Genomic DNA, 144,179 nt, shown 5'->3' with positions numbered 1-144,179 from the left:
TCCAATAAATTCACTAATGCTCGAAAACATCAATATGATCAAGCTCAAAAAGCTATGTATTTTACACTTAGACAAGGAAAACGTTGCCATCTTTCCATTCAATGCCAACTTAAATTATTTGATTGTATGGTTTTACCTATTGCTTTATACGGATGTGAAATTTGGGGTTTTGAAAGTCTGTCCTGCATAGAAAAATTGTATAGCAAATATTTAAAGTTATTATTGCCTGTTAGAAAATCCACCCCATTATATATGTTGTATGGAGAACTTGGATGCTTCCCGGTAGATATAACAGTAAAAATAAGAATGATAGGATTTTGGTTTAGGATGATTACTGGGAAGCAGTCCAAGCTATCATTATTAGTGTACAGAATGTTATTGAATGATTATAATACACATTTTTATGATCACAAATGGATAGCTTTTATAAAATCAATTTTAGATAATATTGGTTGCACATACATATGGTGGTCACATTGTGAGCGTATTAATAGTGCTTCATTGTTGAAAATGTTTATTTCAACAAAACTCATAGATCAATTTTTGCAAACATGGTACAGTCATATTGACACTTCATCGAAAGCATCTTGTTACAAAATATTTAAAAGCAGTATAGCATTCGAAAATTATTTAAATTTATTAGAAAAAAAATATTGGTGCCCATTGTTACGTTTTAGAGTATCAAACCACAATCTTCCAATAGAGACAGGTAGATGGATACGTAAACCATTACATGATAGATTGTGTTTTTTATGCAACACTAACGACATCGGAGATGAATTCCATTATATTTTTACATGCCCATATTTTAACCAATTCAGACTTCAATATATACCGAAATATTATCGATCCAAACCAAACACATATAAATTTCACGAATTATTTAATTGTAAAAAAACTGGTGTCCTCCGAAAACATATTATGAATACTTTCAAGCCCTCCGGCTCATAGCTTTATTGTATTATTATTGTGTATGCAAACCCAAACCAATTATTTATAATTATATTCCCATGTTCGTTTTATGTAGATATACTTATGTGAATAGTTTTACTCTGTCATCTTGTTAAAAAGTGTGAATTGTTGTATTATATATTGTTCCTCATATGCCGTGGATTACGGCCTGAGAGAAATAAATGTTCAGTTCAGTTCAGTTCAGATACGTACTATTCTTTTGTTAAAACCGGTTTTGATCTTAAAGGGAGGGGTGATAAATATACCTTTTTTCGGATACAGGCCAAAATTGTGTATTTGGTCTCATAAACATAGGAAAAAGTTATTAAAGTGAAATTCACACACACACACACACACACACACACACCCCACCCCGAACCTCCTAGACAGGGGGTCTGAAGATTGCCAAAATAGCAATAAATAGGCTTAAATTTACCATATTACCAATATACCCCCTCCCCCAAAGTTCATATCTAACCATCTAGATATTACATTAAGTGCCTAAATATGAAAAAAAAAACCCATTAACTTTGTGAATGTGGGGTAGGTCTGAAAATGGCCAAAATAGCGATAAACAGGCTTAAATTGACTATTTTACCAAAACCTCCAATTTTGTTTCATAGATCATACCTAAGCACCTAGTGGTCACAATCACTGCCTAAATGTGAAGAAAAAAGATTTACTTTGTAAATATGTGGTAGGTTACCCCTAAATGGGGGGATGTGTCTGAAAATGGACGAAATAGCGATAAATGGGTTTAAATTTGTAATTTTACCTAAAACCTCCCTGACTGTCTTCAGATCATACCTAACCATCTAATGTCACATTCATTATCTAAATATGAAGAAAAAACTTTTACTTTGTGAATTTGGGATAGGTTACCCCATGAATAAAAAATGTAAATATTGGTAAAATACTGAAAAATGTCAAATTCCAAGGTAGTGCAAATGAAAAACAGACTCATACTAATAACCATTTGGCAAAATTGTTTTATTAAAGCAATTAAGCTGACATAACAAATACCTCAAACCTCCTTCCTGACACACCCATCCCATCTGTAAATCATCTCATACTGATAGTGGCGAGACGTAGCCCATTGTTAAAGCGCTTGCTTGGTGCACGGTCGGTTTGGGATCGATCCCCGTCAATGGGCCCATTGGGCTATTTCTCACTCCAGCCAGTGCACCACGACTGGTACATCAAATGCCATGGTATGTGTTATCCTGTCTATGGGATGGTGCATATAAAAGATACCTTGCTGCTAATCGAAAAGTGGCGACAGCGGATTACCTCTCTCAATATCTGTGTGGTCCTTAACCATATGTCTGACGCCATATAATTGTAAATAAAATGTGTTGAGTGCGTCGTTAAATAGAACATTTTCCTTCCTTATACTGATATTCGGATCATTATTGTTTATTTGGAACATACTGCTTATTAATTATCCATTTGTAAAACCAAGTGTCCAAATCGTGGATTGTTTTCCAAGTGTCACCAACTACCTACATTGTATCCACAACCACACTGAAATCTTTCATTGAGACAACATTGTTGCATGAATATTTATTCATGTATGTTTTAAGATTTTGACCATACTCTGACGAACTCTTTCCATCACGCCGCAACCGGAATATTTAAGATTTTTTGGGAAAAGCAGAGATGTGTTCATAGCATATCGTATCTCTAGGTATAGTCTCTCAACCATCTGATCTTCTTTGTTTCAGTTTCAAAACCTTTTCTACTTCTTTTGGACAAGTGAATGGGTCACCCAGCTTTAAATCTGCCAAATCCTTGTTCAAATTCTCCATCTGCTTTGTATTCTATCTTTCTTTTGAGAGATTTTTCTGCTTATTGTTCCACTGAAGCCGCATTGCAGTCATTTCCTTGACCGCCTTCTTATGTTTCTTGTACTCATCAGCTGGCAGTTTTTCAACTAAGTCATAGTCTTGAATGTTCCAGCTATATCAAGTCGTAATAATGCCATTATAATTTCAAAAACGTTTTTCGCCACTGGCAGAAGACCTGGTGGGAATGAGAAGTCCATTATAGCCTCATACTGTATTTTTCCTACAACAAAAAGTTTGGTTTGTTTAACGACACCACTAGAGCACATTGATTAATTAATCATCAGCTATTGGATGTCAAACATTTGGTAATTCTGACTTGTAGTCAAGAGAGGAAACCCGCTACATTTTCCTAATGCAGCAAGGGATATTTTATATGTACTTTCCCACAGCCTTTGTCCAGCTGTGGCGCACTGGTTGGAACGAGAAAAAACCCCAATCAATTGGACGGATTCACTGAGGTGGTTCGATCCTACGACGCAAGCACCTCAGGCGAGCATTCAACCGACTGAGATAAATCCCGCCCTGTAATTTTCCTACAATGCGACTATACCTCAATTTCACCATGGTTTATATTACACTGACACATGTTAGGTGACTTAAAATTTCAATCAGCAACTTCGGTATACATTTGTACATTTCGTCCAACACTTTGTAATCGTACATTTTGATCTGAAATTTGCAGTTAGTGGGTTAGGGTGATATTAAAAAGAAGTTCCAATTCACAAAATAAACATGTTTCTAAAAGCAGGCAATGAATTTCACATCTAGTAGGAAAAACATTTCCTTTGAACAATTTGGAATGTTCAGTTGTTAATTTTATACCATTTATTATTATTTGGCCTATTTTCAAACTCCTCTAATAATGGGGAACATACTCCAAATTCATAAAGTAAACGTTTTTTCTTCATATTTAGACAATGAATTTGACATATTGATGGTTAGGTGTTTTTGTTTGTTTTTTTAATTTGGGCGGTTTAGGTAAAATAGTCAATTTAACCCATTTATCGCTATTTTGGCAATTTTGCGACCACAAAGTAAATATTTTTTCTTCATATTTAGGCAGTGATTGTGACATCTAGGTGGTTAGGCATGATCTACGAAAAAAAATGGAGGTTTTGGTAAAATGGTCAATTTAAGCCTGTTTATCACTATTTTGGCCATTTTCAGACCCCCTTTTTAGGGGTTCACTTACCCTACATTCACAAAGGTAATGTTTTTCTTCATATTTAGGCACTGAATGTGATATCTAGATGGTTAGATATGATCTTCTTGTTTGTTTTAGCTATTTTTGGTAATTATGGTCAATTTAAGCCTATTTATTGCTATTTTGGCAATTTTCAGACCCCCTTTTCCTATTTTTTTTTTAGACCAAATGCACAAATTGGGCCTGTACCCAGAAAGGTTTGCCAAAAAAAGAGTCAATTTACCACCCCCCTCTATTAATAACGTACTATCGACAATCGTACCTACATTGATCATGTATATATTTTTAATAAAATATACTAAAGTAGAAAATGACCGTTTTCACTTTTTAATTTTACGTGTGGTAAAATCGACAAATTCAAATAAATATTATTTCGTTTGGAAAGGGTAAAGTTAGTTTGTTTTGTTTAACAACATCAGTGTTAGAGCATATTGATTTAATAAGATCTGCTTTTGGATGTTAAACGTTTGGTAATTTTGACATATAATCTAAGAGAGGAAACGGGCGCATGTGCAGGGGGAGGGTATTGGGGGTCGAAACCCTTCCCTGACCAAGATAAAAAAAAAAATTGAAATATATTTTCTGGGGGAACATGGCCCCATATAAACTTCGCTCAACGCAGTCTATAACCCCCAACCCCGCTGAAATCCCTGCACACGCGCCTTGGAAACCCGCTACATTTAAAAATATTTTTTATTGTTTATTTTTTTAGCAAGGGATCATTTATATATACCATCCCACAGACAGGATATCACATACCATGGCCTTTTATATGCCAGTCATGACGCACTGGCTGGAGCAATCCCGCCGATGGGGATCGATCCTAGACCGCCGGCGCATTTTACCCCCCCCCCCCCCCCCCCCCCCCCACACACACACATTTTTAGGTCTAAGTAATGAATAGAAATAACATATAGTCTTCATAAATATTACGTATATCGAACATACCGCCCTCTTCCTCTACCCCTAGAGCGTTACGTAATTATTAACACCCCCTTACATGTAACGCGTATGCCAACCGCTGGTTACTGTCAAAATTTCAAGGCAAATCCCCCACCGACCCCTGGAAAGGTATTGTACCATACCTCTATGGATATACATATATTTTGGAGGTTTGAGAGGACCCCTCAATCAAGATAGTTAAATGTTCAAAATCACGTGAGAAGCTCAGCGCCTGCGCAAATCGCGTAAGTTCCCAGTTCTACTGGCGTCCCGCTAATTGAAGAAAAACAAGCTGGCCATTGGGTTTGCAGTTGATCTAGATAATGTAGATAAGCGAGCATTGTGAAACTATAGCGATGTGGTGGGCCTTTTATGTACCAAACAGAACTAGACAATCTATTCTAAATGCTTAAATAATACAAATATTCCAGACACTGCAGCTTTAACATAATAGCCCGGTGTAAACGGAATGCAAGTCCTAGGACTTACGTTCCTTAGGAATACTGGTCTGACTGCCGGGATATCAAGACTTGTGGATCAGATACGTGAGTGAATTTTTGTAATCGTCTTACATTTTTGTCAGGATATTGAAGTCGGACGAATATCTTGCTATTTTCAAAAGTATATAATGCAACTACAGTTATAAAGTAGGCTATGTGTTCATGTGTTCAACACGTAGAAATATATATCTAAAAAACAATATGTAGCCCAAAATTGTTTATATTTTGATGGTAAATCACAATCTGATTATTTGTGATTTTCTTAATCTTTGTCCGATCGGACTTCCATTCCTCGGAATCCCAAAATATTGTCTAAATATACTTCAAAAGTGTAATCACATTTATATTTACAGTACAGTTCTAAACGTGAGAACGTAGACAACTTTGCTATAGTATTTTGGACGTACTGATCTCGAAGACGTTGTTTAAGAACTTGAGCAGGTAAATGTAAAACGTCCTCATTATCCCATGCATCAATAAAACCAAGTTCATATAAAATAGATTTTACGTATGATACCCAGTTTTTACAATTTCTGCTAGAGTTCATACCATTTCGTAAAGATCTATACATTTTGTATAACATAGAAGTTTGATTACAGATAATTTTCCGCCAATATAATAAAAGTCTTTGTTTACGTAACACAGAAATAGGTATTCTTCCTAATTCAGCAAAAACGGCTACATTGGGTGTTCTCGTTTTCGCTTTAAAAACATTTTTACAGTATTTGACTTTCAATTTTTTAAGTCAGCAATATTATTAATGCTAGCTACTTCGGAGCCATACAGCAAAATAGGCATAACCATTCTATCAAACAGATAAAAAAAATTGCTAATATTCACTGCAACATGTAAAAATAAATTATACAATGAAAATACACTTTTCATAGCTTGTTCTGACAGAACTTTACAAGCTGTTTTAAAATTGCCAGTATAACTAAATGTAATACCCAGATAATAAACGTATCCACAATGTCTAGACTAGAGTCTTTGTATTTAAAACTAAATTCACATACAGATCTTCGTTTTTCAAATACACATATTTTAGTTTTATCCAAGTTAACTTCAATTTCCCATTTATCACAATAGCAACTCAAGTTATCAAGTAGTTGCTGCAATTCTTTTTCTGAATTTGCGAAAAGAATAGTGTCGTCTGCATACATTAACAAAAATACAGAAATTTCATTGAATATTTTGATTGGAGTGACATTTTGTGACATTTCTTCGTACATATCATTGACAAACATAATAAATAAAATGGGAGATAACGGTTCACCTTGTTTCACCCCGAGAGAAACATAAACAAATTCTGAAGTATTAGAGAATAGCCTAACACAGTTTCTTGTATGAGCATACATTGCTTTTAAAATATTTAACATTTTATTGCTAACACCATTCTTTGCAAGTTTCCACCACACAAAGTCTCTGGATACTGAGTCGAATGCCTTTTTAAAATCTACAAAAGCACAGAAAAGTTTCTTTTTACTATTTAAACTATTTGAAATTAAACCATTAAGTAAATAAATACAGTCGGTAGTACTACAATCATCTCTAAATCCAAACTGATCGTCGGTAAAAACATTGTTTGATTCACATCAATCGTTTAATCTATTTCTGAGTAACAGTGAGAAAATCTTGGCAAAAGCACTCATTATTGTTATCCCCCTGTAATTATTAATTTCATTGCAATCACCTTTCTTTGGAATAGGTATAGTGACCCCTTGTGACCATTTTTCTGGATAAACTCCATTATCATACATATAAGTAAACAATCGTAATAATATGGGAGATAAAATAACCTTGCAATCAATAAATAATTCTGCAACAATACCGTCCAAGCCAACACTTTTGTTTCGCGTTAAACAGTCTATAGCTTTATAAACTTCCTCTATAATTATAGGTTCATCAAGTTCATTATAATCTGTATTATGATCAGCTAAAATACTGTCATTGCCATTATTTGTATTATTACAGTTGCCCTTTGCTAACTCTTTAAAATAATCGACAAAATCAGCTAAAGTTAAAGTTCCATAATTGCGTTTGTTTACCACGTTTTATTCTTCTCCAAAACTGTCCTGGACAAGATGTTGCTAAGTTACACAAGAGGGTTTGTTCTTGCTTGTTATACAACAGTTTTGCTCGACGCTTTGTTTTGTTATATAATCGTCTCTTCTCCATCATATCAGCTTTCGCTTCTTCATCACACCGATTTCGTGAATATTTCTCCGCTGCTTTTCTGAAATCAGTTCTAGTTTTTAAACAGTCGTTATTAAACCAGCGAGCTTTCCTTGTATTGTCCTGTAATGGATCACTGCTGTCTACAGTCACATAGGTTCTGCCAGCAACACTATAAGTTACTCGATACAGTATATCCAATAAACGTGTAGTAAATGTATTAATATCAAATAACCTGTTTTCAAGTTTACTTATATGCTGAGACATGGTATCTGATTTTTCTTGTATAGCAAGCCTCAATTCTTCCGCTTGCGATACATTATAAGAAATTTTGGAAGTAACAGTTTTAGTAGGGAGATAAGAGACGAGTTGGGGAAAGGGTTTCTGCATTGTTATACCTAGCCGTAAGGAACATCATAAGCGTTCGAGACTGGGTTGAGGTGGTGGGGGGGGGGGGGGGGGGGGGGGGGGGGGGTGGTGTCACTCCCCCAGTGCTGGGGGGTCAATGGACACTTTCGGGCAAAATGAGCTGGCCAGAAATCTTCACCATGTATTTCCATCATTCTACTCACAATATTATTTGTAATCCATGTACAAATGCAGACTGATTTGTTTGGAATCCTACATAGCGTCTTGGTAGTAATGCGAATATAAATATACGTTGTGTTCCAGATTCGGGCATTTTCATTTCATTCGGACAATAAAAATCAGCCTGCCCCCACCCAACCCCTACTCCCAAAAAGGGAGCCTGAATGCCTATTATGACCAAAACTGTCAGGTGTAAAAGTGTCATGAATAGTTAGTCTGTTTAAAAATATCTTTGTAAATTGTGTGTGCATATTATTGATAGTATGATAATTGTTCAGGGGTTACTGTTTTGTCTTAATCAGTGTAGTGGTCCATTGGGCTGCTAAAACCCACTATTTCTATTAATTGATAAACCTTAATGATAACCATTTAACATAATTTGTTATCGATGGTATGGTTGGTTGGGACTAAGCTATCATAGAGCCCAGAGTCTAACATGTCGTATGTTAGACCAAATTAATTTTTGAAAATGAGTAAAATTGACAAAGCAGGCACATGTTCAGTAAATTATGCAGGGGGGAGTTCTAGACTGTGGCAGGTAGAAATTTGTTTTGAAGAGGGGTGTTTAGACCACGCCACTCCACCTCATATCCAACGTACACGCGCCTGCAACATTATTGACAAAAAGGCACAAACTTAAAAATTACGGTATATAAGATAATTTATATAACGCAAATATCACATTTTTATAGTTGAATTATTATTATTATTATTATTATTATTATTATTATTATCAAATACCAGTATATAATGTCTAACAGATAATTGTGTTGGTATATCAGCAAGTTATACTTATCTGCGAGTTGACTAATACATGCTTCGAATTATGGAAAATCTTTTCGAGTTACTTTTAAATGTTTAAAAATTTATTAGTTGGAACAAGACTTAAAGGTGCTATATCATAGTTATATGTGAGCATCTGTTTGTGATAAAGATTCTCCAATAAAATTTATGTTCTACTAGTAGATAAAATTGTTTCCTATAATGATTTATGGGCATATAATTAAAGGTGTAGTTTTTAAATGTTAAAGCAAAAATTAATAAAAACATGATTTGTAATAGCTGTCATTATGCAACTTTAGGATAGCACCTTTAACACCAGTATAATAGATCACAAACTCAAAATGGTTTATGACAGTTTTGCTCAAACGTTACTTATAAATGTCTACAAATATTTGTTTTGGAGAGGAATAGGTGTAAACTGTCATTAGAAACAGTCCCTCACCTATTGTAACAGCAATGAAATTGACACATGTTGACCAAAATTTGTTATAGTCTGTTCCAATAAAGTGCACAAATCACCTGTTTACTGACCTCTTGTAATTTCAAGAGTAAACACCACCTTGTACATCAATGAAAGTAAATACTAAATTAGGTAGACGATCATTAAATAAATATTTACATAAAATTTACTTGTCTCTTTAATATGTAAGAAATAATCGACGAAAATAATTTTTATTCTATCTCCGACAGTACTTTAGTATTTCTGTCACTGCTGTAGAAGGAATTTAAGTCCGGTAGCAATACAAGTCCTAGGATAAAATCAACTTAAAAATAAACCAGGAATGAAAGTCCGGGTAGGACTATGGTTCCTAAGCTATGGAGGTCCGATAGGACTACTGTTCCTAGGAACCTGCGTTCCTTTTACACCGGGCCCAATTTCCCCATACATCGTAAACCTAGTTTTACACGTAAACGTAAATCTACGACTAAACCACAATTGTTATTACTACTAACAATATATTAATATAGTCTGACGAACAGTGCCGGATTTATAAGGGGGCAAAGGGGGAAATTGCCCCGGGCCCCCCTACCAGAGGGGTCCCCAGACCAAGGACTTCTTTTATAAAAAAAAAAATGTAATAATTATAAATGTTTTATTTAAATAATTTAATTTCTATGTTGAGGGCCCCCGAACCTGAAGTGCCCCTGTCCCCTAACACACACCACAGTCTTTGATATACCAATCATGAGGTACCGGTTGGGACGGGAAAACCCAATAGGTCCGCCGACGAGTTTCGATCCTATGACCCAAACACATTTGATTGAACTTTCTTTCTTTTAAATTATTTTCGTGCTTATATCCAATTAAGGTTCAAGCACGCTGTCCTGGGCACACACATCTGTCCAGGACAGTGGGTTAGTTGTTAGTGGTTAGTGAGAGAGAAGAGGTTCTAGTGGTCTTACACCTACCCACTGACTCGTTAACACCGGTACCGGACTGCGAACCCTGTACCTACCAGCCTTATGTTCGATGGCCTAAACACGAGTTCGATCTCGACTGAACTAAATCTCGCCCCTGTATTATAAAATCTAGAACCAGTTACCAAATTATCAATCAGGATGGAAGGAATGGTTTATTTAACGACGCACTCAAGACATTTTATTTACGGTTATATGATGTCGGACGTATTTATTATGTTTTATTTAATGACACACTCAACACATTTTAATTACGGTTATTTGGTGTCGGACATATGATTATGTTTTATTTAATGACACACTCAACACCTTTTAATTATGGTTATGTGGTGTTGGACATAGAGGATATTCCTCTAGTGTCTTGTGATACGAGGGGTGTATTCATTTTATCATCCATTATCATTCTTGTCATTTGCGACAGTATGACAGTATATTTGGCAGCAGTAGACTCGTTAACTAGTAAAACAACAGTGGTGTGACGTTACTACTAATAATAATAGGTTTAGCGCTGAAACATACACAGTGACGTAACAAAAGAAGCGATATCTCCTAGAAGAATATCGCAGAAGATATCGCAAATTATAGTGCCAGCTATATCTCCTACAAAAGCCGTTAATGGATGATAAATATGGTTCTGTTTTATTTAATGACACACTCAACACATTTTAATTACGGTTCTATGGTGTCGACATATAATTATGTTTTATTTAATGAAACACACAACATTTTAATTACGGTTAAATGACGTCGGACATGTGGTTATGGACCACACAGATATTGAGAGAGGAAACCCGCTGCCGCTAGGGATCTTTTTAATGCAGCATTCCACAGACAAGATAGTACATACCACGACCGCTGTTACCCCATGAGTGGATCATTGGCTGGAACAAGAAATAGCTTACTGGCCATAACACGATCTTTGGTACATAAGTTATGGATCACTGGCTGGAATGGGAAATAGCGCAATGGGCCCATCAACAGGGATCGACCCTAGATCGACTGCGCATCAGACAAACACTTTACCACTGGGTATGTCCCGCCCAGTCCACTGAGGGGTTCTATCTTACTATCCATTGCAGCCTATAATTAAAAAAATAAAATAAAACCCAACAACACATGTCTTCTAAAACAGCTTTATTATCGATTATCCAAGGTAATTGTCTGGTGATGGATGTTATCAAAAGGCTTTTGTTAGTGAAGCATATCAGACATAAAAACGACTGGTGAAACGATCGCTGCATAGATTAAACATATACAGTGAAACCTTCTGAAGCAGCCTCGTCTGTAAAACAATCACCTGCCTTGAGAGGCCGCGTTCATATTCTCCTAAATAGGGACGGGGTGTAGCCCAATGGTAAAGCGCTCGCTTGATGCACGGTTGGTTTGAGATTGATTCCCGTCGGTGGGCCCATTGGACCATTTCTCGTTCCAGCCAGTGCACCGCGACTGGTATATCTAAGGCCGTAGTATATGCTACCCTGTCTGTGGGATGGTGTATATAAACGATTCCTTGCTACTAATGGAAAAATGTAGCGGGTTTTATTTCTAAGACTATATGTCAAAATTATCAAATGTCTGACATCCAACAGCCGATGATTAATAAATCAATGTTCTCTAGTCATGTCGTTAAACAAAACAAACTTTAACTTTATGTCATAAATCGTCTAATACAAACTGGCTTGTATTAACCAACTACCTGTCTTAAAAAGGTCACATCTTTCGATAGTCCCTTTGCTGGCTGCTTAATCATCCTATTTCATTATAGTTGTTACTCTCTTGTGATCTATATGTTTGTGCACCAGTATTGACAGCTTTTGATATTGACTATACTTTTTCAGCATTTCTTTATATTGATTTTTTTTTAAATTTAAAAAGTGTTTCATGTAAATCAATGATATATTAGGTTGAATGTGGTAGACATTGAATGATTGAATAATATACGATCAATAGGGCGAAACTGTGTTTTAAACAACTTCATTTTATTTTATATTTGTATTAGATATTACAACTCTTGTATGAAGTAGAGATATACTGGTTGCTGATGTACATAGGTAAACATATGGGACAGTTGTTGAATAATAATAATAATAATAATAATAATAATAATAATAATAAAAACCGGTGGGAAGTTATTAAAATATTAGCTTTAAAAAGAAAGAAAGAAGTGTTTTATTTAACGACGCACTCGACACATTTTATTTACGGTTATATGGCGTCAGACAAATGGTTCAGGACGACACAGATTTTGAGAGGAAACCCGCTGTCGCCACTACATGGGCTACTCTTCCGATAGGCAGCAAGGGATCTTTTATTTGCGCTTCCCACAGGCAGGATAGCACAAACCATGGCCTTTATTGAACCAGTTATGGATCACTGGTCGGTGCAAATGGTTTACACCTACCCATTGAGCCTTGCGGAGCACTCACTCAGGGTTTGGAGTCGGTATCTGGATTAAAAATCCCATGCCTCTACTGGGATCCGAACCCAGTACCTACCAGCCTGTAGACCGATGGCCTGCCACGACGCCACCGAGGCCGGTATATTAGCTTTAAGGTTCCGGCTTTAACCCAAAGTGAGTTTTAACGAGCATAAGGGAAGCTGTAAGGTAAAACTAACTCTGTGCTAGGCAGTTCCAACAGCTACGATATACAACAGACAGCGTACTTGAACCTTCTGTACTTGAATGTTGCTTCTGACATGTTCAACCTGCATTGTACTCTAGCAGAGTCGAGTAGTTAAACAAAGCAAACTTTTATTTATTTATTGCTCAACATTCCGTGGCGAGGTTGTAGCTAAGCAACAGAGTGCTTTAAAACACTATTTTCAAAGGAGAAGCCAAAAGTCCTATCCCGTGATGTTATTCCATAAATTATGCATTTAGTCCGTACGGAATAGAATCATTGGCTGGCGAAGATTGGGAGAAGAAAAAGCTCACCTTTCGCAGTTAGTTTTCACAATAATGCATGAATAAAAATATTACCATTTCGTTAGTACTGTACTAAAGAATAACACCTATGAATGAACGAACAGACACTGTAACAGTATGCCCTCTCCCAACAAATGTAACAAAATTAGCAACGTTAATTGTTGTTTTTATAAATAATAGAAATAAAACAAATTTGGATGTGGTATGCTTTTATATCATTTCATTGATTTACAGTGTTCTAGACATAAAGCCACAAACCACGAAGGTCAGATTGAACTCTCGTCCTACAGCGAATGGAAAGTACTGCTGGGAGCTCTCTTCTGGGCCCCAGCCTTCAGCAGTGAACGAGTTGCGTGCCACAGCCTTCAAGAACTTATGTTCTTAATTAATACAAAAAAAACCCTGTTGTTTATTGTCAAGTTGCACACTGTACGTCTATTCAGCATGCTGTACCCCTGCGCGTGCTGTAACCTCACCGTGGTGCAGGGGTGTAACATTCTCTTTGAGAATGGCCAATACAGCACAAATTGAAGTTTAGAGTAAAATTCAGTGTCCGTAAAATTCTGTGATATTTGTATTTGTATTTTTACACAGTTCTTTACACTGTTTTTGTTTAAACCTTGAATTTTATATTGATGTTGATCATCACTTTATTTATTTGCATTACCATAGTTTGACACCCAATAGCCGATGTATTTTTCGTGCTGGGGGTGTTGTTAAACATTCATTCATTCATTCATTCATTCAGCATGATGTACGTCTAGTCAGCACGATATACGTCTTTTCGCTGTACGTCTATTCAGCAAGTTGTACGTCTATTCAGCACGATATAGGTCTATTCGCTGTACATCTATTCAGCACGATGTACGTCTATTCAGCATACTGTATGTCTATTCAGCACGATGTACGTCTATTCAGCACAATGTATATCTATTCAGGACGGTGTACGTCTATTCAGCACACTGTACCTCTATTCAGCAGGTTGTACGTTTATTCAGCACGCTGTACGTTTATTCAGCACGCTGTACGTTTATTCAGCACGATGTACCTCTATTCGCAGTACGTCCATTCAGTACGCTGTGCTTTCTATTCAGCACGCTGTACGTCCATTCGGTTCACTGTACGTCTATTCGGCACGTTGTACGTCTATTCAGAACACTGTACATCCATTCAGCACGCTGTACGTTTATTCAACACGTTTTACGTTTATTCAGCACGATGTACCTCTATTCGCTGTACGCCTATTCAGCACGATGCACGTCTATTCAGCACGCTGTACGTCCATTCAGTATGCTGTACTTCTATTCAACATCGATCTGTACTGGAAACTGCGTTCTGATACAATCAATCGATATTATGAACAGGTGAACTCGAAAATGAAATTAGTCCTAAGAGCCAAACATACCCATATTATTAATATTTAAAAAGATAACAAGTTAAATGTTTCAGAACAAAATAAAAGTAAAACAAAACATGAAGAATAACATATATGAAATCCCTTATCAAAGGCCGTGGTATGTGTTTTCCTGTCTGTGGGATGGTGCATGTAAAAGATCCTTTGCTACTAATGAAAAAATTTAACGGATTTTCTCTCTATTAAGACAATGTCTGAACTGCTCGCCATCCTTTGAGGCACTGGCGTAGCCAGGATTTTAGATTGGGGGGGGGGGGGGCAACCCACTATTAGGGTGGGCCAACCCACACTATGTATGTATGTATGTTTGTATGTATGTATGTATGTATGTATGTATGTATGTATGTATGTAACTATGTAACTATGTATGTATCTATGTATGTATGTATGTATGTAACTATGTAAGTATGTATGATTTTATAAAAATTAATACAGTAAACGAAAGTTCGATTGGGGAGATGGCCCCCGTTCTCCTCCCCCGCTACACCACTGGTGGGAGGACGTTTTGGGTTTTTTTCTTTCCTGCAAATATTTTGAAAACCAGATGTGAAACAAATACAATATGATTTGAAAATACAGATTTTCAGCAATAATACATACGACGAATTCACTCTATTTTGTTAAATGCTTTATTACTTTTTTTATGTACCACTTAAACACGGAAAACAATAATATTTAACGTTATCATCTAGACGAGAACAGTCCCTGAGACGTCATTTTATTTAAATAAAAATAACAATAACAAGTTCACCACCTAGAGTTTGAAATATTATCATTATTATTATCAATACTTCGACGGGTACGAAAAGGGAAGCAATTCTCACCAAACCTCTGTATACTGGACATGAACTACATGTTATGACACTCAGTTCTACATGCAGAAATCAACCCTGTTTTTACACCTGGATTTTGTGAGTTAGCCGCCTTTCAACATGGAATAACCTAACTCTAAAATCAGTTCCGATTCCTACAAAATAAAATAAAGAAAGGGAGCACTCGTTTTAATGCAACTAGGTTCGCAGCCCAGTACCGCCTCCCACCCCGAGCGAGTTTTAACGACTCAGTGGGTAGGTGTAAGACCACTACTACTACTACTACTACTACTACTACTACTACTACTACTACCCTCTCTCCGTCTCTCTCTCTCTCTCTCTCTCTCTCTCTCTCTCTCTCTCTCTCTCTCTCTCTCTCTCTCTCTCCACTAACCCAGATAGCTGAGGTGTGTGTGCCCAGGACAGCGTGCTTGAACCTTAATTGGATATAAGCACGAAAATAACTTGAAATAATAAAAAAATGGAACTCAATTAGGAGGTAAACATGATCTGACGTCAGATTGGAGGTAATTTATCGTGCATTCAACACCGTTAAATAACATTTCAAACCGAACGCGTAAGCGTGAGGTTTTAAATATAACATTTAGTGGTGTTAAATGCACGATAAACTACCTCCAATCTGACGTCAGGCCCCGTGCTTATAAAACTTAAAGTCTAGACTTTAATAAAGTTCAGACTTTAACGTCATGGCAACGCCATTCGAATAGCATTTCGTTAAAGTGTGGACTTTATTAAAGTCTAGATTTTAAGTTTTATAAGCACGGGCCCAGATGATGTTTATCTCCTTTCTACCATGGCTAAAAACGGGTTCAATGTTGGAACTATTTTTAATCCGTGGAGCAAAAAGTTGTGAATTTGGATAGACACGGCCATCTTTGTTGGGTTTGGGTCAGCCTTTAAACGCTAATGACAATTAAATCAAAACATACGACTGTAGAACTTCGAACACATTTAATCAATGGTTATAAAGGAAAATTCATGAACAAGAATAAATGAATAGAGTTACAAACTATTTTCTGTTACGGTCAGCTGATGTTTATCTCCTATAATTCGATCGTATGCTACTGTTCTGTACACGCTACATTTAGTCTTGTAAAAAAATACAGTCTGTGTACTAACTTTCTTTCTGTTCTTCGCTTGTTCCGTTGTGTTCCCCGTCGCTGGCTTCCATGTTGTCATCGAATCAATGTCATGCAGAGGCGGATCCCTTTCCAAAGTTCCCTTGGCATTCCGCCTCATGTCATTGTCCCCCCCCCCCACCCCCCACACCCCACCCCACCCCCCACCTAAATGGAATTTCTGGATCCGCCACTGTCATGTAAGGATTTGTGATGATCACCTATTTCACACTGAACAGTGGAAACGGTGGGGTGACCTCATCAGCGGGTGAGTAGTAAAATAATTTAACAGACTCCACGTCGGCACCTCTGAGTACAACCACTTCATCAATCAAGCTCGGTTCGACATAGTGCTGTCGACTAACGAAATATACTTCGTCTACGTAGATCTGCAAATAAAACAAAACATCGTTGGATCCGTTTTTAAACAACTCGTTGTAAGATAAACGCTATATAACGTCCGCTCATGTAGTATTCTCTATACCGGCCCAGGCGGTATCGTGGTTAAGCCATGGGACATAAGGCTGGTAGGTACATGGTTCGCATCCCGGTGCCGGCTCCCGCCCAGAGCTTGGATTAACACGTGTTTACATTAAACGATTAATAAATTGATCGCTGCTTGGATGGATTTGACTTCTACTGGTTCTAAAGTCCGAACCACATTACTCTCTTACCTTTAGTTACCGGAAGATTTTCGCCACGTTTAAAAATGTAGGTGCGAACGCGATCTTTTCACTCTACCGGTATAGCCAAGACACTTCGGTATGTAGTTTATTTGAACTGGTATTTATCTAAAACAGTTTAAATGTAAGTGTGAACGCAAACTGTTTCAGTTAAATCAGTATAACGCGGAGGTGACAATAACGTCGCAGTCAGAATAAGCAGTAAGTGCGTCAGCAACGACCTAATCGACTCGCAGTCCAACTAACTTATTATTCTGATCTTACTGCCCCATATAAGGTTAGCTCCAACAATAGGATCATTACTATCATATTTTTTCTCGACTATCCCATTTCTATTCTATCTACTCTCTACCTTTTATTACTATATGTTAAAAAATATTAATTATGTTAATTATTTTATGCCATTAGACATTGTTATTATGCTTTAGATATATATGATTATGAATATTGTCCAGTGTCCATCTTGTTTAGGAGAGCATTTATATAGGCTCTGCCTGTTGTGCAATCCTTTTGATTCTTTCTTTTTTTTATCAATAAAATATCTCAAAACAAAACAAAACAAGCAGTCCATTGTTGTTTTGATGTCTTGCGCAAGTGCGGATAACTACACTTCCGTCTTATACGGTATAGTCATTACATGTGTCATTCCCAACCTAAAGCGTTTTAGCAAAACCAGTATAGTTAAACCAGTTTAATTTGTTTAAATGTGAACACAGGTTATACTTACATCAAAACCGGATGAAGTCACCACGAAGGTTAGATTGAACTCTCGTCCTACAGCGAATGGAAAGTACTGCTGGAAGCTCTCTTCTGGGCCCCAGCCTTCAGCAGTGAACGAGTTGCGTGCCACAGCCTTCAAGAACTTATGTTCTTAATTAATACAAAAAAAACCCTGTTGTTTATTGTCAAGTTGCACACTGTACGTCTATTCAGCATGCTGTACCCCTGCGCGTGCTGTAACCTCACCGTGGTGCAGGGGTGTAACATTCTCTTTGAGAATGGCCAATACAGCACAAATTGAAGTTTAGAGTAAAATTCAGTGTCCGTAAAATTCTGTGATATTTGTATTTGTATTTTTACACAGTTCTTTACACTGTTTTTGTTTAAACCTTGAATTTTATATTGATGTTGATCATCACTTTATTTATTTGCATTACCATAGTTTGACACCCAATAGCCGATGTATTTTTCGTGCTAGGGGTGTTGTTAAACATTCATTCATTCATTCATTCATTCAGCATGATGTACGTCTAGTCAGCACGATATACGTCTTTTCGCTGTACGTCTATTCAGCAAGTTGTACGTCTATTCAGCACGATATAGGTCTATTCGCTGTACATCTATTCAGCACGATGTACGTCTATTCAGCATACTGTATGTCTATTCAGCACGATGTACGTCTATTCAGCACAATGTATATCTATTCAGGACGGTGTACGTCTATTCAGCACACTGTACCTCTATTCAGCAGGTTGTACGTTTATTCAGCACGCTGTACGTTTATTCAGCACGCTGTACGTTTATTCAGCACGATGTACCTCTATTCGCAGTACGTCCATTCAGTACGCTGTGCTTTCTATTCAGCACGCTGTACGTCCATTCGGTTCACTGTACGTCTATTCGGCACGTTGTACGTCTATTCAGAACACTGTACATCCATTCAGCACGCTGTACGTTTATTCAACACGTTTTACGTTTATTCAGCACGATGTACCTCTATTCGCTGTACGCCTATTCAGCACGATGCACGTCTATTCAGCACGCTGTACGTCCATTCAGTATGCTGTACTTCTATTCAACATCGATCTGTACTGGAAACTGCGTTCTGATACAATCAATCGATATTATGAACAGGTGAACTCGAAAATGAAATTAGTCCTAAGAGCCAAACATACCCATATTATTAATATTTAAAAAGATAACAAGTTAAATGTTTCAGAACAAAATAAAAGTAAAACAAAACATGAAGAATAACATATATGAAATCCCTTATCAAAGGCCGTGGTATGTGTTTTCCTGTCTGTGGGATGGTGCATGTAAAAGATCCTTTGCTACTAATGAAAAAATTTAACGGATTTTCTCTCTATTAAGACAATGTCTGAACTGCTCGCCATCCTTTGAGGCACTGGCGTAGCCAGGATTTTAGATTGGGGGGGGGGGGGGGGGGGCAACCCACTATTAGGGTGGGCCAACCCACACTATGTATGTATGTATGTTTGTATGTATGTATGTATGTATGTATGTATGTATGTATGTATGTAACTATGTAACTATGTATGTATCTATGTATGTATGTATGTATGTAACTATGTAAGTATGTATGATTTTATAAAAATTAATACAGTAAACGAAAGTTCGATTGGGGAGATGGCCCCCGTTCTCCTCCCCCCGCTACACCACTGGTGGGAGGACGTTTTGGGTTTTTTTCTTTCCTGCAAATATTTTGAAAACCAGATGTGAAACAAATACAATATGATTTGAAAATACAGATTTTCAGCAATAATACATACGACGAATTCACTCTATTTTGTTAAATGCTTTATTACTTTTTTTATGTACCACTTAAACACGGAAAACAATAATATTTAACGTTATCATCTAGACGAGAACAGTCCCTGAGACGTCATTTTATTTAAATAAAAATAACAATAACAAGTTCACCACCTAGAGTTTGAAATATTATCATTATTATTATCAATACTTCGACGGGTACGAAAAGGGAAGCAATTCTCACCAAACCTCTGTATACTGGACATGAACTACATGTTATGACACTCAGTTCTACATGCAGAAATCAACCCTGTTTTTACACCTGGATTTTGTGAGTTAGCCGCCTTTCAACATGGAATAACCTAACTCTAAAATCAGTTCCGATTCCTACAAAATAAAATAAAGAAAGGGAGCACTCGTTTTAATGCAACTAGGTTCGCAGCCCAGTACCGCCTCCCACCCCGAGCGAGTTTTAACGACTCAGTGGGTAGGTGTAAGACCACTACTACTACTACTACTACTACTACTACTACTACTACTACTACCCTCTCTCCGTCTCTCTCTCTCTCTCTCTCTCTCTCTCTCTCTCTCTCTCTCTCTCTCTCTCTCTCTCTCTCTCCACTAACCCAGATAGCTGAGGTGTGTGTGCCCAGGACAGCGTGCTTGAACCTTAATTGGATATAAGCACGAAAATAACTTGAAATAATAAAAAAATGGAACTCAATTAGGAGGTAAACATGATCTGACGTCAGATTGGAGGTAATTTATCGTGCATTCAACACCGTTAAATAACATTTCAAACCGAACGCGTAAGCGTGAGGTTTTAAATATAACATTTAGTGGTGTTAAATGCACGATAAACTACCTCCAATCTGACGTCAGGCCCCGTGCTTATAAAACTTAAAGTCTAGACTTTAATAAAGTTCAGACTTTAACGTCATGGCAACGCCATTCGAATAGCATTTCGTTAAAGTGTGGACTTTATTAAAGTCTAGATTTTAAGTTTTATAAGCACGGGCCCAGATGATGTTTATCTCCTTTCTACCATGGCTAAAAACGGGTTCAATGTTGGAACTATTTTTAATCCGTGGAGCAAAAAGTTGTGAATTTGGATAGACACGGCCATCTTTGTTGGGTTTGGGTCAGCCTTTAAACGCTAATGACAATTAAATCAAAACATACGACTGTAGAACTTCGAACACATTTAATCAATGGTTATAAAGGAAAATTCATGAACAAGAATAAATGAATAGAGTTACAAACTATTTTCTGTTACGGTCAGCTGATGTTTATCTCCTATAATTCGATCGTATGCTACTGTTCTGTACACGCTACATTTAGTCTTGTAAAAAAATACAGTCTGTGTACTAACTTTCTTTCTGTTCTTCGCTTGTTCCGTTGTGTTCCCCGTCGCTGGCTTCCATGTTGTCATCGAATCAATGTCATGCAGAGGCGGATCCCTTTCCAAAGTTCCCTTGGCATTCCGCCTCATGTCATTGTCCCCCCCCCCCACCCCCCACCCCCACCCCACCCCCCACCTAAATGGAATTTCTGGATCCGCCACTGTCATGTAAGGATTTGTGATGATCACCTATTTCACACTGAACAGTGGAAACGGTGGGGTGACCTCATCAGCGGGTGAGTAGTAAAATAATTTAACAGACTCCACGTCGGCACCTCTGAGTACAACCACTTCATCAATCAAGCTCGGTTCGACATAGTGCTGTCGACTAACGAAATATACTTCGTCTACGTAGATCTGCAAATAAAACAAAACATCGTTGGATCCGTTTTTAAACAACTCGTTGTAAGATAAACGCTATATAACGTCCGCTCATGTAGTATTCTCTATACCGGCCCAGGCGGTATCGTGGTTAAGCCATGGGACATAAGGCTGGTAGGTACATGGTTCGCATCCCGGTGCCGGCTCCCGCCCAGAGCTTGGATTAACACGTGTTTACATTAAACGATTAATAAATTGATCGCTGCTTGGATGGATTTGACTTCTACTGGTTCTAAAGTCCGAACCACATTACTCTCTTACCTTTAGTTACCGGAAGATTTTCGCCACGTTTAAAAATGTAGGTGCGAACGCGATCTTTTCACTCTACCGGTATAGCCAAGACACTTCGGTATGTAGTTTATTTGAACTGGTATTTATCTAAAACAGTTTAAATGTAAGTGTGAACGCAAACTGTTTCAGTTAAATCAGTATAACGCGGAGGTGACAATAACGTCGCAGTCAGAATAAGCAGTAAGTGCGTCAGCAACGACCTAATCGACTCGCAGTCCAACTAACTTATTATTCTGATCTTACTGCCCCATATAAGGTTAGCTCCAACAATAGGATCATTACTATCATATTTTTTCTCGACTATCCCATTTCTATTCTATCTACTCTCTACCTTTTATTACTATATGTTAAAAAATATTAATTATGTTAATTATTTTATGCCATTAGACATTGTTATTATGCTTTAGATATATATGATTATGAATATTGTCCAGTGTCCATCTTGTTTAGGAGAGCATTTATATAGGCTCTGCCTGTTGTGCAATCCTTTTGATTCTTTCTTTTTTTTATCAATAAAATATCTCAAAACAAAACAAAACAAGCAGTCCATTGTTGTTTTGATGTCTTGCGCAAGTGCGGATAACTACACTTCCGTCTTATACGGTATAGTCATTACATGTGTCATTCCCAACCTAAAGCGTTTTAGCAAAACCAGTATAGTTAAACCAGTTTAATTTGTTTAAATGTGAACACAGGTTATACTTACATCAAAACCGGATGAAGTCACCACGAAGGTTAGATTGAACTCTCGTCCTACAGCGAATGGAAAGTACTGCTGGAAGCTCTCTTCTGGGCCCCAGCCTTCAGCAGTGAACGAGTTTCGAGCCACAGCCTTCAAGAACAGCCCAAACCTGAATCGGACGTCGAACTGGATTGCTTTGTAATCATCCTGATATCGTAGTTCAATGGTCATCCTTTAACAAAAACACAATAAGTATACATAAACACACATGTACCATAACGCACATAGACCGGTTTCGGTGGTGTCGTGGTTAAGCCATCAGACATAAGGCTGGTTGGTAATGGGTTCGCAGCCCAGTACCGGCTCTCACCCAGAGCGAGTTTTAACGACTCGGTGGGTAGGTGTAAGATCACTACACCCTATTCTCTCTCACTAACAACTAACACACTGTTCTGGACAGACAGTCCAGATAGCTGAAGTGTGTGCCCAGGACAGCGTGCTTGAACCTAAATTGGATATAAGCACATGTAATATATGAAACGCACATAAACAAGAAGATTTTTTAATCTTCAGTTAGAAAGTTTTAAAAAGGAAGACATTGTCGTTAGGACATTACACACACACACACACACACACACACACACACACACACAAACGCATGCACGCACACAAACACGCATGCACGCGCACATACGCACACACACACACACACACACACACACACACAGACACACACACGCACGCTGCGCGAATAAGAACAATAGATGAAAAGTTTTTTTTTTTTTTTTAATCTGAAGTTACAAAGAGCAATGAATGCTGATCAGTAATGTAATGAGTTTCCTCTGCTAACAAAGTGTCAGAATGATCAAATGTCTGATATTCAAAACTATGAGTTGTGATCTCGCCGAGAGAGAGAGAGAGAGAGAGAGAGAGAGAGAGAGAGAGAGAGAGAGAGAGAGAGAGAGAGAGAGAGAGAGAGAGAGGGAATATAGACAAAAAGACAAAGAGCTAGAGAAGACAGCCATACACACACAGCTAGACAGACGGTAAAATGCCGTGTTATAGTGTTCTACACATATCTATCTTGTTGGCATTTGTATAGATACCTTTCTACATCTAGAGGTTCACCTATCACTTCCATCTTCCAGCCAGTTTGGACTGTTCCAGGTACCGAACCATAAAAAGGCAGCAACTTGAAAATTATAGAAACATGTTCATATCATCCATATTAGTTTTAGTAATATGGCAGTAGTACGTACATAAAATACAATGTTGGCAAACACAAAATCACAACCAAAAAAAAATATAAAAAATATAAAAAATATAAATACCAACACATATTTACCTTTTAATTTCAAATAGTGTTTTAATCTGATTTACGGTACTCAAGAAGATCATCCTTACTTCTTTGGTTTTACTTTACGGGTACCGTCCAGTGGCAGATCCAGAAAATCCATTTTGGGGGGGGGGGGGGCAGTGACATGAGGTGGAATGCCAAGGGAACTTTGATTGAGATTTGGAGGGGGATCGTAAAAAAGAAGAAAAAAAGTTAATATATAATACAATTATAACTATCGCAAAATTTAGGGGGACCCGGGCTCCTCGTCCCCCCCCCCCCCCCCCCCCCCCCGCAGATCCGCCTCTGTCGTCACCCGCTAGTGTTCACCTAATCGCTAGTATAACAATGCACACTCGCGATTGCATTGCTAACCGTTAGATAACAACATGAACTCAACACTGCAACCGTTAGTGTTTGCCAAATGTACTGTTAGACTAACGGTGAATATTGCACCCGACCCGCTATGTTTGTTGTTACACTAGCGGTTAGGTGAACACTATTTATTTCGAGTATTTTTTGTTTGTTTGTTTCCGGATTTAAGACTCGTTTATTATGTTATTTTATTTTATTCAACAAAGATCTATTTCCGAATTTCATAATGTACTTTTCAAATTGTGGATAATATTGTGTACGCATATTAAAACTGTTCAACAGTAGATCCGAATGTATTGATTAAATGTTTTGTTTCATATATTGTTATCGAATCACATAATAATTCTCAAGCCACAACATCAAGGTACTTTGTAACATTCTTATAAGACAGGTATTGCATATTATTTCGAAAATCATTGAGTTGTTTTGGGGTTTTTTTCATGGAGGGTATTTACAATTATCAACATTTTCACGAGCGTACAAAGCATAGGCCGAAGGAGGGAAGTTTAAGCCTGCGTACATGTTTCAAACAAAAAAGGAAAATCCCTAGCAAAAATCAACATTTTTCATTAGTACTTTTAGTGGGTGAGGGGCTGGATGTAGATAAGTGGGAGATCACTCGACTGAGGTGCGATAGGTTGCAGGGTCGATTGTCTAAGAGTGGACTCGGAATAGATAATAAAATAATATAATATATATATATATATATATATATATATATATATATATATATATATATATATATATATATATATATATATATATAACGGTCCCTTGCTGCGTTATTTGGAGTAGCTCCATGTGGTGGAAGTGGGTTTCGTCTCTTTCTCTCTACCTACGAAATGTCGAAATAACCATACGTGAGACACCACAAAGTCGTAGATTAAAAATGTGCCGAGGTGTCGTTCCTTTCCTTTTTTCTTTTCATTGTAGACATAGGCGTATGGGCTCCCATTTTTGCCCGAATTAAACGAAAATTTCCGAATCTGGATAACAACATTTATTAATATTAGCATTAATAGCCTACCAAACAGCTATATATGGTTTCAAACAAATGACTACGCATGTTTACACAGATTACAACTAATTTTAGGGGTAGAATGGTGGAAATACATGGTAAAAAGGTCTCAGGTTCTTCTTCAGGTATACAAAAAAGCTTTCTCAAACCAAAAAGGACATATTTGTATTGGGGTGCAAACCCGAAGCCAGTGAGGGTATAACCAGTGTTCAACAAATGTTTGAGAAAGTCACTAGCTCTCACAGAAGCTTTGGCCAATGCCCTATACAGTTGCCAGTTTCCACTAGCCCAGACTACAAATTTACTAGTCGGTTAGTGGATTTGTCGAAACCTGGTATAACTCTTTGAAAACTGACTGCCCCCACCCCTCCCCTAGGATTTGCTGGTCTTTGCTAGTGTGTGTGTGTGTGTGTGTGTGTGTGTGCGCGCGCGCGCGCGCGTGGCTGCCTTAATTAATTATGACCCTCTTAAAACGTGACCCCACCCCTCAAAATACACCAGCTATTTACGGGCGAGTCCGTTATGTTGGCCTCGGAAGGGAGTGGGCGGGACGTAGCTCAGTGTAAAGCGCTCGCCTGATACGCGGTTGGTCAAGGATCGATCCCCGTCGGTGGGCCCATTGGGCTATTTCTCGTTCCAGCCACGACTGGTATACCAAAGGCCGTGATATGTGCTATCCTCTCTGTGGGAAAGTGCATATAAAAGATCCCTTGCTACCAATGGAATTTTTTTTAGCGGGTTTCCTGTCTAAGACTATATGTCAGAATTACCAAATGTTTGACATCCAATAGCCGACGATTCATAAATCAATGTGCTCCAATTGTGTGCACTGTCGTTAAACAAAACAACGTTTACTGTGCCTCTTAAGGGATGATGGTAGTAACGAGAAAGAGTGTACACGCTTGGTGTGCACTTAGAGATTGTTGATCATTGTGGACGACTCCTCGGGCACTGAGCTACTCACTAGCTTGTAGAAGGCGACTCGCTCGCAGGTACCGTTTAGACCGCTCCAGGAACGCGACATCTCACACGCACTCTTGTTACTGCTTCCAAAGAATTGGTGATCCGCCACACAGCTGTAACTCGCCACGCTGTACAAGTTCACCGAACTGTAGGCAGCGTTCGCGTTCAAGAGAGTTGGAGGCGATTTGCACATGATTGTAGCTGCAATAGAATGTAAACTATTATTAATTTAAAATAATGTACAACAGATTTTTTATTTTAAGATATAACCTTTTTTTTGCTTAACATCAATCATAATATAAGAAAAAACCCACTAACAGTAAAGAGAGTATACATATTAAATAATATATCGAATTGAAATACGGTTTAATGATCCGCGGGAAAGTAGCAAAAAGTAACAGTTTTCCCCCTTCCCGGGGAGAGGGGGAAAATAACCTGGGAAAAATAAATGTACACATCACCGCGGGGTCTCTGAATCGCGCGGCCCGTAGCATGTGCTACTAAGATAAACCGACTTACAGTTGTTTTGAAATTACAAAACAAACAATATGTTGTCTTCATGACTGGTAACACGTTAGTCGTGCAGACAGATTATAACGTGTTTGTTGTATAGGAGCGTAGCAAGTGTTTTAAAACAAATGTATAGATCTACATGATATACCTATATCTAATATGGATGATCTCTTGTCCTGGAGAAACAATCCAGGCTGCTGGACTGTGTTCCTAGGACAGCGTGATTGAACCTTAATTGGATACAGGCATATCAAATAACAGAATTAAGAAAAAAAGAAAGAAAGAAAGGTATTTTTGAATACAGGTATGTCAAATAACGGAAAGAAGAAAAAAAGAAAAGTATCATAAAATAGTCTCTCTTGTTTATTGTTGGAGCTTTGAGGAACTTCTTGTTGTTTGATTTTGTTGTTGCTGTTTTGCTGCTACTTTGGAAAGGAATAACACGCGCGATATTAGTGTGTTGCATACGCTAGTTTTTCTTAAACATCTATTGGAGAGAAAACTGGGATTTTATCATCAGCAGACCCGGTAGGGATGTATATATACGATATACGAGGCCTAAGATAGAAGGAGTCAAATGAAACACATTTATTTGTCTACATAATCCCCTTGTACATTAGCAAACGTAGTCCAGCGGTCATGGGGCATACAGATATCTTCGTCTTGGACCTCCAGAAAGTCTGTCACAGCATCCATGATGTCATCATCTGATGGAAAATTGAGACCACCAAGTTCCTTCTTCATCTTCGGTAAGAGATAGTAGTCAGAGGATGCCAAATCAGGAGAATAGGGTGGGTGTTCGAATCCACATTCCTGGATGGCAGTCATGGTCACTGTGGACTCGTAGACTGCAACATTGTCCTGGTGGAAGAGCACACACACACACACACCCCCCCCCCCCCCCCACACCTTGTCCATTTTCCCCGCTGACACCTTGAACATTTGGGAGATACCTAGCTCGGTGGCAATGTAACGCTCTGAAACTCGTCGATCTGCCATGATGACGTCAAGGATCTTGGCGATAGTTTCCTGTGTGGTGACGGTGACTGGTCTTCCTGGACGGGGGTCGTCTTCCAGGCTCTCGCTGCCACGTTTGAACTCAGCATCCCATTTCTTTACCATGTTCTACGAAGGGGCATCCTCCCCAAGTGTGGACGTTTGAACTCAGCAGCCCACTTCTTTACCATGTTTTACGCAAGGGCATCCTCCCCAGGTGTGGATGTTTGAACTCGACAGCCCACTTCTTTACCATGTTCTACGAAGGGGCATCCTCCCCAAGTGTGGATGCTTGAACTCGGGAGCCCACTTCTTTACCATGTTCTACGAAGGGGCATCCTCCCCAGGTGTGGATGCTTGAACTCAGCAGCCCACTTCTTTACCATGTTCTACGCAGGGGCATCCTCCCCAAGTGTGGATGTTTGAACTCGGCAGCCCACTTCTTTACCATGTTCTACGAAGGGGCATCCTCCCCAAGTGTGGATGTTTGAATTCAGCAGCCCACTTCTTTACCATGTTCTACGCAGGGGCATGATCCCCAAGTGTGGGTGTTTGAACTCGACAGTCCACTTCTTTACCGTGTTCTACGCAGGGGCATCCTCCCCAAGTGTGGATGTTTGAACTCGGCAGCCCACTTCTTTACCATGTTCTACGAAGGGGCATCCTCCCCAAGTGTGGATGTTTGAACTCGGCAGTCCACTTCTTTATCACGTTCTACGAAGGGGCATCCTCACTGCGTGGACGTTTGAACTCAGCAGCCCACTTCTTTACCATGTTCTACGAAGGGGCATCCTCCCCAAGTGTGGATGTTTTAACTCGGCAGTCCACTTCTTTATCACGTTCTATGAAGGGGCATCCTCACTGCGTGGACGTTTGAACTCAGCAGCCCACTTCTTTACCATGTTCTACGAAGGGGCATCCTCCCAAAGTGTGGATGTTTTAACTCGGCAGTCCACTTCTTTATCACGTTCTACGAAGGGGCATCCACACCATACGTGGCCACCAAGTTCTCGTGGGCCTTCAGACCGACGTAGTGGGTGACTACACAATGGCTGATTTGTATCATTTTCACGGTTTAATACTCAGGAACTGGTGAGTGTTAATGTTTAATTACGAGTAACAGAAAAACAAAAACACATAATAACTTCAAACCTCCTGTGTAATCATTTAACAAGTTGAACTGCACGCAATATCAATCAAAACTGTATACCAAATCTCCTTCTACATTAGAACACGAACTTATCAATCACCCCTCGTATATTATGAAGATTAAATTTCTCTTCACGGTTTAGCTCAGATTTACATATTACTATATAATAATTGCTGACCCAACGTATTTCTTTGTGATTGTGAGGCAAAGCACGCTGTAGTTCAGTGGTAGAGGACGATAGTTCGTAGGATCGATCCCAGTTGGTGAACACAATGGGTTTTTTCCCTCATTGGTATACCAAAGGTAGGTACTGTTCCATCTGTTTCCAATTAGGATGCGACAAACTCATATGTTGCAGAGGGTAAAATGTAGCGTATCAGTACTGCACACATAAAATTAAGTTTCATGCTCTTTGGCATCTTGCACTAGAAGCATATTGTACTACAAAGTAAGCAAACCCACCTGAGGAGTTGTATACATCGAGTTTCCCTATCTAACCAATGCTTCACGACTAGCATACCAAACGCCATGGTATGTGCTGTCCTGTCTGTAATACCGTGTCGCAGTGACTATATCAGATACCCAAATAACTGTAGTTTAAAATATGCTGGTTCGTTAAACAAACAAACTGACGCAGCTCAAGAGACTAAAGGTAACAGGGAAGCAAACTGACCAATAGGCGTCATGTTACCCACGAATATAGTGTCTTTTAAATGTACCCCAGTTTTGGAACAAAATATTTTAGGTGTTTAAAAAATAAGTGTTTTTTTTTTTTCATTTATGTTAGTGTGGTGGACATTGTATTATTATTTACTTCCCTGTTAACTGAAGTAATTGTTCAGGATGGCGTATTTAAGCCGTATTTGAGCACAACAACAAAAGATACTTTTATTTTATCATCTATGCACAACATCAGAAGCCGAGTACTCGCGAACGCTTGCTAGACTGGATTTTGCGCTTAACGTTAAGTGAATGTAATAATATAGTATAGCGCTCGCCCCCCTGAACACGCTACAGCTACACGTACTTGTACAGTTTAACCTCGGATCAGTCCACAGTCCACTAGCCTGGCATGTTGAAGTGTTGGATCCACTCACGTAGTTATAGCCCGTCATACACGAGTGATTAACAACAGACTGGTACGTAGTGGCAGTGTGTTTCACACTAATTCCAGTTACAGCTTTTGGGATCCCGCAGTCAACCACTGAAATAGCGTGGTACAATTCATGTATGAAACCTCTCAAAATTATTTAGTTTGCTGTTGTTGTTCTTGGGGGTGGGGGTGGTTAGTGGGTGTGGGGGAGGGGACTTGATGTGGGGAACAGTGAGTTGTTATTGTTTAAAAGTAGGTTCCTTACGTTATATTAGCGTGTTGTATACTACACATTTTTACACACATATTAGCGAGAACATCGTGTGCGATCTTTTGTATCACAGAGCAATATCACACATATGGGAGATTGATTAAAGACATTTAAACCAGACGTCTCTCTCTCTCTCTCTCTCTCTCTCTCTCTCTCTCTCTCTCTCTCTCTCTCTCTCTCTCTCTCTGTGTGTGTGTGTGTGTGTGTGTGTGTGTGTGTGTACATATTAGGAAATATTAACAAATAATGTTACAAATATTCATGTTTCCAAAAATGTTTTTTTTTTTTTTTTTTTTTTTATCTGAATACATGTATATTAAATTTTTGTTTAAGCTAGTGGAAGTTTTCGAATATATTTTTGTAAACTAATGGTACTTTTACAGACAAGCATCAAGTATGAAAGGCAAATATATTTTTGTCAAGAGATAAACGTTAATTTTGTATTAGCAAATATTGTAATTATGTTTTCAGTGTTAACTTCTAAATAGCAACTTCCACATATTATGGGCATACCAGACCAGGTCATATTGCTACGTCATGTCATGAAGTTGTTATATGGGCAACCATCTTTAATTTGTTTAAGTTTTAAACGTACCATCATTGTTAATTTGTTCTAGAACAAAACAGTTTAAAACGATAACAAACTCTTTATTTTTACTGCATGTCTTTGACAATATCTATATTAATTTGCTATAAAAAAAAATCAATGTTTTAAATTACTTGTTATCATAAAGCAATATCTGTTGTACGGAATTTATCAAATGAGTGTATTAACCAATCTCCCCCACCGCTACCTCCACCTTCCATGACGCACCCCCAGCCGACCGAGAGTAAAGCGCCAATATACACTTTTCATAAATGTCGTACTGTAGGTAGTGCTAAATCAAATGTCATCCGGCTGAGTCAAAGTTCGAGGTGCACCTTAGTTTTGATAGACCAGTCCTGCCATTGGTAATAAATGTGAGAGTGTTTGTTGTGATAAACTGTTATTTCATCTGGCCAATAAATTTCTGTAAATTAATTTGAACTAAAGTACTAATCAAAATGATACCCAGGTGATTTTCCAGTCTTATATATATATACCTGAAATAAAAACCATAAAAATGTGTCAATATTATCATGACCTGTTACGGTATTCAAACAACTGCTACCAAAAATTACAATAAATGACCTGTTATAGATAGAAATATGAGATGTATTTACAACTTTACTGCTAAACATATGTAATTTGAAATAGACTATAACACCCAGGTAGATATTGATTACACCTTAGACCAACCACTCTGCTAAACTAAGTACCTGTGATTTCCACCTGTCAGGTGTAATCAATATCAACCTGGGTGTTATAGTCAGTTTCAAATTACATATGTTTAGCAGTAAAATTGTAAATACATCTCATATTTCTATCTATGACAGGTCATTTTTTGTACCGGTTGTTTGAATACCGTAACAGGTCATGATAATACTGATGCATTTTTATGTTTTTTATTCCAGGGATTTTCATAACTAATATATAAGACTGGAAAATCACCTGGGTATCATTTTGATTAGTACTCTTCTTTTTTTTAGTGTCAGTGTACCAACTACCATTGTGCTCCAAACAAGTGCGAGGTCCTACTAAAAATAGCGCGAAAATGTCTGTGCGGAACTAGAGTAGTCATAGACGCTACCCATTATATCTCAAATGAGCAGCTTAACCCCCAATGTTTTCCGATTTACTATAAGGGTGAAAGGTGGTAGTATTGATATCCGTGGTGTATATGTTGATTGATACGCTGCACGTAGTAGATATAGAGAATATTTCATGTTTTTTTTGGTCAAATATGATTTATATCTCATCGAGTGAAATTTACAATCATATCAGTGATATAATTGCAAATTTCACGAGATGAGATATAAATCATATTTAACAAAAAAACATGAAATTTTCTATTTATTATATAACTTTTGGCAATTTACCTTTATTTTTAAAATGCCAGCAGCAAAATAGTTCCGGCTTTCTTACAGTGACAATAACACATTTTAGAGTGAAATAGTGAAAATTTCACTCTAAAATGTGTTATCGTCACTGAGTGACTGATAACACTTTTACTTCACAGATATTTTAAGATATTTCACTAAATGTTATATAATAAATGTTGCTATTGTTGTCTATGGGATTTGATTTGGTGGTATACACCCTGTATGTACAACGCCGTAATAATTTAGAGATTATCAGAACACCATATTTAAAAATAATCATTTCTTCAATACTGAGAGGTTTCCATTAAAAGTTAGTTACATGTTAACAGTAAGACATTTTATCAATATTCAAAGAAATGAATTATACCAAAAAGACTAAATTTTAAAGACAGAAGTAAATAAAAGAAACACCTGTACAGTTTAGCGCTGGGTTAGTCCATGTTCCGTTCGTCTGGCAGGTTGAGATGTTGGACCCGCCCCTGTAAACATATCCACTTACACAGGTGTAGGTCGCCACTGAGGGGAACTCTGTGGCGGTGTACGTCACGTTAGCGTTAGGTATGGAGCTAGGAATCCCGCATTTAACACCTAATGTAAATAAATAAATAAATAAATAAATAATGTACAACTATTAGAAAAGATTGAATGAATAGACACAAACATAAATAAGTTTTTTTATGTTGTTATTTACCCTTTATATTTGCAATATTATTTGTCGAAGCACTTTGGGGTATTTTAATATGTGTGTAGGCCATCAGATGCCTTTAGCATGCCCTTGTATAGGAACAATGGGGCGGGATTTAGGTCGGTCGGTTGAGTGCTCAATTGAGGTGCCTGCGTCGTAGGATCGAACCACATTGGTGGATCTATTCAATTGACTGGGTTTTTATCTCTTTACAATCAATGCACCACAATTGGTCAAAGCCGTAGTATGTGCTTTCCTGTCTGTGGAAAAGTGCATATAAAAGATCTCTTGCTGCATTAGGAAAAATATAGCGTGTTTACTGTGATGGCTACGTATCAGAATTACCAAAATTATGTTTCACATCCAGTAGCTGATGATTAATTAATCAATGTGTTTTAGTTATGTCGTTAAACAAAACAAACTTTATATAGGAACAATACATTATTTGAAGTGGGTGGGGTGAGGGTACGCGCTATAGTGGGGGTTATAAGCACACTTTTATATACTAGGAAAAAATATATACTGTTTAGGCATCAAGTGGCGGTGAACACGGACCCTCGGCTACCCCTGGTTCCTACAGACCTCTCTGGTATCCATGATATAGGCGTGAGAACTTTTAATATTAAAAATATATACTGTGTAACGACACCACTAGAGCATATTGATTTATTAACCATCGGCTATTAGATGTCAAATATTTGATAATTTTGACATATAGTCTTACGAAGGAAACCCGCTACATTTTCCCATTAATAGCCTCGGTGGCGCAGCGGTTAAGCCATCGGATTACAGGCTGGTAGGTACAGGGTTCGCAGCCCGGTACCGGCTCCAACTCAGAGCGAACTCTTAAGGGCTTAATGGGTAGGTGTACAGCCACTAGACCCTCGACTATCTTACTAACCAACTAGGATAGTCATAGGCGCTACCCATTGTCTCAAATGAGCAGCTTAACACCCAATGTTTTCTGATTTACTTTAGGGTGGATGTGGGTAATTTTTGGCATGCTTCCATCAGATAACTGTTCAAGCACGCCTGTCGTGGGCACAACCTCTGACTTCGGCAGAGAATTCTGTCCATGACAGGTGTACTTTAAGGGTGAGAGGTGATAGTATTTATACCCGTGGTGTATATGTTGACTGATATGCTGCATGTAGGAGATATGTTGCTTTTGTTGTCTATGGTATTTGATTTGGTGGTATACACCCTGTATGTACAACGCCGTAATAATTTAGAGATTATCAGAACACCATATTTAAAAATAATCATTTCTTCAATACTGAGAGGTTTCCATTAAAAGTTAGTTACATGTTAACAGTAAGACATTTTATCAATATTCAAACAAATGAATTATAACCATAATACAAATTTTAAAGACAGAAGTAAATAAATGAAACACCTGTACAGTTTAGCGCTGGGTTAGTCCATGTTCCGTTCGTCTGACAGGTTGAGGTGTTGGACCCGCCCCTGTAAACATATCCACTTACACAGGTGTAGGTCGCCACTGAGGGGAACTCTGTGGCGGTGTACGTCACGTTAGCGTTAGGTATGGAGCTAGGAATCCCGCATTTAACACCTAATGTAAATAAATAAATAAATAAATAAATAAATAAATAAATAATGTACAACTATTAGAAAGGATTGAATGAATAGACACAAACATAAATAAGTTTTTTTATGTTGTTATTTACCCTTTATATTTGCAATATTATTTGTCGAAGCACTTTAGGGTATTTTAATGTTTGTAGGCCATCAGATGCCTTTAGCTAATGGATGTCAAATATTTGATAATTTTGACATATAGTCTTACGAAGGAAATCCGCTTCATTTTCCCATTAATAGCCTCGGTGGCGCAGTGGTTAAGCCATTGGATTACAGGCTGGTAGGTACAGAGTTCGCAGCCCGGTACCGGCTCCAACTCAGAGCGAGCTCTTAAGGGCTTAATGGGTAGGTGTACAGCCACTAGACCCTCGACTATCTTACTAAACAACTAGGATAGCCATAGGCGCTACCCATTGTCTCAAATGAGCAGCTTAACCCCAATGTTTTCTGATTTACTTTAGGGTGGGTGTGGGTAATTTTTGGCATGCTTCCATCAGATAACTGTTCAAGCACGCCTGTCGTGGGCACAACCTCTGACTTCGGCAGAGAATTCTGTCCATGACAGGGGTACTTTAAGGGTGAGAGGTGATAGTATTTATATCCGTGGTGTATATGTTGACTGATACGCTGCATGTAGGAGATATGTTGCTTTTGTTGTCTATGGTATTTGATTTGGTGGTACGACGCCGTAATAATTTAGAGATTATCAGAACACCATATTTAAAAATAATCATTTCTTCAATACTGAGAGGTTTCCATTAAAAGTTAGTTACATGTTAACAGTAAGACATTTTATCAATATTCAAAGAAATGAATTATACCAAAAAGACTAAATTTTAAAGACAGAAGTAAATAAAAGAAACACCTGTACAGTTTAGCGCTGGGTTAGTCCATGTTCCGTTCGTCTGGCAGGTTGAGATGTTGGACCCGCCCCTGTAAACATATCCACTTACACAGGTGTAGGTCGCCACTGAGGGGAACTCTGTGGCGGTGTACGTCACGTTAGCGTTAGGTATGGAGCTAGGAATCCCGCATTTAATACCTAATGTAAATAAATAAATAAATAATGTACAACTATTAGAAAGGATTGAATGAATAGACACAAACATAAATAAGTTTTGTTTTGTTGTTATTTACCCTTTATATTTGCAATATTATTTGTCGAAGCACTTTGGGGTATTTTAATATGTTTATAGGCCATCAGATGCCTTTAGCATGCCCTTGTATAGGAACAATGGGGCGGGATTTAGGTCGGTCGGTTGAGTGCTCAATTGAGGTGCCTGCGTCGTAGGATCGAACCACATTGGTGGATCTATTCAATTGACTGGGTTTTTATCTCTTTACAATCAATGCACCACAATTGGTCAAAGCCGTAGTATGTGCTTTCCTGTCTGTGGAAAAGTGCATATAAAAGATATCTTGCTGTATTAGGAAAAATATAGCGTGTTTACTGTGATGACTACGTGTCAGAATTACCAAAAGTATGTTCACATCCAGTAGCCGATGATTAATTAATCAATGTGCTCTAGTTATGTCGTTAAACAAAACAAACTTTAACTTTATATAGGAACAATACATTATTTGAAGTGGGTGGGGTGGGGGTACGCGCTATAGTGGGTGTGACGGAACATGCTCTTATCTGTTAATTTTTTTAGAGGGGCGTGTCCAGCTTGGTTACGTAACACCTCCGCGCGACCGTACCTCCTAATAGACACCCAGACCAGGTGTGGAGGCCATGTGGAGAGTGGTGGTTACGTAGTACCTCCGCGCGACCATGGTATCTCTAGCGAACAAGACGTCAATCAGTCTAGGGTTGTAAGAAAATATACCGTCTTGGTCGCTGTGGAAATATACACATCTTAAGATTCGGTCCCGCGGACTGTCTCCGGACCAGTCTGGGATTTTATAATAAATAGCTAGGATTTTAGATATATTAGGGAGAAACATTGGAAGGCTCCCGGGGAACGTTGTCCGTCTGGACTGGTAAATATATTTTTCTGCTCTGTTGTATAACCTTGATGTGATTGATGTGACTTTAAATATTTTAATACTGTATTATACCAATATTATTTAGACAGTGTCTCCGGTAATCTGACGAAGTAAATTGTAGGCTTCACTGTTCTAAAATATTAAAGCGTAGCTAGTCATTCTAGAGGACCTAGGTAAACTGTAGGTTATTGTCTTTATTGTGATAGGTACCAGTATTAATTCTGTATTATAAGGTTACTGAATGAGTATTTAAAGGTTAATTAACAATTAACCAGTTAGGAATAGAGTTGTAATTCCTTTATTAATTAAGTTCCCCTGGAAGCGTTTCTCAATTTATCACACGTGTATCGCGGTGAAGTGATTAGAATATTGTGTAAACTAGACACCTAGTGATTAACTAGGGGTTTTCAAAAAGCAGATTTAATTGAAAAAATTCACCTTGATTTTTGTAAAAATGTTCTAAAAGTTAAAGGATGTACAAGCAATATTATGATTTATTTTGAATTAGGTAGATATCCATTGGTGCATGAACGTACCTATCGTATGATGAAATATTGGTTCAAACTGATCAAAACTGATAATTGTATAATGAGTACAATGTATAGTGAGATGAAATCTAGCTGCGTCTATAAAAATAACTGGGTATTTTTTATTAAGAAAACATTTCAAGAGTTGGGGCTTGGTTATATTTGGGACAATCAGGATCATCTGGTAGAAAGTACGATGTATTATTTATCACTAATTAAACAAAGGATTTTTGACCAAGCATTGCAGAATCTTTACCATCAGCTAAATACATCTGTGAAATGCGGCAATTTGTATAGATACTTGGTCGAAGACTTAAAAACTCAACAATACTTGGTCAAACCTATACCTGATATTTATAAAACATGTATTACGAAATTAAGGCTATCTTCACATATTTTGGCAATAGAAACTGGTAGATATAAGAAAATAAGTCGTCCCAATAGAGTATGCATTTATTGTAATAGCGGAGATGTAGAAGATGAATATCATTTTGTATTAATATGTACATTGTACAGAGATTTAAGAGAAAATTATATAAAGAAATACTACTGGAATAGGCCATCTATGCTAAAGTTTATACAGTTGCTGACCAGTAAAAACAAAAATATATTGTGTAAATTGGGAAAAAATATATTTAAAGCATTTAAAATTCGAACTTCCTTAGTCTAAATATACTGGAATTATCAAGATATATAATATGTTGCATTTGAATGTCAATTTGTATATAATACTCTACCTATAAAACTATAATTTACATTCTCCTTATTGAGAATATATATGTACATGTGTGTGTGTGTGTGTGTGTGTGTGTGTGTGTGTGTGTGTGTGTGTGTGTGTGTGTGTGTGTGTTCTATTTATTATCCTAATTGTATGTACATGTGATATTGTATGTTTACTAGTATTGTTGTTTGTTCATACCAATAAGCCGCTATGCTTACGGTGAATAAAGAATTGAATTGAACTAATTAAGTGATTAGTTCTGGGTTGTTATTATTTGTTGTTGTTAATTAACTACTGCGGCAAGTACATTTGTCAGCGTAGTGTTAATACAGATTCGAAAGTGTATTGTGTTTTGTTGTGTTTTCTAGTGAACTAAACGTGCTATATTAACTATATTTATATAAGATCTTATCTCTGATTATACCTAGAGCCGAGCCACTCGGGTATTAGACTGCCCGATACAGAGAGATCTAATAGATATACAGTTAGCAGAGATATTATAATCGTGTTTTATTTAGTTACGGGTATTATTAGGATCTTTTATATACTAGTAAAAATAAATACTTTTTAGTCATCAAGTGGCGATGAACACGGGCCCTCGGCTATCCCTGGTTCCAACAGACCTCTCTGGTATCCATGATATAGGCGTGAGAACTTAATATTAAAAATATATATTGTTTAACGACACCACTAGAGCACATTGATTTATTAACCATCGGCTATTAGATGTCAAATATTTGATAATTTTGACATATAGTCTTATGAAGGAAACCCGCTACATTTTCCCATTAATAGCCTCGGTGGCGCAGCGGTTAAGCCATCGGATTACAGGCTGGTAGGTACAAGGTTCGTAGCCCGGTACCGCTCCAACTCAGAGCGAGCTCTTAAGGGTTTAATGGGTAGGTGTACAGCCACTAGATTCTCGTCTCTCTCACTAACCAACTAACAACTAACCCACTGTCCTAGACAGCCAGCCCAGATGGTTGAGGTGCGTGCTCAGGACAGCGTGCTTGAACCTTAATTGGATATAAGCACGAAAATAAGTTGAAATGAAAAATAGCAAGGGATCTGTTACATTCTCCCCTTAAAAGAAGCCCATGTCACAATTACATATGAAGATGATGTCTTGGTATTTGTATCACGTGTCTTTGTTTTGTTTTTCGTTTCTTTCATATATGAGTATTAGTGATTAACACAGCGTTTACAACTATGCTTAAAACCACATACACATTATATATTATACCAGTACCTCTACATTGTAACATCGGATCAGACCACAATCCGCTGACTTGACACACCGACGTGTTGGATCCAGCTACGTAAACGTATCCACTGGCACAGGTGAACTTGGCGGTAGACTGGAAGATCGTGGCGTCGTATGTCACAAGCGCTCCAGAAATGTTATTGGGATTTCCACAATCAAAAGCTAAAAATTAGTTTTAAAAACGAAATACGAAATATCTATTCAAAATTTATCGTACTCTTCACTTATCATAATTCAGAAAGTGCATTATATACAAAGTTGTTTAATGCTACGGAATATCAAGTTTCTACTGGACACGATCTAATGTATATAAGTAACATGACTATCTAACCGGGAGTTCATGGAAAACTGCAGTCTGACTAATTATCTGAAATGTTTAAAGAGTTAAGTCCCATTAAAAAAGAGAGAGAGAGACAGAGAGATTATTAAGGAAGCATAAATATATATTGTTTTAAAACGTGAACAGTAAGAAAAAAGAAAAGATTTCCAGACTAGAATCTTAAACCTTAAAAAAGATCATATTTTGCAATTATAATCTACCATAAGAAAACTTAAGTTGTATCTAAAATTGTTTGCAAATGTATGTTTATCTAACGTAGCATTTTCTCCATTGTTGACAATCCATTGTTCTATATCTTTCCAAAGTTGCAATACCTCTGGGCATAGATAAAACAAATGTTCTAATGTTTCTGGTTGGGTATGACAACAATTGCAAAGATTTGAGTCTATGTATTTAATTTTATATATAAGAAAGTTTTTGTTGTTATTATTCTCTGTAGAATCCTATATTGAAATCATAGTAAAGAGGGATCTTTAAATATTGTAAAACGTAGGCTGTACTATGGTCCCCATTCATGACAGGAATGGGTATAACCCAATTTTGCATATTTCATTTGTGAGGTGGGGACTTTACTTGAAGCGTTTAAATGTTTATACACATCTCGACAACCTCTTTTGTTTTCCACAACTATTTTTAATTTGAATGGAAAAATGGGGTTTAGCAGAGTAACATCTGGTTATGTCTAGGGTGTATACTACCAAATTAAATCCCACAGACGACAATAGTAACATATGTGGCTAAAACTCCTACCTGCAGCGTATCAATCAACATAAACGCCACGGATATAAATACTACCACCCCTCACACTTAAAGTGAATCAGAAAAAATTGGGGGTCAAGCTGCTCGTTTCTGAGATAACGGGTAGCGTCTATGACTACCCTAGTTCCGCAAAAAATTCGAGTACTTTTTTTTATAGGTACCCCATACATGTTTCAAGCACAAGGCTACTTGACACATTGGTACTAGATGAAATAAAATTCCATATTTCTTTTACCCAGATGAAACTATTATTTTTACAACCAACACACTCACATTTATAACCAATCACAGGACTTGTGGTGTTCACTTCTCTATCAAAAGTTCGGTGCACCTCGAACTTTAACCCAGCTGGAAGTTATTTGGTTTAGTACTACCTCTACTGGTAATGTTGTAAATAATTAATATTATATTTTTCTTTAACTATTTCATAGTTCATAAATTGCCCATATTCATCCAGTAAATCTTGAATAAATATACCTCTTTTTATATAATGTTTATACGACATTGGTTTATTATCTTTTCTTATAATTGTTTGTTTGTTGTTTTTTGTGTGTGTAATTTTGCTAGGGGGGAGGTATAAATTGAGTCGCTGTAATTTGCGGTTTTATAAGGGTTCTTGTACTCGGGAGTGGGTTGAATATCCCTTTACAACATCTCCCTATGGATCGACCACTAGATGAAATATGTATTTAATATGAACTTTGGTTGTTTTGTCTTTTATCCATAATTAAAAATGCATTTTTTTATAGATCCTCCTTTTTTTCTAAAGTAAACAGAAATATACCAGACTATTTCCATTCCAGTGCATTGTTTTTCGCAGTGTTGAACAACTGTCTTCTGTTATATATCGGACAATCTGTACAATAAGCATTAATGGAACGTCAGTTCTAAAGGTCCGGAATAAAGACAAGAGAAAACGAAATCTTCCGGATAGCGGGAAGCGTGAGGAAGTAACCTTAAAGACACCACTATTGATATGAACTGATCAAACACTGCTCGTTTACTTCGTCCAAAGATCGTTTTATACAGGTAATGGTTTATCTTAGCTGAGTTGATATGGTCCCGCAGTAAATGTATTGAATTATCATTCATTAAAGGCTTTTGTAAGAGATATCGCTGGCACTATAATGTGTGTTATCTCCTGCGATATTCTCCGCAAGAGATATCGCTTCTTATAATCATGATTGGTCAAATTTTAATCACAAGACAATGTTTTGTTACGTCACTGTGTTTGTTTCAACGCTAAACCTACCATTAGTGACGTCACGCCGCTGTCGTTCTGCAAGTTAACGAGTCTACCGCTAACATTCAACCCACATTACTGACATTGTTTACAACTGTCGCAAATGAAAATAATGATAATGGATGATAAAAAGAATACCCCCCTCGTGTCTTGTGATATCATAATTTATCAGCACTCGTTGAAAAAAGTATCAAAATCCTCGGCAAGCCTTGAATTTCCTACTTTTATCAACTCGTGCTGATAAATTATGATATCACAAGACACTCGGGGAATATCCTCTATTTCTAACTGACTGTGTAATCGAAAGTAGACCGATTATAACCGATGATCGATGACGAAATTCCCACCGATTTCCAACAAAACCGATTATCTTTATGATTATTGTTCATATCACGGCAATGTCAAAAACAATATGCTATGTGTGCACGCTGTCCTAGAGTTTGATATGGCCACTGTCTAAAGATTAATGATTATTATATTTTATTCATTCTTCACACATCAGTTTGTTTGGTATCCAGCGTGTCGGAGATCGACGGGCAAGCGTACGAGACAGAGGGGCAGGTGGGGGCAACTGCTCCCTAGTGCTGGAACAAAACCTCAAGTTCGAGCAAAAATGATACAGATATTCGGGCAAAATGTGCTAACCTGAGACCTTTTTACTCTGTATTTCCATCACTCTACCCTCAAAATTAGTTGTAATCCATGTAAAAATACGTAGTTATTCGTTTGCAACCGTATGTATAGCTGTTTGGTAGTCATACTAATATGAATATTTTTTTTTATCCAGATTCGTACGTTTTCTTTTAATTCGATCAAAAACCAGCCTGTCCCCCCTACAAAAAATGAGAGCCCGTAGGCCCATGGATCAACATAAAGATATCGTATTTGAACATGGCTATTATTTGAATATTAACAGTCATAACTAAATAAATACATAACAAAAGCTAACAAAAAGAATAAAGAAAGAAAAAAGAAAACGTAAATGAAAGTGGAAGAGGAAATAAAACAAATAAAACAGACGTAATTTATCTTTAAAATACACCTGTGACGTCACTGTATTGTCTCAACGTTCCATTATGTTTTATTAATGGAGCGATGATTCCATAACTCTCCATTACTAAGAGTATTTAGATAAAAAATAGATATATATATAGATAGACATAAACTCATTATCTATTGGTGTATTTTAAGTAGGGAGATATCTTCGTAACTCTCCATTCCTGAAAAATAATGGGACTCGGCCCTAGCGGGCCTCGTCTGCATTATTTTTCAGGAATGGAGAGTAACTCTGTACTTCAGACATCCTGACTATGATAATAACTATGAGATAGACAGTTCCGCACAGCAAATCATTTGTAGAAACCCTTTTTAACCCTTTGTATAAACACTTTTTAACTTCCTTGTAAATAAAGTTTATTTAACCATTAATTAGTATTTTTATCTAATCAAATGTATAAACGTTTTTAATTTTAATTTTAATGTTGTTGTTTTTGTTTTTTTGTTTTTACAAACACTCTCCCCACCTCTCTCGTTGTGAGCACAGTTTCTGGCCCTAGTAAGAAATCGTGCTCGCAACGAGCGTGCTTGAACATTAAATTGATATAAGCACGTTAATTCCCGACATCTGACCTGACAGTCATTTGTGGGCATACATACATACATTCGCACAGCTAGTACCGAATGGTATCTAACAGACGCTCACGTAGTATTCTCTGTATAACACATATAACATGTATACGTACCTTGACACTGAATGGTCACCTGGGTCCATGACAGGGAATCCAGTTGACAGGTTGACTCGGTAGAACCCCCCGGGGACGTGTATCCGTCTTCGCATCGGTAGTAGGCGAGGGAGCCAGGCTTGGTAGAGGTGTACTCGACAGCAATATGTGCCAAGCGTTGGGGCGGACCACAGTTTTCTTCTACAACATAGTTACAGTACATAGAGAACAACATGGGTACAGACTCAAGGATCGGATTTAGACCTTGAGGGCCAGGGCAGAGGCCCGGGGCACTTCAGGTTCGGGGGCCCCATCAACATAGAAATTAAATTGCATGACAAATAAATAAAAAAAACTATTAATTTTTTTTTATAAAGGAAGTCATTAGTCTGTGGGCCCCCTCTGGCACGGGGCCCGGGGAAATTGCCCCCTTTGCCCCCTTTGCCCCCTTATAAATCCGGCACTGATCATTGGTACTGCAAGGCTAACGGTTAGTGATACTGTACATATTTTGTATTCATAATACGCTTTATATTGTATAAGCTATATCTCCCCATCCTCCCACTACAACATAAGACAATACACAAAACATACAGTAGTGTACTGGTTTCCAAGTCCTGACCAGGGGCGGGACGTAGCCCAGTGGTAGAGTGTTCAATTGATGCGCGGTCGGTCTAGGATCGATCCCCGTCGGTGGACCCATTGGGCTATATCTCGTTCCAGCCAGTGCTCCACAACTGGTGTAACAAAGGCCGTGGTATGTACTATCTTGTCTGTGGGATGGTGTATATAAAATATCCCTTGCTGCTAATCTAAAAGAGTAGCTCATGAAGTGGCTACAGCGGGTTTCCTCTCTCAATATCTGTGTGGTTCTTAACCATATGTCTGACGTCATATAACCGTAAATAAAATGTGTTGAGTGCGTCGTTAAATAAAACATTTCCTTCCTTCCTTCCTGAGTCCTGGCCACTGACAAAGGCATTATATTCACCTGTAATAAAGACCTGAGTATTCCCTTTTAAAACAGTTTTTACTCACCTACTGGCGTACACAGATATTTCGTGTTTCTCGTTGTTACGCAAACTTCAGTCTGTTTACACGGTCTCTGATTACAAGCACCGAGTCCACGCTGAAAATAATTTTTAATACTTTATATTAACATTGGCGTACGGACTCCCATTTTAGCAAGGGGGGAGGCTACTTTTTGCCCGAATTAAAAAAAAAAAAACTCACGAATCTGGATGACAACATTTATTCATATTGGGATTATTGTCAAACAGCTATATAGGGCTGCAAACGAAACACATGGACTACAACTAATAATGTGAATAGAATGATGGAAAATCATGGTGAAAAGGTTTCAGGCCAGCTGATTTTGCCCGAATATTTCTATTGTTTGCCCGAATTTGAGAATTTGCTCCAGCACGGAGAGGGGTGAAGGGAGGGGCAGTTGCTACTTAGATAAAAGGCTGATTTCCTACCATATATTTTTTTTTCGATTTTATATTAATGTGTACATAAAAACTTGTCTAGACCCATAGGGGTGAATGTAGTATAAGAAAAACAAGCTGACCTAACCTACCTAATTTTTCTCGGCACGTTCCTTAATTTGACTAGCCTTAATATGGAATGGCTTATTTACGTTTATGTTTATTTAATTTTGTATATATAAATTGCAAATAAATTAGAAAATAAAATATATAAAGCATAGTTAAATTAACCTAGGGTTAATCTAATATTTTCCTTTTAATATTCTTTTCACAAATACAAAATAAAATTTAGATTTGATTATGTCTGGGTATCTATAATGCATTGGTTATTCTATATCAAGGTGAATCTGATTGAAATCAGCTTTACTGGTCTGCCAGTAGATGTGACAGCATTGAGTGGACTCCCATGTCCAGGTGACATTTCTTCTGTAAATAATAATATAAATATCGACCAATAACACTTCGCCTTTTATGACGTTATTTAAGAGCATACAATTTCCAAAAATATCGGGCGAGAATATTTATGCGGCCGCCGTACCGCGAACCATACCAATTCGTATGGGCCTGGTTAGGTAACTGCTCAACTCCAATATATGATATATACATATATAACTTCATGTGTTTAATTAATAAATTTAAAACTAAATCAGTCTTCAAATTTACATTATAAATTATTTATTTTATAAAATAAAACATGTTTTAATGCATTAGCGAGATCGGTCTAGTGAGATACAAAGCTTCTGCAAAGACATTTCTTTTCTTTTTTTTCTTTTTCTATTTACAGACTACCAATAACTACGGTGGTATATTTAGGACACAAACTATATTTTCCGTACTTTAAAAATATCGGACTCTCAACTTATTATTTTGATTTCGACTTATTATCTCAAGGGAGCGGGATCACGTTGTCGGTAGAGTGCTCACCTGAGGGATTTTGTTATAGGAATGAATCTCCTCAGTAGTCCATATTCTGAATGATTTTCCCCGTCCTAACCAGTGTCCCGTGACTGGTATATCAAAGGCCCATCAAAGTGAATATAAAAAATCCCTTGTTGCTAGTGGAAAAATTATCTTGAGCTATTGAGTTATTATTTCGAGCGCTCTACATATTAACTTACATCATCAAGTATGTCTTTTTGTCTTGCAATTATCTGCTTGGCTGTACACAATTTAATTAAAATTAGCTCCACTATTACATGTGGATCTAACAGCAGCCAGTTGGAGCTCATGTCCACCAATCAAACCTTTACTTGCAGAATCATGCCAGTGATTTAAAAATAATTTGAAAACATTCCGAATTATCCTGAGGGTATACGACATGTTTCGTGTGAATTAGGAATGCCTTAAAACATGTTTTATTTTATAAAATAAATAATTTGTAATGTAAAACTGAAGACTGATTTAGTTGGGGGGTTTTATAAATAAATAAATAATTTTTAATGTAAAATTGAAGACTGATAACCCATCTCGTACGTATTGGTATGGTTCGCTGTACTGCGGCCACTAAAATAGACACGCCCGATATTTTTAGAATGTGTATGCTCCCAAATAACGTTATAAAAGGCGAAGTGTGATTGGTCAATATTTAAATTATTATTTACAGACGAAATGTTACCTGGACATTGGAGACTACGCAGTGTTGTTAGCAATCTGATTAAAATTAGTTCTACATGTCTAAATAAGGCATTCGTAATTCACATGAAACATATGGTATACCCTCAGGATAATTCGGAATGTTTTCAAATTATTTTTAAATCACTGGCATGATTCTGCAAGTAAGGTTTTGATTGGTGGACATGAGCTCCAACTGGCTGTTGCTAGATCCACATAATAGGTCTATCCTGTAGACCTCACCATTCCCCGCAATGTGTACAATGTATTATTTTATTGTAAATATGTTTGTATGCCTATAAAATGTATATTTTTTGGCAAATAATAAACTACTTAAACCACATGTAATAGTGGAGCTAATTTTAATTAGATTGGGCTGTACAGTATTGATGCAGAAGTCGAGAGCTCAATATAATAAGTCGAGCGTTCAAGATAATAAGTGAGGCGCTGGAGATAATAAGTCGAACACTCAAGATAATAAGTTAAGAGATCTACAAAACAAAGTTGAGCACTCAATATTATAACTCGAGAGTTTCAGATAATAAGTCACATACTCAAGATAATAAATGGAACACGAGATAATAAGTCGAGCACTCAAGATAATAAGTTGAGCACGCGAGATCATAAGTAAAGCACTTAAGATAACAAATCGAGCACTTGAGATAATAAGATGAGCAATATATAAAACAATTTGAGCACTCAATATTATAAGTCGAGAGTTTTAGATAATAATTCATGCACTCAAGATAATAAATCGAACACTGGAGTTAATAAGTCGAGCACTCAAAATAAGTCGAGCACTCAAGATAATAAGTCGAGCGCTTGAGATAATAAGTCGAGCACTTGAGATAATAAGTCGAGCAGCTTGAGATAATAAGTCGAGCGCTTGAGATAATAAGTCGAGCACTCGAGATAATAAGTCGAGCACTTGCGACAATAAGCCAAGAGTTTAAGATAATAAGTTGATCACTCAGGATAATAAGTGTTTGACTTATTATCCTGAGTGATCAACTTATTATCTTAAACTCGAGATAATGAGTCGAGCACTTGGCCTATTTCAACATTAAAAAAACATGGGGGAAAGTTCAGTAACAAACTCTGGATTGTGTACTAGAATACATAAAGTTTATGGCTATAATATCACGGGGGTTTTTCCGTTTTGAAACTTCAACATTAACATTTTATATTGAAATTAGTTTCCGGCATATTTCGTAATTCATCTGAAGCATTTCGTATACCCTCGGCAGAATTCCGAATGTTTTTTAAATTCTTTTCAAATCACTGACATGATTATGGAAGTACGGTTTTGATAGTCGAATGAAAGGTTAACTGGACATGAGCTCCAACGGAATGCTGTTAGACCCACAGGTAATAATTATTAACCAGTGGAGCTAATTTTAATCAGATTGATATCAAGGTTTAACGAATGTAATTACGTTTTCCATCATTATTTGTATTGATTCTGACCTTGGTTTTCAACATTTCTGTTAACCAATGGTTAAGATAACCAACGTTATTAGTATAGAACAACTGGCCCCAGGTTTAAAATTCAAAATTTAATTTTCACGATTCGGAAATAAGTTTTACTCACTCTAGTTGGGGTACTTATCTCAGATGCCATATTATGTTAAACACAATGTATGCTGAGGTGTCGGTAGACAAACATTCCATTAATTTCTCATCATTGGTGTAACCGGGAGGGGAGGTGGCATTCACATGATTTTCCGTCCATGTATATTGACATGATTAATGCTAGTTTTAGACTACCAACTGCCACTACAACGTTGGCCAACTGTTTCTTTCACGACTTCTACGACTGTCCAATTGCTAGTCTAAGCGCTCTTACAACTCGATTATCATCGTCTACGACTTCTACAACTGATTATTTGTAAATCTGAGTGCACCCATCGTAAGTTGGCAGTTGGGGAAACTACAACGCAACCGTCCAGTTGGCCAACTTCGTCGTGTCAGTTGACAGCCTAAGCCTAGCATCACAATCAGTACAGGACTTACTAGGACTGGCTGCCAACATAAAATACTGGTTATGCCCCTGTTTCACATCACACCCTTGTATTGATGTCTGGGACGGCTCACAATAAATACAGACTATTCTACTATTTTAGATAAAAGAACAGAATGTGACTAGATTATGATTTTGTTTTCATTAGGAGTGCCGCATTTTGTTATATGATATCTACCTATTACGTCTCACTTTTCCGTGATTAATAATCCCTTCGGTTTCTGTTGGTATATTTTATTTATGTTTTATTCTTAATAAAGTTAGTACTAAACCAAATAACTTCCGGCTGGGTCAAAGTTCGAGGTGCACCCAACTTTTGATAGAGAAGTGAACACCACACGTCCTGTGATTGGTGATAAATGTGAGTGTGTTGGTTGTTAAAACAATAGTTTCATCTTGGCACAAAATGTATGCAATTGTTTTTCTAGTACTACTGTGTCAAGTAGCCTTGTGCTTTGAACATGTATGGGGTACCTGTAAAAAAGGTACTTAACTTTTGTGCGGAACCTGGGTAGTCATAGACACTACCCGTTATCTCAGAAATGAGCAGGCTGATCCCTATTCTGATTCACTTTAAGGGTAAGAGGTGGTAGTATTTATATCCGTGGTGTTTATGTCGATTGATACGCTGCAGGTAGGAGTTTTAGCCACATATGTTACTTTTGTCGTCTATGGGATTTGGTTTGGTAGTATACACCCTTAAAGCCGTGGCCTCCACTCAGAGAAAAACATTTCTGTTACGACCCTGCAATTATAGGTCAAAGACGTCTTTCTCGGCAAAATAGATTTCAATTCCACTATTTGTTGCCATTGCTATGCTTTGGAACGGCTATCAGAAAAGGTTTCCTATGGACGTGTGCGTCTATTTCTTTATTTCTTTCTCTATTTATTTAATCATAATGCACAAATTAGGTATTTTATTAATTCCTCATTTTCAGACTCGGAGAATAAAAAGAGAAGACACAAATTGTTTTCATAAAATTGTGTAATGATTTTTGCTTTAAATGTTTGATGCTAATTCAACATGGCTAACATCGACACTATGTGAATAGCGAGCATATAACAAGCAATGTTTTAATGTTTCAAATGTAAAAAATCCATTGCTGATTATTTTATTTAATCAGTAACTTTCTGAGTTAAATGTTTAATACTGATTCAACATGGTGACAATCATTGTCGATATAGACAGGAATTGTTTTGATCGTTTCCATGGATTCTCCTCGATCACTAATATTAGCTTATCGTGCTTATTGGCAAGGATGGGCGAACATCAATGGTTAAAGTTTGTTTAGTTTTGTTTTGTTTAACGACACCACTAGAGCATAATGCTGATAATTAATCATTGGATAATTCTAATAAATATATTTCAGAGCACATCCGCTACATTTTTCTTCATTGAAAGCAAGGTATATTTTATAGGCAATTTCCTTAAGACAGATCAGTATATACCACGGTTTTTGATAAACCGGTCGCTGGGACGAGGGAAAAGCCAATGGGTCCGCCAAGGTAGTTCGATCCTACGACCCAACCAATTCAGCCGGTGTTCAAACATACTTTTGAAATACTTTTATCTCGCCAGTCTTGGTGGCGTGATGGTTAAAGCCATTGGACATAAGGGTTGTAGGTACTGGGTTCGCAGCTCAGTACCAGCTCCCACCCAGAGCGAGTTTAACAACTCAATGTGTAGATGTAAGGTCACTACACCGACTTCTCATCCACTAACAACTGACCACTAACCATTAACCCATCCACTGTCCTGGGCAGACAGCCCAGATAGCTGAGGTATGTGACCAGGACAGCGTGCTTGAACCGTAATTGGATATAAGCACAAGAACAACTATAAATGACAAGACAACATCGTAATAATAGAATAGCAGTATAGCAATATTTATTATACATGTATATATCTATAAGTAATATTATTTACATTTCAAGTGACTCTTCAAGTGACTTATATATCCAGGTATATACATCAAATGGTAGAGGGGTTTATGGTTTTGCTTAACCCCACTTTGGCCTAAATATAATTATTTTTATAGATGTTACATTACCCCACTAAAATATAATCATTTTCTTTATATTTTTAATTCACCCCACTTAAATATAATTATTTCCTTTATAAGTTTGACTTAAATACCGGTTGCCCTATTTCTTACATTTGGTACGGTGTTGTATCAGGAATGGCAAACATGTAGGCCTAGTTGATGTCAAAGCAGCATTGGTGTGTCCTGAAGTCATATTTGACTTGGCGTGTACGTAGTTACGTATATTGGTGTATGTGTGTGTGTGTGTGTGTGTGTGTGCGTGCGCCTGTGTGTATATTTGGTGTATAAGTGCTCATACATATTTAAGTGCGTTTATGTGTGTGTTTTGTTGTTGTTGGGGGGGGGGGGGGATGGGGGTTCGTTTATAAGTATTTTGGTGCTTATATCCAAGTAAGGTTCAAGCACGCTGAACTGGATACACACACACCTGAGCTATCTGGACTGTCTGTCCACGAAGTGGGTTGATGGTTGGTGTTGTGTGTGTACACGCGTGCGTAATATGTTAAAAAAAGTTTTGTTTTGTTTAACGACACCACTAGAGCACATTGATTTAATAATCATCGGCTATTGGGTGTCAAACATTTGCTCAATCTGACACGTAGCCATCAGAGGAAACCCGTTACATTTTTCCATTAACAGCAAGAAATCTTTCTTCTTCTTCTTCTTCTTTTCGTTCGCTTGTTGACTACACGTCGAGGCCAGCAGTGACTATGAATGATACTGCTCTCTGTAGATCACTTGGTGTGCCATACAGCTTCTTGTGGGGTGTTGCTGTAGTTGTCCAGGTAGTGTACCTCATCTACTGTAGGTTTATGCAGTCTTACAGGAGCACATGGAAGAAGGTACCAGCCGGAACCTCTTATGCATATGCTGGTTCAGCCTGTTGTGTACAGTCCTTAGTCGGAAAATGATGACCTGTTCCTGACGGGACAGCAGGTAATAATCATTGGTTTGTTTGGGAGGTCTATAGAGAGATTTAATATGGGATTTCATCTCTTCGTATGTCACCCAGTTATCCTCCTGTTCTTTAGCTGCACCCAGTTTTGCCAGTCTGTCTGCATTTTCATTTCCTGATATGCCACAGTGAGCAGGTATCCTTTGTAACACGACTTGGTTGACACTGCTGATAGGATGTAGGGCTTCTGAAAGTCTGTCAGGCTTGTTGTTTTCAAGAGCCTGGAGGGCAGAGAGAAAGCATCAGTCAGCATGTGAGCAGTTCTCCTCTCTGGTACTGATGATGTGGGCAGCATGAATGAGAGCCTCAACCTCTGCAGCATAGTTTGTGCAGTGTTTCCCTGTAGGAAAATGTGCCTCCTCTCGGTAGTCACTAGGGTCCATGATGTATATTCCAGACCCTCCGTTTTCCACTGCATATGTTGCAGATCCATCAGTATATACCTGTGTCTGTGATGTCTCTGGATACTTTTTATCAATCATGGCCAGTGTCAGGGCTCGTTTGTATGATTCACTGTGTTCCTCTCCAGGGATGGGATGTTGGACCACTGTGCAGATCTTTTCATTGTCCAACCTGTTGTTCCTATGGTGGGATGCAGCTGACAGTACTAACTTGATGGATTTTATCTGGGAGTTGTCCCTTATGTTGCCTCAGGAGTGATTTGCTCTGTTTATAAAAGCTAGTTCTTTTGAGTCCGTTGCAGGAATAGTCATTCATTCTATTGTTTATTGGGAGTTGTGGCAAAGACTTGAACTTAGTGGCTTGTATCATGAGTCCCGGCGTTTGCTGAGGGGTGCAATGCCAGTGAGCTTTTCCTTTTTTCTCAATCGGGGTTGACCTCATTGCTCCAGTGCTTGGTTTTGAACCCTGTCTACTTTTTGTTGACCATTTGACCATGCACTGGATCCGTACTCAAGATGTGGTCTGATTGCTCCTTGGTAGACTCTTTTCAGTATTTTATGATCAGCACCCCACTTGGTGCCAGCTAGTTTTCTCATTATGACAAGTTTTCTTCGAGCTTTGGCCTCGGGTTTCTCCATTTGTGGTTTCCAGATCTGTCTCTTGTCAAAGGTGACCCACAGGTCCTCACACTGGATAGGCGTGTCATCAAGTTTTAAATTGCCTGCTTCCTGATTTTTGAAGAGTGAGAAAAGAGTGGCAGCTGACTTGTCTTTGTTGATTGTCAAGATGTAACATTGTCAAGGGCAAGCTGCATGCGATATGTTGCTGTTGTTGCATACTCCTCCGAGCACCACAAAACTAGGTCATCTGCATATAGTGCTGCATGTATCCCTTTGGGTAGTTGTGTGACCAGGTCATTGATGAAGATGATGAAGAGAGTAGGTGACAGTACTCCTCCCTAAGGTACTCCATGGCGTATGAGTACTTTCTTGCTGTGTTGGCTATTTACTATTACTCTCGGCCTTCGGTTGTGAAGATAAGACTTGGTCCACCTGTACACCTTGAGTGATGATGTTCTCAGTGTCAAGGAAGTGTTGAAGCCGATGGCTGATGATGCGCTCTAGGGTCTTGCAGACACAGCTAGTTAGGCTGATGGGTCTGTAGCTGCTTGCCTTGTGTTTGTTTTTAAATTTTTTCAATATGGGTATCATCACTGCCTCTTTCCAGATTTGTGGCACCTTGCCTTCAGACCAGCTTAGATTGGAAATTTCCGACAGCTTGGATCGCGCAGTATTGCCTAGGTGTTTCAGCATTTCATTAGTAATACCGTCCAGTCCTGGAGATTTCTTATTTTTTAGATGCTTGAGGGCATTTTCAAGTTCTGGTAGAGTTATACTATTCATCATGTAATCTTGCGGGGTAGCTCTACTTGTTGTTTCTTTTTGTTCCCTTCGTGTTTCTTTCGATTAGCAGCAAGGGATCTTTTATATGTACTTTTCAGGATAGCACATACCACGGCCTTTGACCAGTTGTGATACACTGGTGAGATAATATATAAAAGTGCTAGTGTAATAAATGTATTCTTTTTTCTTTTGCTCTTGTTTGATTTATTATTTTGGCAGCGTCTGTTTTAGTTAAGTGTTTCCATCACAACAGGATGTATATATAACTAGAGTCATAATAGACATCCTATATTAAAGAAGCATGACGTCACAACAATGCCTAAAAGTAAACTTAATCGTTTTGACATCTCAGTCTACCGTGAAAGAGTCGTAGTCCATTCTTATTACAATTTCAAGCACGCAAATATTAGATAATAAATCTATATTTGTCTTGGAGTTTATAATGGTAAAAGTATAAAGTAATCCTCTACTTATTCAAGGTTGCAAAACTCCGGATAAGAATTCCGTGTAGGACTACTCGTTTAAAAAAAAAATTGTGATCCACTGGGCACTTAAACGTAAAGTACCTGTGTACACATATAAACACTGGAGACTTGTTTGCAAAGATTCGATAACTCGTGTGTTTGTCAAATATGTTCCCATTTTGGTAAAGTGTTATATGGAAGTTTGGCAGGTTTTTTAAAATGTTAAATCCGTCGAGTTAATGCATGGTTATTGTCTCGTCACGAAGATGTTATTTGTTGTTGCAAAGTACACATTAGTAGAGAACACGACAGATATTTGATTGGATCCTTCTTTTAGTAGCGCTATTTTATTAGTAATACAGGGGAATCGATTGTGTTTCTTAATCAAATAGAGGGGGAAGTAAAACAAACAGACTCCACTTACTCAGAGGAAAACAGCTGTATAAGCTAAGACAACAGAGATATCACAAATAATAACGAAGTTGTCACTTATGCAACACTGAACTGTGGTTATACCATACGTTATGGATCAATCATCTGGGGTGTTTGGTTGTTGTTTGTTTGTTTGTTTTTTCGTGGGGGGTTTTGTGTGTGTGGGGTTTTTTTTTAATTGCTTAATTAACTTTTTGATAAAAGAAGAAAAAATAAAGAAGAAGAAGAAGTGGAAGAATAATGAGAAAGAATAAGAAGAAAATTAAAAAGAACAAGAAATAATACGAAATCCGTATACGAAATACCAGGCTTAACTATGCTGTCTTAAAGGTTGTTTTGTTTAACGACACCTCTGAGGCACATTGTTTTATTAATCTATTATCGGCTACGAGAGAGAGAGAGAGAGAGAGAGAGAGAGAGAGAGAGAGAGAGAGAGAGAGAGAGAGAGAGAGAGAGAGAGAGAGAGAGAAGGAAGGGATAGAGAGAGAGAGAGAGAGAGGGGGGGGAGAGAGAGAGAGAGAGAGAGAGAGAGAGAGAGAGAGAGAGAGAGAGAGGAGAGAGAGAGAGAGAGAGAGAGAGAGAGAGGGAGGGAAAGAGAATGAAACAGAAATTTAAAAAAAGAGAAAGATAGAGATAATTTATTTCTTCTGAAAACAATTTAATTGTCTGCTTACATACTAGTTGAAAAATTAATCATTACATTCCTGTTTGTTAGTATTATATCCGGAAAGGAGAATGACTGAAATGTTGGGGAAAGTTGTCTTAATTATCTTATGCCAGAGACACCTTATACTATGTTTCAGTCAAAGTGCAAGGAAGATTCGAGAAACCAATGTTAAAGTCACTAATACCTTTTGTAATTGATATACAACAAAAATTAGCATTCATTTATTAACTAATGTTTAACTCAGCAACTATAACTAGTTTTACTTACGGACGTTGTATCTTGAGGGATTTCCACGTAAACACTATTCCTCTTGCCGATTACGCGGTGATCTTCCGACGTCTGGTCAAATAGTCCACAATTTCTACTGACGATGTCGTAGTTGAAGGAAACGCATGTCGTGTGAGATATGCAAAGGTTGTAGCACTGGTGCGTGTTGCGCACCCCCTTCATGACGTAGTAAAGCCCGTCCAGGGCTGCATTGTGAACTTCTTTCGAATTAGCCGCGTGGCTCCAAGCCAGCGTCAGAAAGTAGCAGACAAACCATCTCATCGTGCCACTGTTGTAGTTATTCTGTTTTGTTTTATTTATTGTATTGTGTGTGGTATATGTGTGTAAGCCTGTCGTTGATACCAAGCTGGTTCCTTCAGACTTAACACAAACTAGGTATAAAGCACGTTAAAGAAGATAACATTGAGTCTGCAATAACCAATCTTGGTTACAATATGTGCTGCCCGTGGAGTTGTTTAAACAAAAGCGATTTTTTTTTTTTGGCAGACTGCCGTTGATTGATTGAAATTAGAAGATTTGTGATAGGATTATGAGGTGTCAGTCCGTCGCAGGTTAGCAAATGAAATTCCAGATCTTAAATAAAGAAACATAATTATATTGATAACCATTGCATTTTTTGTACTCATCGCATCTCATTGGTCGTGTGTGGCTTGTTACTTTTAGCTCAGTGAAATGATGTACATCATTTTAGTTATTTTGCGGTGATATATTACATCTTCGTTATGTCGAGGGGCGGGCTGTAGTTCAGTGTTAGATCGCTTTTATCGGGTGCGATAAGTCAACAATCAAATTCCTTTTAGTGCCTATTGATATATATAATATATATATATATATATATATATATATATATATATATATATATATATATATATATATATATATATATATACACAAAATAAAGTATGAAGTTTTAGTGATACTATGGGCAAGTATGTTAATAATGTATCATCAGCAAGGAGTATACCAGGACATCGTCTCCATTGGAGATTAAGTCCACAAACAGTATTATTAAGCTCATATAATAAGCCATTAAAGGGACATTCCTGAGTTTGCTGCAATTTTTAAGATGTTATCGACTAACAAGGTGTATACTACCAAATCAAATCCCATAGACGACAATAGTAACACATGTGGCTAAAACTCCTACCTGCAACGTAACAATCGACATAAACGCCACGGAAATAAATACTACCACCCCTCACCCTTAAAGTGAATCACAAAAAAGTGGGTGTCAAGCTGCTCATTTCTGAGATAACGGGTAGCGTCTATGACTACCCTAGTTCCGCACAAAATTTGAGTTGTTTTTTTTACAGGTACCCCATACATGTTCCAAGAACAAGGCTACTTGACACAGTGGTACTAGATGAAATAAAATTGCATACATTTTTAGCCCAGATGAAACTAATTTTTTTTACAACCAACACACTCACATTTGTAACCAATCACAGGACTTGTGGTGTTCACTTCTCTATCAAAAGTTGGGTGCACCTCGAACTTTGACCCAGCCGGAAGTTATTTGGTTTAGTACTACCAACAGGGACTTTTTAATGATTGTAATTACATATCCAATATATTGTTCTCCATGAAATATTAGTGGCTGTACGTTAAACGTGTTTCTGATCTTTCAAATATTTGTGCTAGGTTAAATTTTATCTTATTTCCTAAAATATATTTTATTAGTACGTACGAAATTATTTGAAGACAAAATCCAGTTTGGGCTTCTTACAAATATTAAGACGACTAGAAACACTTTGAATATACAGACACTGACATTCTAAACAAGAAAATATATTTAATATGCAAGTTTAATTGAAGAAATATTTTATTAGTCTGAAACATCTTACAATGGAGCAAACTCAGGAATGTCCCTTTAATATAAAGCGTAAATAAGCGTAAATTAACCATGCAACTCATTGCTTAACATGAAATAAATTTGTGTTGAAACCGTCATATCGTACACGTGACTGCATTGTCATGGTCATGGTGCTTTGCCAGTTTTAAGTCCCTTAACCTTACATAGAGACGCAGCGTTTTGTACACTTTGTGTAGAAAAAAGCCTCATATTCTTCAGTATCAGAAAGAGAATTACTGATCTTGTCTATAAATGATCGATCATAATCATTATCCACAGTGGGTATGAAAAGCTCTCTAAAATAATTTCCAAAGGCATAACAAATATTCTCTGGTTTTATGCCTGTTGTGTTTTTATATACAAGTTTTGGGATGTAATTTTTTTTCTTTTATATCTTTTTGTTATCTTGAAATAGTCATTTATATCTATTTCAGCCCTTTCATATATTTCTTTAAATTTATTATCAACTAGATTACGCTTGCAGCGTCTATTCTGTTCTCTAAATATTCGTTTAGCTTCTTTATACTTACAGTAGTTAACATCATTTCTATTGTGAGATGTTTCATTCTTTAACCAGTTTTCTCTTCTTACGCATTTCATCATGTAAATGTTTTAAATTATCTTTTTTCCAATATGGCTTGAGATATGGTTTAAATTTTGTGTATGGTATGCTCAAATTAGCAGTTATTCGAAGGATGCCCGTCACGTGACTAAAATAATACTTTACACCTCTGTGCTCCAAATAGCCGTTATTTTCCCCTGAATTATGGACCGTCGACATAATTCAATTATTGTTTCAAAACATCAATAAGTGGGCTATGGTGGTTATGTAGATGGTTAAATAAAGTAATTTTAGTGACACATCAAATGTATATATTTTCAGATAATACTTTGTTGGGTCATTAAAAAGTAAACTGTTTCCATCAATTTAAAACTTCGTTTTAGTAGTGAAAATATTAGCCATTCATGCTAAAAGATGTTGTGGCATCATAGTGGTACACTCCTAGGGTGGATGTCACAGTTTAAAAATGGGATTTAAGGATACTGTGGGGCCCAAAATGGTATGACTAGATTCTTTTGGTGAATATTCAAATTATACGAAATGACCAAACTTACGATGTCAAAAGCCAAAATATGATAATATAAATTTGTAGAAATTGCAGAAATCACATCAAAAATATTTAAATGTAATTTCACTTACAAAAAATGTAAGGAGCTATTTACAGGGCTTGAAATTAAAATTAATTACAAAATTGGCGATAGTATAATTTTTCAGGTAAATCGTAAACTTTTCTTCTTGAGAATATGTTTTGTATAACAATAATACTTAATAACTAAAGAAAACGCCAAAACTAATGAATTTAATACCCATAGGAATGAATAAGTACGCCTACAAAAATACACGAGAAATTATGCATTGTATTATACAAATATCGTATTATAATACGAATTCTCGTGTATGCGCGACGCTTGTGGTTTGTTTGGTTAAATACCTTGTTCAGCTAAACATCTACACACACACTTGTAAAACAATTTCTATTTCTTTTAATAGCACTTGCAATTCAAATTTTATTTGATATTTCTGGCCTTATTCACATCAGTGCAATAACTTGTTCAGTAATGGAGCAATACTATGATTCTCTCATTGGTGTGCACACTAGTCTTCCTCTTCTGATGTCTCTGCCTGCACTGGCCAAATAATACCAACTTACCTCAATTTCTAAAAACAATTCAAATAGTTTGTTTAAATTTTCGTCATCGATCTTAAGAGGGACATAGCGTAGCCCAGTGGTAAAGCGCACACCTAATGCGCAGTCGGTCTAGGATCGATCCCCATTAGGCTATTTCTCGTTCCAGCCAGTGCACCACGAATGGTATATCAAAGGCTGTGGTATGTGTTATCCTGTCTGTTGGATGGTGCATATAAAATATCCCTTTCTACTCATGGAAAACTGTATCGGGTTTTCTCTCCATGACTGTGTCAAAATGATCATATGTTTACCATCCAATAGCCGTTTATGTATAAATCAATGTGCTCTAGTGGTGTCGTTAAATAAAACAAACTTTAATATTCTTAAGATCCACATGTTTTCATTCAAGAGTTGGACAATGAGTCGTAGTTTTCAACAGTACAAAGTATTCAGAATTAAAATGGTAGTTAGTTCATCAGGAGCTTACCTTTCATTGAAATTATCTGATTTTCACGGTTCCCACGTCCCCACATACATGTGGAAGAATATTCTATGGCTCATTTCTCCTTCTAGGGGTTACCAAGCGCTTTTGTGGCATCGCGACAGTGATAAAAAAAAGGTCTCAATAAACAAATAATCTCCTGTATTCCAATTTCATCCACTAGGTAAATAAAACACCAACAACTAACCACGTCTTATTTATTTATTTAGGCTACACATCTATCTATAGGACAGATGCTTACTTAAACGGTAGATTTAATTAAAAATTCTATATATCAGATATAACTATGAACTATTGTTTATATATAGTTAAATTATAAAGAAAATTATATAAGGAATCACTATAAAAATATATATAATTTGGATTATAACAGATGAATTACTACACGTAGAGTAGATATCCCCTAACCGTTAAAGTTTGATTGATTGAAATATATTTTATTGCATATAAGGTACAAATGGATTGGGCACAAGTTATCCAACTTACGAGGCCCTCTCCTAATAACATACAATAATGACACTATGACAATAACGGCGATTACAACTATTACAAGAATATACAAGAAATTAAATATTCAAACAGAAGTATATACATGAGAGAAAAATAAAACACAGAGAAAACAAACAAAATAATAATAATAAATAAATAAATAAATAATGAACGAATGAATGAATGAATGAATGAATGAATGAATGAATGAATGAAAAATGAAGAAGGAAAGCAAACGATTTATTTTACTGCGTAACTGATTTAGAATTAGACATTATTATATTATTAATAGTATTATTATTATTATTATTATCATTATTCAAAACGCTGTGTTTGTTTAATATATTTATGTACAATATAGAATATCTGTTTGTTAATAGTATCATTTACAACAGTATTGCCATACAATACTAATTGTAGATTAACCGGTACAAACGTTTTCAAAGAATCTAAAAGAAGTTGTCTCTGTTTGGTAAAAAGATTACATTCAAAGAAATAATGATAGCAGTTTTCAGAGTGGTATCCACAATTACAAGAGGGATCTGGTATCAGTCCACAACGATATAAGTCGGCATTTAAAGTACTGCACCATGTCTTAATCTAGTGTGGGAGATATTTTCATTTCGATTGCCATATGAATATAATGAAATTACCTTGCAGCTCTGAGGTGCTACTGCTTTTTTGAAAGTGGAAATTCCTTCACTGTTTCGACTTTCTAATGGCAAGGCATTCCACAGTTCTATTGTTGAATGTAAAAATGGCATTTTAAGTAAACTAGAACTGATATGTCATTTTATTCCTCAATCTATAATGAACGCACTCTTCAACCCTGGGTGGTATACAATTTACTAAGAAGTCAGGAGCCATGCCATTTAGTATTTCATACATAGCACTTTTTTTCTTGCTTTTTTTGCCTTTCAGCGTTCTAAAAGTGTGGCTAGTCCTGTTTCTGAGTATAGCGCGTATCTTGATATGAACAGTGGTAGACCAGTTATTATTCTTGATGCTTCAAGTTGGACTTTTTTTAACTTTTCCTCATTCAGTGCAGAACATCCATCCCAAACTTCAGATGCATATTCTAGTACTGGATGTATAAACGTTACATTAGTATTTGTCTATTTAGAGTATACTTGTATTTTCTCAATGCAGAAATCATCGACGAAGCTGATTTACATATACTATGAATATGGTTTGTCCATTTTGCATTGTTTGTAAATGTTAAACCTAGATATTTATGTGTGCCTCAGTTATATTAATGTCCGTAATACCAAAATGTAGGTTAATAGCACGTGGTGGATTGTTAGTTTTTGAAAATAATATTACGTGGGTTTTTTCGGGGTTAAACGTCACCAACCATTGATTAGACCAATTATAGAGTTTGTGTAAGTTTTCCTTAAGATTAGATTCTATAGCATTAAAGTTATTTGATGATTCCTTTAAACTAGTATCATCAGCGAACAATCTAGTAACACAGTTTAACTCATCAGCTATATCATTTATATAAACTAAAAACAGGAATGGACCGAGTACTGACCCTTGGGGTAGCCCAGCCGTTAAAGTACCATAGTTAGATAGGGGGCCATTTACTAGAACCCTTTGCGATCTATTTGATATGTAATTGTTTATCCAACTAAGTAAACGTCCTGTAATACCGTAACGCTCTAGTTTGTAAATTAAACCTTTGTGTCAGACTCCGTCAAAAGTTTTAGACATATCACAGAACACTGCACAAAAATGTTCCTTGTTATCGAGGGATTCACATAATTTTGTATATAGTTCAATTAATTGATATAAAGCGCTATGCTTAGGGCGGTAAGCACATTGAAACTCGTAAAAGAGATTGTTAGATATGAAAAAGTTATAATTGATAGTAGTATACCCATTAAAACACAATTCGAAAATGGTAAAGTTATATAACATGTGGGATTTATGATTTTAGAGATATTAAGGATAAGTGCAGACTAATTACTGAAATTTGATGAACAGGAGCCAATTAAAAATTGTAAGTGTTAAAGATCCATATTTGGGTCGGTAAGCTCTCATCGCAGATGTCCATAAAAGGTCCAGTGTTATCCAAGTCGATGCAGAGGCCGCTCTCTTCGTGTTCAAGTGTGCCATTCTGTGAAACAGCAAACACAAAATCATACTACACACAATACTGTCAAAATATCATTATTTCAACACAGGTCTGTCGTTTAGTACGAAATTGTCTTACATTTATGCAAAGAGGTTACGAGATGAATATTTATGATTTAATGTAATCAGCTAAAATGAAATTAATACTTGGCTTTTTTTATCAAATAAATGAAAAAGAAATTGCGAATTGTTGCCTTTTAATAACTAAAATGTTTATCATAGTATTTTGTGATACATAGAGAATAGTACAAGAGTGGCCGTTAGATACCATTTATCTTACAACGAGTTGCTTTAAAACGTATCTAACGAGCGAAAAAGAGTTGGATACGTTTTAAAACAACTCGTTGTACAATAATTGGTATCTAACGGACACGAATGTTGCATTCTATTGTTTCCAACGAAAACCTATTTATATATATATAAAGTTCAAGATATTTAGGGAAATATAACCAGCATGACACTTATAATGATTTCAATGAGTTGTTTTAAAACGTATCTAACGTGCGAAAGCGAGTTGGTTACGTTTTTAAACAACGAGTTGTAAGATAAATGGTATCTAACGGACACGAATGTTGTATTCTATTTTTTATATATCCTGAAAAAAGTTTTAAAATAAATTTAAATGCCTTTTACAACGAAAACCTATTTATTATCTACACGGTTCAAGATATTCAGGGAAATATAACCAGTATGACACATATGTGTCATAATGATTTCACGTGCACAACGAATGACGTAATTTTGGGAAGCGACATCATAACTTAATGCGGCTTCTCCAGTCTTAGCTCTGTGTAATCGCTTACTAAAATGACGTCATTTCGTCGTCTCCTTCTAGAACTTTACGTTTGAAACGTTTTAACATGGTCCTTGTTATTCGTAAAAACATATGGAAAATGTGGATAATAAATAATAAAGAAATTATTGCATTCGCGCATGAATCGTACTCGTGTCAGAATTAATGACGCACTCAACACATTTTATTTACGGTTATATGGCGTCGGACATATGGTTAAGGACTACACAGAAATTGAGGGAGGAAATCCGCTGTCGACACTTCATGAGCTTTTATATGTACCATCCCATAGACAGAACAGCACATACCACGGCCGTTGATGTATCAGTCGTGGTGCACTGCAGGCCTGAGAATAAGAGGCGAACGGTCGTTCAGGTTGCGTGAAGGTTACCTGACTTCATATTGACGCGACCTAAAAACCGGTCGCCATGTACGTAGTCCTTATTTTATCCCACCCACGCGACATATTGAGTTGTCTGTATTTTATTTTCTCCAAAGCACCTTACAACAGAACTTCCAATAACATCGAGATCCGCTTTTTTCAGTCAATCATGAATCAAAAATCGTCAGAACTCACGGAGTTTGCCGACTTTGTAATCGAAGGATTCCCGCTGTTTTAATCACGAGATCTACATGGACGATGCGACTTTGGTTTATCATTTTGACATTTATTAGTGGTAAGTATTTAACTTTTGGGTAATTTATATTAATTAAAAGTGCAATGACAATTTTAAATATTGATTTTAAAAATGTTCTCCAACGTCATAACAGAATGTTCCAGTCAGTTGCAAATGGAATAAGCTATGCATACCGTACGTAAGGCCTAAATTACGGAGTTAACATTTAACTGAATAGGAATAGGGGTTAACAGCTGTCATCCAGGTAATTTGTCAGTTACAAATAAAGATCACAAAACAATATTTGTTCTCATGCTTTACTACTGTTTGAGAGTGGTCTTGGAAATCATAGAATAAATGCAATGCTGTACAATAGTCACCAATACTCCAATACCTAAAAATAGAAATGATGGTAGTTTGTTTTCTAATTGGTAAACAAATCTGTAATGCTGAAACTGATTCAATTTGATTGTTATGCAACATTGGTATATAGCATCATTAATTTGTGTCGTAAATTGTTAATTTTTGTACTCGGGTAACCTAAAACAAAAATAGGTTACCTGAAGTGTGATTTGGGCTAACCTATTTTTGGGTTACCATAATTATTCCTTAATCTCAGGCCTGCACTGGCTGTAGCGACAAATAGCCCAATGGGCCCACCGACGGGGATCGATCCCAAACCGACCGCGCATCAAGCGAGCGCTTTACCACTTGGCTACGTCCCGCCCCGCTCGTGTAATTATGTACGACCCTAGCGCTCATAGTTAACGTGTGCGTCACAGACAAGTCAATTTCAGGTTAACCTATACGTCACGGAGTGATCGATTCGACCTTTCTTCTTTCTTTTCTTTCATTGGACGGTATAGCATTTGGTGACATGGTCATCACCTAGGTGCAGCTAGCCGTATGTCTTTAAAATGTTATCGAACATATATGTGTAAAAAAAAATATCGAATGATGTTCTCACCAACGCGTGTGTAAGAAATAAGTATGCTCTACACAAAACAAACTTTAACCTGTAAATTAACAACGTAAATGTATCCATTGATGAATATATGTGTACTGAGTTTATTCTTACCTTTGTGTGTGTCCATGTAGCAGGTGTTGAACTGAAGCATGGCTGAAGATATAATTTCGCTTTTGGACTGTGTACTTTTAGACTCACACAGTGCAATGTTGTGCGCAATATGTTGTCTTTTGTCCACGAAAAGCCCTGAATGAAATGAATGTTTCAATAGGTAACAGTTGGCTATCATTGTCAAACTCTGAGTGAAATGAATGTGACAATAGGTAGCAGATTGTTATCATCGTTAAACCCTGAGATATGGTCTTGATAGTGGATAACGGTTTTGTCGTTCAGATATATATATATATATATATATATATATATATATATATATATTGTATATATTGTATATATATTGTATATATATATTTATTTGTTTTGGGTATAAATATCAGCATTTGTCTAACTCTTGTTCAGATAGTAATATCTAACTCCCTGACTTAATACATATCAGGGGCGAGACGTAGCCCAGTGGTACAGCGCTCGCTCGATGCGCGGTCGGTATAGGATCGATCCCCGTCGGTGGGCCCATTGGGCTATTTCTCGTTCCACCTAGTACACCACGACTGGTATATCCAAGGCCGTGGTATGTACTACCCTGTTTGTGGGATGGTGTATGTAAAAGATCCCTTGTTGCTAATCAAAAAGAGTAGCCCATGAAGTGGCGACAGCGAGATTCCTTTCTCAATATTTGTGTGGTCCTTAACCATATGTCTGACGCCATATAACCGTAAATAAAATGTTTTGAGTGCGTCGTTAAATAAAACAACCGGCCTCGGTGGCGTCGTGGTTAGGCCATCGGTCTACAGGCTGGTAGGTACTGGGTTCGGATCCCAGTCGAGGCATGGGATTTTTAATCCAGATACCGACTACAAACCCTGAGTGAGTGCTCCGCAAGGCTCAATGGGTAGGTGTAAACCACTTGCACCGACCAGTGATCCATAACTGGTTAAAGAAAGGCCATGGTTTGTGCTATCCTGCCTGTCGGAAGCGCAAATAAAAGATCCCTTGCTGCCTGTCGTAAAATAGTAGCCTATGTGGCGACAGCGGGGTTTTCCTCTAAAAAAACAAAACAGTGTCAGAATGATCATATGATTGACGTCCAATAGCCGATGATAAGATAAAAAATCAATGTGCTCTAGTGGCGTCGTTAAATAAAACAAACTTTACTTTAAATAAAACATTTCTTTCTTTCCAATACATATCACTGAAGTACTGACAACCATTCAGTGCGTAACAGATGAGACCAGTCATCACGTTTAGAAATTAAATTGTATGGAAGCCACCTGAAATAAATATCTGGATTGTTGTTTGTGACTACTGATGAACCTTGGACACTTTTAACCCGAAAATGAGAATGTGTATGATTGACAACAATGCATCATTTACTAGTTTTGTTACTTCTAAAATTAGAATCCAATTCATTTCTCCTAATAAGCATACTGAGAAAAAGAACCAGTATTAACTAACTTATTATAGAAAATGTTTTGCTTAGGTTTGGTTCAAATATCCATGTGTTACATAAAGATCATGCCAGGCGCGGATTCAGCCGAGGGCCCAAGGGGCCCGCCCGCTCCCCTATTTTTGGTGAAACAATATACATTGTATATTACAGAATACACAAAAACAATGCAAAGTTATCCCGTCCATCTGTCAAGGACCTTTAAATTCTACTTTCAAAAAGTACAACGGGTTTTGGGCCCCCTCTATTAACAAATTCTGGACCCGCGACTGCATGCCATATTTAGCTTTTAGCTTAATCCTCTTCGTGTGCGGACACACATAAGGCCGACACCAAAGAACGCCAATGTTGTCTGTCCGTTGCAAGCTTTGTCGCCTGGCCCCAACTCCACCCAAGAGCCTTCATCTCCCGCTCCACCGATCTTCTCCAGGTCTCCTTGGGTCTCCCCCTCATTCTCTTGCCACCAGGGGTCCAGCGCATGGCCACTCTTGGGATGGATGTCAGTGACATTCTGCAGACGTGTCCAATCCATTTCCATCTGCGGCGTTTAACCTCGAGATAGATGGGCTGCATGCCTGTCCTTTCTTGGAGTTCCTTGCTGGTGATTTTGTTTGGCCAGTAGAGGCGCAGAATCCTCCTGAGGCACTTGTTCGAGAATACTTCCAGCATCTGACAGATGCCTTTGGTGACTTTCCATGCTTTTGAACAGGCGAATCTCGGTTCTTTTGCTGATCTTGTTTGTCTTCCAGATGTGCATGCCATATTTATTGGGTATTAAATGGGCTTATATGTCTGTCATAGCATGTTTACATCCCGAGTGACAATGAAAATTGTTTCACAAGGGACATAATTAAGTGACCATGCATTGATACTATCGATGAACCTGTGTCAGTAAATTCACAAGACATAGCTTCCATGTTTACCAAGCAATGAAATTACGTCTAGAAGCTGAATCATCTGTTCATCTGGTTGATCTTTATTACTTCAGAATAGTTCTTAACCATAAATATGAACTGGAACAATGCGTTTGGCGACACACCGTTATATTGTTTTAATAAACAGTTATTAGGTCGTAAAAGTAAGATGTGAGAGAATGACTCCATTTCTGTAAAACAGGATATTATTATTTTCATGATTTCTTTTTTATAGATTTGTTTTAATACATTTAAGATACAGCTACCTGTGTTTTCAATGTGTAGTCACAGGGATCAGCATAGAGCTTCTGTTTTTGCAGGAACAGGTGATTGTGGTTGTCCAAACAACGGTTTGATGATGGATTTCTTGCCTGAAAATATGCAAACGTTAATCGGAATTACTGACATCAGCTCCAAGTTCAGCCGGCACACATTTCACTAATGTTCGCGAACTATTTGATTGGTTCCCAACGTGGCCATTTGGTTTACCGTGAAGTGCATATACCAGTCTACCGGACGTTTTTCCTCTCCCGTCGGTGGGCCCATTGGGCTATTTCTCGTTCCAGCCAGTGCAGGTTCCATTAGACCAAATCAATTCTTATTGCCGATAATGTTAACGTTTACTAATAAAACTGATAATAAGCAGCGTTTCAACACACCGAGGAAGTACAGCAATAGAAAGTGTGGCACCTCACATCTAATTTAGCTGCAAGAAAATGGGGGGGTCACGTATCATTTAAGAGATTTAATTTATGTTTTTAATAGCAACCGTCATTTTTGCTGAAAATTGCAGTTCCATTTTTAGGGGTACCCCGCATTAGTTTCAACCTCTGGTATATACTGCATAACAACTGTATAACAAATAAAAGTGTATTTATTTATTGTCAATGGATAATAGTATTTGCACATATTACTACCAATCACACCCACAGCTGCTTTTACTCCGTAAATATTTGACGGTGCACGTCGAACTTTGACACGGTACTCTCTTCTTTGGTACTATGCAACCTGCACCACGACTGGTACATCAAATACCGTGGTATGTTCTATCCTGTCGGTGGGGTGGTGCATATAAAAGATCCCTTGCTGCTAATCGAATAGACTAGCCCATGAAGTGGCGACAGTGGGATTCCTCTCTCAATATCTGTATGGTCCTTAACCATATGTCTGACGCCATATAGCCGTAAATAAAATGTGTTGAGTGCGTCGTTAAATAAACCATTTCCTTCGTTCGGTCTGGTTGAACGCAGTCCAGATCTTACTATCAGGTGCCTTCGAGGCATGTGTTTGCCAATAACATTTCCTTCCTTCGGTCTGGTTGAACGTAGTCCAGATCTTACTATCAGGTGCCTTCGAGGCATGTATTTGCCAATAACATTTCCTTCCTTCGGTCTGGTTGAACGCAGTCCAGATCTTACTATCAGGTGCCTTCGAGGCATGTGTTTGCCAATAACATTTCCTTCCTTCGGGCTGGTTGAACGCAGTCCAGATCTTACTATCAGGTGCCTTCGAGGCATGTGTTTGCCAATAACATTTCCTTCCTTCGGGCTGGTTGAACGCAGTCCAGATCTTACTATCAGGTGCCTTCGAGGCATGTGTTTGCCAATAACATGTCCTCTCCGTGTGACCTTTTGTTTTTGAACAGACATTCTGAATGTCATTTTGAACTGCTGGTTGATTTATATGCTACTGGAGTTTTGATTGGTTGAATCAATGGTCATACTGACACCAGACGACGCTTGTTTTGGTCAAATACATCGACGGAGACGTACAGTACTACAGGATGAAGTGGACATTTCATTTATAATCTACTCTAACAGAGACGTGCACGATGAAGTGGACATTCCATTTATAATCTACTCTAACAGAGACCTGCACGATGAAGTGGACATTTCATCTATAATCTACTCTAACAGAGACGTGCACGATGAAGTGGACATTCCATTTATAATCTACTCTAACAGAGACGTGCACGATGAAGTGGACATTCCATCTATAATCTACTCTAACAGAGACCTGCACGATGAAGTGGACATTTCATCTATAATCTACACTTAACAGAGACGTTCACGATGAAGTGAATATTTCATCTATAATCTACTCTAACAGACGTTCACGATGAAGTGGTCATTTCATTTATAATCTACTCTAACAGAGACGTTCCCGATGAAGTGGATATTTCATTTATAATCTACTCTAACAGAGACGTTCCCGATGAAGTGGATATTTCATTTATAATCTACTCTAACAGAGACGTTCCCGATGAAGTGGATATTTCATTTATAATCTACTCTAACAGAGACGTTCACGATGAAGTGGACATTTCATTTATAATCTACTCTTAACAGAGACGTTCACGATGAAGTGGACATTTCATTTATAATGATATACAGAAGATAAATACTTTCATAACGTCGGAAGACTCCCCTCTAGCGCAGGGTTCGTGCGGGTTAAGGAAATCCTAAAAAGAAAGTCAGGGAATTTGGGAAAATGTCATGGGATTATACGTCGGGTCGTGAAAAGACATTGAAAATGAAAACGTTCTTGATACTTATGTCTCATTTAAAATAACAGACGAAGAGATGAGCAATTCGTGCGAGAAGATTATGATATTAATAGATCACGTTGATGGTCGCAGAAAAATCTTTGAAAGTCCAAAGAAAAAAGGACATGGAAAATGCTATTAAAATGTCAAGGAATCTGGTGGATAACGGACAGACAGACAGACAGACAAACAAATTCTATATTCAGATTAAAATAAAAACAAGAATTCAACAGTAATGACACAGTAATACAGTAGTAAAAGTATACAAATCCACTCATATGGAGCTACTAGAGACTTTAAAACTATTAAAAGACTTTCAAAAACATTTAAAAAGTATTGTATTTACAAGAAGTAAAACTAAAACCCTAAAATATGTATATGTCTATATGTATAAAAAAAATCTTTGACGACGTAATAAAACAAGATATAACAATATAACATGGATGAACAATATAATTTGTAATTACGCTAAATGGTGTTACGAAACACTAGCTACATTGGTTTAAGCCTTATATACTTTATTAGCCGTAAACATACAGTTCATATGCCTTCCAATGATTAAATAACCTTATACATGTACAATACACATATCATTAAAAGAAAATGTTGGTTTTTTTTTTTTTTTTACATTGTATGAAAAGTAATGAAAATATCCAATATAAAATGTAACAATAATTTTCAATATAAAGCGACGACAACCACACAAATCGATAGCCGGTGCTATCGCCAAAACCTATCTACAGAAAGCATCACATGGCCAAGTCGCCGAGAAACAAGTGAAAACTCACAGATCCCCACGCCAAGACATCTTTGTCGTACACGAAGAGATCAGGGTGTATGTTTTCCAGATACCAAGAGAAGTTGTGGCACCGCAGTTGTTCCTTGAGGGCGATCCGGTCACGAAGATCACCTGGGTCAATGTCCTGTGTGAGGTAAAACAGTAAAATACAGGAAGGAAGGAAATGGTTTATTTAACGACGCACTCAACACATTTTATTTACGGTTATATGGCGTCGGACAAATGGTTAATTACCACACAGATATTGAGGGAGGAAACCCGCTGTGGCCACTTCATGGGCTATTCTTTTTCAGTTAGCAGCAAGGGATATTATATATGCACAATCCCATAGACAGGATAGCGCATACCACGGGCTTTGATGTACCAGTCGTGATGCACTTGCTGGAGCGAGAAATAGCCCAATGGGTCCACTGACGGGGATCGATCCCAAAACGACCGCGCATCAAGCGAGCGCTTTACAACTGGGCTACGTCTCGCCCCCTTAAAATACAACTGCATCCTGATACACAATATTGTAACATAAATACAATACAACTGCATCCTGATACACAATATTGTAACATAAATACAATACAACTGCATCCTGATACACAATATTGTAACATAAATACAATATAACGATGTAAAAGTTTTGTTTTGTTTAACAACACCACTAATCATCGGCTATTGGATGTCAAACATTTGGTAATTTGACATATAGTCTTCGAGAGGAAACCCGCCACATTCTTTTTTCTCCATTAATTGCAAGGGATCTTTCACATGCACCATCCCACAGACATGTATGACAGCACACACTACGGCCTTTGATATACCAGTCGTGGTGCACTGGCTGGAACGACAGATAGCCTAATGGGCCCACCGACCGGGTTCGATCCCAAACCGACACGCATTGAGCGGTCGCTTTATCACAGAGCTACGTGTGTCTGTATGTGAGTGTGTGTGAGTGTGTGTGCGTGCGTGTGCGTGTGTGTGTGTGTGTGTGTCTACATTTTGGTAGGAGGATTGGACGGACTATAGGTTAGCTACAAGTCACCACTGTATTACGATTTTTTATTTTATTTCTGTCGTGAATTGCTTTTAGGGGGGAGGGGGTCTTTAAAAGTTCATTACACAATTCAAACTATGGGCTAAAAACAATTACTTTCGCGAGTTAGTTAAGTATTCGAATTGAAATGACGAGCGAATATTCGAAATGATACCTAGAACAGCAACAACAACAATAATGTAAAAAATACCGATACCTTTAGTGCTGGCAAAGCGCGGTGCACCAGCTTTTTATGTTGTGGTTCCATCCAAACTTCAATAGCTCTTTTATAATTAAACAGTATAGTTTTGTGCCGATCTTCAGGAAATGAATACGGTTGCCCTCGGGCAATGTGACCAAACCTGGAACAAGGTATATGAAGTAACCGACCACCGCACATCGATATCTGAAATAAACCGGCAAATTATTTCTAAGAGATGGTATATCTCTGGAGTGGCCGTGCGCGGTTTTCTCTACCTCCTACCCCCACAACACAAAGTCCTGTCGATGTTTATTTCTGTTGTAATGTACCATATGTATTCATATTATGTTTATATTAGCTTACAACACGACTGTAAAGTAATGATATCTAGACCCCCAACCCTGACACTACCATATTAATAAAATAATATTTTTCTTGTATAATGATTGTTTTGCAGTCAACTGTCAAATTATTCTTTAGAACGACCATCAAAATTGCGCCAAACTTTCTTCATTAAAATGCGCACTTATTTCCCTTTGGCTTAATTCTACGAGACATTCCAAATTACATAGCACCATACCACCACCACCCCCATGTTCTAATTTTAAAAAATGCCAAAGAGAGAAATGATACCTAATTAAAAAGATTGATGGCAACTTCACTAAGCTGACTGCATTATAGGCAAGATACGGTAAATATTCTCACAGTAATAATACCAAGCCAGCAACGCAGCCTTTAGCAATGATTTCAGCACATGGCGATGCATTCGATGACATTGTTTCTTACACAGAACCTGAACTTGCTACAAACTATTTTCCCAAACTTTCTGAGTCATGAACTGCATAAATTATGCACGCCACAGGAAGAAGCTGTACTGTAAATGTGTTAAGAGACAAGATGCAATGACATCTTGCACAATGAAAATATTGAGCACAAAAAGAAACCAGATTTGGTTTTAGTAAAGTCCATCAAAATACAGGTTCAAATCAATAAAATGGCAGAAATGAAAGAAAGTGTATTCATTTCTCTCTAGGTGTTTTATCCTACTGCGACAAATGCCTTCAAAATTATTTGAAGCTGCGATTGATAGAAAATCACAACAGTGCCAGGATGGACTGTTTACCATGCCATTGTGACATACAACGTGAATGCTGAAAGGATCCAATATACAGTGATTTATTACCTTTTAGATAAATTTCATGCGTTTTGATTGGTCAATAGCCAATGCATACCACAAGTACACCGTCTCATTTGCGGGAAAATACAGGATTTGTGGGAAAATACAGAATGTGCCGGGGTGTACGAAATGTCACGTGGCTTGCACGACTGGTTGTACGAAAATACAAACTGCGGATGAGACCGACGGAATTTTCTCCAACACGCCTCACTGATTAAATTTGTTAAAAGACTTGAATTCATTATGAATGTGAATACCACAATTCGGTACATTTTATTTTTACTGTTTATTTGAAGATTTTTTGAGCACGTTTGGTCGAAAAAAAAAGGTGCTATGGTCGTACAATCCCGTACGAGAGGGGGGGGGGGGGGGGGTATGGGGTGGAAACCAGTACCCTAAAGTATTATACTGTGTTGTTTTATTATTTTTATGTAGACAACCCATGTTTTACCCTTGGTATGTGTTGTTCTAATTGTAAACAAGGGGCTGGGAATGAAAAACAAATTGCGTACTCTCCATGCAAGTTCCAGGTTTTCTCCTCCCCAAATCTTCATCCCCTTGTCATAGGCGCCAATTTCCATTAAATAATCTCGGTCAACGGCGAATGCTGCTCCCACCATCACAATACCTCTGTTAAAATACATCACTTTTATAAAATATTAATACCCCTCTTAAAAATATAGTTTTTTAATGCTAAAATATTAATATTCAAGAATCAAAATCTATATTAGCTTTTTAAAAACGTTTATCAGGGGTAGCCGTAAGGATTTTTTTCCAGGAGTCAATTGGTTTCCAGTGGCTTCATTTGCTCCTGAATTGGCTCATTTCCATGAGTCCATTCTCAAAATCCAGGAGTCCATATTTTTTTCGAACATAACAGCTTAAGAACACGTTTCCACAGCTTCAGTCAAGACGAACATCAATTGTATTTAACAGTTGTGCAGTTAACAAAACTGATTCCATCATGTACCAGTTTGCATGAAAAAAGAATAAAAGTAAACTTACTAGTGGTTTATTGAACAAAGAATTAATGTTAATTACTCTGCTATTGATTATACATATGAAAATCACTTGCCTGACTTAACCTGAGATGACTGATGATCACCTTCACTAACTTTAGAACTGCTTACAGCCATGATAATATTTGATGCTGAACAATATTTTTGACCTAGTGACCTACTTTTTTATTTTCAAAGATAAACATATCGTGTTTGGTATCTAAATAAAGGTATTTGGTGGTGGTGGTAGTGGGGGGTCAAATCAATGTTTCATCGAGTTTGGTGTCAAAATAAAGGGAATTTGAAACTGAATAACATTCTGGTCCTCGTGACCTACCTTCCAAACTTTTATTTTTATTTTCAAAGATAAACATATCGTGTTTGGTACCAAAATAAAGAGTATAAGAAAAATTAACAACTTTTATATCCACGTCTTGTACGAGTTCGTTATTTACTTTTTTAATAATCTTAAAAATTGCGTTTTGGATCTACTTCTGTATACCTTTCAAAATATAGACTCGTCTTGCCATTGCTACAATTCCACCAGACGATCAGGAGAAGAAAGTTATTTTCACTCATTTTTTACAATAGTTTTATAGTGGAAATGATAGATGATTTCTGGTTTATAAGTGACGGATTGTTTGACTTGGCTAACTTATTCCATACGTTCAGATCACTTAGGACGTGGTGATGATGAAATAATGGAATACACATGCGTCTGGAATGCGTCATTGAAAATAAACTGGGACGGTTTTATTATCACTTGTGGTGATGAGCAGGCGTCCAAGTCTGCTTTTCATACGTTCAGAGACGCATGGACGAATCTTAACGCGACCCCTGTTTATGTTTCCGGGAACGTTCCAAAAAAAAACAAATAGGGTATGTCGGCATTTTATTTTTATTTTTCCGAAGTAGATATTTACTCTTTTCACCCTCATGTTAATAACAAAATGAACAAAAGTACATTGATCTTTCTTTCTAGGTAGGGTCGGCTTTCCAAAAACAATGTTTTTAGCCTTATATATTTTTATTATTATTATTATTATACTATATCTTTTACTATCAACTTGATGCCACTTTTTAAAACAAATATTTCGTCCTTAAGTCCAAGAAAGAAAATATATGTGTGCATCTCGACTGAAATAAAATTTGAAATTTATAAGTAGGCCTAGAGAAATGACCTTTCAGTTTTTTGCGGGATTTTAAAGAATATTTGCATTTCATTTGAGAACGGTACTATGAATATTACATTTAATATACTCCTGACGTTTTGCATTCATCATATTTTAACTCATTTGTATTTTAGCAATGTACCGGTAAGTCCTCTGTCGTGGGGAAACAATAAACATATCCTACAACAATGTCCACTACACAACCCGGAGAGAAGACACTTCTGGCCGCATGGAACAGACCTACATCAGAAGCTCTGGGGATCCAGGGCGGACTTGCAAACAACTGCCCAATTCATCACTGAGATCGGAATATCTGTATGAGACAATTTTCACAAATTTGAACGAAGAAGAAGAAGAAGATTAAATTTACCTTTTAGGAGTCGTAATGTCCGGCCCGAACACTGCTTTCGAAAAGTAATTCTCAAAGAACGCTAAAGACCAGTCAAACGAATAACCGACGATATGGTCGTGGTACCAAGTGTACTTGAGAGTGCCTGCCTTTATTTAATCAAGGACACCCATTGCTAATGTCTTCCTGTTTTCTTTTATAACCGTCAGGAGGGGCTGAAGCCTGTGTTAACCAGAACAAAGAAAGCAAATTTAAGTTCGTGTTTATATCCAGTTAAGGTTCATGCACGCTGTCCTGGACACGCACCTTATCTGTCTGGGCTGTCTGTCTAGGAGAGTGGGTTAATGGTTAGTTGTTAATGTCAAGGAGAGAGGCATCGGCGCGGAGTTATGGCTTTACGCTGATCCAACGAGTTGTTAAAAGGGTGGGACCCGGTGTAACAGCCCAAAATATATCCTCTGCCAAACTATACCCGGGGTTAAAGTGGGCTATCCTGTTTTATACTCCTAACCCTCACCCTAATTTTTTTATTACTAACCTGTATACAAAATAAATAAATAAATAAATAAATAATAATAAACGCTTTAAAATAAAAGCAACTATCGCTTTCATAAAAATAAAACTATCACAGATTAGTCATTTTAGAAGATATTTCGATATTCTCTAGCCCGAAATATATAAATTATGATGGAAAAAACCCTCTGGACATTGAAATACAGACTAAAGAGGTATATTCTGGGCTAGCCTGTTTCATAAACCGGGGTATATTCTGGGCTAATCCAGTTTATACCACGGGTATAGTTTGGGGGGGGGGGGGGGGTATATTTTGGGCTATTACACCGGCACTGAGATGTCTACCAGTCTAAAGGTCGATGGCATAATCATTATACCACCGAATACACACACACGGTCACTTTTCTAAGGCAAAACAGTCACTTTTCTACAGTAGATAAATGACCCCCTGCTGGGAAAATTCGTAGTACTACGACCCCCAACACATCGTAAACTGACCCCCGTTGAATCATGACTCATCTTAAAATCATATAAAATCTTCTCATTGGGACTTTAGCAAGTTTCTGTTTAAGTTTATCAACTATAATATCCAACATGCGAGTTTTCATCTTAACGTTGCAGAAAATATGTACAATATTTCTCACCACAGCAGATGAAAGAAGTATGTGTAAGATCACACTAGTATATAGCATCAGACGTCATTTTAGTCAATGATACGTCATATCTGGAATTAGCCTCTAAATGTCTACCATCCTACTTTTGTGAAGCCTTAATGAATCGTTGGATGCCATATCCCTGATTAAACAATTTCTATGCCAAAATGGTGTTGTTTGAATTGGAATACAATGAGCATGTCCTAAGGTATTTTAGAAGTAGACGCCAAAACTGGAGTGAATGTTCCTCGCTATAAAAGGAAAATTGATTTTTGGAAAGTTGAAGACATCATTTTTGACGCACAGCTCAGTTTTGGGTTTAACATCGTTTTGAATCTCTATGTTGTCCGAGTTATCCAAGGTTTTGATAGATGGCCACGCCCTAACAACTTTGGAATGGCCGGCTTGGCCGGTCGGGACGATCAGAAAAAAGAAGTAAAGAAAATGTCAAACCCCCCCCCCCCCCCCCCCCCCCTTAAACGAGAACGCTTAGACCCAAACAGGAAGTTACATCATCAAACGAAACCTTTTCAATACAAACAAGCATTCTGAGAGTACTGCTAAAGCAATACATGTCCGGAAAACTAATTTTCGTATCTCCTAAATTCAAAAGCATTACCTCTGTTAAAAAAAAAAAAAAAATCGTCATGAAAGTCAAATGTAATCTGTAATAATATATGATAAAGCTATACACAAAATTTCAGCTGAATATCGCGAAGCATTGTCATAACAAAAACATCCGGAAAACTATACGAGGGAAAACGGGCGGACAGACAGACAGAATGACGGAGATAAAACTTATAGTCATCTCCGTTTGGACCGGTAGGCGACTAATAAATCTTTTGGGCTAGCCCAGACAGGATCTTGATTTTATGTCACACGGTCAGCTTGGTATCTGGTGTGGGACAGTTACATTTTAAAGGCGCAGAGCCTAGTTTCAACCCGTAAAAATGGACACTAAATTTGGTTAAGTTACAAACCTGTTACACATTTGGATAACGTTATAAGAGAGTGAAACAAGAGTCTGTGAAGTTGAAACGGTGAAGTACCGTTAAAAATAGACTAAAACTCGACTCCATAACTGTTACTTCTCAGACGCACGAGCGTGTTTTTTTTTTAAATATAAAAAATGTATTTTGTGGTATTAGAAACACCAGGATGACCAGAAAAACTTCAGTTATACGGAACTGGATAAGCTAAACAAATAAAATATAAGTAAAGTTTGATTTCAGTGATCATAAACGGCTCTAATAGTGAAAAAATAGTACTTTGTATTTAAAAACTAGGGTCTATCCCTTTAAGCGAAAATATTCGCATCTTCATTTGTGGTTCTTTATTTATTTCAACTCATTTTCGTGCTTACATTCAGTTAAGGTTCAATCACCCTGTCCTGGGCACACACCTCAGCTATCTGGGCTGTCTGTCCAGGACAGTGGATTAGTTGTTAGTAGTTAGTGAGAGAGAAGATTGTGCAGTGGTCTTACACCTACCCACAGAGTCGTTAAAACTCGCTCTGGGTGGGAGCCGGTACCGGGCTGCAAACCCAGTACCTATCAGCCTTATATCCAATGGGCGGTTTTGTGGTTGTAGTACCACTGCGAGATCATTTGTAATTGGGAAAGGTGCATCAATTGATAAGATACAAACTGATAGATTCTTTGTGAAAGTTTAATACCTTCCGCCAACAGCTAATACCGCTAAGTATCACACTTTTCATGTATATTGTCACATTCAAATTTGGATGGGAAAAGAGGATGATCTTAAGCCAGCGTCTGTGTGTCCGTGTGTGTCTGTGTGTGTATGTCTATGTGTGTGTGTGTGTGTGTGTCTGTATGTGTGTGTCTGTATGTGTATGTCTAAGTGTGTGTGTGTGTGTGTGTGTGTCTGAATGTGTCTGTGTGTGTGTGTGTGTGTGTGTGTGTGTCTGTGTGTGTGTCTGTATGTGTGTGTATCTGTATGAGTGTGTGTGTGTGTATCTGTGTGTGTCTCTCTGTGTTTCTGTATGTGTGTCTGTGTGTGTGTATCTCTGTGTCTGTTTGTGTGTCTGTATGTGTATCTGTGTGTGTGTCTGTGTGTGTGTCTGTGTGTGTGCGTGTATGTGTGTGTCTGTGTGTCTCTTTCTCTCTGTCTCTGTGTGTGTCTCTCTCTCTATGTGTGTGTGTGCGTGTGGCTATGCGTGTGTGTGTGCGCGCGCGCGCGCGTGTGTGTGTGTGTGTGTGTGTGTGTGTTTGTATAATATGTGTCTATGTGTGTGTGTGTGTGTGTGTTTGTATAATATGTGTCTGTGTGTGTGTGTGTGTGTGTGTTTCTATTTGTGTGTCTGTGTGTGTGCCCAGGACAGCGTGTTTGAACCGTAATTGGATATAAACACGAAAATAACTACAAACGAAATGAAACAAAGCGAGCGAAACAATTAGCATTGGCGTATTGAAGAGGGCGGGCACTCGCAAAATATTTGACTGGTGCCATTACATCGTGTTATATCATATCGCATTCAATTAACTGTAGGCGTAGAAACCAATCTAGCAAGTGATCGCGAGCGCTCGCCCTTCTGAACGCTGTTCAGTCTACACTCACCAGTCGTTGTTAACCTCCATGTGGCTGTCAAAGACGACGATCACGTCACCCTGGGCAACCTTCAAGCCAGCAAGGCGTGCTTGTATCAAGCCCGACCTCTCGGGCAAGCGGACGATTTTCACCAGTCCTTTTGGGGAAGTGTTCTGCCACATAGTCGTCCAGCGAGTCCAGTAACTCAGCTAAAGAATAATTGTGTGCTATACATTAGCGGCCTAATTCACAATTAGCTCGCTTAAGCTCTCTTAAGCAACACCGCTTCGTCCTGGTGTCTTTTTGCATTGCATTTGTGAGATCGCAAAGTTGCTAGCATTTGGTGAATTAGGTCCCAATACTCATTATAACGATGACGCATAAAGTGTGTATATTTTAAATAATTTTATGGTTTAATTTTATTTATTTATTTATTAATTATTATTAATTATTATTATTATTATTATTATTATTATTATTATTATTATTATTATTATTATTATTGTTGTTGTTGTTGTATTTTATTATTATTATTATTTGTGAATTTTTTTTGTTCCCAGAAACGTAAATAAGGTTAAGGTTATGAGCCTATTTTAAGAACTCTTCGTTTTTAATCATGCAGCATAAAAGTTATATTTCATAATGATTATTTATAATTTAAAATTCATAGGGGGGGGGGCGTAGCCCAGTGGTAAGGCGCTCGCCTGATGCGTGGTCGGTCTAGGATATGCTATCTCTCGTTTCAGCCAGTGCAGCCTTTGATCACATGTCAAAGGTTGTGGTATGTGCTATCCAACCTGTCTAAAAGATCTCCTTTCTACTAATGTAAAAAAAACAAATGAGCGGGTTTCCTCTCTAAAACTATATGTCAGAATTACCAAATGTTTGACATCCAATAGCCGATGATTAATAAATCAATGTGCTCTAGTCGTGTCGTTAAACACAACACACTGTTTAACTCTCTAAATTGCTATTTCAATATGTGCGTATATCACAATATGTGTATATGTTATTTTCTCTTCGTATTTACTCTTTGTGTTCTGTGAATCAAAACTATTCTTATTACTTTTGCTAAAGAAATTTGCATATTACTGTACAGTGGTGTACCTTAAAAAACTGATCTTCATTCGGTATTGTGTATTAAATATTAATAACCACAGTGACATGTTGGGCTACACTATTTCACTGCAAGATAGCATAACATACTGAATCGTGATTTGGTACCTTTATTGTAAAAAAAAACCCGTAAAGCTGTACACAATATGTCAACTCAATATACCAGGGCCATAACTCCGTCAAAATGGGTAAATAGCCATGATGTAACACTAACAGTACATAATACAGCTATACATAAAATTTCAGCTCTTTTTATAAGTGATCTATTAAATGAATTAGGAGATTTTATGGTGTATGAAGAATTCATACAAAAATATCAAATAACTACAATTTTTTTTATAATATGCTTCATTAATAAATGCTGTTAAATATTTTATATATAACTCACACGACCTAACCGACGACACCTTTATTATGTTAAAACATCCAATTGTCCCTTTTAAGCTAAACATTTTGTTAAAAGATAAACGTGGCTGCAAATATATGTACAATATACTAAACACCCATACAGATTCTCCAAAAGCACAAATAAAGTATGCCAATGAAGGGTTTGTATGTGATCTACAGAAATGGGAAATGTATTATGTTATACCTTTTCATAACGTAAAAGATACGACTTTATCCTGGTTTCAATATATTGTTTACACATGATCCATTATATAGTTTTAATAATTTTTTTACACATGATCCATTATATAGATTCTAATATTTGCAACTTTTGTAATAATTATCCAGAAACCTTGCAACATCTATTTTTCAAATGTGAAAAGGTTCATAATATATGGAAACATGTAAAAGCATAGATACTATCGAAAACAGGAATTGAAATTAATTTCAACAAAGATATTGTCTTATTTGGTATGATTAATAACAAAAACAGTTATTTTGTAAACTGGTTAACAATTAACGTCAAATATTGTATTTATAGTATGAAAGTATGTTGATAGAATTTTTTTTTACATTTTAACAGCGTTAAAGACATATTATAGTAAAATATATTATTTTTAAAAATTGTAACTATGAATTATTTATTAAACAATGGACCCCCTGACTTGACCTTTTTAATTAAAGTATTTATAATAAATATCAATGATTGAATTTTTTTTATAAACACGGTTTTCTTGGAAATACAGATACAGTACAAATTATATTCCTTTTGGCTAGATTCTTCCATTCTTCTTTCCTTTTCCTTTTAATCCTTACTCCTTTTGCTTTCTTTCCTTCTTCTTTTCCTCATTATCATGTTGAACTCGGAGAATTTAACTTCCCATATTATAGATATTCTACAATATTGTATTATGTTAATAATATATATCAAGATATTATTATTACTATTTCCATATAATGTACATGTGATATTTTGATATTGTAAGGTCATGATCTCAAGGCACCCCAACCTTGGCATGGCTATATTGCTCTGGGGACAATAATAATAATAATAATAATAATAATAATAACAATAATAATAATAATAATAATAACAATAACAATAATAACAATAACAATAATAATAATAACAATAATAATAAACGGACAAACAGACAGAAGGACGGAGATGAAACCTATAATCCCTGTCCTGTTGGACCGGTAGGAGACTAATAAAACGGCCACTCTTGTCAAAGTTTTTAAGTTAGCTAAATTTCATTGAGTTAAAGTTACCGTAACAAGTTACTATATTATAACATCGTTTACCAAACAAACTACAAGCTCATGTGCACTTTTATAAAACGGAGATCGTCAAATAGTCCATAAGCCGAGATCCCAAATTTGACCAATTGGTACCATCCGAGGGCACCAAACTTAACTATGCTTTTTGATAGGGGTATGTATCTGGATCTTAAAACAGCATGGTGGACTGGTCTGCAGGGTAGCTTAAGGTCAGAATCTGAGTTTTAGTAATAAGAGGGTATTTTTCTGAAAAGTTAATAACGTTTCTCTGTATTAATCTGTATGTCATTGTATAGCTAATTTTAATCACACAAACTGATATGAGCTTGTCAATATTCAGCAGGAATTCATTATGAACTATTCACAGCTAATTAAGGCATCATAACATCATTTAATCCAAGATGGCCGCCAATGTCTTAGCTAGAACAAAGAAATCGTAATTTATCAACTAGGAAGATATTAGTATGTTATTGAATTAATTTTATGGGCAAAGAAATTCATTTATAACGACCCCGTGCTACCTGAGATATTGCATTATCATTTAAATCCATGATGGTCATGAAAATTGCCGCCAAGAGTAAGTGGTGTCATATCTTACATTCTATATATTTCCCCCAATGAGTAATTTATACTTCAAAAACAGGATTTTTCTATATGGCAAGCATTTCAATTCTCGCATTCACTTTCTAATACAGAGACATTTTATCATTGCATGAATCTTTTATATGCACTTTCCTACAGCAGACACAATAGCACATACCACGGCATTTGATATACCAGTCGTGGTACACTGACTGGAACGAGAAATAACCCGATGGGCCCACCGAGTGTACGTAATGAATGGAAATAACATGTGGTCTTGAAAATCTTATGTAAATCGAAAACACCGCCTCTTCCCTTTGCCCTGAAGCCTTACGTAATTGTTGACACCCCTTTGCATGTAAGCTCAGCGCCTATGCAAAACAGTCTCAGTTGAATCGGCGTCCAAAAAGAAGTTTGTTTTGTTTAAGGGCATCATTAGAGCACATTGATTTATTAACCATCGGCTATTGGATGTCAAACATTTGGTAATTTTGATATATAGTCTTAGAGAGGAAACCCGCTACATTTTCCCATTAGTAACAAAGGGTCGTTTATATGTACCATCCCACAGACAGGAGAGCCCATACCACGGCCTTTGATATATAGTCTTAAAGAGGAAATCCGCTATATTTTTCCATTAGTAGAAAAAAAGAAATGTTTCATTTAACGACGCACTCAACCCATTAGTAGCAAAATATATTTTATATGCACCATCCCACAGACAGGATAGCACATACCTGGTGCGAGAAATATCCCAAGAGGCCCACTGACGGGGATCGATCTCAGACCGACCGCGCATCAATCGAGCGCTCTGATAAACAAAGAATGGAATGCGATGGAACGGAGGAACTGTTTTTGGTATGGGTTTTTTTTTTTTTTTAGTTTTTTTTTTTTTTATTTGTAGTTTCAGGCATTTTACGTGACCAATGAATAATACGAACCCATGTCACTGGCGTCATCTACGAGCAGGATTTCCCACAGCAGGTGTCTGGGTGTTCTGTTGATGACACTGTATACGGTGCGCAGCAGAATACTCGGCCATTCGTTGTGGAACGGGATTATCACACTGGCAGTTGGTAGATCGTTCTCATACGTTATACTCAGACATCTGTAAAACAAACGGGATTATCACACTGGTAGTTGGTAGATCGTGCTCATACGTTATACTCAGACATCTGTAAAACAAACGGGATTATCACACTGGCAGTTGGTAGATCGTTCTCATACGTTATACTCAGACATCTGTAAAACAAACGGGATTATCACACTGGTAGTTGGTAGATCGTGCTCATACGTTATACTCAGACATCTGTAAAACAAACGGGATTATCACACTGGTAGTTGGTAGATCGTTCTTATACGTTATACTCAGACATCTGTAAAACAAACGGGATTATCACACTGGTAGTTGGTAGATCGTTCACATACGTTATACTCAGACATCTGTAAAACAAACGGGATTATCACACTGGTAGTTGGTAGATCGTGCTCATACGTTATACTCAGACATCTGTAAAACAAACGGGATTATCACACTGGCAGTTGGTAGATCGTTCTCATACGTTATACTCAGACATCTGTAAAACAAATGGGATTATCACACTGGCAGTTGGTAGATCGTTCTCATACGTTATACTCAGACATCTGTAAAACAAACGGGATTATCACACTGGTAGTTGGTAGATCGTTCACATACGTTATATTCAGACATGTGTAAAACAAACGGGATTATCACACTGGTAGTTGGTAGATCGTTCTCATACGTTATACTCAGACATCTGTAAAACAAACGGGATTATCACACTGGTAGTTGGTAGATCGTGCTCATACGTTATACTCAGACATCTGTAAAACAAACGGGATTATCACACTGACAGTTGGTAGATCGTTGTCATACGTTATACTCAGACATCTGTAAAACAAACGGGATTATCACACTGACAGTTGGTAGATCGTGCTCATACCTTATACTCAGACATCTGTAAAACAAACGGGATTATCACACTGGCAGTTAGTAGATCGTGCTCATACGTTATACTCAAACATCTGTAAAACAAACGGGATTATCACACTGGCAGTTGGTAGATCGTTCTCATACGTTATACTCGGGCATCTGTAAAACAAACGGGATTATCACATTGGCAGTCGGTGGATCGTTCTCATACGTTATACTCAGGCGTCTGTAAAACAAACGGGATTATCACACTGGCAGTTGGCAGATCGTTCTCATACGTTATACTCAGACATCTCTAAAACAAACGGGATTATCACACTGGCAGTTGGCAGATCGTTCCCATACGATGATACCTTATACCTAACTAAAATAATTAAAACGCAATTTAAAAAACAAAACTAGGGGCAGGATAATATAATATAATATGGCGTCTTCTCCATTCATATCACGAGCAGTTTATACCGACTTATACCACGCGCTTAATAAATGACGTTGCATGACGAGTTAAGGATGTTTGACTCAGGCTAGTGTTAAACGTCCTCGTAATTATGCCATCGACAGAAATTGGGCCACATGTCTAACAATCGTTGGAAATAAGAAATGAAAGGAGTTGGGCACAAATGTCGCTTTGACGGCTTTCTGTTTTGCCTCAAAACCTTTTTCCCAGCGTGCATGTTGTCGAGACTACCGTAGAACCGATTAATCGCCAATAATCGTAATAGTTTAAAGAACATATGTTGCATATATATATATATATCCAAAGCAAGTTCATTTTGAAAACTCACCGTGTGTTCCCGCAATATTTGTAGGCACACTCTTCTGTTTACCAAAATACGTGGGACCTTCTGAATGGAACGCCTTTAAATTACGTTGTAATCACTTTATGGTTACTCAGTTACTTCGGGAGTGAACTTTGGGCAATTTTTGGTACGGCGTTTTGCTTATTTTTCATACGGAGTTTTGACATTTTTACTGATTAGAGTCAAATTGAAGACGGGCTGCAGAGAAGAAGATAAAAAAGAGAATAAAGCTAAAACTCATATTAAGTTAATAATTAACAATGAAGTCTAAAAGCAAGCGAATGTCATACACACAAAACATTAACATAAATGTTTATATATATATATATATATTGACGTCTACTAACACGATGAATGCATTAATTGTATTTATTTATGAAAATTAGGGTTTTTTTTATTATTAGTTTAAACTATTTAACGAAATGTTAATGTGCGTATTGTATTTTTAAGTAGATACCGCAATTATGGCAGAAATATCTTATTTATGACTAAATTTTATTATTGTAAATATGTTTCACTGGTAAAAGCAGTAAAATCAGACATTAAAAATTTAGATGCTTTGAAAGATGACAGTTTCACAACACCCCTGCGCGTGCTGTAACCTCACCGTGGTACAGGGGTGTAACATTCTCTTTGAGAATGGCCAATACAGCACAAATTGAAGTTTTAGAGTAAAATTCGGTGTCCGTAAAATTCTGTGATATTTGTATTTGTATTTTTGGCACAGTTCTTTACACTGTTTTTGTTTAAACATTGAATTTTTATATTGATGTTGATCATCACTTTATTTATTTGCATTATCATAGTTTGACACCCAATAGCCGATGTATTTTTCGTGCTGGGGTGTCGTTAAACATTCATTCATTCATTCATTCATTCGTTTCACAACAATAAATAAACACATTCTTCCATTTAAACTAAAAGGCCAAAGAGGATGTAGAGATATGTACGATCTAATAAACTTCAAATCACGAACTAAATATACGAATCAAGGATTTATTTTTACACCAAGTGATTGGGAACAGTGCTATTTGCTACCTTTACAATGCGTGAAGGATTCAACTTTATTATGGTTCCAATATAGATTAATTCAAAGAACTTGAGCTACTAATACATTTTTACATATGATTCGTTACGTCAATTCGATTATGTGCATTTTGTATAGTAATTATCCTGAAACCATATCACATTTATTTGTAGAGTGCAGTGAGACCAAAACCTTATGGGATGCAGTACAAGCCTGGATATTAACTAAGACAGGAGATGTTTGGTTTCATAAATAATGAAAAAGATAACTTGCTTAATTGGCTAATTATTAATATAAAATACTGTTTACTGTACATAAATGCAGAAAAAATGTTTGGAAATTACTGCCATTAAAAATATATTGAAAAAAAAAGTTGAAATAGAAAGATATATTCTATTTAAAAATTGCCGTGATGAAAAATTTAATAAAGAATGGGCCTCATGGCTCAATCTCTTTAATGATTTATATAGATACAATATATGTATATATATTATGAAACTATAGTGTATACAGATACATGTAGTTTATATTTTACGAGAATTGACTTATTAACTGAATATGGTTGTTTTTTCAGAATGTTGTTGAATTAATTATTCAAATTTTCATTTCACGTTGAATCATTGTCTCAACTGACATTTCATTGGATTTCTTTCCTCATTCTTAAAATAGATCTATTGGTACAAATACTGTATATATATATAAACGGGGTCAATATATATATTAGAAAATGGGGTGGGGTGGTGAGCTGTCAAACACCCATCCTGCCACCACCCCCTCCACCCCCACCCCACCCACTATATGACTATATAACGACACCACTAGAGCACATTGACTTATTAATCATCCTTTATGGATATCAAACATTGAGTAATTTTGACCTATAGTCTTAGAGAGAAAATCTTTTACTTTTTTCCATAAGTAGCAAGGGAATCGTTTATATGCACCATCCCACATACAGGATAACACATATCAGGCCTTTGATATACCAGTCGTGGTGCACTGGCTGGAACGAGAAATAGCCCAATGGGCCCAGAACAGGGATCGATCCCTGACTGACCGCGCATCAAGCGAGCGCTTTACCACTAAGCTACAACCCGTCCCTCTGTTTAAGGTGATGAAGAAGTTGGTATAAAAGTGCCTACTTTTTATTTCTTCAATCTGGTACAATCCTGTTTAGTGGAATGGCATCACTAGCCATAACATTGATATTGTATTTGGCTAACAGTATTTCGCTAACGTCCTTATAACTTGGCGAGATTGTATAGGCTGTGCCGTTCTCCCCTTGTTTTGAAAGGTCGTTTTGACCATAGTCATCAATCAAGAGATTCCCAGTTTTCAAACTTGGGTTCTTTCTAAATTCGTCTGCCGTCATTTGTTCTATACGATGTGCAGTAGGCAAAGTCGAGGTCGTAGTTGGGATAGTAGTCACTTTTAGAAGATCTCGTGTGTCAACGGTCGTTTTATTTGTAAAAGCAAAATAAATGGCTGCGACCAATAGCATGCCAAGAAGAATAACACAACTATATTTCCAGTACGTCTTCATGGTCCGATCACTGTATTTCACTAGTCTTCAGACGTCTTCTAAGAGCTGCAACGTCGTCAGCGAATTATCTGTAAATAAGAAATGAAAAGAAATGGTTTATTTAACGAAGCACTCAACACATTTTATTTACGGTTATATGGCGTCGGACATATGGTAAAGGACCACACAGATATTGAGGGAGAAACCAGCTATCGCCACTTCATGGGCTACTCTTTTCGATTAGCAGCAAGGGATCTTTTATATGCACCATCCCATAGACAGGATAGCACATACCGCGGCCCTTGATGTACCAGTCGTGGTGCACTGGCTGGAGCGAGAAATAGCCCAACAAGCCCACTGACGGGGATCGATCCTAAACCGACCGCGCATCAAGCGATCGCTTTACCACTGGGCTACGTCTTGCCGGCCTGTAAATAAGAAGTATACACTCGGGCAATACAAGAATCCTGACACTCGTTTCGTAATACCAGTACGACACACAAGCTCGTGTCATAATCTTTATTTATTAACCACATGGTTCAAGATATACTGGAGAATATAACCAATATGACACACACGTGTGTCATAATGATTTCACGTGCACAACGAATGGCGTAATGTTTGGAAGCGACATCATAACATAAGTCGACTTTCCCAGTCTTAGCTCTGTAATCACGTACCAAAATGAAGTCATTTCAGAAACGTCCAGCGGATATGTGACACAAATGTGCCTTTGATGATAAAAGCATGCAACTTTGCATGGTGCTAGTACATATCCTAGGGAAACAAATTAGATATACACTGATTTATAGATATGCCTATTGTACATTATGTAGGGGTGATATTTTATACAAATTTCAGGGGAAGTTCCAAAATATAAACTAATCAACGTTATTTTTGTTCTCTCCATACTTACTTGTGCAGTCATTCACGGTCAATGTATCCACCAACCTTGCAGAGAGCAGTGCACTTAAGTACAGCCTTGAAACAATACAGTGCCCTCCGCATCCTTTTCTACAACCACATCGAATGAGTTCTCTGCATGCATTGGTAGCTCACATTGGTTCCCAGCTGCCTGTGTTACCTTGATGCCATCCGTGTTCCTTTTGTGGTGGCAGTTCTGGAGCACAAAGTAGCATCTGACCACAACCGTATGATGTCTGATACACTGTCCTATTAACTTGCTGCAGAAGGGCTGCCTTTGTAGGAGGTATTTGATCGAGTTCTCTTCTTTGTCAAAAAGTACATTCCGGGAGTCTATATGCGTGTGTGAGAGAGTGTGTGTGCGAGTGTGTGTGTGTGTGTGTGTGTGTGTGTATATATATATATATATATATGTGTGTGTGTGTGCGTGTGCGTGTGCGTACGTGTGTATGTGTGTATATATATGAGTGTAGGTGTGCCTGTGTGTGTGTGTGTATGTATGTGTATGTGTATGTGTGAATGTGGGTGTGTGGGTGGGTGTGCGTGAGTCTGTATGTGTGAGTGTGTGCGTGCGTGCGTGCATATGTGTGTGACTGTATGTGTATGTGTGTGCGTGAGTCTGTATGTGTGTGTGAGTGTATGTGTGTGTGCGTGAGTCTGTATGCGTGTGTGAGAGAGAGTGTGTGTGTTTGTGTGTGTGTGTGAGAGAGAGAGAGAGAGAGAGAGAGAGAGAGAGAGAGAGAGAGAGAGAGAGAGAGAGAGACTCTATTATATATACTAAATGAAATGACTGAATTGTTGCCACCACACGTTAAAACGAAATACATAAACAAAATCCAATAAATGTACCTCTTGACTGCACATTCTAATGTATTGTCACACACAGCTGCGAAGCAAACCTCACTAGGCTCCATGTATTGCACAAATAACATTGTACAATGATCTACACAGTCGAATGACCCAGAGATTAAATTGTAATCAAACGACACCAGCGCGATCGATCTAGGATCAATCCCCGTCGGTGGGCCTATTGGGCTATTTATCGTTCCAGCCAGGGCTCCACAACTGGTGTAACACAGACCGTGGTATGTACTATCCTGTCTGTGGAATGGTGCATATAAAAGATCCCCTGTTGCTAATCGAAAAGAGTAGCCCATAAAGCGGCGATAGCGGGTTTCCTCTCTCATTATATGTGTGGTCCTTAACCATATGTCCGACGCCATATAACCGTAAATAAAATATGTTGAGTGCGTCGTTAAATAAAACATTTCCTTCCTTCCTTCCTTCAAACGACACCAAAGCTCTCCCTACAGACGTATTTATATGTTATTTAATTATAGGCATATGTGTGATCATTCCGTAGTGGTAAAGCACTCGCTTAATGCGCGGTCGGTTTGGGATCGATCCCCATCAGTAGACCCATTAGGCTATTTCTCGCTCCAACCAGTGCACCACGACTGGTATATTAAAGGCCGTGGTATGTACTACCCTGTATGTGGGTTGGTGCATATAAAAGATCCCTTGCTGCTAATCGAAAAGAGTAGACAATGAAGTGGCGACAGCGGGTTTCCTTCCTCAAATATCTGTGTGGTCCTCAACCTCTGATGCTATATAACCGTAAATAAAATGTGTTGAGTGCGTCGTTAAATAAAACATTTTCTTTCCTTTTTATTATCGTGTAAAATATGACGCAAGTGAGATATACATTTTCCTTAGTATGGTAAGAAAAAAAAAAACCCAGCAAAAACAAATAGAATCTGTGGAAAGTTCATCCAGACCGAGCGGAAAAACGTCCGCTAGACTGGTTTATGCGCTTCACGGTAAACCAAATAGTCACGTTGGGAACCAATCAAATAGTTCGCGAACGTTAGCGAAACGTTTGCTGGCTGAACTTGGGGCTGGTGTCTTCCGTGGCTGTCTACAGACATAGATAGCTATACAGCTGGCATTGTTAGTGTGCTGACCCCACCCTCGCTACGCCACTGTTTTGTAAACACTTGATTTTGGGGGAACTTTCGAAGGGGTAGGTGCACATCCAACACCCTCGTCTTGAATCCACGCTTGCAGTCCTTCGGGAGCAGTTCTTATGGTTAAATTTTCGAAATAAAACTGACTTAACACAATTAATGAACCTCTTCATCCTCACGCACGCAACGTATTTTATGTGTGCCCGTCACATGTGCGATATGGGATTTTGAAAACTTTAATATGATAGAAAAAACCCATACAATTTTGTTTTAATATTTAGCTCCAGTTATACTCCTAATTTTATGTTATATGGTGAATTTGGAAGAAAACACCCTGTACTTGATAAGATACGGTAGAATGGTTTGTTTTGGGTCTCGACGTCTAATAGGTAAAAGTACAAAATTATCCATGTGCATTTATAAACTAACGTATAACAATGTATGGGATGCACAGTGTTTTATGTCTATGTCACATTTAAAAAGAACTGTAAAATTACAACTAGAAAACCATTTTACTCAAAACTGGCATAGTAGCATTACCGAATCAGGAATATGTTCCACATACATACTCTTTGAAGAGAAAATGGAATTTGAAAGTTATTTTAACATCTTAAATAAGAAACATTATATTACTTTTCTCCCATTTCGTCTATCTACGGTAGTCATTTCTTACCAATTGAGAAAGGTAGAGGGTCAAGGGTTCTGAGAGAACAAAGGACATGTACATTATGTAATATAGCCGATATCGGAGATGAGTTTCATTATCTCATTATATGTAATAAACTTAAAGAGACGTTCCTGAGTTTGCTGCACTTTTTAAGATGTTATCGACTAACAAAGACTTTTTAACGATTGTAATTAAATATCAAATATATTTTTATGCATAAAATATTAGTGGCTGTATATTAAACGTGTTTCTGGTCGTTTATATTTGTACTAGGTTAAATTTTATTTTATTTCCAAAAATATCCAGTTTGGGTTTCTTACTAATATTAAGACGACCAGAAACACATTGAATATACAGACAGTGATATTCTAAACAAGAAAATATATTTAATATGCAAGTTTAATCGTAGAAATATTTCATTAGTCGGAAACATCTTACAATGCAGCAAACTCAGGAATGTCCCTTTAAAGACGCGCGAATGAGACTATTAAACAAAGATTATTGTATGAGACCTAATGTGATTCAAATGAAAGAACTCTTCAACTGCAAACATGTCAGTACTTTTTAAAAAAGTGTGTGAATTTATTAACATTATAAAGAGTAACTTTTCCTCCTGAAAACCTATTTCATTTTGCATGATTTCTTGTTATTGAGGAGTTGCTTTAATTTGTATCTATTTATGTTAGATATATACTATACAAAGATGATTTGCAAACTTGACGTATGTGTATGTATATTTATTTATTTGTTATATGTATATAATCCTCTGATCGTGTGATGCTACTTGTTGCTGGCCTTGAGCGAAATAAAGATCTGTTCTGAGGAGTTTTTATTATTATTTTGTATCTATTTATGTTCATATTTATAATATAGAGATATGACTCTTGCAATCTTGACGTATGTGTATGTATATTTATTTGTTATATGTATATAATCCTCTGATGCTGCCTGTTAGTGACCTTGTGCAAAATAAAGATCTGTTCTGTTCTGTTCTGTTCTGTTCTGTTCTGTTATGTAACCCCATAACACGGCATGGGGTGGGACGTAGCCCAGTGGTAAAGCGCTCGCTTTTTGTTTGTTTTGTTTTGTTAATGTTATATTGAATTCCTATTCACTATTTGTTTTATTTAAATACGCAAGAAAACAAATACAAACCCAAACAGATTTCATAATTTATAATGTAAAATGCACAAAGTTTTGGGGTTGGGTTTTTTTTCTTCAAATTTTAAACAAATCTCTATATGGTTTGAATGCGACTTGTTTCTGCTATCAATACCTATTAAAACAGAGGCAGATCTAGGGGGAGCCCAGGGGCCCGCCCCCCCCCCCCCCAATTTTGTCAGTTATAATTTAATTATATATATTTTATTTTTATTTTTTTTACAATGCCTCTCCAAACTTCCCTCAAAGTTCCCTTGGCATTCCGCCTCAGGTCATTTGGGGGCCCCTAAATGGATTTTCTGGACCGGTCACTGTTAAAGCTATTTACTTCGTAAAATAATTACTCTATGGTGTGTTTCCAAACAATGCTACTCTTCATCTTCTTATCAACAGATATCACAGTTTGATGTATAATTAAGAACGATTGTAAAATATAGATGTTAGGCCAGAGGTTTCGAGGTTTTTAGACCGGCCTCGGTGGCGTAGTGGTCAGGCCATCGGTCTACAGGCTGGTAGGTACTGGGTGCGGATCCCAGTCGAGGCATGGGATTTTTAATCCAGATACCGACTCCAAACCCTGAGTGAGTACTCCGCAAGGCTCAATGGGTAGGTGTAAACCACTTGCACCGACCAGTGATCCATAACTGGTTCAACAAAGGCCATGGTTTGTGCTATCCTGCCTGTGGGAAGCGCAAATAAAAGATCCCTTGCTGCTAATCGGAAAGAGTAGCCCATGTAGTGGCGACAGCGGGTTTTCTCTCAAACTCTGTGTAGTCCTTAACCATATGTCTGACGCCATATAACCGTAAATAAAATGTGTTGAATGCGTCGTTAAATAAAACATTTCTTTCTTTCTTTCGAGGTTTTTGGAGGGGTTATTTTTTTTACGGATTTGTTTTTTTTTGTCAATCCGTCAAATCTCTTGCCAGTTTTTAACACTAAAAATCATTTCACATACAATATTATGCGTCTTAAAGATTTTGAATTTTAAAAAAATGTGTATGTACTGAACAAAAAATTACAATCTGATTAAAATTAGCTCTACTGGTCTACCAGTAGATCTAACAGCATTGCATGGATTCCCATGTCCAGGTGACTTTCGTCTGTAAATAATAATTTAAATATCAACCAATCACATTTCGCCTTCTATAACGTTATTTGGGAGCATGCAAATTCTAAACTTATCTGGCGATACTATTTATGCGGCCTAATTCACAAAGGCCTCTTAGGTTCTGCTAGACAACAAAGTATCCTCTTTGCAAGTATTTTAGCATTGCACTGCGAGATAGCAAAGTTGCGAGAGTTTAGTGAATTAGGCCCCAGGTGTTTAATTTATTTTTCATAGAACTGAATCAATCTTCAATCTTACATTGCAAATTATCTATTTTATAAAATAAAACATGTTTTAATGCATTGTCGAGATCGGTCTGGTGAGATATAAATTTGTTTTTATTTTTTGTTTAACGAAACCACTAGAGCACATTGATTAATTAATCATCAGCTATTGGATTTCAGACATCAGAGGAAACCCGCTACATTAATGCAGCAAGGGATCTTTTATATGTGCACTTACCCACAGACAGGAAAGCACATACCACGACCTTTAACCAGTTGTGGTATACTGATTAGGTGAGATACAAAGCTACTTCAAAGATTTTTTTTCCTACGGACTACCAATATTTAAGACACAAATTTATATCTCGAACTCTCAACTTGATTTCGACTTATTATCTCTAGGGTGCGGAATTTAGATGTCGGTAGAGTTATTTGATTACAGGAACGAATCTCCTCAGTGGATCATTTTCTGAATGTTTTTTCCCGTCCCAACCAGTGTCCTATGGCTGGTATATCAAAAGCCTATCAAAGTGCATATAAAAGATCCCTTGCTGCTACTGGAAACATTATCTCGAGCTATTGATTTATTATGTCGAACGCTTAACATTTTAACTCTCATCATCAAGTATGTCCTCATCTTTTGCAAATTCTCTGTTTTGGCTGGGCGTGGACGGAGTTTAGCTCAGTCGGTTGAGTGCTCGCCTGAGGTGCTTGCATCGCAGGATCGACCCACCTTGGTGGATCCATTCAACTGGCGCACACTGTTCGATATTTCGGCTGCATGCCTCGCCTCGCCAGCTGTGATGTCAAACGTCAGAGCTCGGTGACAGCTGTACGTACACACATACACGCTACAGTTATCGATCGGCCGCGCGTTCTGTCTTAACTTTAAATCGAAACATATTTTATTGCATATAAGGTACAAATGGATCGGGCACAAGTTATCCAACTTACGAGGCCCTCTCCTAATAACATGCAATAATGACAATAACGGCGACTACAACTATTACAAGAATATACAAATATATTTATATATCTATATTTATTATATACATAGCAATGAAATATATAGATCTACGGAAACCATAAAAGTCATATCCGGTGAAAAGTCATATTTTCACTGTATTTTAGCTAGTCGTATTTACTTGTAAAAGTGCATGATTAAATTATCTCCCTTCGTCTCGGTTCTTCGTATTTAAATTTGATGATTACCAATGCATCTGATCGTATTTGAAAAATAAAAAACGTAATTTAAACAACTGTACCTATAAAAAAGGGATACGAAGTGCAATTACGATAAAATATCTAAAACGAATTGAATACGAAGCTAAATAATGATGACACAATGTAGTGTCATCGAGTGTAAGTGTAAGAATTTAACGGCATTCGACTCGTTTTGTTTTTGTCAGGTATGTTTGCACCGCAGTATTGTTAAATAAATGTTAATAAAGATAAATTTTAATCAAATTTCTTTTTAAAAGTCTATGGTAAAGTACATTTTCTGGCAAAGTTCCATAGGAAGAAATATATCATGGCGTTACGTGTTTTCGATAGGATAAGCGAAAGATATTACCAAAAAGCGAAAGATATTGTCACAAATTAGGAAATATGTATATAATAAATGGACTTTTTCATGGTATTTTTCCCAATACGATTTTTCTGTCAAAATATGGTTTTCACACATCACGAGTTGACATAAAAATCGTATTTGAAAAACAACCATGAAATAGCCTCTATATATTCAAAGAGAAGTATATACATGAGAGAAAAACAAAACACAGAAAAAATAATAAAAATGAATGAAAAAATGATGAAGGAAAGCAAACGAAGGTGATTCATTTTCCAATCAGACAACCCAATTTATAAAATATTCTTAGCAGACAGGTTCCTGCGTAACTGATTTAGAATTAATTAGACATTATTATTATTATTATCATTATCATCATTATCATTATCATTGTCACGGGGATTCTATAATACCCGTAACTGAATAAAACACGATTGTCCAAATATCTCTCCTAACTGTATATCTATTAGATCTCTCTGTAACGGGCAGTTCAAAACCGCTTTGGCTCGTCTAGGTATGATCAGAAATAAGATCTTATATAAAGTATATATTATTATAGCACGTTTAGTTCACTAGAAAACACAACAAAAACACAATACACTTTGGAATCTGTATTAACCTACGCTGACAAATGTACTGCCGCAGTAGTTAATTAATAACAACAATAATAACAACCCAGAACTGATCACTTAATTAGTTAATCTCTAGGTGTCTAGTTTACACAATATGCTAATCACTTCACCGTGACACAACACCCGCACGTGTGATAATTGAGAAACGCTTCTAGGAGAAGTTAATTAATAAAGGAATTACCACTCTATTCCTAACTGGTTAATTTTTAATTAACCCTTACTACTCGTTCAGTAACGTGTGATAACTGAGAAACGGTAACACACACGCGTGCGATAATGGAGAACCGCTTCCAGGGGAACTTAATTAATAAAGGAATTACAACACTATTCCTAACTGGTTAATTTCTAATTAACCCTAACTACTCATTCAATAACCTTGTAACACAGAATTAATACTGGTACCTATCACAATAAAGACAATAACCTACAGTTTACCTAGGTCTTCTAGGATGACTGGCTAAGCTTTATATTACCAAATACTCGTATAATGTTAGAACAAAAAGTCTACGATTTACTTCGTCAGATGACCGAAGACACTGTCTAAAGAATATTGGTATAATACAGTATTAAAATATTTAAAAGTCACATCAATCACATCAAGGTTATACAACAGAGCAGAAATAAGATATTTACCAAAGTCCAAACGGACAACGTTCCCGGGAAGCCTTCCTTTTTGGTTCTCCCCGAGATCTCTCAACCCTAGCTATTTATTATAAAACAGAATATCGCCTGGGGGTACAAGGCGGTCCTCCCCCTATCATCTGATATTCCACCTTTCCCAGAGTCGGTATATTTCTCTCTGATCGTCAGTCTGGCTGTCGCCAACCGCGAGCAATCCCCTGGCCATAAACAGCACTACCGGAGATATTACGTAACTACTAGCCACATAGCCTCCACACCTGCTCTGGGTGTGTATTAGAAAAGCTCGATGACCGTCGCGCAGAAGTATTACGTAACAAGTTGCCCACCTGGCTAAGTGCAGGCGAAAACAATTAAGAGCATGTACCGTCACAATCATTATCATTATTAATATTCAAAACGCTGTGTTTGTTTAATATATGTATGTACAATATAGAATATTTGTTTGTTAATAGTATCATTTACAACAGTACTGTCATACAAATTGCAGATTAACCGGTGCAAACGTTTTCAAAAAATCTAAAAGAAGTTGTCTCTGTTAGGTAAAAAGATTACATTAAAAGAAATAATGATAGCAGTTTTCAGAGTGGGATCCGCAATTACAAGCGGGATCTGGTATAAGTCCACAACGATATAAGTCGGCATATAAAGTAATGCAACCATGTCTTAATCTAGTGTGGGAGATATTTTCCTTTCGATTTCCATATGAATATAATGAAATTACCTTGCAGCTCTGGAGTGCTACTGTTTTTTTGAAAGTGGAAATTCCTTGTAATATGTAATTGTTTATCCAACTAAGTAAACATCCTGTAATACCGTAGCGCTCTAGTTTGTAAATTAAACCTTTGTGCTAGACTCCGTCAAAAGCTATAGACATATCACAGAACACTGCACAAAAATGTTCCTTGTTATCGAGAGATTCACATAATGTTGTATATAGTTAAATTAACTGATATAAAGCGCTATACTTAGGGCGGTAAGCACATTGAAACTCGTAAAAGAGATTGTTAGATATGAAACAATTATAAAGATTTGTTTAAAAACGATTCTTTCAAATATTTTCCCAACACATAATATGGGTCTTTAGTTTGTGGGATAACTTCGGTCTCCTTTTTGAAATAGTGGTTTTACATTAGCTAGTTTCCAGTTCGTAGGAAATGTCGATAAATGAAGTGATTTATCGAATAATAACTGTAGTGGTAATCCTATAGAATTTACTACTTGTTTTAAAAGTTTGTGGATAATGTCATCGGGACCACATGCTTTATTGGAAGGTAGAGATTTAATTATATCAGCAATTTCTTGAATAGTTACATGTAAACACTCTAGTTGATTTATGCATCGTTTCTCAAAAAAGGGAAGTGCTTTGTTTGTATCGTCTACAGTTGAAATTGATATAAAATACTTATTTAACGTTTCCGCATTTTCAAAGTCGGAAAATTACACAGATAGATTATCAGTGGGGGTTTTCAAAGGTGGTATGATCCTATTATGTTTTGTTGATTTTGTAAGTAGTTTCATACATTGCCAACAAGTAGTTTTGTTTTTGGAGTATAAATCTCTTAATTTACTATTTAAGGTATTTGTGTATTCTTCGTTTGCTATTTGTTTTTTAAGATTATTAACTTTATTTCTTTGGTTTTTGTATTTTCGCTCATCTGTAGGTCTTTTTGATCTCATAGCCTTTTTCCGCAGTCTTTCTCTTATTCTTATATCTTTCCTCAATGCACTATTAAACCACGGTTTAGCATTAGGACGGATAATAGCTGTGTAATGAGGTACACATTCTGTTATATGCTGTTTTAGTATTGTTGAAATATATCACACGCCTCGTTAATATTTTCCGCGGTCGGTCTGGGATCGATCCCCGTCTGTGGGCCCATTGGGCTATTTCTCGTTCCAGCCAGTGCACCACGACTGGTATATCAAAGGCCGTGGTATATGTTATCCTGTCTGTGGGATGGTGCATATAAAAGATCCCTTGCTGCTAATCGGAAAGAGTAGCCCATGAAGTGGCGACAGCGGGTTTCCTCTCTCAATATCTGTGTGGTCCGTAACCATATGTCTGACGCCATATAACCGACCATCGGTCTACAGGCTGGTAGGTACTGGGTTCGGATCCCAGTCGAGGCATGGGATTTTTAATCCAGATACCGACTCCAAAGCCCGAGTGAGTGCTCCGCAAGGCTCAATGGGTAGGTGTAAACTGCTAATCGAAAAAAAAAAAGTGGCCCATGTAGTGGCGACAGCGGGTTTCCTCTCAAAATCTGTGTGGTACTTAACCATATGTCTGACGCCATATAACCGTAAATAAAATGTGTTGAGTGCGTCGTTAAATAAAACATTTCTTTCTTTCTTTCTTTCCTAAGTAGCGATAAGACCCCTCCCCCCCCCCCCCCCCCCTCCAGGAGAGATCGGCTAAGAGTGTGTCTTAATTCAAAATAAAATATGACGTTATAGCGTTATTATTAGCCTGTATGATTGAAATTTAATTATAAGTATTGTCTGTTCTTTTTTCTTCTCTTTTTTTGGACCTGTAGACCACACTTTTCACTTTGTCTTGTTCATTTAGAATTTGTAATGTAAAACATAACAAAGTTACAATATTGTTATGCATACATCCATTATTACTAATTAACAATGCGTGCTTAATGCATGCTAAATTGTTTAACAAAATCAATGTCTCAAATGATAAAATAATAGTATAGTGTAAAATGTATTATGTATTGGTTTGTTTCTGTTTATCACGGGCTGTTAAAATATAAATCATTTAATGACAGTAGCTTTTTTATATATCATTATACTTTGAAAAACCCACACCCACACACAGTTAAAAGGACATTCCTGAGTTTGTTGCATTTTTTAAAGAGGTTACCGACTAACCGAGACTTTTTAACGATTGTAATTACTTTTCTGCATAAAATATTAGTGACTATATATTAAACATGTTTCTGATGTTCTAATATCTGTACAAAGTTAAATTTCATTTTATTTTCTAAAATGTGTTTTTTCGTACGTACGAAATTATTTAAAGACAAAATCCAGTTTGGGCTTCTTACAAATATTAAGACGGCCAGAAACACATTGAATATACAGACACTGATATTCTAAACAAAACAATATATTTAATATGGAAGTTTAATCGTAAAAATATTTTATTAGTCGGAAACATCTTACAATGCAGCAAACTCAGGAATGTCCCTTTAAATTATGAAATCAAAAACACCTGTGACGGGCTCTGACATTCTTCAAGCATTTTCCCCTGCGCGTGCTGTAACCTCACCGTGGTGCAGGGGTGTAACATTCTCTTTGAGAATGGCCAATACAGCACAAATCCCCTTGTTTTCTTCGAGATATTTTGAATAAAAGTCAATATCTATCTGTGATATTTGTATGTTTGCACAGTTCTTTACACTGTGTTTTTATTTAAATCTTGAATTTTTATATTGATGTTGCTCATCACTTACTGTTTTTGCATTTACCATAGTTTGACACCCAATAGCCGATGTATTTTTCGTGCTGGGGTGTCATCATTCATTCATTCATTCATTCATTCATTCATTCATTCTTTAAGCATTCGTTTGTCATCATTCGTAAAGTTGTATTTTCAATAACAGCGTACCTATTCTGTACACTAGTTACGGATTTGTATATCTTGTATAGTTCGTTGTAAAAATGACTATTGATTTGACAATACATTCGCTGTTAAATATCTTTGTGAAAACATAATTAAAATTGCATTAATTTGTAAACTCTGTGGGCCCCAGGGTTCTGATTAGGCTATATATTTAGTTTTAACCGAAAGTACTTATTTTTCTTCTTAATGTGAATAACTAAACGGACACATTTTGATAGCTCTGTTTATTATCGTCTCCACTCGAACAGACAGGGCATGTTTGTTCAATAATCAGGGGTGTGGGCTGGTGAGGGGTTCCCCCCCCCCCCCCCCCCCCCCCCCCCCCAGCTGAAGCAAATGGTCCGCTTTCAGAACTAAAATATACTGGTTTATACATATCGAGTTTCTGGTGGTGCAAAAACAAACAAAAAAAGGGTCCACTTGGTTCATATTCGACCCCCCTCCCCCCAGGTCCAGATCACGCTACGCCCCTGATAATGCATCTACAGTCCCTCCCACAGGGATCGCATTTTTTTCATACTATGTAATTTAATACACGTTATTTATTTCCGAGCCGATTGATTTGTAAATTGCACACACAAATTGTGATTCTGTGTTATTACCAAACTGATATTATTTACATAAAACATTTGAATAAAATGTTGGGACGGACTATACATTTTGATCATCTAGCGAATACTACACTACCTACATCTGTGCTCGTAACGAAACCGAAACGAAGGTTTGTTTACGGATTTCATTCTCGTGATTTTGATAATTATGAAGTCATCGGAATTGCCCAGTATTGTCTATTTAAAAGCATTTCGCCGTTCAGTTATTGTCCTTAGTAGCTCTGTGTTATTTAGTCTGTTAAAATTTGATCATAGCCGACGTTGAGATAATATACAATACAACCATGTCAGACCAGCTGTCAAACATATTCAATGTCTTTGTGAAGGGAATAGAAGGAAAAACCAGAACTTTACAAATACACACGGTAAGTATGAATCAGGAAAGGTACAGAATATTTCCTTAAAAGTACTTTCCCTTAGAAAGGAAGGTATTTTTTTTTAAAGAAAATTAACGATAATATCCATTAATTCACTCACCAGGTACTGTAATTCAGAAAAGCAATTTTTAAAAAAAGAGTTAAAAAATTAAAATTAAATGTCAACAATATTTTTTTTTTTTAATGAATAAAAGGAACATGAAGTTAACAAATGGCGTAAGATTCGTGATGATTATGAATATGTTATCAGCATATTCATTATTCAATTCGGTATCTCTACACAAGACTCATTCCCAATGCGGTTATGATAGATGTGAAGGTATACCGCCATGATTTACTGCCAAGTGGGGTTTTTACAGAGAGAACTAATCTTAACCATAATATATGATTCCAACTCAGTCTGTAAGAGGTCTGCCACTTTTATAGAACGTGCCAGTATATTTGCCAATTTAAAAAAAAAAAATTGCGGATTCCGTAAATGGATTCTCAATGCACGAAGACATGTGCACAGAATGTAGTATTTCAAGCAAGGAAATATTTTACAGAAATATTGCTTAAATTAGTCTACGGCAAAGTACCTTTAACGAGACATCGGCACTTTTTAAATTTTAGGGGATGGAGGTAGGCCAGTGGTGAATAGTCCAGGTAGATATGAAAAACTGCATTTTTTTTTCTAAAGCGATCGCCTAGTGCGCGGTCGGTCTGGGATCGATCCCCGTCAGTGGGTCCATTGTGGTATTTATTGTTCTAGCCTGGTATATCAAAGACCGTATGGGCTATCCTGTCTAGAGGAAGGCGCATATAAAAGATCCCTACCTACTAATGGGAAAATGTAGTGGTTTTCCTCTCTAAGAGTTTGTCAGAATTAGCAAATGTTTAACATCCAATAGCCGATGATTAATAAATCCATGTGCTTTAGTGGTGTCATTAAACAAAACAAACTAACTTCTTAAAATTAATTTGGTCGTCCAGTATTGAAACCGAAACGAGGGTTTACTTACTAACCTGGAAATTCCATCGCATGATATTTATAACTATGATGTCCTCGGAGTTGCCCAGTATTTTCTGTCTGAACGCATATCGCCTATCATTTATTGACATTTGTATATGTTTGTTCTCTGGCCGGCCTTGGTGGTGTCGTGGTTAAGCAATAGGTACAGGGTTCGCAGCCTGGTACCGGCTCCCACCCAGAGCGAGTTTTAACGACTCAGTGGGTAAGGTGTAAGACCCCTACACCCTCTTCTCTCTCACTAACCACTAACACCTAACAAATAACCCTCTGCCCTGGACAAACAGCCTAGATAGCTAAGGTGTGTGCCCAGGTGAGCGAAAATGACTTGAAATCAAATTATATGTTTGTTCTTTAGTGACAAAATAGACATTGACAAAAGTAGACAACGACAATCATATCTAACCACCATTTAAATATGTTCGATATAATGTTATTGGGTTGGTTTGTTTGCTTTGTTTTGGGGGGTTTTTTGCTCTTTTTTTTTTTTTTTTTTTGCTTCTTCTTTTTTTGTTATTTGGAAATATGATCGACAGAGATAAAGATGGGGAACTCGCTGCCGCCATATGGGCAGTAAGGGTTCCTTTTAATACAGTTTCTCATAGACAAGACGGTACATGATGTACCAGTCGTGGAGCACTGGTCGATACGCTAGATTCACTGAGGGGGGTCGTTCCTAGGACCCAACGTACCCCATGCGAGCGCTTTACCACCGAGCTACATCTCGCCAGGATTAGAAAGGGAAATTAAAGCACTACCACTACAAATTATACCCCACCAAGTTTTTGCTTATCATATATAATTTATTAACACCTCTGAAATGACAACTATAAAACTGTATTTGAATTATAACAGTGGCGTAGCGAGGGGGATACTGTGGCCATGCCCCCCCCCCCTCAATTAAACCTTTTTTAAACTATTAAATTTTATAAAATCATACATGCATGCATACATACATACATACATACATACATACATACATACATACATACATACATACACACACATACATACATACACGTAAGCGGAATCGACCGCGTAGCTTGTAGGCCCCATGCAGTTATACCGGTCGTGCGTTTACACGTGTTTGGCGTCTATTTTACGTAGAAAATTGCATCATTACGGAAGATGGAGCATTTTAAAGACGAAAGAAAATGAAATATGTGTATTTCTAACTATATTTGGTGTACTATAATAGTAACAAGAATTGTGGTTTAGTTGTAGATTCCTCATTAGCTCAAAAGGTATCCTGGCAAGTCTGTAAAGTTGCGGACAATTCGGTGACATAGGTTCGAGTCCCAGCTACGGAATGGGACAATTTGTGTGGCCAGAAAGGATTTAATTATCCCCTGCACTAGTGCGTTAATATCTATGTATGTAACAGTCAACCTCGACATACATACAATATATAGATATTCATACATAGTGTGGGTTGGCCACCAATATGGCTTACCCACCCCCACCCCCACCCCAACCTAACATAAAATCCTGGCTATGCCAGTCAATTATGATGACCTATTACTATATATATATATATATATATATATATATATATATATATATATATATATATATATATATATAATGTATAACAGGCATAATTAACTTTATATGTAATTTAGATTTCTGTTATCTTTTTCTTTCTTTTTCTTTTTTTTGTCATTGCTAAGGACGCCTCTATAGACGAACTGATGAACAAGATATCGAAGATCAATGGAATTCCCATAAAAGACCAGCGTATTCTGTATACGAGTAAGAATATAGTAATATACTTGTTCTGTTTTCATGTTAATTAACTTTCATGTATTATATGTATGGTTGAGTATTGTAAAATCGAGAGTATTGCAAGTTCGAGACTCGGCAATTTTCGTAAAAATCACGAGTATGCTCGCGCTTCAACCGTTTTTTTCTTCTAATAAACCATCAGACGAGCAACCAAGACGTTACAAACAACTTTTCTGTGAAATAATACGATTCAAACAGGTATAACTAGAACAAAATGTTTGTTTACCTACTTTTTAACTGTTTTCACTGATTCCTGTTTTCACCACGGAAACGAAAGCCAGCATTATAAAAAAATACATGTAGACAAAAATAGTTTGGGTTGGATGGCAAAAATGACAGCTTTCGGTCACGTGACACATTTGTAAGGCCACGATAAAGTAATTAAATGGGTACTAACACAAATAAAGCACTGACAGATTACATGAGAGTGGGTTCTAATGCCAGAAATTCAATTTTTAATGATTTCTAACTATTGACTACTAAAAGCCTTTTTCATTTTAGATAGCTTTATATGATATTGTAATAAATTAAGATAATTTACTTATTTGTATTACAATATTTTTTTTTTACAGACCAAAACAAATAAACAAAAACCAGGATATAGGTCATACTCGCCATCCAGTTTAACAAATGCTTACTTAGCAGTGAAAGATGAAAACTTACCTGTACTAACAGCCGCCAAACGATATGGTATTCCCCAAACTACACTCAGAGACAGGGTAGATGGCAGAATTCATATTGACTGTACTGTTATGGGCAGAACACCAATACTAACATTAGATGAAGAGGCCAAACTGGTACAGCATTTGCAGGATGTTACGAAATATAGCTATGGTTATACCAGACAAGAAGTAGTAGATATTGTTTCAGACTATGCGGCTATTCTTCAAGAGAGGCCTCAAAACAAACCGCTTACATTAAACTGGTTTAATTGTTTTATAAAAAGGTGCCCAGACATGCGTGTAGTAAAGCCAAGGGCTTTGGAATTTCAGAGAGAGCCAAAAGCGCGTCTGTGTTTAAATTGAGGCCTATTTGGATCAAATAGAAAAAGTCCTCACAAAATACAATCTGAATGATAAACCCCATTTGATTTTTAATGTAGATGAGAAAGGCATTTCCCAAAACCATACCCCTTCTTACATTGTTGGGGGAAGAGACTATTACTCACAGTTTGTCACCACTGGTAAATCCAAGATGACAACAATCACAGGATGTGGTAGTACCAGTGGCATGGCCATTCCACCATACTTTGTATTTGCGGGTGTACGACTCGTACCTGATCTGATGAAGAATGCTAGCCCATGTGCTTCTGGGAGACATGTCACAAACCGGCTGGTCAAACGCACAGATATTTAAAAATATCTACAGCAACATTTTATTAAATATATTCCTTGCAGAGAGCCTGGGCAACATCTGCTATTACTACTCGATGGACATAAAAGTCATGTGTCCATTGATCTTGTTAAATGGACAAAAGAAAATGATATCATCATGTTCATTCTTCCTGCACACACATCTCACATACTGCAACCAATGGACGTGGCGTGTTATGGTCCACTGCAAAAAATCTACAATAACGAATGTCATAAACTGATGAGAGAAACACCAGCAACGGTAACTCGATATGATAGCTGTAGCTTGGCTTGTAAATCATAGTCAAAGGCGCTGTCTGCAGAAAATCTTGTCAGCATTCCGGAAGACGGGAGTATACCCTATTGATCGGACGGCTATTAACCATGAATTTCTTCAGCCAGCTGCTCTCTTCCAAAATGAAAATGAGGACACTGAAATCATGGAAATCGGCGATGTCCAAGATGAAACCGAGGTCACCATGAACAATGAAACTGGGGATACTGAAGTCAAGAAAATCAGCCATGTACAGGATGAAATTGAGGTCATTACGAACAGTGAAAATGAAATCAACGGAACAGAGTCGCCTACTGAATTTTTTGCTTCTAAACTTTGCAATCTAAAAAACTCAAAATCTTTAAAGAAACAAATAAAGAAGCGCAAATCACTGAGTAAAATTGTTGCAGGTAAAGCCATCACCGAAAGCCCCACTGGACACGCAATGTCTGAATACCTGCAGTTAAGTGATGTTTGTAAACCATCAAAAGGAAAGGCAATTATAAAAAAAAAAGCTTCAGAAACGAAACCAGTTTCCACTTCCCCACAACCTGGCCCATCTCATTTGAATGTAGCATGTGATGTGTCTGATGATAGTGAACTTGATGAGAGTGAAAAATGCTGCATTTGTAACCTATTTACCCCTACTGAAGTCAGATAGAGTGTCTCACTCGTTTTCACAAAGTGGGTACAGTGTGATATGTGTTCCCACTGGGTACATTTAATGTACTGCACCAAAGAAAGAGTGATCAGGAGAGGTGCTCGATTCCTTTGCCCTCACTGTATGTCCAGCAGCCTAAACAATGAACAATAAATGACATGTCACGTCAGATTTTGATCTTTTCCACAGAGGTCACCATTTAAAAGTTTGTTTCATTATTCATTGCTTTATGAATTTTACTGTCCTTTTTATCAGTTGGTTAAAAAAAAGGAGGGTTTTTTTTATAATAAAAAGACGTGTAATAAAATGCTCCAGAAATAAAACATTTCTTTTAAGTGGCCTCAATTGAATGTGACGTCATAGAAAGTAACACTGCGTTTACTCTCGACTTTACAATACTCTAACCGGACGCCATTTGTTTTAGGGGGAGTGTGTTTGGAACAATGTTTAATATATCAGCAGTGTTGCAGTGGACTTTGTTTTCGTTTGACTTTACTATAAACATATTTATGTACAGGTAAGTAACATTTCTATTGTTGTCAGTTTCAAAGTATGGCCCTTCCGATCAAGTCAAACCTTAGAGTCTCGTATTTATAATACTCAACTGTATATGAAGGAAAATGTAGAACATTCTAAGCAGGTAAAGTCCGAACCAAATTGTTAAATACTGCGATAAATTACTTTCCTGCCTTTAATTACCGTTAAATTTTCCCCAAGATTTTGTCCAGACACAAGTTTTGAAAAAACCCATTACAGTGACACAGATTCCACATATGAGACTGTAACGATGTCACCAGTATTGCCCTATGCGATCTCAGCGAAGTCGATATAGGTGACATAGTTATCATCCAGTATGTGGAATCTGTGTCATTGTAATGTTGGGGTGAGGTTTTTTTCAAGATTTCTGTCTGGACAAAATGTAGGTAAAAATCTAACGAAAAATAAAGGTAGGAGAGCAATTTATCGTAGTTGTTAACATTGTTGTTCGGACTTTGGTCCAGAGAAAGTCTGGGTCCATACCGTTCGTATTGTCGTAGTCTATAGAACAACTCCATGTTGGACTCCAGGCGCGGATTCCTATTGCTCGATGGGCTCACGACGACAGGAAAACGTTTCTACTTATCGCTACTAATATACTACTTTCATTTAAGTATTTAAATGTAGACTCCTGTCCTGCAAAAATTTCTGGGTCCGTGCCTGGATTTCCTTTTTAAAAAATGCAGTTATCTATATTTAGATCGATAAAGGTGTTACTATAATTGTAACATCACTGCATCACTGTAACAACTTTTTTTCATTATAATCTTGGAGTCACCGTATCATTGATAACTTGTATATCAGATCTGTGTATAGGATGCATATAGATAAGGGGTAGGAATCCCCTTAGTCACACGGACACCAACTATGCTTCATTTGAGATCTGTATTAGGTTCGTTCACTGATCTACATACAGAGATTCAAAACGATAATGGCATCCAAATTAAGCTTTCTGATAAATGGGATAAGTTCAACTTCCTAACAGTCAGTCTACTACTTGTATCGTGCGATATTCCTTCTGCTGGTATCTCCGTATCACAACTGCGATACAGCACGGAATGCTCATTATGTGCCGATTTCAAACAACGCCATATCATTTTAGCTCAGATGCTAATCCCTGATTGTGATTTTCCACATATGACTGTTCATCTTTTTGGTGACAATATTGTACATATTTTGTATATATATATATAAACAACAGGTTTGATCACTACTGACTGTACTCATGGCGGGTGCCAACCATGGGACAGAATATGCTCACTTTTCGCGAACACCTCATACCATAACTGTTTTAATTTATCAGTGTTTATCATTACAAGTGTCTCTGTATATGGCGGAGATCAGTCTTATCCAGGTCGAAGCAATCTTGAAATGCAAGCTGGTTAGGAAGGAGGTTTCGTCCAAAGTGGGGGGGGAGGGGGGATGACAGTCTACCTATAGACAAAGCACGTGCCAGTGAATCATGATAACATACACGAACTTGTAAAATTATCTCTTTGACTCTGCTTTGTACAGAGAAATGATTTGTATACGTCCGTCTATGTAAACATTATGGACCGAATATACGAAGCCTGTTTTTTTGTTAAACGCAGGTGTTTAAGCATTGTAAATGTATGTAGTTGCAAGATATAAACAGGCTTCGTAAATTCGGCCTTTTATCTGCAAAGCAATGTCCATAACAAATTTAAACCTAATAACTTAAATTACTAGTAAAATTGTTTCGTTACTGGAAAGCTTTACGGGACAAAATTGTGCGCGTCCAAGGGATTGAACGCTTTCGGTCTGATAAGACTAATCTACTTGTACGAAACGCAAGTTCTCTACGCATCGAGCAAACACATTACAATTTCGACATACCAGAGTTAGTTATGCATGTGGCATTGATTAATTTGTATGCATTTATCATAGCTGCGTGTAAATAGCGAAATATGATACTTGAAACTCTGTGTATGCGCCATGAAGAATGTTTAAATAATAACACACACACCAACATATTGATTAATCAGCGAATGTAAAGTACGAATCTGTGCACGTAACGAAACCAAAACGAGGGTTTACTTACTAACCTGGAAATTCCATCGCATGATATTTATAACTATGATGTCATCGGAATTGCCCAGTAATTTCTATCTGAACGCATATCGCCTATCAGTTATTGACACTGTATATGTTTGTTCTCTGGCCGGCCTCGGTGGTGTCGTGGTTAAGCCATAGGTACAGGGTTCGCAACCCGGTACCGGCTCCCACCCAGAGCGAGTTTTAACGACTCAGTGGGTAAGGTGTAACACCACTACAGCTTCTTCTCTGTCACTAACCACTAACCAACAAACCTCTAACCCACTGTCCTGGACAGACAGCCCAGATAGCTGAGGTATGTGCCCAGGTGAGCGTGCTTGAACGATAATTGGATATAATCGCGAAAATAACTTGAAATCAAATTAAATGTTTATTCTTTAGTGACAAAATAGACAATGACAAAAGTAGACAACGACAACCATATCTAACCACCATTTAAATATGTTCGATATAATGTTATTGGGTTGCTTGCTCTTTTTGTTTTGGTTTGCTAGCTTTTTTTCTTCTTTTTTTCTCTTTTTTCTGTTTTTTGTTTTTTGTTTTTTGTTATTTCGAAATATGGTCGACAGATAAAAAGATGGGAAACCCGCTGCCGCCACATAGGCTGCTGTTACCGATACAGCAGCAAGGAGCACTGGTCAATACGCTAGATTCACTTAGGGGGGGTCGTTCCTAGGAGCGCTTTACCACCGAGCTACATCTCGCTAGGATTAGAAAGGGAAATTAAAGCACTACCACTACAAATTATACCCCACCAAGTTTTTGCTTATTATACATAATTTCTTAACACCTCTGAAAAGACTTATAAAACTGTAGCGGGTGGGGGGGGGGGATACTGTCCAAGGGGTTGGGGTGGGTGGCAGTCTACCTATAGACAAAGCACGTGCTAGTGAATCATGATAACATTCACGACCTTGAAAAACTATCTCTTTGACTCTGCTTTGTACAGAGAACTGATTTTTATACGCCCGTCTATGATGGGTCGTATTATGATATGGCGTTGTCCGTCCGTACGTCCGTACGTCAGTCTGTTAAAAAAAATTCTTATCCGGACCATATCTTGCGTACAGATGCATACAGGACTATCAAACCTCACGTGTAGGAACAACTTGGGATGGCGGTGTGTCGCGTACTATTCAAGGGCACTATCACCTAATTTTCACGGTCTACTGCACATAACAGTAAATCCTTGTCCGGACCATATCTTGCATACAGTTGCATACAGGACCTTCAAACCTCACATGTAGGACCAACTTGGGATGGCGGTGTGTCGTGTGCTATTACTAGGTCACGGTGACCTATTTTTCACCGTTTACTGCACATAACAGTAAATCCTTGTCCGGATCATATCTTGCATACAGATGCATACAGGACAATCAAACCTCACATGTAAGAACAATTTGGGATGGTGGTCTGTCACATACTATTACTAGGTCACTGTGACCTACTTTTCACGGTCTACTGCACATAACAGTAAATCGTTGTCCGGACCATGTTTTGCATATAGATACATACAGGACCATCAAACCTCACGTAGGAACAACTTGGGATGGTGGTTTGTTGCATTCTGTTAATAGATCACTGTGACCTACTTTTCATGGTCTGTTGCACATAACAGTAAATCGTTGTCCGGACCATATCTTGCATACAGATACATATAGGACCATCAAACCTCGCATGTAGGAACAACTTGGGATGGTGGTTTGTCGCGTACTATTAATAGGTCACTGTGAACTACCGTTCACGGTCTACTACACATAACAGTAAATGCTTGTCCGGATCATATCTTGCATACAGATGCAAACAGGACCATCAAACCTTACATGTAGGAACAACGTGGGATGTTGGTGTGTCACATACAATTACTAGATCAATGTGATAGAAATAAATCAAATAATATGTCTATATTCACATAATTAGAATTGAATCATACCCGTAACATATTCATTAATATCTATGATTTTCCATCAAACTCCTGACGGGCGTATCATGTACATCACCGGTACTCTTGTTAAAAAAACAAATTGTATTAACGGTTTTGTGTTTTTGAGATTAAGCCGATTTTGTTGCAGGGTTCCAGCTGGAATATGGCTGTGACAAGTATTTGTCAGACTACAAGATGCAAAACAATTCTACAGTCTATGTAGTGTTACGACTTTTGGGAGGGTCAGACATTGAAGGCTCAACTTGGACTAAGAAACTGGACGAGGATGTTACCCTTACGGACGCGCCTGACATGATCACCTGGGATGATGATCCAAACAGCCAACGGGCAAAGATGCCGTGTGGCCATGCCATTGGTAAGAAAAGTAAAATTTACAATACAAAATTCGTATAAATCGTCTGCCTCTTCCTTTTGTTTCTTTGTTTTTATTGTGTTTTTTTATTATTTTTATTATTATTTTCGTGTGTGTGTTTTTGTATGTTTTTTGTTTGTAATTCTATTTGTGGTGGTGGTGTTTTTGTTGTTGTTTTTTGGGGAGTGGGGATTTCTATATTATTTTTTGTTTTCTTTTGGTTTGGTGGTGTTTAGATTCTGTCTGTTTAGGGGGTTTTGTTCTTTTTTCTTCTTCTCTTTTATGTTATTTCATTCGTTGACTTGTTTTGTTATTTATTACATAACTGAGCATTTAGATATTAGTCAATGTATTAATTGAACCAAAAATAGAGTATGTTTAAACCTTGGAAGACGATATTACCTCCAAAAATTGCAAGATCGCGAACTACATTTTATAATATCAACATTATGTACACCGAGTGGTCCCGTAAGTGGAGCAGCACTCACTAGAACTGCATTCAGTCAACACATTACATGATCAGGCACTATAAGGTGAAAAGCATTAAACAGAGAAAACTTATTAAAAGTAGTTTCTTCTTTATGTTAGAACTAGAAGGAACTTACATGTATCTTGAGGATTAAAATTAATTTGTTCACTCCCCACTGATTGTTTTCCGTAATTAATTACATTTCTGTAGTTATTTGGGTGGGTTTTTTTTTACTTGGTAGCATACATTCGATATGGTACTGGCCTCGGTGGCAGCCCGGGACCAACTCCCACTCAGAGCGTGTTTTAACAGTTTAATGGGGAGTGTAAGGCCCCTATGATGGTCTTAACGTTATTTTCCCCTTTTTTAATCTGTGTGAATGGGTGACTTGGTTATTTTTAGGGGCTGGATGTAGCCAAGTTGTAAAGCACTCGCTTTTTCTCCTTTCAGCCAGACCTGCCTCGGTGGCGTCGTGGTAGGCCATCGGTCTACAGGCTGGTAGGTACTGGGTTCGGTTCCCAGTCGAGGCATGGGATTTTTAATCCAGATACCGACTCCAAACCCTGAGTGAGTGCTCCGCAAGGCTCAATGGGTAGGTGTAAACCACTTGCACCGACCAGTGATCCATAACTGGTTGAACAAAGGCCATGGTTTGTGCTATCCTGCCTGTGGGAAGCGCAACTAAAAGATCCCTTGCTGCTAATCGGAAGAGTAGCCCATGTAGTGGCGACAGCGGGTTTCCTCTCAAAATCTATGTGGTCCTTAACCATATGTCTGACGCCATATAACCGTAAATAAAATGTGTTGAGTGCGTCGTTAAATAAAACATATCTTTCTTTCCTTTCAGCCAGTGCACAATGACTGGTATATCAAAGGCCGTGGTATGTGCTATCCATCTGTGGGATGATGCATATAAGAGATCCCTTGCTACCAATGGAAACATGTAGCAGGTGTCCTCTCTAAGACTATCCAATAGCTGATGATTAATAAATCATTGTGTTCTAGTGGTGTCGTTAAACAAAACAAACTTTTTCTTTTTGCTTGTGTTCACGTTCATGTATAAATGTGCGAAACATCTGTTGAGGGGCATTGGCAATGTCAGGCACTGAGCACAGGGCGGAGGTGCCTGAACCTAAAGTGGATATGTAATTGAGTGAATTACTAGTAAGTAATTTATTTTTAAATTGTTTTGACAGGGCCAGAATCCTTAACTGCATATTGTCGAAGTCTGCTGGATGTCGAGAAGTTCCAGTTCGTCTGTCCGTATGTAGGCAATGATGGATCCTGCGGCAAAGAGTGGCCATACTTTATTGTCCGTCGACTTGCAGTTTTAAGAGAAGAAGAAAAAATCACGTTTGAAAGAAAAATATGTGAAAACTATATGCGTAAAGCACATGGTATTCAGAACTGTCCCAAATGTCACTCCCTTTGCGAAAGGGTTAAGAGCACAGATCGCCGTATCGTGTGTTCGCTGTGCTCCAAGAATGGGCCTAAGTATGAATTCTGTTGGTTCTGTCTTCTTCCTTGGACCGGAAGTGGAACGAACGACTGCGGAAACCATGAATGCACGGGAAAAGACCCACGGTTAAAGATCCTTCGTGATGCGCCCAAGAAATGTATCATTGGCGTTGCCAATTGCCCGTCACTGCGAGCGTGCCCTTCTTGCGGAATGCTCATAGAACACACCGACGCCTGCAAACACATGAAGTGTTCCTGTGACCAGAGGTTCTGCTTCATCTGTCTGAAGAAGGCTGATGGTGGTCGCTATCAGTGTGGGTCCTACAACACCCCGTGTTCTGTCGCTGCAGTCCAAAAGGCTATTCCTGGTTGTTGACATTGAGAGTCGATTCCTGATTTATTCTTATCAGCTTCGAGTATTTAGACTTGCGTGTGTTCCTTATAATAACTATTACCCTTTGGAATGATAATACTAGAAATCCAATTGAAGAGTTTTCTTTCAGTGATTGGCAAATGAAACATTGTAACAGTGATCATCTACTAAAATACTAGCATATATGTGTTTCAAATGTGGAATGTAAAAGATTGTATGGCCTAATCAGCTACAGTATCTAATCAATGTATTTGTAGAACTTTGATCGCTTTCAACATACAAACGTTTCATTTTAATAAAGGCACTAAATTTAACGGTATATCATTATTATATGGTTATTTGCGTGAATACAGGGCTTGTTTAATTGTTGTTATTTTTGTGCAGCTTTTAACTCTTTTTTTTTCTTTTTTCTTTTTTTTTTTTTTTTTTTTTTTTTTTTTTTTTTTTTTTTTTTTTTTTTTTTTTTCTTTTTTTTTGGCACGAAGATATGATTGTATAGGCACGCTTGATAAAATAATAAAAGTTAATGGCTACTAATTACTGTTGTTTTAATTACCTATAGACTATAGACTTTCATATAGTAGTATTCAGCATAGATATACTTTGGCACATTGTATTTCCTTGTGTTTTAGAAAAGAAGGGCCGCTAGCTTAACACATTGTTTAATCAAGTGTGTGTAATTGCGTGTGTGTGTGATTGCGTGCGTGCGTGTGTGCGTGTGTGTGTGTGTGTCTGTCTGGGTTGTTATGACCTATCTTCAAGGCGTTTTGGGAAGTCCGCAGGAATTTGTTTAAAATGTTAATAAGACCTGTTGGCATATAATAAAGTAAAGGTAGGATCTATCATAAAGTATGTTAACATTTATAGAGGTTGAGACTGAATGAGATCGAGAGCGCGAACACTAGATGTCCTAAAATCCATTTTCCTACATTCTATAAGCAAAATCCATCTTTACAGATGCCGATAAATGCCACTATTTTAAATGCATTTTTCACGATGTATAGCTGAATATATAAACATTATAATCATGTACCAAATTGTTGGATCAAAATACAGAATCACATACCAGAACTTTGTTTTCCCATGCTGTTTATTGCACGAGTTTATAGCGCGCAAGAATATCCAAAATAGTATTGGTAGTAAATCTTAAGGCAGAGATAAATTTTACTTGTAGAATACAGGAAATTGCATTTCAGGACATCTGGTTTTCAAAATTATACGGGGGAGCATACACTCTCCCCCCCCCCCCCCCCCCTCGAACCCCTTGGAAACTTTGCTTTGCGCCTTCGATCTCAGTCAGCCTCCCCTCCCCACAATATCTACTTGCTTCCGCCGTGCCTGATATTAAATAAATATTTTATATAAATGTTAGGCACTATAGACGATGAATAAATAACATGGGAAAACTAATGGTATGTGAGTCTGTATTTATTGCATTACTATAGTAATAATAAATGGTTATATACTCTTCAAACAAAGTAGGGGAACCTGAAATATTAATGTTAATATCAACTATTAGACCGAACATACGTTTTGACCATAGACATCTTAGTAAAGAACGTTCAGCTCTGTTTATCAGCACACCGAAACAGTCGATAGTTTTCACGTGCATCACGCAGTTGTCCCGTACACATGCGTGGGATGTCATTCTTGATTTTGACAATTTCCAGGAAGGTCGATTAAAGGGACATTCCTGAGTTTGCTCCATTGTAAGATGTTTCCGACTAATAAAATATTTCTACTATTACACTTACATATTAAATATATTTTCTTGTTTAGAATATCAGTGTGTGTATATTCAGTGTGTTTCTGGTCGTCTTGATATTTGTAAGAAGCCCAAACTGGATTCTGTCTTCAAATAGTTTCGTACGTACGAAAAAAAGACATATTTTAGGAAATAAAATGAAATTTAATCTAGTACAAATATTGGAACTATCAGAAACACGTTTAATATACAGCCACTAATATTTTATGCAGAAAAATATATTTGATATGCAATTACAATCGTTAAAAAGTCTCTGTTAGTCGATAATATCTTAAACATTGCAGCAAACTCAGGAATGTCCCTTTAATTATTGTGGAACATTATTTCTGTCAATCTTTTTTCATTTTGTTGATCATACAGTTGTTATTGCTTTGTTTTTAGTCATTTTTATTGTTTGAATTTGCGATTTACTGATTTACGTCAACTTTCAAATTTCACTTCTAACCTCAATCGTCCTTCAAGATCTTTGGTGGTCATAAAACCTTCTGTAATACTGAACTACCGGTTGTAATGTTTACCCAATTAATTCACTATTATCATATAACCATTCCCCACAGCTAATATACCTTACAATTTTGGCAATTGTAAATTCTTATTAGAGTTCCCCCACTTTTTTTGAAGAGTATATAATAAAATGATATAATTACTTACAATGAACAACTGTACGATCCAATCAAATAATTCATAATAATTCAAACAATCGCAAATATTATGAATACATATTAATAAACTGTAACAAAACAATCCAATTATTATTTAGGACTTTGTATAAAACAGTTACCTGGTTTGATTCCTTACACTTGGTAGCGCATTTATATCAATTCTAAAGGGGTTCGGGACATGCTACCGCGGAATAATTTTAAAACTTAATATTCTAAAATCAAATGTCCTGCTTTCTATAGGTAAAATTAATCGTGGCAAACGCCAGTATTTTAAATATGTAAAGCTAACATATGCTTAAACAGGCGAATACGTGTCAAAACAGTTGTAAGATCTAGATTCAGGTGGGGGTGGTGGGTAGGGGAGTGCAAACTTACTGACGCCATATAACCGTAAATAAAGTCTGTTGAGTGCGTCGTTCAATAAAACATTTCCTTCCTTCCCTGCACAATCGCCCCCCACCCCCCACCCCCCACCCCCCACCCCCCCCTGGACGCCAACGAAGACGTCGCTAGCCCAGTTTAATGAATAAACTACCTTGCATAGGAGCAGAAAGTGAATCACTATTTGATGTGTGCTCTGTACGTTTGCGCAAGTGCTATGATGTACCCATGTGACACTGTCTAGTGTTATATAGAGGATATATATATAGTTCCAGAGATATCTCCTACAACAGCCTTTAATGGATGATAATACATATTTGTTTGCCTTTACAATTACGAAGTAAAAGTCGAGGTATAGGTATTATGCAATCTTGCCGACGACGGCGTAGGGGCCTAGCTGGGGATTTCCAGGTGGTACGCAGACTCTTTCGGCGATGGAATAAAACATAGAGCATACACGCATTTACATCACATATTTTAATATAAAAGAAATATTTGTAATCTCAGGTGGTACGCAGCTGCGTATCTACGTATATGGAAGCTAGGCCCCTGCGAACTCAAATCTTGCGTTAAAATTTCGCTACCCATCCCCCTTCCCCTGCCCCCATTCTCGAGGAAAAGTTTGTTTTATTTAACGACACCACTAGAGCACATTGATTAATTAATCATCGGCTATTGGATGTCAAACATTTAGTAATTCTGACACGTAGTCATCAGAGGAAAGCCTCTACATTTGTCCATTAGCAGCATGGGATCTTTTATATGCACTTTTTACCGCAGACAGGAAAACACATACCAGGTGTGGTGCACTGGGTGGAATTAGGAAACAATCCAATCAGTTGAATGGATCCACCGAGGTGGTTTGATCCGCGACGCAAGTACCATAGACGAGCACTCATCCGACTGAGCTAAATCCCACTCTCCACTTTCCATTCTCGAGGATGAAAATGACGTGTTTTGTGTTACTCTATTTAAATAAAGGTAAAGATATCACTTGTGAATAGTCCAGGTACATAATTATGAAAAACTGCATATTTTTTTTCTAAAGCGCTCGCCTGGTGCGCCGTCGGTCTGGAATCGATCCCCGTCAGTGGGTCCATTGGGGTATTTATCGTTCTAGCCTGGTATATCAAAGACCGTATGGGCTATCCTGTCTATACATATTGATTATCCAGCGAAATACTGCACTACCAAGACCTGTGCTCGTAACGAAACCGAAACGAAGGTTTGTTTTTTGTGTTTTTTGTTTAGTTTAGTTTAGTTTAGTTTAGTTTAATTTAGTTTAGTTTGTTTTTGTTTTTGTTTTTGATTTTGATTTTGTTTTGTTTTGTTGTGTTGTGTTTTGTTTTATTTTGTTTTTGTTTGTTGTTATTTTTGTGGGGGTTCTGTTGCTTATTTTTTTACTGGGGGTTTGTTTTGGGGTTGTTGTTTTATGCGGTGGGGGGGGGGGTTTGGGGGGTGTTGGGGGGGGGGGGGCGTTCTCCCAACTCGTCTCCACTGGAACAGAATGCTTCAAAGATACAGTGTCAAAGTTATGGTGGAAATTGTGTTTCTTTGTTATTTCCAAAACACCTTTACTTTTCTTCTTACGTCAAACCAAACTGATATTATTCACATAAAACATTTTAATAAAATGTTGGGACGGACTATACATATTGATTAACCAGCGAATATTACACTACCTACATCTGTGCTCGTAACGAAACCGAAACGAAGGTTTGTTTGCTGATTTCATTCCCGTGATTTTGATAATTATGAAGTCATCAGAATTGCCCAGTATTGTATATTTAAAAGCATTTCGCCGTTCAGTTATTGTCGTTAGTAGCTCTGTGTCATTTAGTCTGTTAAAAGTTGATCATAGCCGACGTTGAGATAATATACAACGACCATGTCTGACCAGCTGTCAAACATATTCAATGTCTTTGTGACGGGAATAGAAGGGAAAACCAGAACTTTACAAATACACAAGGTAAGTTTGAATCAGGAAAGGTACAGAATATTGCCTTAAAGGTACTTTGCATTAGAAAGGAAGGTATGTTTTTTTAAAGAAAATTAACTGTAATATGCATTAATTCACTCACAATGTACTGTAATTCAGATCAGCAATTTAAAAAAAATAATATTTAAAAGGTAAATTAAATGCTAACAATATTAAAAAAAAGAACACGGAGTTAACAGATGACGTAACATTGATGATGATTCTGAATATGCTACCAGCATATTAATTATTCAATTCGGTATCTCTGCACAAGGCTGATTCCAAAGCGGTCATGATAGTTGTGAAGGTATACCGCCATGATTTACTATCAAGTGGGGTTTTTTTTACAGAGATAACTAATCTTAACCATAATATAATTTTTTTTTTTTTTTTGCGGATTCCGTAAATGGATTCTCGGTGCACGAAGTGATGTGCATAGAATATAATATTTCAATCAAGGAAATATTTTACAGAAATATTGCTTGAATTAGTCTACGGCGAAGTACCTTTAACGAGACGTCGGCACTTTTTAAATTTTAGGGGCTGGAGGTAGCCAAGTGGTGAATAGTCCAGGTAGATATGAAAAACTGCATTTTTTTCTAAAGAGCTCGCCTGGTGCGCGGTCAGTCTAGGATCGATACCCGTCAGTGGGTCCATTGTGGTATTTATCGTTCTAGCCTGGTATATCAAAGACCGTATGGGCTATCCTGTCTAGAGGAAGATGCATATAAAACATCCCTACCTACTAATGGAAAAATCAATCGGGTTTCCTCTCTAAGACTTTGTCAGAATTACCAAATGTTTAACATCCAATAGCTGATATTAATAAATCAATGTGCTCTAGTGGTGTCATTAAACAAAACAAACTAACTTCTTGAAATTATTTTGTTCGTCCAGTATTGATTTGTATATGGATTTGTATATTTTATAGTTCTTGAATTTGACAATACATTTACCGTTAAATGTCATTGTTATGTGAAACTGTAGTCAAAATTGATATCTACCCCCAATGATCATCTGTTACAGAACTAATGGAGGCATTCCATACTTTGTTTATTTTAATAACAAAACCAACATTGCTTGATTATTGGGTGGCTTTTTTTTTTTTTAATTTTCTTCTTCTTTTTTTTTATTCTTGTTGCTGTTGTTGGGATTTTGTTGTTGTTTAGTTTAGTTTAGTTTGTTTTTGTTTTTTTTTTTTGTTTTTTTTTTTTGTTTTTGTTTTTGATTTTATTTTGTTTTTTTATTTTGTTTTGTTTTGTTTTGTTTTGTTGTGTTTTATTTTATTTTATTTTGTTGCTGTTTTTGTGGGGTTTCTGTTGGTTATTTGTTTCTGGGGGATTGTTTTGGGGTTGTTGTTTTATGGGGTGTTTTGGGGTGAGGGTTGGGGGAGGGGGGGGGGCGTTCTCCCATATCGTCTCCACTGGAACAGAATGCTTTAAAGATACAGTCTCAAAGTTGTGGTGAAAATTGTTCACTTTTGCTTTGAAATGTAAACATTATGGGCCGAATATACGAAGTCTGATTTTTTTAAACGCAGGTGTTTAAGCATTGTACCGGCCTCGGTGGCGTCGTGGAAGGCCATCGGTCTATAGGCTGGTAGGTACTGGGTTCGGATCCCAGTCGAGGCATGGTATTTTTAATCCAGAGACCGACTCCAAACCCTGAATGAGTGCTCCGCAAGGCTCAATGGGTAGGTGTAAACCACTTGCACCGACCAGTGATCCATAACTGATTCAACAAAGGCCATGGTTTGTGCTATCCTGCCTGTGGGAAGCGCAAATAAAAGATCCCTTGCTGCTAATCGGAAGAGTAGCCCATGTAGTGGCGACAGCAGGTTTCCTCTCAAAATCTGTGTGGTCCTTAACCATATGTCTGACGCCATATAACCGTAAATAAAATGTGTTGAGTGCGTCGTTAAATAAAACATTTCTTCTTCTTCTTAAGCATATGTAAATGTATGTAGTTGCACGTGTTTAAGCATTGTAAATGTATGTAGTTACACGTGTTTAAGCATTGTAAATCTATGTAGTTACAGGTGTTTAAGCATTGTAAATGTATGTAGTTACACGTGTTTAAGCATTGTAAATGTATGTAGTTACAGGTGTTTAAGCATTGTAAATGTATGTAGTTACATGCATGCAAGACATATACAGGCATTGTAAATTCGGCCTTTATCTGCAACTCAACGTCCATAACAAATTTAAACCGAATAACTTAAATTACTAGTAAAATTGTTTCGTTACTGGAAAACTTTAAGGGACAAAATTGTGCGCGTTCAAGAGATTGAGGCGAACGCTCCAGAACGCTTTCGATCTGATAAGACTAATCTACTTGTACGAAACGCAAGTCCTCCACACATCAAGCAAACACATTACAATTTCGATATACTAGAGTTAGTTACGCATGTGACATTGATTAATTTGTATGCATTTATCATAACTGCGAGTAAATAGCGAAATATGATACTTGAAACTTTGAGTATGCGCCCTGAAGAATGTTTAGATAATAACACACCAACATATTGATTAATCAGCGAATGTAAAGTACGAATCTGTGCACGTAACGAAACCAAAACGAGGGTTTACTTACTAACCTGGAAATTCCATTGCATGATATTTATAACTATGATGTCATCGGAATTGCCCAGTATTTTCTGTCTGAACGCATATCGCCTATCAGTTATTGACATTTGTATATGTTTGTTCTCTGGCCGGCCTTGGTGGTGTCGTGGTTAAGCCATAGGTACAGGGTTCGCAGCCCACTACACCCTCTTCTCTTTCACTAAACACTAACCAACTAACATCTAACCCTTTGCCATGGACAAACAGCCCAGATAGCTGAGGTGTGTGCCAAGGACAGCGTGCTTGAACCTTAATTGGATATAATCGCGAAAATAACTTGAAATCAAATTAAATGTTTGTTCTTTAGTGACAAAATAGACATTGACAAAAGTAGACAACGACAACCATATCTAACCACAATTTAAATATGTTCGATATAATGTTAAAGCCGCACACCCTAGTTCCATCCAGTGAAAATAAATTATAATTTGGTTAATCTACAAACCTGTAACACACTTAGATCACGATTTTATCAAATGGAGTGAAAAAGCAGGTTTTATATCGATAAATACCATGGGAATCCCCATGTCCAAATTGCTTGAAATAATTTTGAAAGTTTGTATTCTGATGTCACCGGTAGATGTCGCTCGAAGCACAACAATGCCTACGTCACGACAAATTTCACAGACTTGGGGTGCGTTCTTTTCACCTCTCCTGGACATGTTCCAACTGTTCTGTCCTGGTTGTATCCCCTCTCCAGATATCGTAGGACTTAGCAAAATTATTGGTTTTAAGGGTTTGTAACGTTTTGTATTGAGACACTTACTTGTCTGAACTTTATTGTTACTGAAAATGTTCACGAACTGTGAAGAAAAATCTCACAAATGAATAACAACAAATCGGATGTTGATTGCGCGAACCGTGCACGAGAAAACAAACTGAACCAAAATGATAACGGTCACGTGATATACCAACGTCTGTGACATTGAAATGGAAATATCCCCTCTAAAAATAGATTAGACCATGTCTGCTCAACGTTTTTTTTCTCAAACGTGCGTGCAATTTATGAAATACGAAAAATGCATTTTGTGGTATTACAAAAACCAGGATTACCAAAAAACACTTCAGGTGAATGGAAATGTATATTCTAAATAATAAACGGTAAGTAAAAGTGCAATTTTATTTATGAAAAAATGGGTTTAATAGCGAAAAACAACGCCGTAATGGTTAACAACTAGCCGTAACTAGGGTGTGTCCCTTTAATGGGTTGGTTTGTTTGCATCCTTGCTTCTTGTTTCTTGCTTTCTTGTTTTGTTGGGGGGTTTTGTTGGTTTTTGTAGTTTTTTTGCTTTTTTGTTATTTGGAAATATGGTCGAAAGATAGAAAGATGGGGAAACCCCCTGCCGCCATATAGGCTGCTGTTACCTATACAGAAACAAGGGTTCCTTTTAATACAGTTTCCCATAGACAAGACAGTACATGATGTACCAGTCGTGGAGCACTGTCGATACGCCAGATTCACTGAGGGGTATCGTTCCTAGGACCCAACGTACCCCATGCGAGCGCTTTACCACCGAGCTACATCTCGCCAGGATTAGAAAGGGAAATTAAAGCACTACCACTACAAATTATACCCCACCAAGTTTTTGCTTATTATACACAATTTATTAACACCTCTGAAATGACAACTATAAAACTGTGGCGTAGCGAGGGGGATACTGGGGCCAATTAAACCTTTTTTAAACTATTAATTTTTATAAAAATCATACATGCATACATACACGTAAGCGGAATAGACCGCGTAGCTTGTAGGCCCCATGCAGTTATACCGGTCGTGCGTTTACACGTGTTTGGCGTCTATTTCACGTAGACACTTGCATCATTACGGAAGATGGAGCATTTTAAAGACAAAAGAAAATGAAATATGTGTATTTCTAACTATTTTTGGTGTACTATAATAGTAACAAGAATTGTGGTTTAGTTGTAGATGCCTCAATAGCTCAAAAGGTATCGTGGCAAGTCTGCAGAGTTGCGGGCATTTCGGTGACATAGGTTCGAGTCCCAGCAACGGAATGGGACAATTTGTAAGGCCAGAAAGGATTTAATTATCCCCTGCACCAGTGCGTTAATATCTATGTATGTAACAGTCAACCTCGACATACATATAATATATAGATATCCATACATCAATACATACATAGTGTGGGTTGGCCACCAATATGGCTTACCCACCCCCACCCTCACCCTCACCCCCACCTATCATAAAATCCTGGCTATGCCAGTCAATTACGATGCCCTATTACTATATATATATATATATATATATATATATATATATATATATATATATATATATATATATAATATAACAGGCATAATTAACTTTATGTGTAATTTAGATTTCTGTTATCTTTTTCTCTCTTTTTCTTTTTTGTCATTGCTAAGGACGCCTCTATAGACGAACTGATGAACAAGATATCGAAGATCAATGGGATTCCCGTAAAAGACCAGCGTATTCTGTACACGAGTAAGAATATAATAATATACTTGTTCTGTTTTCATGTTAATTAACTTTCATGTATTATATGCATACGAAGGAAAATCTAGAACATTTTAAGCAGGTAAAGTCCGAACCAAATTGTTAAATACTACGATAAATTACTCTCCTGCCTTTAATTACCGTTACATTTCCCCCAAATTTTGTCCAGACACAAGTTTTAAAAAAAACATTACAGTGACACAGATTCCACATATGAGACTGTAACGATGTCACCAGTATTGCCCTGTGCGATCTCAGCAAAGTCGGTATAGGTGACATAGTTATCACCTAGTATGTGGAATCTGTGTCATTGTAATGTTGGGTTGCGGGGTTTTTTCAAGATTTCTGTCTGGACAAAATGTAGGTAAAATCTAACGAAAAATAAAGGTAGGAGAGCAATTTATCGTAGTTGTTAAAACTGTGGTTCGGACTTTGGTCCAGAGAAAGTCTGGGTCCATACCGTTCGTACTGTCGTTGTCTATAGAACAAATCCATGTAGGACTGCAGGCGCGGATTCCCATTGCTCGAGGGGGCCATGACGACAGAAAAACTTCTCTACTTATTTTGAAGGGTATTCATTACTAATATACAAGTTTCATTTAAGTATTTACATGTAGACTCCTGCCCTGCAAACATTTCTGGGTCCGCGCCTGGATTTCCTTTTTAAAAAATGCAGTTATCTATATTTAGATCGATAACCGCTCGGTTGAAACCTTCTTTGGAACTTTTTTTCATTACAATCTTAGAGTCACCGTATCATTGATAACTTGTATATCAGATCTGTGTATAGGATGCATATAGATATGGGGTAGGAATCCCATTGGCCACACGGACACCAACTATGCTTCCTTTGAGATTTGTATCAGGTTCGTTCACCGATCTACATACAGAGAAAGAAAGAAAGAAATGTTTTATTTAACGATGCACTCAATACATTTTATTTACGGTTATATGGCGTCAGACATATGCTTAAGGACCATACAGATATTGAGAGAGAAACCCGCTGTCGCCACTTAATGGGCTATTTTTTTCGATTAGCAGCAAGGGATCTTTTATGTGCACCATCCCACAGTCGGGGTAGTACATACCACGGACTTTGATATACCAGTCGTGGTGCACTGGCTGGAACGAGAAATAGCCCAATGGGCCCACCGACGGGGATCGATCCAAGACCGACCGCGCATAGAGCCATTGGGCTACGTGCCCGCGCCTTACATATAGAGATTCAAAATGATAATGGCATCCAAACTATAAGCTTTCTGATAAATGGGATAAGTTCAACTTCCTAACAGTCAGTTTACTATTTGTATCGTGCGATATTCCTTCTGCTGGTATCTACGTATCACAACTGCGATACAGCACGGAATGCTCATTATGAGCCCATTTCAAACAACGCCATATCATTTTAGCTCAGATGCTAATCCCTGATTGTGATTTTCCACATATGACTTTTCATCTTTTTGGTGACAATATTGTACATATTTTTTTTATAAACAACAATTTTGACCACTACTGGCTGTACTCATGGCGGGTGTCAACCATGGGAAAGAATATGTTCACTTTTCGCGAACACCTCATACCATAACTGTTTTGACGTGATTTATCAGTGTTTATCATTACAAGTGTCTCTGTATATGGCGGAGATCAGTCTTAACCAGGTCGAAGCAATCTTGAAATGCAAGCTGGTTAGGAAGGAGGTATCGTCCAAAGGGTTTGGGGAAGGGGGGGATGGCAGTCTACCTATAGACAAAGCACGTGCCAGTGAATCATGATAACATTCACGATTTTGAAAAATTATCTCTTTGACTCTGCTTTGTACAGAGAACTGATTTTTATACGTCCGTCTATGATGGGTCGTATTATGGTCAAGCGTTGTCCGTCCGTCCGTCCGTACGTTCGTACGTCTGTCCGTCCGTACGTCAGTCTGTTAACGTGTTCTTGTCCGGACCATATCTTGCATACAGATGCATACATCAGTCCTCACATGTAGGAACAACTTGGGATGGTTGTGTGTCACGTACAATTACTAGGGCACTGTCACTTAATTTTCACGGTCTACTGCACATAACAGTAAATCCTTGTCCGGACCATATCTTGCATACAGATGCATACAGGACCATCAGACCTCACATGTAGGAACAGCTCGGGATGGCGGTGTGTCGCGTACTGTTACTAGGTCACTGTAAACTATTTTTTCACGGTCTACTGCACATAAAAGTAAATTTTTGTCCAGATAATACCTTGCATACAGATGCATACAGGACCATCAGACCTCACATGTAGGAACAGCTCGGGATGGCGGTCTGTTGCGTACTGTTACTAGGTCACTGTGAACTATTTTTTCACGGTCTACTGCACATAAAAGTAAATTTTTGTCCGGATAATACCTTGCATACAGATGCATACAGGATCATCAAACCTCACATGTAGGAACAACTTGGGATGGCGGTGTGCCGCGCACTATTACTAAATCACTGTGACCTACTTATCACGGTCTACTGCACATACCAGTAAATCCTTGTCCGGATCATATCTTGAATACAGATGCATACATGACCATTAAACCTCATATGTAGGAACAATTTGGGATGGTGGTGTGTCGCATACTATTACTAGGTCACTGTGACCTACTTTTCACTGTCTACTGCACATACCAGTAAATCCTTGTTCGGATCATATCTTGCATACAGATGCAGACATGAGCATTAAACCTCACATGTAGGAACAATTTGGGATGGTGGTGTGTCGCATACTATTACTAGGTCATTGTGACCTACTTTTCACTGTCTACTGCACATACCAGTAAATCCTTGTTCGGATCATATCTTGCATACAGATGCAGACATGAGCATTAAACCTCATATGTAGGAACAATTTGGGATGGTGGTGTGTCGCATACTATTACTAGGTCACTGTCACCTACTTTTCACGGTCTACTGCACATACCAGTAAATCCTTGTCCGGATCATATCTTGCATACAGGACCATCAAACCTCACATGTAGGAACAATTTGGGATGGTGGTTTGTCGCATTCTGTTACTAGGTCACTGTGACCTACTTTTCATGGTATATTCCATATAACAGTAAATCGTTGTCCGGGCCATATCTTGCATACAGATATATACAGGATCATCAAACCTCACATGTAGGAACAACTTGGGATGGTGGTATGTCACGTACAATTACTGTGATACAAATAAATCAAATAATACGTCTATAGTCACATAATTAGAATTGTATCGTACCCGTAACATATTCATTAATAACTATGGTTTTCAATCAAACTTCTAACGGACGTATCATGTACCTCACCGGTACTCGTTAAAAAAAATGTATTAACGGTTTTGTCTTTTTGAGATTAAGCCAATTTTGTTGCAGGGTTCCAGTTGGAATATGGCTGTGACAAGTATTTGTCAGACTACAAGATGCAAAACAATTCTACAGTCTATGTAGTGTTACGACTTTTGGGAGGGTCAGACATTGAAGGCTCAACTTGGACTAAGAAACTGGACGAGGATGTTACCCTTACGGACGCGCCTGACATGATCACCTGGGATGATGATCCAAACAGCCAACGGGCAAAGATGCCGTGTGGCCATGCCATTGGTAAGAAAAGTAAAATTTACAATACAAAATTCGTATAAATCGTCTGCCTCTTCCTTTTGTTTCTTTGTTTTTATTGTGGGGTTTTTTAAATTTATTATTATTATTATTTTCGCGCGCGCGCGTGTGTGTATGTGTTTGTTTGTATGTTGTTGTTTTTTTGTTTTTTTGTGGTTTTATTTGGGAGGTTGGTTTTGTTTTGTTTTTGTTATGGGTTTTTTGTTTGGTTTTGTTTGGGGTGGGGTTTTTTGGGAGGGGAGTCTTTATTATTTTTTGTTTCTCTTTTGGTTTAGTGGTGTTTAGATTCTGTCTTGTTTTAGGGGTTTTGTTCTTTCTTCTTCTTTTTTTTTTTTTTTTTTTTTTTTTTTTTTTTTTTTTTTTTTCTTTTTTTTTTTTGTTATTTTGTTCGTTGACTTGATTTGTTATTTATTACATAATTGAGCATTCAGATATTAGCCAATGTATTAACTGAACCAAAAATAGAGTATGTTTAAACCTTGGAAGACGATATTAGCTCCAAAAATTACAAGATCGCGAACTACATTTTATAATATCAACATTATGTACACCGAGTGGTCCCGTAAGTGGAGCAGCACTCACTAGAACTGCATTCTGTCAACACATTACATGATCAGGCACTATAAGGTGAAAAGCATTAAACAGAGAAAACTTATTAAAAGTAGTTACTTCGTTATGTTAGAACTAGAAGGAACTTGCATGTATCATGAGGATTAAAATTAATGTGTTCACTATCCACCGATTGTTTTCCTTAATTAATTACATTTCTTTAGTTATTTGGGGTTGATTTTGTTTACTTGGAGGCATACATTCGATATGGTATTGACCTCGGTGGTAGCCCGGGACCAACTCCCACTCAGAGCGTGTTTTAACAGTTTAATGGGGAGTGTAAGGCCCCTGTGATGGTCTTAACGTTATTTTCCCCTTTTTTAATCTGTATAAATGGGTGACTTGGTTATTTTTAGGGCTGGATGTAGCCAAGTTGTAAAGCGCTCGCTATTTCTCATTCCAACTAGTTCACAACGACTGGTATATATCAAAGGCCGTGGTATGTGCTATCCTGTCTATGGGATGGTGCATATAAGACCTCTCTAAGGCTATCAAATAGCGGATGATTAATAAATCAATGTGTTCTAGTGGTGTCGTTAAACAAAACAAATTTCTATTTGGTTGTGTTCACGTTTATGTATAAATGAGCGAAAAATCTGTTATGGGGCACTGGCAATGTCAGGCACTGAGCACAGGGCGGAGGTGCCTGAACCTAAAGTGGATATGTAAATGAGTGAAGTAAGTAATTTATTTTCAAATTGTTTTGACAGGGCCAGAATCCTTAACTGCATATTGTCGAAGTCTGCTGGATGTCGGGAAGTTCGAGTTCATCTGTCCGTATATAGGCAATGATGGATACTGCGGCAAAGAGTGGCCATACTTTATTGTCCGTCGTCTTGCAGTTTTAACAGAAAGAGAAACCATCACGTTCGAAACGAAAATATGTGAAAACTATATGCGTAAAGCATGTGGTATTCAGGACTGTCCCAAATGTCACTCCCTTTGCGAAAGGGTTAAGAGCACAGATCGCCGTATCGTGTGTTCGCTGTGCTCGAAAAATGGGCCTCGGTATGAATTCTGTTGGTCTTGCCTTCATCCTTGGACCGGACGTGCAATGAACGACTGCGGAAACATTGAATGCACGGGAGAAGACCCACGGTTAAAGATTCTTCGTGATGCGCCCAAGAAATGTATCATTGGCGTTGCCAATTGCCCGTCACGACGAGCGTGCCCTTCTTGCGGAATGGTCATAGAACACATCAGAGCCTGCAAACACATGAAGTGTCCCTGTGGCCAGAGGTTCTGCTTCATCTGTCTGAAGAAGGCTGTTGATGGTGGCTATCCGTGCGGGTCTTACAACACCCCGTGTTCTGTCGCTGCAGTCCAAGAGGCTATTCCTGGTTGTTGACATTGAGGGTCGATTCCTGGCTTATTCTTATCAGCTTCGAGTATTTAGACTTGCGCGTGTTCCTTATAATAACGATTACCCTTTGGAATGGTAATACTAGAAATCCAATTGAAGAGTTTTCTTTCAGTGACAGACAAATGAACAGTGTAACAGTAATCTACTGAAATACTAGCATATATGTGTTTCAAATTTGGACTGTAAAAGATTGTATGGCCTAATCATCAGCTACAGTATCTAATCAATGTATTTGTAGAACTTTGATCGCTTTCAACATACAAACGTTTCATTTTAATAAAGGCACTAAATATAACGGTATATCATTATTATATGGTTATTTGCGTGAATACAGGTCTTGTTTAACTGTTGTTATTTTTGTGCAGCTTTTAACTTGAACAGATTTTCTTTTTGAAGTGAATGTATTTTTGTGGGTTCAGTTTTCTTCTTTTTTTTTCTCTTTTTTTTAATTTAATTAATTATTTATTATATACATGTATGTATGTGTATATATATATTTAGAGAATAACTAACGAGCTACGAGGAATTACGGATTATCTGTCCCGAGTGAATTAATGTTGTAAACCCGAGCCTCTGGCGAGGGTTTTACAGCATTAATTCACGAGGGACAGATAATCCGTAATTCCTCGTAGTGAGTTGGTTATTCTCTTTATTACCCATTGTCAATCTTTAACGATTTTAAAAGTATATTTACGTTCTCGCTGCTGTAACAACTAACAAGCTCTACCAGCCATAACAATATATTCATACGCGCCGTTACCGGTGCACACCCAACAGTATTCACCAAAGAATAGTTTTTAAAAAAAACCCAGTCAAAATAATAAAATAAAAACATTTTTAAACATTTGTACATATATTTTGATTTTTAATTCCGTAAATGTTCGTATCGTAAAAAAATATTTGAAGTTCGTAGTAATAGTTTGACCGATGAATGGAATCATGAATGAACAAAAAGTAGTCCCGGCAGTATGTAATTGCCAATCAAATCTTGTCTTTTTAAAGCCAGCCAATCAATGACTGTAGAAGCAATCTGCACACTGTGCAGAGATCGAAAAAATATTACCCCGTATATTTGAGCCCATATGGGTAATAAATATATATATATATATATATATATATATATATATATATATTTTATTTTTTTTGGCACGAAGATATGATTGTATAGACACGCTTGATAAGATAATAAAAGTTAATGGCTACTAATTACTGTTGTTTTAATTACCTATAGATGTTCATATAGTATTATTCAGTATAGATATACTTTGGCACATTGTATTTCCTTGTGTTTTAGAAAAAAGGACCGCTAGCTTAACACATTGTTTAATCAGGTGTGTGCGTGAGTGTGTCTGGGTTGTTATCATGGGCGTACGACCCGGGGGGGGGGGGGGGGGGGCAATTTCCCACTACCCCCAAATTCGGGCAAAACAGTGGGGAAAATTCGGGCAGTTTTTATCTGGGTAAAATTTCGGGCAAATCAACTCCTCCAGCCCCCCCCCCCCCCACCCCCCCCACCCCCCCCCCCCCCCCCCCCCCCCCCCCCCCCCCCCCCCTAAATCAAAGAGTCCCCATACGCCCATGGCTGTTATGACCTATCTTCAAGGAGTTCTTGGGCGTCCGCGGGAATTTGTTTCAAATGTTAATAAGACCTGTTGGCATATAATAAAGTATAGGTAGGATCTATCATAATATGCAGGCACGGCCAAAGTATGTTAATATGTGTAGGCTTTGAGACTGAATGAGATCGAGAGCGCGAGAACTAGATTTCCTAAAATTCATTTTCCTAAATTCTATAAGCAAAATCCATCTTTATAGATGCTGATAATTGCAACGATTTTTAAATTCACGATGTATAGCTGAATATATAAACATTATAATTATGTACCAAATTGTTGGATCAATATACAGAATCACATACCAGAACTTTGTGAGTTTATAGCGAGCAAGAATATCCAAAATAGTATTAGTAGTATAGCTTAAGGCAGAGATCTGGTTTTCACAATTTTACAGGGGCGCATACTCCGATCCCCCTGGAAACTTTGCTTTGCCCCTTCGATCTGTCAGCCCCCCCCCCCCCCCCCCAATGTCTACTTGCTTCCGCCGTGCCTGACATTAATTTTATATAAATCTAGCGCACTATAGACGAGTGAATAAATAACATGGGAAAACAACTGGTATGTGAGTCTGTATTTATAACATACCACCTTTCTATATTATGATTAAAGGGACAGACCCTAGTTTCAGCCCGTGAAAATTAACACTAAGTTTAGTTGATCTAAAAATCTGTAATGACTCCGTAAGTTTTACTTCTCAGACGCACGTGCGTTTTTAAAAAATATGAGAAATCCATTTTGTGATATTAAAATCACCAGGATGACCAAACACACTTCGAATGTACGGAAAAGCTAAACCATAAAATCTAAGTAGACCCTAAAGTACGATTTCAGTTATCAAAAACGTCTATAATAGTCAAAAATATGCCTTGGTGTTTGAAAACTAGGGTATGTCCCTTTAACAAAAGATTAATTAAATAACACAACTTGCTTCGTTGGGAAAGTTGGCTGAATTTTGTGGAATTGACAGAACGCTGAGCTATCCTGGCTAGGGATATGAAATCATTCGTGTGAACACGTGAACTACGTATGCGAGATTTTGTATTTCACATATGATCAATAAAACATTTGTTGTATTGCACGGTCAGTGTGGCCTTTATTACTATAGTAATATTAAATGGTTATATAATAAAATGATATAATTACTTACAATGAACAATTGTACGATCCAATCAAATAATTCATTATAATTCAAACAATCGCAAATATTATGAATAGGGCCTAAATATTAATAAACCGTAACAAATTATTATTTAGGACTTTGTATAAAACAGTTTGCTCAACTGGTTTGATTCCCTATACTTGGTAGCGCATTTATATCAATTCTAAAGGAGTTCGGGACATGCTACCGCGGAATAATTTAAAAAAATTAATATTTTAAAATCAAATGTCCTGCTTTCTACAGATAAAATTAATCGTGGCAAATGTTGCTCAATGCTAGTATTTTAAATGTGTAAAGCTAACATTTACTTAAACAGGCGAATACATGTCAAAACATTTTTAAGGTCTAGATATAAGTGGGGGGCAAGTGCAACCTTACTGACGCCATATAACCGTAAATAAAGTGTGTTGAGTGCGTCGTTAAATAAAACATAATGTTCCTTCCTTCCTTCTTCCTTCCCTGCACAATCCCCCCAAACGCCAATGAAGACGTCGCTAGCCCAGTTTAATGAATAAACTACATTGTATAGGAGCAGACCGGCCTCGGTTAAGCCATCGGACTACATGCTGGTAGTTACAGGGTTCGCAGCCTGGTACCGGCTCCAACCCAAAGCGAGTTCTTAAAGACTCAATGGGTAGGTGTAAGGCCACTACATCCTCTTCTCTCTCACTAACAACTAACCCACTGTCCTGGACAGACAGCCCAGATAGCTGAGGTGTGTGCCCAGGACAGCGTGTTTGAACTTTAATTGGATATAAGCACGAAAATAAGTTGAAATGAAATGTATAGGAGCAGAAAGTTAATCACTGTTTGATGTATTGGGTACATCAACGTGTGTGCTCTGTGCGTTTGCGCAAGTGCTACAGTGTACCCATGTGACACTGTCTAGTGTTATATAGAGGATATTCACCGAGTATCTTCACGCTGGTCATACGGATAAAGCCATTGCGGTTGGATAAAACACGCCGCGGTCTTCAGAGCTTAAACACTACTGATGAAGGTTAGAAAGAAAGATATGTTTTATTTAATGACGCACTCAACACATTTTATTTACGGTTATATGGCGTCAGACATATGGTTAAGGACCACACATATTTTGAGAGGAAACCCGCTGTCGCCACTACATGGGCTACTCGTTCCGATTAGCAGCAAGGGATCTTTTATTTGCGCTTCCCACAGGCAGGATAGCACAAACCATGGCCTTTGTTGAACCAGTTATGGATCACTGGTCGGTGCAAGTGGTTTACACCTACCCATTGAGCCTTGTGGATGACTCACTCAGGGTTTGGAGTCGGTATCTGGATTAAAAATGCCATGCCTCGACTGGGATCCGAACCCAGTACCTACCAGCCTGTAGACCGATGGCCTAACCACGACGCCATCGAGGCCGGTTGATGAAGGTTAGAGTAAAGTGTTGGTTTCAAGAAAATCTCTCATATTTATGTTAAAATAAGTTTGCAGATCTAATCACAGTATATTTCCTCTTGTGCATATATAATATCAAGATAAAGAATGTGGTATTTGAAACGTGAGAAGCTATTACATCCACATAATAACATATTTATACCTACTATTGGCTGCATTTTCATTCCTAATGGCACTGAAAAATAACTAAGGATACAGTTTATGCAAATATATTTTCAAAGATAAACATTAATTACAATGCTGTAGATTATATTAAAAGACAAAACTCGACGTTTTCCCATGTGAAGGTGAAAGCATTTTGAATAAAATGTTTTGCAGTTAAACATTTCATGAAGTAAATCATGTTGCGGTTAAGAGTAAAATAATGTGCGGTAATTAAATATACATTTTTATTTGTTATTTTCAACAGTTATGGTAATTTTGAGACTTCAGTGATGAATTTGCTGCCAATAGTTTTGGGATAACTCATTAAGTGCCCCACAGAAAGATTTTACATGCAATGACTATAGTTATTAGGCGGTGTAATGTCATATATTATGGCAAGTTGTAAGTAGACCAAACCTGTTACCTAATAATTCGCATTTTTATTTGTCACACACACACCATTTAAAACTTGTAAAATGCAAAGGCATTAACAGATATAAAATAAAATAAAAGTCAAACTTAATCTGTAAGAGTACACGATAAAGTTATACACAAAATTTCAACTCAATATCTCAAAGCCTTCTGCAAAAAACATCCGGAAAACATATGTGGGACGGACGGACAGACAGAAGGATGGAGATGAAACCTATAGTTCCTTCCGGTTGGACCGGTAGGGGACTAATAAAATGTTCAGCCTGCCATTTGTATTTTTGTTCGGATGAAGCCTTGGCTACCCATAATACATTTGTCCATAACGAATGTAGGAAATCATTTTGTCGAAAATGGTCGTTGACTGTTCATTTACGGAGCCATCTGTCTGACAGTGAAGCATTGCTGAGGTGTCCTTTTGAGAATTGCCAAAAGGTATTTCACAAGAAAGATATTTATTCAGACCACGTCAATACTCACACTGGTGCTAAACCGTATTCTTACGGAAAAATGTTTGAAGTCTTTTGCTTCCAAAGCATGTAAACGACAACATACTCAGTCATGCATTGAAAACAAATTTTATTATCATGAGTGCAAAATATGTGATGGACATTTCACTAATAGTGCTTCACTAGTCAACCACAAAAATACTCAACACAAACATATTCATTATACCTGTTGTTGTAGATAGATAGATAGATAGATAGATAACAATTTAGCGTGCCCATATACCACTAGGGTTTCGAATACGCCCATCCAGAGTCCGACTTCCGATAAGATGGGTGGTCTGACTCGGGATGGGGGGGGGGGGGTTGAGTTGAAAATAGGCAGAATTTTGAAAATATCTATTAATAAAAAAGTTAATAGAATTAAAACAAAATTAAATAAAAAGTTACAAGCCAAAAATAAAAAGAATTATCTGCTCGGCGGAATATTTATATAATTTGGAGCATTTTAGAAGGACAAATAAGAGAAAGAAGAGAGGATCAGACTATTTAATAATATTTAAAAAAAGAAAGTAATTTCGACATAACATTTTGAACGGAGGTCTAAAAGTTTAAAGTCCGATCTATATGGTCCGGGCCGGGGGAGGAGGCGGAGTTTAAAGTGGGTGGAATTTGGAATACAAATTTAGTAGTCAGGTCAAAGACCTAAAGCCAAAATGAACTCATTCGTACTACTCATGTCTGGACAAAAAATATAAGTCCAAAGAATAAAATTAGAGTGCTCGACCGAAATGGTTTTAAGGTGATTTGAATTTTGAGCAATTAAGACGGGCTGCCAAAATAAAGTGCGTCGGACTGTTTACGATTTTTTTTAATTGAAATAAAACATTTTTTTTTTAAAATAACAAAATAAAATAAAATAAAATTTTGAATGCCGGCCAAAATTTTAAAGTCCGACTAAGCCCTTGGAACGGTTGGCGACTACGGGGACGAGATGAAGTGCTTGGCGTTGAACTGCGGTACCAGTTTCCTCCAACGGTGGGCAAGCAAGGTATTGGCTAGCTCAACGTAATGGGCGCAGGCGATGATCTTCAGTACTCTGTGGACGGTATAGTTGTCCATGTCTTCGAAGAGTATTCCCTGTCTGTAGAACTCTTCCCGGCGCGACGTCACCACAAGTCCAAACTTCCTGTCTCGTAGTTGCATGGCGTGGATGACACACTCAATTCCGTTAGGAAACTACTTAAAGTTGCCCTCAAGAATGCCTCCCGGCAATGAGCTGGGGTCCGAGGTGTCCCCGACCAAGTATCGAGCGTACTGGCCCTTGATCTTGGAGATGGCGAGGCTCCAGGCGGCGTCCTTGCCCCGGGCGGTCGCGGAAGGCCGGGACTTGGCTGGCTGGTCACTACATTGTGGAAACACTTACAAATATATTACAGGACTGTTGAAACATCAGGCGAAAAAAAGGACACAAATAAACAAAAAAGACTTTAGTTGATCATTGCCCTTCAAAAGAAATATTGCCCTATGGTATGATCACAATTTACTCTGGAATATCACACACCCCTTTTCGCTTAAAGGCTAATATTGTTTAGTCGTCTTTAAAATAAGTAAAAAAACAAATTAGTAAAATTATTTTATTCGATGAAAATACACAACCGCACTATATTTTACTCCTACCCGCAAAGGGTTTTATCCAAAATGAGCCCAAATGATTTGGTTACAATTAATATTGTGTCTATTTCCAGATCAGACAAGAGCTTGTAATGTTCAGTATGTATTCTTAAATAATTCATAATGTTAGTTGTATAGCAGGTATTACTTCGTGTAGCTTCAAATGTACGAAAACAGAAAAACCTACTTCAATTTTATTGAAAATATACTCTTCAAAAAAAGAAACGCAAAAGGGTACAAATGGGTTATAACTCCGATTTTATGTTTCCTACCGGTTCATGCTTTGTGAATATAAGGTCATTGCATGTCCCAAACACATTCCCACGGTTACATTCGATAAAACGCAGCTACTGTACAATAAAGTTCCAAAATGTTAATATTCGTAAAAACGCAGCCACGTGCAAACCATGTCACCACTGCACGTGCGTTGTCTGCACGTGCAACATGAACACCGACAGTATAAAAGTGCAGGGTGTTCGCTTGCCTGGCCTCTGTATCTGGCCGACAGTTGACAATCCAGGACATGCCACGTCTCAGTGAACCGCAGAGAAACAATGCCATCGGCCGACTAGACGCAGGCGAATCCAGAACGGCCGTTGCCAGGGCATTCCATGTGTCCCCAAGCACCATCTCCAGACTGTGGGACCGTTACCAGCAACATGGATCAACACGTGACCTCCCTAGATCCGGTCGACCACGGGTCACTACCCCCGGGCAGGACCGCTACATCCGGGTACGCCACCTTCGGGAACGATTGACTACTGCCATCTCCACAGCCGCAGCAATACCAGGTTTGCGCAGGATATCCGACCAGACCGTACGGAACCGCCTACGTGAGGTAGGAATTCGTGCCAGACGTCCAGTTCGAGGTGTCATCTTAACACCACAACACCGTCGACTCCGACTGCAGTGGTGCCAGATTCATCGACAATGGCCTCAACTGCGATGGAGACAGGTGTGGTTCAGTGACGAGTCCCGATTTCTGCTCCGACGTCATGATGGAAGATGTCGCGTGTATAGGCGTCGTGGTGAACGTTATGCGGCATACTGCGTGCAGGAAGTGGACAGATTCGGCGGGGGTAGTGTCATGGTGTGGGCAGCCATCTCACACACTGGCAGAACTGACCTGGTCCACGTGCAGGGCAACCTGAATGCACAGGGCTACATTGACCAGATCCTCCGGCCACACATCGTTCCAGTTATGGCCAACGCCAACGCAGTGTTCCAACATGACAACGCCAGGCCTCACACAGCACGTCTCACAACGGCTTTCCTACAGAGCAACAACATTAATGTCCTTCCTTGGCCATCGATATCACCGGATTTGAACCCAATTGAGCATCTATGGGACGAGTTGGACCGACGCCTCCGACAGCGACAACCACAGCCCCAGACCCTGCCCGAGCTGGCAGCAGCCTTGCAGGCCGAGTGGGCCACCATCCCCCGGGACGTCATCCGTACTCTGGTTGCTTCAATGGGCAGGCGGTGCCAGGCAGTTGTCAACACACGCGGAGGCCACACCCGGTATTGACTCCAGATGACCTTGACCTTGGTGGTGTGTCCTATCACTTACTCACAATGGACTAGAGTGAATTGTGAACAATCCTGCAACATTTGGTAATTATCGGACTCACCATTCAATAATTAAATCAATTCTCAAAATGTTACGACAATGTGGTTTTGCGTTTCTTCTTTTGAAGAGTATATATCATTGTGCAAACATATTATTTGTTTGCGGACTTAATATCACTGGAATCACTTCCATATTTCACACACTTATTTAACTATATTTTGTTTCAAATCACCAATAAACTCGGAAACTCGGCCAACACTTGAAATGTTTTACGTAAGTTGTTTAAAGTTTTAAACGTAAAACATTTCAAGTGTTGGCCGAGTATTTACAAACAAATGAAATTGATTTAATTCGAAAAAATGGAGCAGATAAGACGATTTGTACGAAATATCTTTAGATCATCCAGACTAATTCCAAGCCGGCAGCCTTCGCAGGATTATTCTGAAAAAAACACACTATCAATACAACTGGCATTCAAAAGTCAAAAGTTGGGAGGACCTTCACCATAGAGCCATTGAAATCTGGACAGCCTCCCCGGACCTGACATAGGAGTAGCTGCAAAGTTTGTGACGCGTTTAATGTCAAGTGTGGAATCCTTATCACTGAGTCTATCTCCTGCTACAGGTATACGTCTCTTTGGTCCTATCTTAATTAGACTGAAAATAAAAGAAAAAGTAATTGATTGAGTAAGTCCTGACAAACAGCACCAAAATACATAAATATAGTAAATTAGCTTTTCTATTGGTCGAATACTGGGGCAACCCTCTCTATCATATGCCATTATTTGTTCACGTGGTCACGTGATTGGAATTATAATGACTGAGGTCACATTGCATTGCCATTTGATTATAAATAAAAACAATAAACACATTTTCAAAGATTTCAAATGGATTAAAAGTACTGCAAATGTTCACGGGATGTTGGATGGTGTAATAGTATGCTATAAAAATGGCCGACGTTCATATTATCACTATAGTCGATGAATATATACTTACGTTCATTCACATGGTTATCGTCTACTGCGTTTCCGGAAGAAAGAATGTTCAAAATATGTTGCGAAAATCTATATATTATTCAGTTTAAACGACTATGATAATTAAATAAATACACTGGTCGAATACTGGGTACTGGTCGAATACTGGGGTCTCTGCCCTATATAATAAGCAAGGTCGTTTAATATTTCCTATCGTTGTGACTGCTTCTCCTTTGAATTGCCGACATTCATCTTTGTTCTTACCCGATTCTGCACTTCGTACAATATTGTGTACGTCCGCGACGATCATATATTTATACGATGTCAATGGTGTAGCCAGCATGGGCACATTTTCTCCAGATTTATTTTATTTTTTCCCCATGACACGGATATTTATTTTACAGGTCTGGGTTTCCCTCGGCGTTTTTTCCTCTCTGGCTACGCCCCAGGACGTTGTACTCAAATAGCATTAACTATGTTGTTTTATTTCCAGTAAGGTTTATAAAATTATTCAAAATTTGCAAAAAGTAAAAGGACCATTGAACTCGTCCGTGGAATAAAACATAGAGCATACACGCATTTACATCACATATTTTAATATAAAAAGAAATATTTGTAATCTCAGGTGGTACGCAGCTGTGTACCTGTATATATGGAAAAAAGAAATGTTTTATTTAACGACGCACTCAACACATTTTATTTACGGTTATATGGCGTCAGACATATGGTTTAGGATCACACAGATTTTGAGTGGAAACCCGCTGTCGCCACTTCATGGGCTACTCTTTCCGATTAGGAGCTTCCCACAGGCAGGATAGCACAAACCATGGCCTTTGTTGAACCAGTTATGGATCACTGGTCGGTGCAAGTGGTTTACATCTACCCATTGAGCCTTGCGGAGCACTCACTCAGGGTTTGGAGTCGGTATCTGGATTAAAAATCCCACTCCTCGACTGGGATCCGAACCCAGTACCTACCAGCCTGTTGACCGATGGCCTAACCACGACGCTACCGAGGCCGGTCCTGCATATATGGAAGCTAGGCCCCGGCGGATTCAACTCTTGCGTTAACATTTCACGTTAAAGTCCTATAACAATAGGTCTGTGCTACCCCTCCCCCTTCCCCCGCCCCCATTCTCGAGGAAACGTTTGTTTTATTTAACGACACCACTAGAGCACATTGATTAATTAATCATCAGCTATTGGATGTCAAACATTTGGTAATTCTGACATGTAGTCATCAGAGGAAACCCGCTACATTTTCCCATTAGCAGCATGGAATCTTTTATATGCATTTTCCCGTAGACAAGAAAGCACACACCACAGTCTTTGACCAGTTGTGGTGCACTGGTTGGAACGAGAAAACAATCGAATCAGTTGAATGGATCCACCGAGGTGGTTCGATCCTGCTACGCAAGTACCTCAGACGGGCACTCAACCGACTGAGCTAAATCCCGGTCTCTACTCCCCATTCTCGAGGATGAAATGACGTGTTTTGTGTTACTCTATTTAAATAAAGGTAAAGATATCACTTGTCCCCCCCCCCCCCCCCCCCCCCACTAAAGACCGTGCCCCCAATCAACACATTGCTCCTACTAGGTGTATAGTTTCACCTATGGATGTTTATCACAATGCATTTGAAAAACATTACTCGCTTGATGCGTGGTTCTTGTAGGATCATCTTCGTCGGTAGGGCCTTTGGCTATTTATCGTTCTTATCTGTGCACCACGACTGGTATATCAAAGGCTGTGGTATGTGCTTTGACCCTGTCTTTGGGATGATGCATATAAAAGATCGTTTGCTACTAATGGTAAAATGTAGTCGGTTTCCTCTCTAAGACTGTAAGTCAAAATTACTAAATGTTTGACATCTAATAGCCGATGATTAATAAATCAATGTGCTCTAGTGGTGTCATTAAACAAAACAAACTTTAACCTTTAAAAAATATATATATATATATTAACACTTTTTTTTCTCTTTTTTTTACATGCACTGTGATGGACGTGAACGGATGCCACTGTCAGCGACATGCAATAGGTTTATGATAGATTAAACTTCTTTTTTTTTTCTTCTAAAAAACAGATACACAGAAACAACGGGCGTAAAAATCATATGTAGGCTACTTTCGATACACCACGTGTGTCATTATTTCTAGAACATCCCAATACTGTATTACAACACGCAGTCGCAACCGAAAGTAAAACTAGCGATATAAAACCAAGGAGTATTATGATCAACAAATGATGTATCATGGAAAGACCCATGTGATGTCATGTGGAGATACAAAAAACACAACGCGACAGTAATCGTTGACAATCAGACTCCAGTGTACGTGCAGTGCAGACGTAGTCATGGCCGACATGTTTAATATGTTTGTGAAAGGACCAGAGAGGAAAACAAAACGAATTCAAATACAAAAGGTCAGTATGAAACCAGGGGCAGAAGACTAATATATCCACAAAACATTTCAGTACCCTATTATTGTTGTGTGTTTTTTGTCTGTTTGTTTGTTGTTGTTGTGGGGTTTTTTGGGGGGAGTGTTGCGTTGTTTTTGTTTTGTACTTAGACCAGAGGGGGATGCAGAATTTTACTGAGGAGGAAATGCAGCTGGAATAAAATAGCAACCACAGTAGGGCCTATTCCAAAGTATTCACTAACATACATTATATATATGACAATTGCCCGACGTTCTGTCGACCAAAAATAGATTTTTCTGGGTACTTCTGAGTTCAGCATAAATCAAATCTACAACTGTTATTTTCAGGTGTGTGTTTTATTCCAATATATATTTCGAATTATAACGATGGAAACTTTATTGAGGAAATGACCGGCCTCGGTAGCGGTGTGGTTAGGCTATCGGTGTACAGGCTGGTAGGTACTGGGTTCGGATCTCAGTCGATGCATGGGATATTTAATCCAGATACCGACTCCAAACCCTGAGTGAGTGCTCCGCAAGGCTCAGTGGGTAGGTGTAAAGCACTTGCACCGACCAGTGATCTATAACTGGTTCAACAAAGGCCATGGTTTGTGCTATCCTGCCTGTGGGAAGCGCAAATAAAAGATCCCTTGCTGCCTGTCGTAAAAGAGTAGCATATGTGGCGACAGCGGGTTTCCTCTAAAAAAAACAGTGTCAGAATGACCATATGTTTGACGTCCAATAGCCGATGATAAGATAAAAAATCAACGTGCTCTAGTGGCGTCGTTAAATAAAAACTAACTTTACTTTGCTTTATTGAGGAAATATATATGTTTAGAGATATCGATATGAACGGTTACGGTACCTTCTAATTAAATGAGAACATAAAAACCATATTTAGTGTGATTCACTGTTTTTTAATCGATATTTTTTTTTTTAATGTGCATGTTGTAATATATAACTTATGCATACGATATTGTAGAATTTTATTCCTGTTTTAAAACTAGTTCAAATAAAGTGTAAAACAAATGATTACCACGAATGGAGTATTCACTGGAGTGTAAGCTATCAATCAATGTTCCAGTTAATTGTATTAATTTAAAATATTACATAAAATTAAAATTAGTTTTTTAATCGATATATTGTTTTAAATGTGCAAGTTTTAATATATAACTTATGCATACGATATTGCAGAATTTTATTCCTGTTTTAAAACTAGTTCAAATAAAGTGTAAAACAAATCATTACCACGAATGGAGTATTCACTGGAATGTAAGCTATCAATCAATGTTCCAGTTAATTGTATCAATTTAAAATATTACATAAAATTAACATTTGTTTTGTTTAACTACTTTGTTTTAGTTTTGTTTATGACTGCCTGTAAATGCATATATTTTAAAGATATTAATCAAGTATGTAGTTAGGGATTACTTTTCTGGGGGCAAGAAGGGGAAAGGGTTGAAAAGAAGTGAACAAGACACAATAAAACAAAACAAAACAAAAAAGAAGAGAAAAAGAATTAACCCACTACACTCTTCCTATTAGAATCAAGCGATATATTATATGCATTCTCTTACAGACATGACAGTACATACAACGGCCTTTGATACACCAGTCGTGGAGCACTAGTTGGAACGGGGAAAACCCAGTGGGTCCATCGAGTGGGGTTCGATCTTACGATCTGATTACATCATGCGGGCGTTCTACCGACTGGGCTAAATCCCGCCTCTAAAAAATATTACATACTTCCTTCACTTTATTTTAACTTCTTTTTTTTTCTTATTAAGGATGCCTCTGTCGACGAATTGCTGAACAAGATATCGAAGATAAATGGAATTCCTATTCAAGATCAGAAGATTTTATATACCAGTAAGAAATTTTAAATATTTAATTCGATGCAAAACAAAAATTATTACCAAACCCTATCTGTAAAAAAAAATTGCCGATCCTAAAAAAAACAAATCTATTTTCGATTTATTTTAATTTTTAGTAATATGTAGGTGACACGATTACATACGTATATAACATTTTATCTGAACCCGTATTGGTGAATTAATTTTTGAAAGTAATGAAATGAAAAAGCTAATCTATTGTACGGTAACCGTATCGAATTGTTTTCGACAGGTTCCATGAAATTTTTTTTTACGCCTAAATAAAATAAATATATACAGAAACAATGCAAGTCAAAATTAATAAGTGTACTTTCGATACACCACGTGTGTCATTATTTCTGGAACATCCCAATATCTTATTACAACACGTAGTCGCAACCGAAAGTAAAACTAGCGATATAAAACCAAGGAGTGTTATGATCAATAAATGATGTAAAATAGAAAGACCCATGTGATGTCATCTGGGATTTAAAATAAAGCAATGTAGTAATCGTTGACACTCCGACTCCTATACACAAGTTGTCCGTCCTACATCTGTTTCCAACATACAGACACACCAATATCTATTAAGTAAATGACCAAAGAGGAATGTGGGTTTTTTGTTGTTGTTGTTGTTGTTTGTTTGGGGTTTGTTTATTGTTGTTGTTGTTTTGTTGTTGTTTACTTGTTTTCTTTTTTTTTCTTTTTTGTAGGGGGGGGGGACGGCGGTTTATTGTTGTTTTTGGGGTGGTGGAGGCGTTTATATGTTGTTTGGGTGGTGGAGGCGTTTATATTTCCAAGTATTTGCTGCACACTTCAAATAATAAGCTTCTATTGCTGGTATACTGCTGAGAAACATTTCAGAAAACTAAATTTTATATTACGCTTACTTATTTTCTATTAAACTAAATTTCCATTACACCAAGCACAAAACTGAGAAGATATTATTACGTCCCATACAAGATATGGTTTAGAAAATAGAATACCATATAAGCATTTATGCATAGGTGTACGGGCTCCCATTTTTGTAAGGGGTGGGGTGGGGGGCAGGCTGGTTTTGGCCTGAATTATACGATATTGCCCGAACCTGGATAATAACATTTATTCATATTAGCATTACCACCAAACATCTATATAGAGTTGCAAACGAATCACTGCGCATTTTAACACGGATTACAACTAATTTTGAGGGTAAAATGATGGAAATACATGGTAAAAAGGTCTCAGGTTAGCACATTTTGCCCCTATATCTATATAATGTGTGCCTGAATTTTAGATTTTGCTCCAGAACTAGGGGGGGGCGGGGGGAGTTGCTCCCGCCCCGTTTCGTACGCTTATGCATTTATGTACATATGATCCTCGTATTTCCCACACTGCCTCTATGAATAACTGACCATGTAAAGGTGATAGCATTAACTGAATGGTTGTAACGAGTCACGTATAGAGCCCAGAGTGCTTTTTAAGGTTCACGCACGGCCACCATGAGTCTAACTTCCGACATCGTCAGGGCTCGACGTCGTTGGATCTGGGGCGGAAGTCATGTATATCTGGAGGTTACCTTTTTATCCAACTGGAGAATTAGTCGCGTGTGAAGGGGAGGTCTATGGGAGTCGAAACCCTCCCTGATAAAGTACAATTTCTTCTCTTTTTTTCAATATATTTTTTCCGGGGGATCATAACTCGACATTCCCTATAAACGTAGCTCGTCTCAGTCTAGACCCCCCGCCTACTAAAAACCACGCACACGCGCCTCAGAAGATATTACATTACTGTGTCTTGATAATTTTCCTCTCCACCTCCCCAACTAATTTGGGATACGTACGGAACTGGCTATATATGATTAAATTCATATTCTAAAATGATTGTGTTTCAGGTTGCCGACTGGAATATGGATGCGGCAAGTATTTGTCAGATTATGAAATGACAAACGGTTCCACAGTATATGTAGTTTTACTTCTGGAAGGGTCTATAAAGGAATTCGTAGAAAACTCCGAAAACCATCCACCTATTAAAGAAATCGCAGACGATACATATACACGAAAGAGAGGACGTTGCGACGTTTCG

General features: G+C 37.6%; 5 protein-coding genes and 1 long non-coding RNA gene across 6 annotated transcripts in view; 3 read left to right on the top strand and 3 right to left on the bottom strand.

Annotated features, from left to right (window-relative positions):
• Positions 1 to 21,433: 21,433 nt before the first annotated feature.
• Positions 21,434 to 30,171, bottom strand: LOC121371451 (galectin-related protein B-like). Its single transcript, XM_041497343.1, has 5 exons — positions 30,005 to 30,171; positions 26,320 to 26,519; positions 23,733 to 23,818; positions 22,651 to 22,858; positions 21,434 to 21,629 (listed from the first exon to the last, which is right to left on the bottom strand). The coding sequence occupies exons 1-5, from the start codon at positions 30,090 to 30,092 to the stop codon at positions 21,462 to 21,464; spliced, it is 750 nt and encodes a 249-aa protein (XP_041353277.1). The 5' UTR covers positions 30,093 to 30,171; the 3' UTR covers positions 21,434 to 21,461.
• A 2,549-nt stretch (positions 30,172 to 32,720) lies between these two features.
• Positions 32,721 to 35,561, bottom strand: LOC121371945. The gene is made up of 3 exons (XR_005957863.1): positions 35,453 to 35,561; positions 34,385 to 34,561; positions 32,721 to 32,891 (listed from the first exon to the last, which is right to left on the bottom strand). It is a non-coding gene; the product is annotated as an uncharacterized LOC121371945 (long non-coding RNA).
• A 34,183-nt stretch (positions 35,562 to 69,744) lies between these two features.
• Positions 69,745 to 78,611, bottom strand: LOC121369939 (polypeptide N-acetylgalactosaminyltransferase 1-like). Its single transcript, XM_041495021.1, has 5 exons — positions 78,460 to 78,611; positions 74,612 to 74,665; positions 72,710 to 72,827; positions 71,036 to 71,224; positions 69,745 to 69,918 (listed from the first exon to the last, which is right to left on the bottom strand). Exons 1-5 carry the CDS (start codon positions 78,609 to 78,611, stop codon positions 69,745 to 69,747), a joined length of 687 nt encoding a protein of 228 aa, XP_041350955.1.
• Positions 78,612 to 100,468: 21,857 nt separating this feature from the next.
• Positions 100,469 to 113,444, top strand: LOC121372174 (E3 ubiquitin-protein ligase ARIH1-like). The gene is made up of 4 exons (XM_041498456.1): positions 100,469 to 100,603; positions 103,295 to 103,376; positions 110,382 to 110,609; positions 112,272 to 113,444. Exons 1-4 carry the CDS (start codon positions 100,523 to 100,525, stop codon positions 112,907 to 112,909), a joined length of 1,029 nt encoding a protein of 342 aa, XP_041354390.1. The 5' UTR covers positions 100,469 to 100,522; the 3' UTR covers positions 112,910 to 113,444.
• A 3,933-nt stretch (positions 113,445 to 117,377) lies between these two features.
• On the top strand, positions 117,378 to 128,922 carry LOC121372173 (E3 ubiquitin-protein ligase ARIH1-like). The gene is made up of 4 exons (XM_041498455.1): positions 117,378 to 117,683; positions 122,702 to 122,783; positions 126,175 to 126,402; positions 127,737 to 128,922. Exons 1-4 carry the CDS (start codon positions 117,603 to 117,605, stop codon positions 128,372 to 128,374), a joined length of 1,029 nt encoding a protein of 342 aa, XP_041354389.1. The 5' UTR covers positions 117,378 to 117,602; the 3' UTR covers positions 128,375 to 128,922.
• Positions 128,923 to 140,016: 11,094 nt separating this feature from the next.
• The window catches only part of LOC121372172 (probable E3 ubiquitin-protein ligase ARI1), a 6,976-nt gene continuing 2,813 nt past the window's right edge, over positions 140,017 to 144,179 (top strand). Inside the window, exons 1-3 of the mRNA XM_041498454.1 lie at positions 140,017 to 140,248; positions 142,032 to 142,113; positions 143,989 to 144,179. The exon at positions 143,989 to 144,179 is cut by the window's right edge and continues 82 nt beyond it. Coding sequence (XP_041354388.1) covers positions 140,180 to 140,248; positions 142,032 to 142,113; positions 143,989 to 144,179 — 342 coding nt within the window. The 5' untranslated portion in view covers positions 140,017 to 140,179. The remainder of the gene's footprint in view (positions 140,249 to 142,031; positions 142,114 to 143,988) is intronic.

The sequence above is a fragment of the Gigantopelta aegis genome, chromosome 4 (genome assembly GCF_016097555.1).
Source record: "Gigantopelta aegis isolate Gae_Host chromosome 4, Gae_host_genome, whole genome shotgun sequence".
In the NCBI taxonomy this organism is placed as follows: domain Eukaryota; kingdom Metazoa; phylum Mollusca; class Gastropoda; order Neomphalida; family Peltospiridae; genus Gigantopelta; species Gigantopelta aegis.
This window is presented reverse-complemented; position numbering and strand designations above follow the sequence as displayed.

Coding starts and splice junctions, on each gene's coding strand:
- LOC121371451 (XM_041497343.1), bottom strand. CDS start 30,092: ATGACGGGCTATAACTACGTGAGTGGATCCAACACTTCAACATGCCAG. Junction 23,819..26,319: donor GAGTCGCCTTCTACAAGCTA/GTGAGTAGCTCA, acceptor ATAATTTTCAAG/TTGCTGCCTTTTTATGGTTC. Junction 21,630..22,650: donor TGACTTCATCCGGTTTTGAT/GTAAGTATAACC, acceptor TTTTATTTGCAG/ATCTACGTAGACGAAGTATA.
- LOC121369939 (XM_041495021.1), bottom strand. CDS start 78,611: ATGTGGCAGAACACTTCCCCAAAAGGACTGGTGAAAATCGTCCGCTTG. Junction 72,828..74,611: donor GGATCCCCAGAGCTTCTGAT/GTAGGTCTGTTC, acceptor GTATTTTAACAG/AGGTATTGTGATGGTGGGAG. Junction 69,919..71,035: donor GCGCTTTGCCAGCACTAAAG/GTATCGGTATTT, acceptor TACCTCACACAG/GACATTGACCCAGGTGATCT.
- LOC121372173 (XM_041498455.1), top strand. CDS start 117,603: ATGTCTGACCAGCTGTCAAACATATTCAATGTCTTTGTGACGGGAATA. Junction 117,684..122,701: donor GAACTTTACAAATACACAAG/GTAAGTTTGAAT, acceptor GTCATTGCTAAG/GACGCCTCTATAGACGAACT. Junction 126,403..127,736: donor GCCGTGTGGCCATGCCATTG/GTAAGAAAAGTA, acceptor TTGTTTTGACAG/GGCCAGAATCCTTAACTGCA.
- LOC121372174 (XM_041498456.1), top strand. CDS start 100,523: ATGTCAGACCAGCTGTCAAACATATTCAATGTCTTTGTGAAGGGAATA. Junction 103,377..110,381: donor CCAGCGTATTCTGTATACGA/GTAAGAATATAG, acceptor ATTTTGTTGCAG/GGTTCCAGCTGGAATATGGC. Junction 110,610..112,271: donor GCCGTGTGGCCATGCCATTG/GTAAGAAAAGTA, acceptor TTGTTTTGACAG/GGCCAGAATCCTTAACTGCA.